Source organism: Zeus faber (genome assembly GCF_960531495.2).
Source record: "Zeus faber genome assembly, chromosome: 4".
Taxonomy (NCBI): Eukaryota; Metazoa; Chordata; class Actinopteri; order Zeiformes; family Zeidae; genus Zeus; species Zeus faber.
The window spans coordinates 24,659,859-24,804,037 of NC_137191.1; the positions used below are offsets into that span (position 1 = coordinate 24,659,859).

At 42.9% G+C, this 144,179-nt stretch overlaps 6 protein-coding genes across 11 annotated transcripts in view; 3 read left to right on the top strand and 3 right to left on the bottom strand.

The window, feature by feature from the left end:
* Positions 1–6,727, top strand: part of ptprdb (protein tyrosine phosphatase receptor type Db) — a 67,808-nt gene extending 61,081 nt beyond the window's left edge. Inside the window, exons 33-39 of the mRNA XM_079998562.1 lie at positions 350–635; positions 3,360–3,538; positions 3,734–3,860; positions 5,201–5,326; positions 5,408–5,562; positions 6,293–6,428; positions 6,540–6,727. Coding sequence (XP_079854688.1) covers positions 350–635; positions 3,360–3,538; positions 3,734–3,860; positions 5,201–5,326; positions 5,408–5,562; positions 6,293–6,428; positions 6,540–6,608 — 1,078 coding nt within the window. The 3' untranslated portion in view covers positions 6,609–6,727. The remainder of the gene's footprint in view (positions 1–349; positions 636–3,359; positions 3,539–3,733; positions 3,861–5,200; positions 5,327–5,407; positions 5,563–6,292; positions 6,429–6,539) is intronic.
* A 5,271-nt stretch (positions 6,728–11,998) lies between these two features.
* Positions 11,999–50,364, bottom strand: kdm4c (lysine (K)-specific demethylase 4C). 5 transcript variants are annotated; one of them, XM_079999844.1, is made up of 22 exons: positions 50,296–50,364; positions 48,441–48,606; positions 47,647–47,822; positions 47,428–47,542; positions 46,614–46,807; positions 41,095–41,144; positions 40,342–40,445; positions 39,933–40,070; positions 39,478–39,671; positions 38,378–38,655; positions 35,741–37,575; positions 34,266–34,377; positions 30,751–30,932; positions 29,961–30,240; positions 24,563–24,639; positions 24,302–24,357; positions 23,976–24,084; positions 18,088–18,282; positions 17,562–17,732; positions 15,225–15,344; positions 14,399–14,491; positions 11,999–12,268 (listed from the first exon to the last, which is right to left on the bottom strand). In XM_079999844.1, exons 2-22 carry the CDS (start codon positions 48,582–48,584, stop codon positions 12,101–12,103), a joined length of 4,791 nt encoding a protein of 1,596 aa, XP_079855970.1. In that variant the 5' UTR covers positions 48,585–48,606; positions 50,296–50,364; the 3' UTR covers positions 11,999–12,100. The 5 variants fall into 5 exon arrangements, with proteins under 5 accessions (XP_079855970.1, XP_079855969.1, XP_079855971.1 ...); XM_079999843.1 differs by having other exon boundaries at positions 17,562–17,726; positions 35,732–37,575; XM_079999845.1 differs by having other exon boundaries at positions 14,414–14,491; positions 35,732–37,575.
* A 4,722-nt stretch (positions 50,365–55,086) lies between these two features.
* On the top strand, positions 55,087–84,953 carry ecpas (Ecm29 proteasome adaptor and scaffold). Its single transcript, XM_079998715.1, has 49 exons — positions 55,087–55,119; positions 56,539–56,669; positions 56,767–56,883; positions 57,313–57,431; positions 58,202–58,351; positions 58,476–58,647; positions 59,153–59,292; positions 60,526–60,604; positions 60,687–60,806; positions 60,910–60,995; positions 61,095–61,170; positions 61,249–61,298; positions 61,425–61,491; positions 62,037–62,159; positions 62,306–62,409; positions 62,762–62,885; positions 63,273–63,353; positions 63,459–63,675; positions 63,881–63,972; positions 64,173–64,307; positions 64,421–64,583; positions 65,267–65,439; positions 65,540–65,641; positions 65,848–65,971; positions 68,136–68,281; positions 68,625–68,679; positions 68,833–68,947; positions 69,057–69,125; positions 69,258–69,375; positions 69,663–69,830; positions 69,923–70,002; positions 70,146–70,251; positions 71,786–71,833; positions 72,037–72,155; positions 75,540–75,690; positions 75,858–75,923; positions 76,017–76,106; positions 76,459–76,525; positions 76,922–77,013; positions 77,109–77,175; positions 77,471–77,668; positions 79,150–79,361; positions 80,168–80,211; positions 80,324–80,516; positions 82,324–82,474; positions 82,586–82,691; positions 83,442–83,530; positions 83,613–83,684; positions 84,029–84,953. The coding sequence occupies exons 1-49, from the start codon at positions 55,098–55,100 to the stop codon at positions 84,166–84,168; spliced, it is 5,529 nt and encodes a 1,842-aa protein (XP_079854841.1). The 5' UTR covers positions 55,087–55,097; the 3' UTR covers positions 84,169–84,953.
* Positions 84,954–89,285: 4,332 nt separating this feature from the next.
* On the bottom strand, positions 89,286–106,573 carry smc2 (structural maintenance of chromosomes 2). Its single transcript, XM_079999167.1, has 25 exons — positions 106,301–106,573; positions 105,852–106,001; positions 104,164–104,286; positions 103,860–103,898; positions 103,625–103,735; positions 102,904–102,948; positions 102,554–102,787; positions 101,749–101,898; positions 100,986–101,219; positions 100,307–100,466; positions 100,073–100,190; positions 98,212–98,350; positions 97,225–97,344; positions 96,419–96,623; positions 95,656–95,791; positions 95,249–95,373; positions 94,730–94,923; positions 94,051–94,194; positions 93,481–93,555; positions 93,079–93,198; positions 91,944–92,144; positions 91,211–91,327; positions 90,725–90,885; positions 89,665–89,812; positions 89,286–89,583 (listed from the first exon to the last, which is right to left on the bottom strand). The coding sequence occupies exons 1-25, from the start codon at positions 106,466–106,468 to the stop codon at positions 89,398–89,400; spliced, it is 3,603 nt and encodes a 1,200-aa protein (XP_079855293.1). The 5' UTR covers positions 106,469–106,573; the 3' UTR covers positions 89,286–89,397.
* A 1,727-nt stretch (positions 106,574–108,300) lies between these two features.
* Positions 108,301–109,710, bottom strand: exoc1l (exocyst complex component 1 like; the record flags this gene model as incomplete). The annotated part of the gene is made up of 3 exons (XM_079999258.1): positions 108,301–108,567; positions 109,018–109,196; positions 109,590–109,710. 3 exons carry the CDS (start codon positions 109,708–109,710, stop codon positions 108,301–108,303), a joined length of 567 nt encoding a protein of 188 aa, XP_079855384.1.
* Positions 109,711–116,982: 7,272 nt separating this feature from the next.
* The window catches only part of clockb (clock circadian regulator b), a 33,583-nt gene continuing 6,386 nt past the window's right edge, over positions 116,983–144,179 (top strand). Inside the window, exons 1-14 of one of the 2 annotated variants that reach the window (XM_079998398.1) lie at positions 116,983–117,112; positions 120,486–120,644; positions 121,624–121,712; positions 123,900–123,959; positions 125,633–125,781; positions 126,390–126,481; positions 126,597–126,686; positions 126,792–126,912; positions 131,639–131,752; positions 131,844–131,962; positions 137,559–137,641; positions 138,209–138,315; positions 138,413–138,560; positions 139,129–139,204. In XM_079998398.1, coding sequence (XP_079854524.1) covers positions 121,696–121,712; positions 123,900–123,959; positions 125,633–125,781; positions 126,390–126,481; positions 126,597–126,686; positions 126,792–126,912; positions 131,639–131,752; positions 131,844–131,962; positions 137,559–137,641; positions 138,209–138,315; positions 138,413–138,560; positions 139,129–139,204 — 1,176 coding nt within the window. In that variant the 5' untranslated portion in view covers positions 116,983–117,112; positions 120,486–120,644; positions 121,624–121,695. Of the gene's footprint in view, positions 117,113–120,485; positions 120,645–121,623; positions 121,713–123,899; positions 123,960–125,632; positions 125,782–126,389; positions 126,482–126,596; positions 126,687–126,791; positions 126,913–131,638; positions 131,753–131,843; positions 131,963–137,558; positions 137,642–138,208; positions 138,316–138,412; positions 138,561–139,128; positions 139,205–144,179 lie in introns of those variants that run through there. The other variant, XM_079998397.1, reaches the window with a different exon arrangement.

Consider the following 144,179-nt stretch of genomic DNA (forward strand, 5'->3'; position numbering starts at 1 on the left):
CTGCTTGGTCAGTGCATTTCACTGTTCAGGTAACAGCGCAGCAGAAATGTGAAGTGTTTGGGTGGGCAGTTAAACGTATTATATTTCTGGATTATGTGTCGATAAGAGAGGACATCATCCTACGGCTATTGAGGACTGCTGACTTGACGCTGGCGTCAATAATTATGTCATTTATTCAAAATATTGCTGGCTGGAATCTTTCTGATACTTAGCAGGTTTACCAAAGGCGGGTGCAGGCCATTTGATAGTATCAGGTCCCGGTGTAGTTTTGCAGTTTGCAACATTTGCAGTAACACCCCCCCCCCGCCCTCCCTTTCATTCCCGTCTCTTCCTCCCATCGCCCACTCAGCGCCGGGGTGGGCCGCACGGGCTGCTTCATCGTGATCGATGCCATGACGGAGCGGATCAAGCATGAGAAGGCCGTGGACATCTACGGCCACGCGACCCTGATGCGCTCGCAGAGGAACTACATGGTCCAGACGGAGGACCAGTACGTCTTCATCCACGACGCCCTGCTGGAGGCCGTGACCTGCGGCAACACCGAGGTCCCCGCCAGGAACCTCTACTCCTACATCCAGAGGCTGACCCAGATCGAGCCGGGGGAGAACGTCACCGGCATGGAGCTGGAGTTCAAGGTGAGGGGAGGGAGGGGCGGGGCGGTTGGATGGAGTTCTGGATCCCACTGTTAAGACCTGATTTTGGGATATGGGTATGTTTGCCATCGGACGAGTACATTGCGGAATTGGCAAACACACAGAGAGGTAGAGGCTTTGTCTTTTATGAGATAGAAAGTTGTGTGGACATAATTTACAATCAAGTCAACATATGACAGATGGGGGCAGCAGCGGTCCTGTATATAGGGTAAGGGAGTCTGGTTTATTAACAGGAGACTTGGTGTAAGAGTCTTTCGAAACTAGAGCACAAGTCCAAAATAAGAAAGGATCCTTTGAAAGTTCTCTGAGATTCTCCAAGTCCAGCAGTCCTCGGAGCAACTCCTGAGGAGAAAAAAAAAAAAAGACATATTTGGGATTGAAAGCGCGGACTTCAACGGGATTCAATGCTTAGAACTTCCTGATGAGAGGGTTGGAGTTGGGGTTTCGAAAAGCGAAGGAGCCCTGAATGTGGGGGCTGTGAGGGCCCTGGGTAGTAATATCAGACTCCGAGTATCACTTAACCAAAGCTTAGTGCGGGAAAAGCTGCTGAAAAGTCAGAGGCAGGACATTTATGTGATGACTAAACGCGCAGGCTAGCACCGACTCAATGACCGAAGAATGGGTTTAACTATCAAATTTTTCACTTGTTTACATATTGGGCGCTTTGAAGCTGTCAATGTAAGCGACACTTTATTGACATGCCCAGAGGAATAACATTTTGAGTAATTGCAAGCAGGTGCATCGCAGTTTCCCACCGTGGTTCACGTCCAGTCAAAGCTCTGAAGTGTCAGGAAAGAATGTGGCCATTCCGGCACCGAATTCCTATGCTGCTAATTTGCTCGGCTCACAGGAGCACGGTCTCGCTAGAGTGACACGAGCCCCGAGTGCTGACTGAACCGTTTGCTCAGCACGACTGTGATGTAAACCATATGCCACGGTTGTCTCAGTCACCAGATCCCGTTTCGGTGGAATGCTTATGGGTACGTTCTGGATTGGCATGTGAGGCAGGGTTTTCCACCAGCATCAACAAAACAACAAGGGATGGAATTTCTCATAGGAGGAGTGGCACAGTGGCCCACCGGCGGAGCTCCAGACGGTTGAAGAGTTAATGACAAGGCGAAAGGATATAACTTCTCCCTGGCAGCTTTGTTTTTGTGACTCGACCAAAGTCAGGGAGTTGGTATATCTCTGAGGACAAAAGGTGGCTTTAAGTTGACAGGAAAGGAAGTTTACCCTTCGGATCAGTTAATTTTGGCCAAGCTTAAGAGAAAAGGAGTAAAATTAATCTTTGATCTGGGGCTGCGCTGCCAGTCGGCCGCCACAGTTGGGTTGGACAGGTTGCTGTCTAGTTAGACAGGCAAATAAAACTGCGGGCCCGTGACGTGAGGATTTACCGCTGTTGATACTGGAAAACTGGGTATCGGGGCGCTCAAATGAACCGGTGAACTTGCGGCCGGGTGTGTGGGATTTTCCAGGCCCTGCCTCTCCAAAGGAAAATAGGAGATTCCTGTTTCTCCCACAGTGCTCTGATAGCAACAGATCGTCTGAGCTCGGTTCGTGAGACCCCATTGTTCGCACAGAGTCTGCGGTTACCCTCCGCCTGTTCTCTGTTGTTCTGTCTTCCTTTTTCACCCACGTCAAACCATGGTCAGAGAGCGTGTGTGTGTGTGTGTGTGTGTGTGTGTGTGTGTGTGTTTGTGTGTGCGTGTGCGCGTGTACGCGCATGGTCTGGGGGTTCGGCTAATGCAGGATCGGCTCTGGTTCACATATGGGTGCCGAGACAGCGTGGGGCCATGTGGTTTCCTGCACCCCCTCACCCCGACACATCCCCCCCTCTCTAGTTTCTTCGTCCCCCTCCTCTCATTGAGTGTATAACCCCCCCCCCACACACACACACACCCCATTCCCTCCCTTACAACCCCTCACCCTTCCATAACCCTTCATTCAGTTAGAGAAACTGCTTCGCTCATTTGACTCAATATCCCGGTGCTGGCCCAGTCAGACAGAACCTCTGGTGTTCTATTGTCCAATGTGGCCGAGGAAAACAGGATCCAGGCTTACAACATCAGTCAGTGCAGTCTTAAACACGCACACACCCGTGTATACGCTCGCACACACACACACACACACACACACACACACACACACACACACTTACTCTCTCTGACATCCATGTTTTGAGTCCAAATTGCGACCCTTGCAGCTGGCTATTCTTGCCCTTTCACTATCTTTACTTATGCTTCATTTGTTTCTTTCAAGCTCACTTCCTTCCTTATCTGTATTTTCTACTCTGCCTCCCAATCCATTTATCAATACCAAGTACTAGACATGAGCTTTTGGAAAATACATGTCCAGTACATTCTCTGTAAAAACTGACTCAAGTTGGGATTCAATGCCTCGTGTTGGGATGCCGGGCTATCTGGGCCAATCCGTTGTCAAGTTCAGCAAGAGCACATTGGGGCAGTTCTGGGCTTCATGCAAACTTCAGTTTGGATAGTATTGTGGCCCATGAATCAGGGTTGCAGGAACAAATTCAAATATAATTAGAATATTTTAAAAAGAAGCACTGTTCGAATGCTGAAATTGCCATTTGATTGTGTGTTGTTTTAATATCAATGACTCAGACATCAGGAAGTTCACAGGAACAGCAGTATTATAGTATTACAGTATTATAAAAGTTCATCGTTTTTGTCCCCTCGAACCCAGCGTTTGGCCAGTGCCAAGGCCCACACCTCGAGGTTCGTGAGCGCCAACCTGCCGTGTAACAAATTCAAGAACCGGCTGGTCAACATCATGCCCTACGAGACCACGCGTGTCTGCCTGCAGCCAATCAGAGGAGTGGAGGGCTCCGACTACATCAACGCCAGCTTCATTGATGGATACAGGTCAGGGGGAAAAGATGATGCCGCAGGGCTGGGTGCTGTTGTGTATTACTATCACATTGGTCCCAATATGCAGCCTGCAAATAATTGATGGAGTTTTATTCGAATTTTTGAAGATTTCAATTTAGAAAATGATGTCATAACAATGGGTGAAATGCACAAAATGGTAAGTTTTGTTTTCACTTGTTTTGTGTTTAGGCAGCAGAAGGCCTACATCGCCACCCAAGGGCCTCTGGCTGAGACCACTGAGGACTACTGGAGGATGTTATGGGAACACAATTCTACCATTGTAGTCATGCTCACCAAACTAAGAGAAATGGGACGGGTACGTGCACACACACACACACACACACACACACACACACACACACACACACACACACACACGTACATACATTTTGTACTGTCGCTACCCTTCATTGAGCTGTAATTGACCACCGGACCAGAGCAAACATGCTGTAAAGACACCACGTTTGTCAACCATTAGGGAGATTGTTGCCACATTGACCCATGTGACCAAAATAACCATGAACAGACTGAATGATGAGACTCATGATGTTTACTATCTTCAAAAGTATGACTCATAATGTATGCATGCTTGTCCCGATGCTAGGGTCGCACCGCCGGCAACAGGGCTGCAGGCTGGCTGTTGTGGGCGCGCCAAACATTTCAAACCTCTCTCCCTTTCCATATATAATATACATTATATGGATAGATGGGGCCGCGTGCACTTTTTTTTTATTATTAAAATGATGAAACTGTTTACTTTGCAAAATAGATGACCTCTTGAAAAAATTACGTAAATAATCTTGTCACCTGTCCCTTAAAAAAAGAATTGTCCTTGTTGGAGAAACATAAAATGGCGTGTTGCTTATCTTATCTATAGTTTAAGGGTCTTTTGCTATTAAGATAATGGGAACAATAGGCAGTGGTCCGGATGTATCTTCCCTCCTATCACCCGGCGCTGCTCATTTCCATAAAGTTGAAAACCTGCTCAACTTTCCTTGTCGCAGTGAAGCGCGAAGTCGTGGCTTGAAATACACTGCAGCCTACCGCTTTGCAGCGCATGTACATGTAATAAAAAGAAAAATAATAATAATAATAATAATAAAAAAATGCAATTAACAAATCAAAGCCAAGTACATTTGACACATGTAGATTAGTGCATTACAGGATGACTAAATCATATAAAACAGTAATAGAATAGTAGATAACAGAAATAGAATGGACATTATAGAAAATCTATGAACAGACGGGTGAGAAAGTAGACATGGTGGTCGAGCGACTGAGAAATGATGTTATTCTGTAAAAGCAGCAGGAGGTTCAGCATCTTCAACGTGCATTTTTCCAACTCGAGCCCCAATTCTGGGCGTTACTGGAAAAAATAATTTGTTCTCAATTAACTTGTTTGGTACAATATTGGTTGATGATGCTGATGATGATGATGATTCTGGGATTCCTATCCCTAACCCCCTCACAAAAGTTGACCCTAATCTGTGTTGTCTTTTAGTTCGGGCCCGCCTCACCACATCAATTTTTCCAACGTGGCACTCCACTGATGTTCAGTCAGACGTCCCCGTAGGAGGGATTCAATATGAATGTCAAACCCCTTATCCTGTTTATTCTCAGCAGGGTCTGAACGCTGTCTTAACTTCGTCCCCACAGGAGAAATGCCACCAATACTGGCCTGCGGAGCGCTCCGCCCGGTACCAGTACTTCGTGGTGGACCCCATGGCCGAATACAACATGCCACAGTACATCCTCCGAGAGTTTAAGGTCACCGATGCCAGGGTACGTCGAGTGCGACTGAGAACCATTTCCGCAGTTTGAAAAAAGACCGGGTGCTAACATTGCGCCGCGCTGTTCTCGCAGGACGGCCAGTCACGGACGGTTCGTCAGTTCCAGTTCACCGATTGGCCAGAGCAGGGAGTGCCAAAGTCAGGAGAGGGATTCATCGACTTCATTGGTCAAGTGCACAAAACTAAAGAGCAGTTTGGCCAGGACGGACCAATTACCGTACACTGCAGGTAAATGCAACATCCTCCCCAATACGAATTTTTTAGGAACAAATCTCTGTAAATATTCAAGTAATGTAGAGCCAGTGGCGTAACGATCGTCGGTGCCACCACTGCAGCTGCACCGGGGCTCGGTGGCCGCTAGGGGCCCGTCCCATCGGCGCGGCAGCGATGAGCTCCCCTTTCCCCCGTTCCTCCGAGTAAAAAACTGTTTTTTTTATTTTGAATTGAGGCGATCCAAAATAATTTAGGCTTACTCCGTTCATTATCGAACAGAGCAAAAGGAGCACCGTGCGTAACGGACACTCTCCAAACCCCCCCCTCAATGTTACAGCCCTGTATAGAGTCTCACGGTGAGGAAAAAAAGCTGCTTGATTTTCCGAATTTATAATAACAAGAAAAAAAAATTCCCCAGCAGCAAAATGGCTCAAGCACTGGATGGGCTAAGCTCCCGATGCCTTTGCATCCGAGCAACGCCCGTGGTTTTAACAATGTATATACCCTACGTACACATATAACTCGCCACGAAAGGTGTTTCAAACACAGCATTGTGGCGCACAGTTAAAAAAAAAAAAAAAAAAAGAGACACAAATGAAATAGTGACACGTCCCATCCGCAATAAAGACAACTACATCGCCCGCTCGGAGAGACGGGGGGAAACAACAAGAAAAAAAAACGCAATTTCAGTATCTTCTGCCGGTGATGTGGAGTCCCGACTCCTGACGCGTGTTTGGTCCTCCAGTGCCGGCGTGGGGCGGACCGGGGTGTTCATCACCCTCAGCATCGTCCTGGAGAGGATGAGGTACGAGGGCGTGGTGGACATCTTCCAGACCGTCAAGATGCTGCGCACCCAGAGACCCGCCACCGTCCAGACGGAGGTGAGAGGTGGAGGATCCCGGCGCTCCGCTTTCCCCGCCGTCGCCGGCCCGTCTGTTTCTCACGAGCCGGTTCTCCTTCTGTCCCCCCCCCCCCCCACCCCCCCCCTGCAGGACCAGTACCAGTTCTGCTACCGCGCCAGCCTGGAGTACCTGGGAAGCTTCGACCACTATGCAACATAAAAGCCACCGGTGGCCTCCGGCGTCACGCTCGACCAGGGGGTGCTTCCTTCCACCCTCCGCCCAAAACTCATTGGCCAGTCCGACCGACTACGTGACGAACGGCAACCACGTCTGCGTTCGGGGAAAAAAAATAAAATAAAAAATACTTGATTTAGAAAACGTCGAAAGGAAAGGAAAAAAAAAAAATCTCTTTTTGTTCGTCTCCGGTGCTCCCTGACCCGCTTTACATCGCCTCGGGATGCGGAACTTCACCTCGTCCACCACCAAGTTTGTAGCATCACCGACCCTGGAGTCCAGGAGCCAGCTCCCAGTATTTAACGCTCACAGAAAAATGTCGATTTCTTCTGTTTTCTTGTTTTTTTGTTTTGTTTTTTTTTCCGAAACGTCGAGGCCGCATCTCGAAAATATCCACGAATCACGGACGAATCCTCACGGACTCGAGAGACTTTTTTTCGAGGATCCGAAAGTCGCCGATAGGGACGCTGGGATCGGAGACACAAGGAAAGTCCAAAAGAGACACTTTGGGATGTTTTGGGTTTTGCGTTCTCGGAAACAGAGTCTCGTCGTCGTCGTCGTCGTCGTCCCCCCCACCCCCCGCGAAAACAAACATAAATGGAGGATATTTCTACCGTTCAGCAATGAGAAATAGAAAAAAATAAAATAAAACACCTTTTAAACCTTATTCTTAACATTTTGAGATGAAGAGAACTACGGGAGAAGGTTGCAAAGTATTCCACAAAGTAAACAAAAAAAAACAAAACAAAAAAAAAAAAGCAACACAAAAAAACATCGATTTAGTTTTTTAGAAATATATAGAGCTCTGTGTCTCTTTGTTTCTCTGTTTTGTTCATGTCTTTTTAATTTGTCGTTTGTTCCTTTTGTTATTTTAATTATTATTATTTTTATTTTTTTTAATCGACTTGTGACCTCGTCGTGCTCCCGTGAGCCGGACGAGGTCACGAAACGGGGGTTTTTTTTGTGTGTTTTTTTTTTTTTGTTTTGTTTTTTGGTATTATTCTGCCAGATAGAACCGTTTTCAAAGTGTACAATCAAAACATTTTCACCGTTTAACCCGACACCGCCATCGCGGTCGCCACCTCTCCCTTTCTCCTCGCCCCTTTCTAATATTCTCTCTTTTCTAACAACAACAACGACGCGCTCACAGTTTTCCGTTTTTCGCGCCCGGGACGAGGGGCGGCCATTTTGTTTGTTTATCGTTTTGTCCCCCCCCCCGCCGTCGAGACTCCATATTTGTGAAACACAGCGACGAAAAAAGTATGCACAAAAAACGTACAGTGGTTCTGTGTCAAAAAGTGTTCAGTGTGTCCAAATAAGCTTCACAAAGATCTTTTTTGGCGGAAAGAAAGACACGGAGAGAGGGAGGGATTTGGGGAGAAAAGAAGAAAAGAAAAGCATCTTTCTCACTGGAATGCTCACCTGTAGGACGCTCCTCTCTGTCTTGAGTCGGTGTGCAATAAGTCGATGTTTTAATCTCTGGTTTTTTGCGTCGGGTCACTTAAAATCCTGGGCGCCACGATGGGGTCCTTTTTCTCCCCCCCCCGAGAGGCGGGGGGTTTTCTACGATCCACATGTTTACCCACAGCCGGTCGATGATGTCATCCATGCCACAACCCGAAAGCCGACGAATGATCGAACTGAACTCTCATCCTTTTCAGCAGCATCGAAATAACTATTTCAATTTTAGATTTCTAGTGCCTTATATTACACGCCTATTTTGATAACGTTACTTTCAAGAGGTTTTTCCCTTTTTTTTTTGTCTTTTTTTTTTTTTTTTTTTGTGGTGCGTATGTGCGCATGCCTGAATCACGTCGTCGTTATGATTTCGTCGGCGTCGGATGCGCGTCTCGGCGTGCCGTTGAGACGGCCGCACTGGAGCCACGTCTGCAAACCCAAGCGTCAAGATTCCTCTTTTCATTTCTTTTGACCCAACAGCGCCGTGGGGATTCCTGTGTATTTGTCCGAGCAGCGTTTTCTTTCGGAGAGGCTCGTTTCGCTCCGCTGATGCTAATTTCCCGTCTTTTCTCTTCTCCTCCCGCGACTAGTACACAACTCTGTGTGTGTGTGTGTGTGTGTGTGTGTGTGTGTGTGTGTGTGTGTGTGCGCGCGCGTAGATTATTTTTTTGTTTAGTTCATTTTTTTTTTTTAAAGAATAACCGAGACTTTCAGTTTTGGCTTCCGTTGTTACCTTCCGCCACACTATAACCCATTCTGGCACAGACTGTGAACCGGCTCCGAAGACGGCCGCGCTAACTCAGCATTAGCATTGACAGCATTGACTTTTCAGGATATGTGAAAAATCCCCCCCCCCCCCCCCACAAAAAAAAAAAAAGATGCTAAAGTCGATTTTTATTTTTATTTAAAAAGAAAAAAGAAAAAAAGATTTGAGCGTAGAAGCTGAATGGTGGCGGGTTTGAAATGCGGTGGAAATGATGAGCCAGCGTTTCGGAGGGTGTTTCAAAAACAAAATGAAAAAAGTAAAAGCTGCACCTTTCTCCTCCGCGTCTTCACGTATTTTCCTTCAACCGACGAAGGCCGAGAGGAAGTCAGGGTGTATTGTTACGCCTACAGTGTCTTTTTATGCTTTTGTTTTTTGTTTGGTTTTGATATCTTGCCCCCGTGCATCCGTCGCCGTTTTCCAGCTTGTTTGCAGTTGTCGGCCATCTTGCCCCCCCCCTCCTCCCCGACCGGTCGTCGTCCGTTTCTTTTTTTAATCTGCATGACACCACTTTTGAGACGCCCCCCCTTACGGTCGCACCTGTTACGGGAAGACGTTGCACTTTTCTCTCTTTGTACTATGCACTAAAGGTAATATCAGATAATATTGATCATCCTCGAGAGCCCGCCCCCACCCTAACCCCACCCTAACCCCCCACCCCATGGAAAAAAAGCGAAAAACCCTGTAACGCTCACACAGTTTGTGTATATGTAAATAACACCGAAAAACACGGAGAACAATCTTAAAAAAAAAAAAAAACGAAAAAAAAAAAAAGGGGAAAAAAACAAAAAAACAAAGAGAGAAATACGTTCAATAAATGGATGATTATGATAAATAAATTTAAAAATCTATCAGATATTATAGAGTGTTTTAATGGGAGTATCGCACCTGAAATCACAGATTATGGCACATCTTGATGTGAAATACGTGACATTGAGGAATTTGTTGTACCACAAAGTGTTATAATCCCCCTTCCTCCTCCTCCCCCTCCTCCAATTATATCATGTAGATGGATTTAAAAAAGTGGAGTTTATAAATTGTACAAAAAAAAACAAAACAAAAACAAAAACGAACCATTTAACGTGTTACATGAATCAGTTACCTCCGATTGGTCTGTAAATGTAAACCTTTTCATTTGAATTTTTTTTTTTGTTTGTTTCGTTTGTTTGTATCCCACCCCCACCCCCCTCCGAGTAAAACAAGTGCTTTTTATTTTCATACTTTGGTTCTCGGAGTCTGTGCAATGAGAAAAAAAAAAAAAAAAAAAAAGAGTTCTGTATGGAGTTCTGTTCTTTGTCAACACAAGTTTCATTTGTTACAAATAAACTCAAGTTAAAAAAAAAAAAAAAAAAAAAAAGCCAACGCATTCTGCAGTTCTTTTGTTTTTTGCAAACAGATGTATATAGTCATATATGCCATAACACGAAAATAAATGTTGCATGGAGAGACTTTTTTTCGATGACGATAACAAGCAACGACTAGAAACGCAAAATAATAGCGGGAGCACTAAATGATGCGTAGCGAGTTCTGTCAGACAACTTGACGGCGCCACACGCTCCACGCCCATGATGGAGCGGCCTATTTAAGCAGCCAATCCCTCCCGGCCTGCCTGCTTTGCTGCCTGCTTTGCTGCCTGCTCGCTGGCTTGCTGCGCTTCCTCCACCTCCCCTGTTGGGCTCTGCTCCTCTATCCAGTGGAGGGATTGGAGCTCATCACTCCTCTATTTCCAGACCACTAAGTACGTCTATGTTTGCTGTGAACCTCACCGGGAGTGATGAGCAGTAGGAGCCCAGACGCCGACCCCAAACGACGCTAAATAAATGAAGATCATTTCAAAGCAAATCTAAGCTCAGGTATTGTTTTATATTTCATTAAAAATCCCAGTCCAAAATGGAGCCACAGTAATAATCCCGCGGCGATATTGGGAATAAAGCCTTTATGAATGTTTACGTGGCATATTTAAAAAAATAAAATGTAATTATTGATTGGTGTATTTGTCGATTTAATTATTTAATCTTGAGTAATTTCTGTCCATAACTATAATTAGATAATTAACCATTGTTTAGAAAAATAATCTAAAAAAAAGAGTAATATTGTGATATAATCATATAATAATAATAATTATTGTAATGGTCAGTTTGGAGGATTCTGGCCTTTCTATTGTCCATACCCATGGACATTTTGAGTAAAATACACTTTCAAAAAGACGCTTAAAGAATCCTCTATAAACTATTTACATTGATTCTCCGTAAACAAAGCTTGAAACAATATACAAGAGACACGAGTTCTTGAAAAAGCAAAATGTTTTTTTATTGTTTTCCTTACAGCAGTTAGCAATAGTTTATCTATATAGCAAGCCAAAAAAATAAATACAGATATTAACTTAAATAGTTTTAACACAGAGCGACAGTAGTGTCTCATTTTCACATGTAAGTCGGGAACAGACTCTGACTATTGTCAAAAAGTCTGATTCACGTGGCGTCCCGTCTGAAGCTCGTTGTTCTGGAAAGTTGAATCAAATGAGCACATCTGCAGATTTTTAGATTTAATGGACTTTGTTTTCCTGAATCATGAAGAAGGAAACGCGAAAGGAGCGGAGGCCACGGTCAGAAGGAGGGAAGAGGTCTAACATGCAGACGGCGTGGGACGTAAATAACTATACGGGCAAAGTGCAGAAATATTCCGGAGAAAAAAATTCAAAACCGGGGAAACGCAGGAACCCCGCCCGAAAAGCTACAGTCTATTCAAAAAAAAAAAAAAATGAAAAATAGAAATAAAAATCACAAATCTTTTTAATTTCAATTTGTCATATACAAAGAAACAAAACAAAAAAAAACCTTTTGTGGTTTCATTTTACAAATGGTGACGTGACAAATATAAGAGGTTTTAAAAGTTTTTTTTATATTATATTTCATTTTCAACTCCCTGACGAATATGAAAGCATCCTGTTTGAGGGTCCGTCCAGTGGAAAAAAATAAAATACGTCGGCCATTTTCCCTACGAGTCCAGAAATATTAAATATCCTCTCATCTGTACGATGGTGATGTGGAGGTACACGCCCACACACGCCCACGCACCCACCCACCCACGCACACACACACACACGCACGCACGCACGCACACACACGCACGCACGCACACACACACACACCCTCTCTACATCCACTGTCAGTTCAGTGCATTCATTTTGTCATCGCTCGTCCACATCCCTCCCTCCTCCACCCCTCCGTCGGGTCGTTCCGCTCCGCCTCTTTCTTCACTTCCCTTTGGGACTCCGCGGCTCGTTGGCGCTTCTCGTTGCCGTGCGTCCGGCCGTCAGCGCGACAAAGTCTTTCTGGAAGCGCGAGTTGGGCGTCCGTTGGCGCTTCCTCTCGCCCTGCGTGGTGAAGAAGGCGTCCTGGAAGCGCATGCTGGAGGCCGTGGACTGGAGGGAGGGAGGGAGGGAGGGAGGGAGGCGTGAGAAAAAGGCCCGTGTGGACACATTACCGAGTAAACAATGTTTCAAACAGGGTGTCTGCAGGCACCACAAAGAGTTCAATATAATACATTTTAGGACTGATTTTTTGGACTAATCGCCTCTTATTGAATTGAGTATTGCAGGTAAGTATAAAGGGAAGTACGATACATACTGTATGTGACCCACCATTTTTGTTTTTTTATTTGACGATTTTTTTGTATACAGGTTCTCCTCACTTAACAACCAAGTTCCATTCCTACAACCAGGTCGTTAAGTGAATTGGTTGATAAGCGAGGACCCGTGTTATTTCAGGGTAAGGGGGCGTGGCCATTGTGAACGCTGGTGTAGTGAATACTGACAGACTGTGTGAATGACACTGAGAACGGTGATGAGATGTTTACAGTGTATATAGTATATATAAAGCATATAGTATATTTAGTATATATAGTGTTGATAGTATAATTAGTCTATATAGTATATATAGTGTATATACTAGTCTATATCGTATTTATAGTGTATATAGTGTACAGTATATAGTACATATCGTGTATACAGTCTATATAGTATATATAATACATTTTCAAGTATATAGTATATAAAGTGTATATAGTGTATATAGTATATATAGTGAATATTGTATATATAGTGTATATAGTATATATAGTGTATATAGTTTATATAATATATATAGTGAATATAGAATATATAGTATATATAGTACATTTTGTGTATATAGTGTATATAGTATATATAGTATATATAGTACATATCGTGTATACAGTCTATATAGTATATATAATACATTATCAAGTATATAGTATATAAAGTGTATATAGTGTATATACTATATATAGTGAATATTGTATATATAGTGTATATTGTGTATATATAGTGTATATAGTATATATAGCACATATCGTTTATATAGTGTATATAGTATATCTGGTGTATATAGTTTATATAATATATATAGTGAATATAGAATATATAGTATATATAGTACATTTTGTGTATATAGTGTATATAGTTTATATAGTTAATATAGCACATATAGTATATATAGTACATATTGTGTATATTGTCTATATAGTGTATATAGAATATATAGAATTTATCGTGTATATAGTATATATAGAATATATAGCACATATCGTGTATATAGTTTATATAGTATATATAGCACATATCGTGTATATATAGTATATATAGTACATATCGTGTATATTGTGTATAAAGTGTTTATAGTGTATATAGTATATATAGTGTATATGGTATTCATAGTACATATGGTGTATATTCTGTATATAGTATATATAGTGGATATAGTATATATAGTATATACAGTATATAGAATACATATCGTGTATATTGTGTATACAGTGTATATAGTATATATAGTGTATATAGTGTATATAGTATATATAGTATATATAGTATATATAGTGAAAGTTCAAGTTCAAGAGATTATTTGTACATACACACACATACGATCATACATATATGCAGTGAAATGTCATGACACCCGGTGATTACGCACAATAAGCTCTATAAACTCCAAAAATACGAAAAATTCTCAAATGTGCGTAAGCGACACGCGGTGCTCGCGCAGTATATAGTATATATAGTGTATATAGTATATAAAGCGTATATAGTATATAAAGCGTGATGCGTGATGAGATGCTTGATGCACAGCGCACGCCGCAGGAATCTACACAGTGTACAATACAGACTGGTCAGAGAGCTGGTTGTAAGTCTGAACAGTGGTTATACAGGAAGGTGTAACTGTATTTACCTATTTAGTTTTTTTGTCAATTCTTTTGTATATTAGTCTATTTTTGTTCTGTGTCTTCAGACTGTCCAGGCCCTTTTATGTTTTTTTTATGCTAATTGTCTGCGTACAACAACGCACCAATGCTTTTCCAAAACATTTTGAAAAATTGGACAAAATGTTTATGCTGAAATTGAGACCATCAATTCAGTTGAAAGACTAGTTAATGACTTTTTAAGGCTTCATATTTGAATAAAACGCTTTTGAAGGCCTTTTAAGGACATGTTTTTGGACATTTTGCCGTGCAGCTCTTGGGCTCTGACACTTACAAGTCTCCCCTTCACCTTTTTGGGCAGGTCTTCATCCAGGGTGTAGACGTCCTCCCGCTTGGCCAGAACCTGCGAGCCGTCCTCAAACTCCACCTGAGGAGAAGAAACACAAAATATAAATGAACAAGCAGACCACGTCAAACTTCAGGTCTGGAAAGTAAAACACACGGCGTGAACTCATTTAGTACCTATGCCACACTTCCCAAATCTCTCTCTCTCCCTCTCTCTCTCTCCCTCTCCCCCTCCCGAGGAAGCAAACTAAATAAAGCGGAAGCGGCCCCGTGAATATTTCAGTGTGTTTGAATAATGCAGACTGTCACCTCCTCCTCCCCCTCCTCCTCCTCCTCTTCTCACTCCGTCTCTCAATCTCTCTCTTTTTCATCTATTCCACCCATCTGCTCTTCCTCCTCCGCGAACCGGCGTCGCTTCTACAGACGCCCGTCCCCGTTCTCATTTCTCCTCCTCCCCCCTCTCCTCCCTCTCTCGGCTTTTCTCACCATCACCCCCCTCCTCCCCCTCCTCCTCCTCTCCTCCTCAGAAGTTCTCTCTCCCTCCTTATCTCGCTCGCTCGCTGAGCTCAGACCCGCCGGGACCCCCATCATATCAGCGCAGTCGGCGGTGCTTCCAAAAAGTTGCTGCAGAACAAGTTGAAGAAAGTTCTGCGTCTGGGCCGCTTCTTGACCGGCTGCGGGGCTCGTAACTCGCCTTTCTTCCTCCTCTGCCCTCGCTCAAAAACCTTTCTGTTTTACCCCGCGGGTCGATCGCCGAAGGACTGGACGCGTTGGCGCGATCGAACTTTTTGGGTCTTTTTGGCGGCGTTTGCTACCTGATACATGTGGGAGACGTTGGAGCCCAGGTACTTGGCGCCGTAGAAGAGTCCATCGGGCCACTTCACCTGGACGGCCTCGCCCACATCGGGGGGGCCGGCGTTCACGCAGTCCCTGCTCTGGAGCGACGGGGAAAACAAAAAGCACAGCGTCTGAGGATATGTAGGGCCTGTTCCAATGGCGGCCCGTAGGCCAGATGTGGCCCTCGTAGACCGGCCCTAGCGCAAAGGACTGTAGATACGTTCCCTTCAGGAATGCCTCTAGTGTTCAAAGTACGGTCCTGTCCACCTCAGAAGGGTCTGTCCCCTGTCTCTACACGTGCTGCCAGCTCCTCGAGGAGGTTGAGCTGCTGTGACTGTGATATACACTTGGTTCATTACTACCACCAAATTGTACTTATTGCAAGTCACTGCAGTGGACAATACTCAACACAATACAATGATACATACTCACTTTATTCACATGCACTTTAGTGCACTTATCTATATATACAAATGGCCTATCCCATATACATAACTCTATTCCCTTCTATTTTGTACCCCCACTTTGTCTTTTTGAGTCTCGTTTTATTTTTATTTTATTTAATTTTTACATTATTCTATTCACTGACTGCATTACGTTTTAGGAATCAGTTAGTTTCAGTTAGTTAGCTCGGCAGGAATTAGCTTAGCTATTATGTTTGGTTTAGTAGCTATTGTGCATAATCTCCGGCTGCGTTGCAAAGACACTTCACTGTATATTTGTATGAACGTATGTATATGTACAGAATGTGACAAATAAACCTCTTGAATCTTGATCTTTGGACAACGTCTACCTGACGTGACTCGACGTGAGCAGCATGTATTTGAGAATATGAAAGCTGACAGAATATCATCGAAAAATAGATTAGTTCATTTTTCAAGGCACGAAGTTGGTTTTTGCTTTTTCTTGCTCTTGTGTGTGTGTGCTGCCACACTATAAACTACTAAAATAGCATTTTTTTTTTTTTTTGACTCATTTAATTTGTCAGACCCTTAAAGCTGCAGGCTGGGCCCCGAAACAGAATGCACCTAGATAACCCTGATGTAGGGGAGTGTGTCACTGTTGATCCACGTGTGCATGTGTGAATCAAAACATCCTCGCAATGTTGTTAAAGTGCATGAATTTATCCCACACCTTTGACACTTAAAACTAATAGTAATAATAATAAGAAAACAACCTCAGTCATTCAGAAAACCCATCAGTATTGCTACAAAACCCTCCAAAGGTTGTAACATTGGATGGTAATCGCTGGTAATTTACAGTGGCATGGAATAAACACAGACCCTTTCTCCGCGCCTAAAAACGCCGCCTGTGGGTTAATGCTCTGTGAAATAACAGGATAATCGATCAAGTCAACAAGTGCGGCTGTTAACGGCGACCATGTTTTTTTTCTCTCTCGTGGCTTTTAAATTAAACCCAGCGGACCCCCGCTTAAGAATGAAAGAGCCCACACTTATTATTACTTTGCCTGTTAAGTCATCACTTTCCTGAACAGAGAAGATTATTCCACCTTGTAGGGCTTTCATCAGTGACACCGGTACGTGTGGGAGGTGACCGGGTGTGTGCGTGTGTGTGTGTGTGTGTGTGTGTGTTTGTATTGTACGAGTGTGACTTTTTAACTTTCTGAGTAAGGACATTTCAGGAAGTGAGGACGTTTTGGCAGGGACTCTCTCAAGTACTTCTTTCCATGCCGTGTGTGTGTGTGTGTGTGTGTGTGTGTGTGTGTGTGTGTGTGTGTGTGTGTGTTAGTATTGCTATACTTGTGAGGACCAATGTGAGTTTTTAACATTAGATCAAGGACATTTTGGCCGGGACTTATTTTCTTTTCCGTGTGTGTGTGTGTGTGTGTGTGTGTGTGTGTGTGTGTGTGTGTGTGTGTGTGTGTGTGTGTGTGTGTGTGTGTGTGTGTGTTAGTATTGCTATACTTGTGAGGACCAATGTGAGTTTTTAACATTAGATCAAGGACATTTTGGCCGGGACTTATTTTCTTTTCCGTGTGTGTGTGTGTGTGTGTGTGTGTGTGTGTGTGTGTGTGTGTGTGTGTGTGTGTGTGTGTGTGTGTGTGTGTGTGTGTGTGTGTTTGTATTGCTATACTTGTGTGGACCAGTGTGACTTTTTTAACCTCCTGAGTAAGGGCATTTTGGCCGGGACTCATTTTCTTTTCATTCTGTGTGAATGTGTGTGTGTGTGTGTGTGTGTGTGTGTGGCTATACTTGTGAGGACCGGTGTGAGTTTTTAACCTTCCGAGTGAGGACATTTTGGGAATTGAGGACATTATGGCCAGTGTGTCTCTAATTAGGCAGCGCCCCCCTCACCACTATGTCCTCGGGGTAGGTGTCGTTGGAGAAGGAGCCGTCGTCGAACATGACCTCGTAGAAGGTCTGGGAGGTGACCTGTGTGACCCTGGAACTGTAGTAGCGCAGGTTCTTGTGTTTGGAGATGACGGTCTGTCCCAGAACGATGGCAGCCTGGCATGCCCGCTGCTTCTAGAAAAACACACACACACACACACACACACACACACACACACACACACACACACACACACACACACACACACACACACACACACACACACACACACACACACACACACACACACTTTTAGGTTTATTGTATATTTCTTAAAAAAAAATGTGTTCATTAAAAAAATAACGCACAATGATATACGTTAAAACACGTATGTCAAAAACGTCACTGTCACCCTTTCATTAATATTTAAATGCTTAAATGGTAAATGGCAAATAGACTGCATCTTATAGAGCGCTTTTACAATCTTGTGCCCAATCAAAGCGCTTTACAATACAAAAGATTTATCAAGCTAGCACAGGAGTAACTCACAGCCATGGAGTTCCTAGACTGGTGGCGATGGCAGGTGATGGACACCACGTAGGGCCAGTCATCAGGCTCCATGGTGACGCCCGCCGCGTGGGCGCACGTGACGTGGAAGGAGGTGGGGCAGCGGCCGCACGAGCACTGGATGCACGCGCCAGACGGACGCTTGCCAGAGCAGCGCTTTCGACAGTAGATGCACTTCTGGAAACAAAATACCAGCGCAGCGATTAGAGGAAGTTAGAAATCGGTGCAGATGGCAAACAAATGCATTTATCAGCTCTAGTCAAACCAACAGAGCTGGAAGAGGACTCTTTTTATAATCACAACAGATTGGGGAGGGGTTGAGCTGCAATGAACAGAGTACCAATTCTGATCACTCCAAAGCATGAAAGTACCACCTCCAAGCCTCCGTCCCACAAATAAAGAAAAAAATATCATGTGTGAACAGATGCCACTCAAATATACCATCTCTTATGGCAACTGAATATATATTGCTGTAAAACACAATATCCATCTCTGACAACAAAATAAAAAAGGCAAAGGCCCTCACTCAGACATATAATCACCCAGGATATAATTTTTGACCACTAGTAAATTAGAACTACAAAATTAAAACTACAAAGTATTTCTGAACCGAGATCAGAACGCTGCTGTTGAACAGGCGTAATTCTCACGGTCAGTGGCGCCGTAAATGGGCGACCTGAAGGGCTTTTTGTTTTACAAGTGTAAAACCTAAAAATAATTGTGTTTTTCTTCCTTCTTTTGATAATACCGCTAGCGGCAGTTAACAAGCTATCAAATAAAAAAATAATAAAAAAGGTTTTCATGAGAACCACTAGTCTAGAGGAAACAAAGTCACAACAGTGAAAGGTATCCATCAAAGGATATGGATCTGTGATGTGGTGTGGTTTAAACCCGTCTTGGGTCAAGGTAATTGGGCCCGGGATCAGGGTCATTGCACGGCTGTTGCTTGTCAGCAAAATCAACGAGCAACAGGGTAAACATCCATCCCCACACACACGGGGAGCGCCTCCGTCATGATGTGTCCATCTACTCCTGGCTTGTTACATCTTGCCACTCTATAATAAACTGGTGTGTTTGCAGAATCTCTGCCTGTCTCTGTGTCGGAGGGCCCTGAAAACGCCACTCAGGTGGCATATGGCAGGCTGAAATGCCACAGGGTCATAAGGAGGTGGAAAGTTCCTCTCATTCAACTATCTGGTTCTCTGCTGAAGTAAAACAGGACGACCTAATGTGTCATTTAGACATTACATTGAATCTGGCTCAAGACCGCTTATGTCCATTTATCTTCAGCGTCACTCTTCAAATCTCTCCTTCCATTAAAGGCAAAGATTCCTTGGAACGGGCGCCAGGAACGCGTGATCGCGGCCTTGTCCAGACCTTGGAACAAAGTTGGCTCATTTGACTGATTTATCTGGTGTCTGTTGAAACCGGGGCCTCAGCAAAACCACCACAATTCGGGATAAGAAGACCGTGGACGTGAATCAACACTCACCCATGCAATAAACCCCCAGAGATCATTTAAACAACATGGCGTCTCCAAATAATCACGTCGGGTAAACCTCCATAAGCCTCCCGTCATTGGATACAGCAACACGTAAACAGCCTGGAACCCCAGGGAAGGAGTAAAGGTGAGGAACGGAGAGAAAGTCAAGGAGCGGAACTAGGGCTGACCGAGAACATGTTATTTTGCTTCCGCAGTTCAAGGGAACCCTGAAATGCGAAGCACTCAGATGAGATCATCTGAGGTTTCCATAACAAACCCGCGGTGCTGAGCCTCTGTTGTGGCATTCGCTTTCTCTCAGAAAGGAGCAGTCAACTGAAGTACGACACAAACATTGTTACGCACACACTCGCGAGCAGAGTCATAAACTCAGAACCACACACAGATACGCACACACACACGCACATTTTTTGAGAGCCAGCGCTGGGATTCTGTGCACCAAACAGCCCATCAAGTCCATTTCCTCCCCTCTCCCGCTCCCACAAATCCTCTTTCCCTCCGCCACTGAGGGGGAAAAAATGACGGCATCTTCCCATTATAACACGACTCTCGTTTTCTGCTCGCTCCTCCTGCACATCTCGCCCATCTCTCTCCATTTATCCCTTCACTCTCCCCCAATAAAACCCACCCCACCCCCCCCCGTTTCTTGCACTGCCATTTCCAATCTCTTTGGAGTTAATGTATTCGTTAATCTAATTCCACCAAATCCATATTTATGTATCCATACATACCAATGGATAACAGTTCCCATAAATAAAAGAGATCCTCCTACCAGAGACAGTAAGTGGGCTCAAGGGGACATCACATCCAGGAGTTGTTTTCAGTATACCCTTAATCAGCTACAATATGAAAGGGATCATGTGCAACCATCAGGTCATTATCGCAAAATAACCCCTTACAGGGTGGTCAGAATCTTGCATTACTCTCAAGGGGGTTATTTTGCAATAATGACCTGCTGGCTCCACATTCTCCTGCTTGTTACATGGCTACTTATTAAATTGCAGAATATGTTGCGATGGAATACTGATTTGAAATGGTTTTTATAACTAGTATGCCTATATTATGACTATTAAGAATAGTCCACGACAGTGTAGGAAACTATTCGTTCCACAAAAAAATAAAAATTTAAAAAAAGTCTCCCTACATATGTGTGTGGTAGTGGTCAGTGGTTTTTGGCGCCACCTGCAGGTGAAGACAGCCAGCACTGGCAACCAGCAGAGGATGCCGCTGCAGAAGATTGAGGTGAATAGCAGTGTACTGGAAAACTGCTGCGGTTTCACCTCTCTCCCTCTCCTGACAGCGAGGCTGGGTCCCCACTCCAGTACTAGGTGACGTACTGCAGGTCCCGAAGGTCTTGCGGTTCCAGCAGTCTGAAAAGGCTGTTGTTGGTTTGATTTCTTGTAAAACGCTTGGTTTGCCCACCTGCCCCCTGGTCTGCCACTTGCCCCCGATCTTAACAATAGACATGTTACAATATGATATAACAACTTTTTACTGTTATTAATGTGAAATTTGACGTATCCAAATATATCTCTTCAAGTCTTCCATAGCAGTTTCTATGTAGCATTACAAGATGTTGTTACTAGCTAGTGTTAGCATCGGCATGGATCAAGGGATGTGAAACCAGGCGGAGAAATGGTTGTCATTATTAACAGACAGTGGTGATTATTGAGAAAAAACTCACTGGTTATTGCTGCTATTGACAAATCAGAACCGAGTATTCCACAGACCTGAGTAATAACAGCATAAAATATCATATTGTGCTTTCAGCGCAAAGGTAGAGCGGCCAAGTGGACGACTTAATGGTAAACTCTAGCTTTTAATCATTCTTAACTAAGCCTGTTGAATAAACAGCCTTTGGTCTTCACTTTGAGAGATCAGTACCTAATCTGATCGGTTCATCGAGCCCGTGTTTTTTTTTCTTTAAACCCAACAGTAGCTTTGTAGTTTTACAAAGTATAGTGTAGTCCATTGTAATAAAGAACGTCAACTTTTGAAGTTTTTTTGTTTTTTGTACTTCCTGTCTCCTACTTTCTCTTGATGACTAAGTTGCGATACAATTCAAGACCCCCGCTCCCATACTTCCTCTATTATGGACAGCAGTACACTGACAAATCAGACTTGCTTTCTGGTCTCTCCATGCCAAGATTCTGACGGGCAGGGAACCGACGCGCTGCAAATGCAGGTGTGTACGTAAAGAGGAGACGACAATGTGAGATTTGAGAAGTATAAAGTGAGAATATGTTATTTCAGTTATACGTGGCTCTGTGTGGGCTTGTGTGTGTGGATAACCCACTTTCCCCCCATGCCTGTGCAATCTCCAGGGTGTATTTGTGTCCCTGTGTTGAGCCATGCGTTAAGATTCCCACAGTAAATTATGAATGTGTGTGGGAGTGAGTGCGTGTGAGAGGGTGTGTGTCTACGTGTGATAGTAAATTATGAATGCACTGGCCCGCTGCAGGGGCAACGGGTCCAACAAGAGCTCCGAAGCACGTGGCGCATCACTAAATGCAGCAAATGAATGGATTCGGCCAAGGGTAGGACACGAGAAGAAGAAAGAAACAAGGTTCTTGATCTATTTAAACAGTCACTTAGGCAGCAGGGTGGGCAGAAGACTTGAAGTGGAAGTATCATGAAGTAAGAGACTAAACCCTGACCTGTCAGTACTGGCTGGCAGAGCCTTGGCTCCCAACTAGTGGGTAACACTTTTATTCTTTTGGAGTTTCAAAATGAAATGTTTACAGGACAGAACAATAAAAATGGTTACAGTGGTAATCTGTAATTATTTTGTCACTAAATATTAAATGTTTTATATCCATTTAGATGGCCTTCAATAAACACCGAAATCACCACTATTGGTGACAAACAGAAATGTCAACAAAAAAAGCTCAAGCAAATGTTATCTCCTTCTACACACACTTGCATGGATTGCCAATGCATGGATTGGACAGATACTGTATCTCCACACTTGAAATCACTGTCAAAGATTTTTTTATGATTTGAATTTTTTTTTACTGACAACCTCCAATAAACTTTTTTCATGACAAAACACCATCTGTTTAAAATTGTGTCTTCGGTTGTCTATTCCTTTAAAGAACTACAGAAACTGATAATGTTGGTTTTAATGACACTGGGAATCTGATTTTACTGCAATATCAATTGCAAACATGGACATTTAACAAAGGATTTTGTCTAAAAATATATAATTTTTCTTTCACACTTCCCCCTGGCTGAAAGACAGGGTGGGAGGTCACGGACGGGTGGAAATTTACAATGGAGCTTATATGACTGAGCGTTAGCGTCTTCAATTTTTGTCCAACTGTTACTGCGAGTGCCAATGGATGTGCTTTGAAAATCGATGTATAGCATTTCCAACGACCGTTACTTCAAAAGATGAACTTACAAAGCAAGGAACCAGATGGCTGAGAATTAAATATCAAATAAATATTCTCTCATGGGGCTCAATAACGTATAATGAAAATGCAAGATGATTAAATCATTGGGAAGTGAAAATATAAAACCTTCAAGCATGTTTGAGGTCAATACAAACACTTAAAAAAGAGAATGCATATTAGCTTTATCAGTATTTTCATTTTGTTCACATTTCCAATTTATGGTCCATGCAGCACTTTCAAAAGGCAAACAATCTTTGACAAATCCTAACTGCTCCACTGACAGTGCAACACAAACTGATTCTGTGGGTTCCGCCTTGAGATCCCAGGGAGCAGCCAGCTGGGGAAGATATGGACCGAATCCCAGTAAAAAACCTTTTTAAAAAATAACATTTCGCAGGTGTTTTCCATTGTTTCCGCAGAGTCGCCATCTAGTTCACAATGCGATTTGTCGTTTGCGCCTTGGGTGGGTGGGTGAGGGGGGGGTTTACGATGATAATTAAAAAAAAAAAACCCTGCCTTGTAATAATAAAAATAATTTAAAAAAGAACTGGCGGGGCCATAAAACAGACGACGGCCGCGAAAACAATTTTTTTTCTATCTGGTCCCTCCACCTTGTGCTTAGATTTGCTTCTCTGAATCTCCTCTTTCTGCTGAGCTATCAGGGCGCCTGCAGCACAGAGCTAACTATAGTGGCAATGTGTCAGGTCTGCTGAGACGCTGCCTGGCTCTCTCATTAAACAAACACACACAAAAATCACACACACACACACACACACACACACACACACACACACACATCCACCAGTGGTTAATTATCTAGCTTTGATTGCGGGCATGTTCGTCTCACATTGTTAATTAGGGCTGTGAACACTTCATTAATTACATTGAGCCAGTCCTCAAGGATCTGCAGAATTCCACCACTGCATCCACGTGTGTGTGTGTGTGTGTGTGTGTGTGTGTGTGTGTGTCCTCACCAGTTTGAACCTCTGCATGGGGATCCTACTGGTGTCAATGGGACCCCTTTTTGCCTCATCGCTGAACCTGGCCTCGGGCAGAGCTAGCGCACACATCACGTGGGCCCACCTGTGCGCGTACACACACACACACACACACACACACACACACACACACACACACACACACACACACACACACACACACACACACACACACACACACACACACACACACACACACACACACACACACACACACACACACGGGTTTTAACAATTTGTAGATGCTTAAAAGGATCCTGGACGATTAGAAAGCAGCTTATCAAAGCTGTAGCGCTCCTTACTTGTCGTGTGTGGTTTTTTTGAGCGCCCCGCCTCTCAGGTTGCACAGACAGCACTCCTGCAAAAGACAGATAGAAGGAAATTTTTGTTTTGATGAAATGCAAAAAAAGAACGATTCTTATATCTTTTTGACAATCGGCGGTGCGGAAAAACCTTTGGAGGGCATAAGCGCGGTATGTGAGGAGATATAAATCCCATTCAGATGTGTATCTGTTGGTGTGTTTGCGGTGATAAAAGGCTCCGAGATGCTTTGTTGAATGTACCGTGGCCAGGCATCCCTCCGAGCAGCGGTCACATGACCACCCGTCCCTGATGTCGTCAGCAGCCACACCGTAGCAGCCTGAAGGGAGGCAGGGGTTGGTGTTAATAAATAGAAAATGAAAACGAAAGAAGGTCTCCACTCCATTAGAACTCTAACGGGCCATTACATATCGCTTGGTGATCACAAACCGAAGTTAAGATGAAGAAAGATGAAAAATGGAGAAAAATAACCAATCGCAATGCTTGGAACCTAGACTTGTCTTATATGTAAACTGCGGTCTATGAACTTGAAGCACTCCTCCATTACAAAAAAGGAAGGATTAAAAAGAAGAGAGAAGTGAGGAAACACAAACACACCCAAAGACGCGCAATGCCCGCAACCGCATTTTCCACATTTCTATTGTCGTTTTCCACTGGTTGTTGACAAAGTGTTGGGTTTCTACCGTGCAAAGCGGCACGGTAGTGCCTACTCATGTGGTAAGGCAGACCCCTGTGGTGGGTTCCTACAAGTCACAGAAGAATAAGAATTTTAATGGTGGTGCAGCGAGAAGCTCAAATACGTTAAGGGAGGCCGAGTGTGAATCTGTTTATTGGTTTAATCTAATGTGCGCGTGTAAGACAATCAATTGTCAAATTGCAAAGTTGATTGTCCTTTTTGTGCGTTTTCATGCCACCATCCTAATATAAACTTAGAAGAAAGGGCATGCAGCTAGCTAGTCATTATCGCAAAATAACCCCCAACAGGGTGATCAGAATCTCCACTCTGAAGGGGGTTCTTTTGCGATAATGACTGACTGCCTGCACATTGGGGCGATTTAGGAACATAATCAAATTGTGATTTACTTAGACCAATATTTCAGTATGCAATATTTATTTTCTTTTATTTTTTTTTTTAGTTCCTTATCTTCTGTATTATTCACGTACCCATCAATCAACAAAACAATAAATCATTCTGTATTATGACAAACACAATATTGGATAGAGTCAACATATAAACTGCTCTTTCTTGTAGGGCAGGCCAGTGTGATGAAATGAGATGAATGATGCATGAATTGAGATGAATAACATATCTTTATTTAACTGTTGAATTGTAAAAAGAAAAATCTTCAATCACAGCACAATATTGACTGATTGATTTAACTTCAAGCCTTATAATTGTTTGAATCTGAAAATGAATATTCAAAGAATATGCAGTGTTTGAGCAGAAATGTATTATTTTTTATAAAAATGTTGCACGCATACGTCCACGTACATCCTCTTTGTGCGCGCATGTGAGCTTTGTCCGAGCGCAGCTCTGTGTGCTCAGGGACAGCTTGGTGCTCATTAAATAAAAATAAAAAGAGGTTAAAAAAAAAAAAAAGAAAAGACAAAAAACAAACACACAGACACAGTGTTCTGGAAGAGGCTCCGTCCGGACTCTACAGGCGTTCCGGGCTCTGCCAGCAGAACACACCCCGCACAGTGCACCGCAGCCCCGGACAAAGCACTGGGTTGCACCGGGGAGCAGCGCAGAGGTTCGGTCAAAACAATCGCTCAATTAGGCGGCGGGGGGGGGATAAGAGAGTCACCGAGAAAGTGTCCCCATTGTGCACAGTTTTGTTCGATACGCACTTGTTCCGTTCCATGAGGAGACGCAAAATAAAATAAAACACACTGTTCTGGCGTGCCAACCGTGAGCAACCTGGCACACCCATCGCCGGTACTGTCAGAGAGGGAGACAGGTGCGGAAGTTGCGCCCCGATTGATCCCTCTCCATGCCCCTCTTTGGGATGGCGCCCTAGGCAGCTGCCTATCATACCATCTCACCGCGTTCCAAATTATTATGCAAATTGGATTTAAGTGTCATAAACATTACATTTTTTGTTTTTCAATTAAACTCAGGGATGGTATTGTGTCTCAGGGCTCTTTGGATCACTGAAATCAATCTCATACACCTGTGATCATTAGTTTTCCAGGTGAGCCCAATTAAAGGAAAACTACTTAAGCTGCTGGTGCCTCTGGAGTCCCGTGAACCTCAAGGTGTAGGATCCTCCAGAGGCTTGCAGTTGTGCATAAACCTACTATTGGGCCACCCCTAACCAATGCTCACAAGCAGAAACGGTTGCAGTGGGCCCAGAAATACATGAAGACTCATTTTCAAACAGTCTTGTTTACTAATGAGTGTCATGCAACCCTGGATGGTCCAGATGGATGTAGTAGTGGATGGTTGGTGGATGGCCACCATGTCCCAACAAGGCTGCGACATCAGCAAGGAGGTGGCGGAGTCATGTTTTGGGCCGGAATCATGGGAGAGAGCTGGTAGGCCCCTTTAAGGTCCCTGAAGGTGTGAAAATGACCTCAGCAAAGTATAAAGAGTTTCTGACTGATCACTTTCCTCCATGGTACAAAAAGAAGAAGCGTGCCTTCCGTAGCAAAATCATCTTCATGCATGACAATGCACCATCTCATGCTGCAAAGAATACCTCTGTGTCATTGGCTGCTATGGGCATAAAAGGAGAGAAACTCATGGTGTGGCCCCCATCCTCCCCTGAGCTCAACCCTATTGAGAACCTTTGGAGCATCCTCAAGCAAAAGCTCTATGAGGGTGTGAGGCAGTTTGCATCAAAACAGCAGCTCTGGGAGGCTGTTCTGACATCCTGCAAAGAAATTTAAGCAGAAACTCTCCAAAAACTCACAAATTCAATGGATGTGTGTATACCAACGCGGTGTATACGAAGAGCCGGCCCTGGACAGCCCCATTGGTTAGATTGTGCAACATTAAAAAAAAAATAAATATATATATATATATATATATATATATATATATATATATATATATATATATATATATATATATATATATATATAAATATTTATATATATATATATAAATATTTATATATATATATATATATATATATTTTTTTTTTTTTTTTTTTTTTTTTTTATTTCAATAACTAAATAAATAAATAGGAAGAAGAAGAAGAAGAAGAAGAAGAATCACAGCCTTTGCAATTTGAAAATTGCATTCTATTACATTGCAAAGTCTGTTTGAATTTGATTAATCGTTCAGCCCTACTGCACATTATCACGCTTATTGCACGCGCTTAAACAAAATAAAAGAATACATCAAGACAGAATACAATGGATATACAGAAGACACCGGCAGAGAAGTGGTTGCCCGTGGCAACGGTCATTATTAACAGACAGCAGTTATTATTCAGAAATGACTGCTGATTGACCAGTGAGACTGAGTATTTCACAGAGCCGTGTATTAACAGTGTAATAATACATGTCTACATATTGCAGAAAAGCCTTTTAGTGACACTGGAACATAAAAATTTGGGGAGCCATTTCCCTCAACCAAATTGATGGAAACGGACATAATTCACATTCTATTCATTGCAAGGTTGTTAACATTGGTTTAAAATTTCCCCTTTGGGGACTTACGTGGCTGAGCCCTTCTAAACCTTGGTAATATGGAAGACAGACGACCCCGGTATTGCTTGTTTTAAAAACAGCTTTCCGTACGCCCGACGTAGCGTAGGGGAAAATCTAACAAATGTGTTGATAAAAAGCAAAAGGTCCGTGGGCCTGTAGGACATAACAACCAGAGTTCAAAAAGTAAGATGAGTATGATTCCTTTTCGGAGTTTGGCAGCCACTTAGAATCCACAGACTGGAGCCCTCAGACACGTAAGCTGGGGAATTTTTATTTTTTTTACAAAAAATAGTCAAAACTCTGTGTGTGTGTGTGTGTGTGTGTGTGTGTATGTGTGTGTGCATTTACTTCTCTTTCCCAGCCTCTTTCACCAAACCAAGTATCAGGGGAAAAAGAAGAGAAAAAAAATAAAACGCTAACCTCTCGTTACTTTCGAGAGCTCAAATAACAGCACAATATCAACCCCTATTTATTGTTCGGTCTTGAAACCCAAATTCTTGGATTTTACATCAATGTCAGCCGACGTACACTTCATCTCACCCATGCACACACATGCGCTCAAAAGCCAGGAGAAGAATAGATTTCTGAATGAGGGAAGGCAGAAGAAAAACACTTTACAATAAACCGATACATACACGGAACCTTTTCAGTTTGAAAAGCACAAAATGAGGCTGAAGTGGAGAATGTGAAGGAGTGGAAAACAAGGAGTTTGTAAAGTAAATAACATGTGGATAGAGGATCTTGGGAGCTGGCGATGACTGAAGGAGTCGCGAGGGCTGTCAAAAGTGGTAGAGATAGCTTGTGGAAAAAAGAGATTGCGGGACAATAAAGATATGGTATTCGCGAATATGCTTGTGTGTGTGTGTGGTGTGTGTGTGTGTGTGTGTGTGTGTGTGTGTGTGTGTGTAAGTAGTGGAGTCTCAAGATATTGGGAAATTGCATTGGGTGAAAAAAGAATCTTGAGTTCTGGGAATAAGCGGGTGAGAAAATGTGTTTGGGTATTTGTGTTTCTGAATGCATACACTGGTTTTATTTTGTTTTTGTTTTTGTGTGTGTGTGTGTGTGTGTGTGTGTGTGTGTGTGTGTGTGTGTGTGTGTGTGTGTGTGTGTGTGTGTGTGTGTGTGTGTGTGTGTGTATGTGTGTGTGTGTGGGCTTGTGGCATTGGCCGGGTCCCTTGGACAGGAAGTGTGTGCGGTGGAGACGGAGGATTCACCCTCGTTCAGCTGACGAGGGAAATAAAATACTGTAGACCACAGAGAGCAAGAGAGAGGAGGAGAGAGAGAGAGGGGTGAGAGGGGGGAAGAACAGGGGTGGAAAATTGCAGAGGGGAAGGGAGTCAGAGCTTAAACCCGCTGAACTTGTTTGAGAGAGAATGCTGCCGAATTCAAGAGAAGAGTAAGAGGTGAGGGTGTCTCACACACACAAGTGCCTGAATGGACACTGGAGTAGTGATTTGAAAGTTTGACCCTTTACGAGTCACTCAGTAAAATTATCTGCTCGATTTTCTGACTCTTTGTTCCTCTGGTTCAGTCGGTGTGACGCGCAGTTCACAAGTTGAAGATTCACTCAGTCGTGGTCCTCTCGCTCGCCCACTCACTGAATCGAAACTTAAGCAGCTTGCTAGGGCTTGAGGTGCATGCGTGACTCACAGCCCTTCTCTTTCGTCAATCGAGAGTCGAGGGTCGGTGACTCAAGAGTTTGTGAATCGAGTCAATAAATCAGGAGTCAGTGAATCAAGCGTCAGAGAATCAAGAATCAAGAGTCAAGTCAGTGAATCGAGAGTTGAGTCAGTGAATCGAGTCAGTGAATCGCTGAATCAAGAGTCAAGTCAGTGAATCGAGAGTTGAGCATCATACCTGTCCACACACGTACGCGCACGCACACGCACGCACACTCACACACACACCCCCACACACACACACACACACACACACACACACACACACACACACACACACACTCCTTATTCGTTCACGTACTTGCGTGGACCTGCAGGCAGCAGCCCTGGCAGTACAGCAGCGGGGAGGAGCCGTCCTCCTGCAGCCGAGGGTTGGTGGGCGTCGGGGGGCCGTTCTGCTCCCGGAAGGAGAAGCAGATCTCCGGGATCAGGGGCTTGGTCTTCCTCGGACCGCCGGCAGGGCGGGTGGGGCTTTGGACTGGTGGGGGGGGGGAGGAGGAAGAGGAGGTGTGGGATGGGGTGGCGATGGGGGCAGGGGCGAAGGCCGGGAGTGGGCTATTGTCTTCCACCTTGTCTTCAGCCTGCGAGAGAGGACAAACGGACATGGAGAAAGAAAATCCTGGAATGACGGGCAACTTAGATTCAACTCAATGGAACAGTGTCATTTACAATGGTGTAGAGTTAAGACATTTAAATACAGTTGAAAACAAAATAAATAAGAAAAAATGAATAAATAAATACAAATAATGCTGATAAAATAAATAAATCAATAAAATCAATGAAAAAAAAATCTATAAAATAAATTAAAAAAACTATGATGCATAAGATCTACTATAATAACATAACAATACAATTACAAATCAATTGTGAGATTTTAATACATAATTCTTCATCTTGAGCCAAGTGGAATAGAGATACGGTACAGTGAGTCATGTTTATGTATTACAGTGCCTAACCAGGGCTAATCGTGCAAAAAGTTATGTAAAAAAAAAAAAAAACATTCACAGCAATAACAATAAAATGAATCACTGATGGTGCTGCCAGGCGCTATGGATGAAACAATGCACAAAGCGTGTGTATGTATGAGCTACCTGGCAGTAGGGCATGAAGAGTGTGCACACGGCGCAGTGTGGCTGCATTGTGGCAGCGGTGGCGTTGTACTCCCTCTCCGCCGCAAAGTGGCTCTTCCTGCTTTGCCACAGGAAGAGGAGGGGCTTAGCCCAGGCCTCCTCTTCCTGCCACTCCCCCTCCACCAGGCTCGCCTCAGGGGGCTCTGAATTAAGAAGATGGGTAGTTGAGGGTACTTTTAGAACAGGGGTCTCAAAAATCTGGGGGCCACTGGGGCCTGCGTTGAACATCCAAGGGAAGACAAATTTTTTTTACACCACATTAGTGAATTGCCTAATAATGCCTTCTAAAATTAGACGTATTCTTTAAAATAAATCTTCTAAAAATCTGTTATATTGTATTATATTCTGTTTTATATTGTAAAAAAACATAAAATTGCCTGTATGAACTACACAATGTAGTTTTCTACGTAGATATGTCTTCTGTGTTGAGCTATGTATATGCCGAGACATGGTTCAGCAGTAACTACGGTATTCCCTCTGCAGTGTCTACAGTGGTGGTGAACTGTTCATAGTCCCGGAGCCGCTCTTCCTATAGGCAAGATAGGTGGCTGCCTAGGGCGCCATCCTGAGGGGGGGCGCAGAGAGGGAGTGATTGGGGCGCACCTGTCTCCCTCTCTGACGGTACAGACGACGCACACGCAAGCGATGCGCACGCCAGCGTTCTGGTGTGCCCACGATCAGCGCTCCACAACAGTGTGTTTTTATTTTATGTAGGCTATTTTATTTTACGTCTCCTTATGGAACGAAACAAGTGCGTGTGGAACAAAACTGTTGGTAAGGGGGACACTTTCTCTGTGACTCTCTCCCCGATCGCCCCCTCTCCATGCGTTATGCACAGAAAATATAAAAAAATATATTTATGATTCCCCTGATTTATTTATTATTTGTATTTAGTTATTGTATTGTTATTAATTCCCCGTTTAAATGTTATCCCTGGGTAAGCTTATATCTGTTTTATCCTGTTATTGTAATGCATACTTACTGACTGAAAAAAAAAGGACTGCTTGACTTAAAGAATTTTGGTTGACTGACTGGTTTCCAACTGATGATTCGACTCGTCGACCTTCAGGGGGCAGCCCTAATGTCATCTACTGTATGTAAATATAATTTTTTGAGTATAATGTGAATGTTAACACTTGAATGTCTGAGATACACACATTAAGGTGCTTTAGCTACTACAACACACATAGACTTTAGTTGGGCCCAGGTATATTAATTGTCGCCAAAGTATATTGGACCCATTTTAGCTATTTTTATTTATTTATTTATTTATTTTTAATCCGTCAGAGAACGACGCCATCCCAGTCGATTTTAGAAGATGCGGACACGGCTCTCCGCAGGGTTCCGAGCAGGAAGTGATGCTATGTCATTGGAACTCTGATAACTGGAGGTGATGCTGCGTTCAGGGGAAAAAATCTGTATCGGCATCTGTATAACAGTGTATCGGCTACACTGTTATTTTAAACCTCTGTATCAGTTTCAGCCCAGAATTTCACAATTGGTGCACTCCTATTGCACATCTTATTGTTTTACCCAAATTTCGCCACTCTCCTCATCCCAGTTTTCGAGGCACACACGCGCAAAATATATAAAAAAAAAAATACAAAAACAAATTTAAAATGGACCAGCTCGACCCCGACGGAGATGTTATAATTCACGTTCTGTAATGTCCAAACTTATGTTCCGTGCTATTTCCCAGCATGAGTTCTCAATCTTTGTATTTTTAATAGTCATTATCGTGTTATTTATATTTAATAATATATTATAAACATATAGTGGGGTCGCATTAAATTTTCTTGTGAGCTGGATGTGGGCCCTCGGACCTGTGGTTTGACACTCACAGTATTTGAATCCTTCAGTTGAATTAAGATTAAATTAATCTTTACAAAAGATGGGATTGTGCTGGCGGAAAATAATAGGATGCAGCGTTGAAAATAAAATGATAGAATAATTAAAAATAAACTATTATAGTATTAACAGCAGAGCACATTGGGTAAAATAAAATGAAAGAACAAAAATAAATTAAACACTCATGTTATCATGCACATGGTGATTCGTGCTTAATCAAAAGCAAATACCCCCGTCTGGTTGTTTGTTAATTAAGTCTACCCTGAGTCGGAGTCAAAGGTGTGACCTGCATATCAACAGCCATCGCTCCCTCCCCAACGCTGTGTTAATAGACTTGGTGCTAAATCAAATTTAAACCCGTGCAATTTGGCAATGACCTTTTCTTTTTTCCGAGTTGAGAGAATTGAGAAAATATGACATTTCGGATGAATCGGCGCTCGTCTCCATTTCTAAGAAATTGCTCCGAATTATTTAGAGCTCTCATCATCGTCGTCCCAAAAAACGCTGACTCCGAGGCATAAATGGTCATTTCATGGTCATTTTCTAACTGAGGGATAAACAAAACAAAAACGACTGCTGAATTATGCATCCTTCTCCATCACCAAGGAGATGATGAGAGTGAAGGCCCTTGTGTTTGTGTGTGTGTGTGTGTGTGTGTGTGTGTTTGTGTTTATGTGTGTGTGTGTGTGGTCTTACGTGCACATGTACGTGCACTGGAAGTTGTTAATTGAGGACCCCCCTACTGAAAGCAGGAAGAAATAAAGCCCAGATATGAGTATCTAACAGACTGTGGTAGACCCTGGAAGTAAATCTCATTATGGTCTGTTTATGTGTGCAGCACTGTCGTCAGAGCAACCGTTTAGGGATGAAATAAAAGGAAAAAATTAAAGGAAATATGAAATGCGGATAGCAACTCATTCAACTCTCAAAAAAATAAATAAAAAAGAAAAAAAAAGTCACCCAAGAAGCCACTTGCGATATTTAATTTAAAGTGAACATAGTTTCTGATCCAGCAAAGTAGCATCTATTACGATTCATGAGAGTTTCACCTGTCGAATAATTATCAATAGGTAGGATCTGTCGCATTGCTAATTACTGGTATTGTTACCGAAAAGAAAATTTTTATTAATCCGCTGCGACGATACTCGCCTGTAATAAGCAAAACCCGAACTGAATCCAGAGGTCAGAGGGTCGTGGTCTCTGGCCTGTCGCCACTCAGCGCTCGGAGTCTAACCGCACCGATCATTACCCCGGCGGTTCCAAATGATGTGCGCTCAGCTCAAGGCCTAACTGCACATGTTCGTGCTTGTGTGAAGGGTGGAAGCCATTGGGGCCGTTTCAAGTTTTATTGTAGTGCAGTCTTTTTTTTTAATTGTCTCTCTGCTACTTTTATGCATGTCCTGGAGCTGTCAGGACTGAAGATGACTGGAAATTAAGACTCCAAGTCTCAATGATTCCATTGAGAAAGAAAAAAAATGGTCTATGTGAGATTCCTCTGTGTTTAAATTGTCAGAGTCATTACAGTAGAGGTTAGAACTCTGTTTTAACGTGTGTGTGTGTGTGTGTGTGTTTGTTTGTGTATGTGTGTGCGTGCGCATGTGCGCGTGCGTGTGTGTGTGTGTGCCCACCATCGTCGCTGGTGGTCTGTTGTTTAACGGCAGTGGGCACGGCCCTGGCGGTTGGTTTCCTCAGTGGGTGTCTCCAGCTCTTACTGGTCCTCTTCACGGACAGGGCAGGGTACTGGTGTAAAGTAAAAAAATAAAAATAAAAACAATGAACAAAAAACAAATAATCAGACTACAGTACATGTATTAAGAGTTTATGTATATGTTGATTATATTCATTGGTTACATATAATGTAATTACACTTTGATTTTCAGAATTCCCTTATATTATGTATCTGTCTGTGTCTCTGTATCCCTGATGATTACAGTGATAGAAATAAGCCCCTTTCTGACTTGCACTAAAAGCCGTGAATATATTGGCAATGTTCTGTATTGGCGTCATGTGGGAACAGGAGCCGGTATTGATGTTCCGCAAAAGTCGTCCAATAAATTTCCCCGCTCTTGACCTAGTATAATTTCGGAAAATTGCCGGTACAGCTGTAAATGGAAGTGTGTAAAAATGGAAACATTAAAATAACCGTAAAGTGGGCGTGGAGATTAATCAAAATAAAGAATAAATAGTGGGTTATTTAATTTTAGTTATTTCGTACAAATATTTAAAAAATATATTTGTTTTTGGGAAGAAAAAAAAAACATTCTGAAAAATTCCGATCCGAAATGCGGCGCTCGGCTGCAAAGACGAGAAACTGAAACGCGTCCAGTTTCTACAGAGACAGGTCTTTATATTCTTATATTTTATTCTTGTTCTAAAAATTGCCACCCAGACACTAGACATGTCTTTTACAGTTAGGGATGCTGTGCGGCTGTGCACTGACATCAGGCAAAAGTTCTTCGCTTTGCCCGCTGGCTGAGCCATCGCGCAAGCCGGAGGAAGCGAGTAAGCAGACAGGAAGAGAGAGAGTGTAGGACAGGTCGAAAATGATCACACTGATTTAATAACACTGGGTTAGGATTATTGGGTCCGGGGACAGGGGCTCCGTCCACTCTCAGTCAGCGGAGGGAACAGAGTCCGTCCAGGAGGGATGGGGAGACGGGGAGCGAAGCACTGCTCTAAAAACAGACCAGTAGCCTAGTCTTGCGTGATATTAGACACCTCTATCGCGAAATTACGTAATGTATCCGTAACAGTCTATATGGGAACAGAATCCATATGGAACTTTTCCGTAGAGGAGGTCAATGTGGGAATGACAACCTACTACCGATAACTGATATTTTTAAGCAGCCATGTTACGCATTCTATGTGGAAAAGTGCTGCTGAGCGGGGAGCCACAGCTGTCTGCCTGGACTGCTCACATGTGCAACCTGCTGGTGGTTGGTGCGCACTACAGATAGTGGGGGTTTTTCGGGGAAAAAAAAATTACAAATTAACGTGCGGCACTGCTGGAGCCGCGCAAATCGCATTGGCTGAATCCAATGACATCTGTATCTGTGTTTAGAAGATTTAGGATTCTTTGTTCAAAACTACTCACAGCACAAACCTCTCCAGGTTCCAGCTCAGTTTCGTCGCACTCATAGTCGCTGGAGCTGTTTTCCTCCTCTTCCTCCTCCTCCTCTTCCACTGAAGACTCGCTGCTGCTCAGCTGCTCTTCCACCTCATGATCTCTTGTCAGGCCCTCCTCGTCTTCCATGAAGCAGATCCCCTCCTGTGCTCCGGGGGCACAGACTTCCGCCTCTACCTCCGCCTCCCGCTCCCTCTCCCTCTCCAGCTCCCTGCACAGCTTCAGGGCCTCGGCCGCCTCCCCCGCCCGCTGGGGCTCGTAGTCTCCCGGGGGGAGCTCCAGGGGCTCCAGCTGGGCCCAAGTGAGAGGCGGTCCGCCTTCCTCCTTCCTACCCGGGTCGTCATGGAGGTCCGTGACCTCCTTGCACCGTGGCTCGGTCCACATGGTGTAGGGGAGCGGGTCGTGGGTGAAGTCAGACGAGGGCAGCTCTGGGTGGAGGCTCTGGATGAGCACGGCGGGGCTCGGCGAAGTGAGGTTCTTCCAGATGCTGCTGGAAAAGGGTTTGGGCTCCGTGTAGGAGCCATGGGAGTCAAAATGGGCGGGAGAGAATACGCCAGGCTCCAGAAGGGAGTTGGCCATCGGCTGGAGGTGCAGGGACGAGTGAGAGTCGCTTTGGGGGCAGAGGAGAGGCATGGAAGGAGGGGTGGGAGAGCTAGAAGGCAGGAAAGATGGGTCTCTAAGGGTTAAGTCCTCAGAGTTTCCCGTAGATGCTAACTCTGCTAGCTCCGCTCTGTGAACTGGAGGGTTAGCGCCAGCATCCCACTCTGAGGGGACACCATTTTGTGGCTTTGTACGACTGTCCTTCACACAATCAACGACCTTTTTTTGCATATCCTTACCAGCTAAATCAACAGCGTTAGCTTCAGGGAGCAGTGTAGCGGGCCACTGGTGTTTGCATTGGGCGGGGCAATTGTCTTGTTCTAAGGACCGGGACTGGTTTGAGATGGCCGTATTGCTCTCAGTCTCTTCATCTCCTTCCGAGGATGGAGAGCCCGCCGGCGGTGTCTCACGCTGGAGCACGGGCGCCACGTGGTGCGAGAGCGATCCGGACGTTAGGACCTCGTCGGCGAGGGTGAGTGAGGGCATCTCTTGCGTCAGCACGGGAGGCGGAAGGGGGGAGGTTTCAGCCCCGTCGAGCCCCCCCAGCTCAGGGGTGAGGCGCGGCATGTCCGCCCCGTTCCTTTGCAACAGGGGAGGGTGGAGGTTTTCTGAGCTAGGCTGGCCTCCCGTCAGGGACAGCGACGTGTAGCCATCCGGCTCAACTGCCTCCGTGTCACAAAGTTTATCAGTGGAGTTTGGATCGATGGTTGCTGGCGTGGTGGTCTCCATGGTCTCTGCTTCGGGAGCTGGGGTGTCGTCCATCTCCATTCCAGGGTCTATGTTGGCATCTGTGCTTGTTGGTGTTAGCCTAGAGGCCTCCTCACTATGTTGCGGACTGGTTGCGGGGGCTTCCGGGCGACCCGCGGTTGAGGAAGACAAGGCCTCATCGTTGGCCTCCAGAGGTGTGAACCCCATGGAGACGTCCTGAGGGGGTGAGAGGTCTTGTGGTTTTGGAGAGTGAGGCCATGGCGCTTCGAGTGCCGCCTTGGACCTGCAGTCGGGTCCTTCGGCACCAGGGTCCTTGATCTGTGAACCTGAGGGGGGGATGTGGGCCAGCGTCTCTGTCACCGGGCGTTCAGCAACAACAACAATGGGGGAGGCAGGGGGCAGAGGGGCGGTGGAGTGAGAGTAGCGGGACGGCTCGACTTTAGAAAACCCAAAGCCATCACTCTCTACCCGGTTCACCTTGACAACGCACATCTGCCTGCACGAGTCTGTCAGAGGAAAGAGAGGAGGGCGAATGTGTGAAATCTGATTTGACATCAAGTATGTAACACAAACCACTAACATCATGCATTGCTTTGTGCATTTTGCTATCGGCCCAAAAGAGAATTCCTACAAAATAGGAACATTTTATATAAAACAGGGGTCTCAAACTGACCTGAGATTAACCTGGGCCAGGTTGTTTTCTCGGGTGGCCATGTTGAACATCAAGGGAACTGTCCTATTTTTTGTTTACACCACTCATTACCATTTAATCTGTTGTATATTCAAAGAACATTAAATAATGTTACATATGTATGCAAACCTGCATTTTTGTCAGAATGTGCATTGTTGAGAGGTTTATTGTAATTGTTTTATGTATTGTTTATGGCGTTTTTTTCTATTTTTTGTTCATGTTTAGGTTTATTGTATATTGTCATTATTTTATATTGCAATATTGCCAATTTGAGCCTCTCTGTAACAACACAATTTCCCTCCAGGGTTGATAAAGTATCCATCTCTCCACCCAACCATTTAACCATGTATCAAAGCACTGTGAAATGAATTTGAAGGGACAGATTTAACAATACATTAATAAATTGTGCAGCGGGCCAGATGTGGCCCCTGGGCCGGTGGTTAAAGACCCAACTCAGACATACGAGAAAGACATCGCTATAATGACCGACACAATGACCGACACATACATGCATGCCCACACACATGCACAGGGACCCCCACATGAGCACACGTGCACAGCAGACAGGAACCGAGGTCTTAAACAATACCTTGGTGTGCCACCAGTCAGTCTCTTACCAGGGAGCTGGAGAGAGTTCTGATTCTGGCTGTGCTTCTCTTTCTCTGTGTCCCCTTCTTCTTCTTCTTCTTCTTCTTCTTCTTCTTCCTCTTCCTCTTCCTCCTCCTCCTCCTCCTCCTCCTCCTCCTTTGTCCCGCAGGTCGTCGTCGCTTCCAGGGCCCGCCGCACCTTGGGCCCCAGCGGACCCCCCAGACCTCGGCTCTTGCCACTGCCCTCCAGGACCGGGGGCTCCTCCGTCGTCCTGAGGCGCTTGGAGCGCATGCGGGAGTGTGTGCAGCTGCAGGAGGGGGGAGAGAGCGAGGGATCAAAGGAGGGAGATTCACACCAAAAGCCCGATTAACATAGAAAAGCCTTTCAGGCCAGCCTGGAATTTGGCGATTTTTGGGGGGACGAGGCCACTTGACTTTTAAGAGACCGCCACAGATTTCAGAACCGGGTCCCCGATGTTTATGCAGGGAACAACAAAATCCCAAAATAATTAATAAGCATGGAAACAGTAACAAATCGCGAATGTACCAGCTATAATTAAAAGCTGTAAATTACTTGTTCCACTACAAAGAATGCTGTAATATTCAGAGAAGGGCTCTTTTGTTTATTTCCTGAATTAATTTAGAAGTTAGGTACGTGAGAGGTATGGAGAACTCTTTCCCTGCTTAAAGAAACAGGTATTTTTTTCCATTTTTAAATAAACTATAAAAATAATTTAAATTCCAAGCAGCAGACTATTTTTAACTAAATACTGTTAGTGTTAAATGTGATTAAACAAGGTAAGCACGTAAAATAATCCTCATTATTAGTGGTATTAGCATTATAACCACTACTACTATTATTATATTGTTAGTAGTATTTCTGATAGTATTATTATCATGAAATACTGTTGATATATAATACTGTATTTGCACTTTATTTTAGCGTAACTGTCACCTGCCTATATTTGGGCACATAGCTTAAATATAAGCCTAAATATGTAAAAATTTTAGATTTTTTACATACTTTTTGCACAATATTTTTTTATTTGCACTCTTCTGTCAACATGTGCATTTCCTACCCGGGGTTTGATAAAGTGTTATCTCAACCTAGCTTATCTCATAAGAAGTACCCTTTATTGGCTGGCTTGCTCTTGCGGCGTCTCTGCAGCCAGCTCTGGAGCTCGGGCGTCGTCCTGGGCGTGGCCAGCGTGTGGTCCAGTGGTGTTGGGTCCTTCCCCAGCATCCAGCTGGCGTAGCGGTCGGGCTGGAAGCGCTTGACAAAGGGCTCCATGGAGATCTTCACCATGTCCTTACTGCACGTGCACTGCAGCGTGCACAGAGGGAAAGGAGGAGAGAACTGAGCTCACCTTACTAGGTGGACTATTGGGGTGCATACATTCAAGGCTGTTAAGACCAAGACCTACATCTAAGGTTAGAATTCAGGTGAACTCTATTTATTGTAAGACACATTTTCAAGATGTGGCAACCTCAGTCAATCAAGGCTCATCAAACTGAAATGGTCTCATTGTGACCCATTCTTTCCTGTCCTTTCAACACTTCAAATCATAGCACGTCTGAGGGTTACCTGCATGGCCGACTTTCCGTAGTCTATCCAGCGGATGCTGGCAAAGTTGGTGGACTCGGCGCAGTTGAAGCCATGGTTGAAGCCGGCGTGGTACCCGTAAGGGAAGGTGATCATGAACTCTCCCGCTTCCTGAGTGATCTGAATGAATATAGTGGACAGAAGATGTGAGGTGGGCAAATGAAGGAGAACAACTGTTCTAGAAGAAGGCTTGGCAACATTAGCACCGCAGAAACAGGGGTCGAAAAACCACCGAGTGTATACATTTGTGGTCAATGAAAATAAAGGAACAAACAAACAGTTAATTGATATGTAACCCCTTGAGCCTGGTGGGGTTAAAGCGTCATGGAGAATGTCAGCAGATGAGGAATGACTGGTGGGAGGAATCAGGGGTATTTTTCAAAGGGCCCACCTTATCAAAGGGGATTCCATACTTCTTCAGTATAGAGGGGGAGATTAAAGTCATCTTGTGACGAAGAAATGCCTCGCATCCTTTGAAGCTATTGGGAAAGAAACCTGACAAGCGCACACACACACACACACACACACACACACACACACACACACACACACACACACACACACACACACACACACACACAGTTAACGGAGACACTGAGCCAGATTAAAAAGCTTTACTTAAAAAAGCTTCAGCAACAAAGCTTGTTTTTCCCACTACAAGCAAGCAAACACAAAACGGCTGTGACATTTCTTTTACTTTGATGGTTTACAGTGCTGCTTTTTCTTTGGATGCTCAAGTGTCCTGACTTCACCATTGGACACATTTTGCATTACCGCTTTGTGGTTTGCTGAAAAACTCCCTTTCGCTTATTCATGGGCTTATTTCAGCTGGATGGGTATCACTAGCAATTAAATGACAAACGCACTGGCTCTTGGTTTGGATACTGTGATATTTCTGGGGAAATTGCTCTTGCAACTTTTCACTTGTCTAGTCACGTCATGTGCAAAATAAGGAAAGGTCTCATTACTGAAATTACAAGAGGTTCCCAGAACCAAATCTGAAAGGCACATACTACATTATGCTCCTATGTCTGCCTTTTATAAATCATCTTATCTCACGACAAAGAAATTGCATTACAAAATTGTAAAAGTTGTATTATATTTATCTTTATGCTCAATAATAGTAAATTAAATGTGTCCTTACCTGTCGCGAGACGCTCCAGTCGCTTGCCATGCTCTGGTGGGATAGCGTACCTTTAAAAGACAAAAAGAGATCGGCTTATCTGTTTGTTTGTTTGTTTTTGTAATATGGCAAAGTTCCTTACCCAACACTGCATTGAGTTCACGGTCTGGGGAAACCAGTTTATAAGTTCTAGACTGCCACCATGTGGGGAAGAAATGCATAAATAGGAGGGGAAACTGGCCAAGTTCATACACAGCATACTGTGCATAAATGTTAGTGACGCCACTAAAATAGTTCCACAGATTTTCTCATATGTAAAGCACTATCGATATGCTATCAATAATGTTAATCAGGGGTTAAATAAACTGGGATTTGGGAGGTGAACACCTAATTTTGTAAACGTCTGGAAAAATCAATGTATTTTGATGCATATTTGGCTCGGAGGATTTCATGGGAGTCTTCGAGATATACGAGTTCAATCCCGTCCGGAATGCCAATATATTAAAAAAATGACGATGTTGGCAAGGGAGACCCTTCAATATCTTCTTATTAATCTATGTACCAAAGGGTCATGTCCACCCCCAATTTAACCTCTGAATGTAATGTAAAAGGTAATCCAGTTGGTGACTAGTTGCGTTTCTCCAACAGAGAAACCAGAGTTGAGTATTGCTCTTTAAATTCAATTTCTCTCAAAATTATTATTTTTTTATTTTTTTTGGCTTCGTATTACATCCACCTTTGCCACCACAGTGTTGACGCACCCTGAATATAAACTAAAACCCAAGGTTTCAGGCGAAATAAAAAAGGGAAGGAAAAAAAAGAAAAACCCTAGAAAGCTTGACAGAATTCCCTCAAGGGTCCCAATTCCATTTGACTCACACCCTTCCCCCGCAGATCTGTGGCATTTCTCTCATGGTATCAGCTGTCAGCTTTACAGGGCCAGGGGTGTGGGTGGGGGTGGAGAGACCTCAGGTTAGTAAGAATGAGGCGGCATGGGCTGGAGAGGAGCATTTTTAGGCTTCTCTCCTCCAGGGACAAGATGTCAAAATAGCAACCAGATGAAAGTCAATCTGTGTGTGTGCGTGTATACACATTAAATGAAAAGGGCTTGTGTGGATATTTGGGAAAACTACGTCACTGTGTATGTGTGTGTGGCGGTGATACTGATCCCTGTGAAGTTTTGGGGTCTCGCCGCACTAATGAGCACAACTCTCTCCAGGGCAAAGAGAGCGGAAGAGAGAAGTGGAGCGACACAGCCTGACAATGAAGGCCTAAAAAGGAGCAATTCTGTTTTTTTCTGGCCTTCGTACCTTGCCCCTTGTTCCTCGTGTCACTTTCGCTCTACAGATTCACGCAGGCGAAAACATTGTGCTGCACCTTACGCGCAATTTACCCGGCGATTTGTGTGAGGTCGGATCCACCAAAGGTGTCGGCTAATCATGCAGGAGGCAAACAGGATATGGGTACGTTTGAAGATGAAGATGTTTGTACATATGAAGATGGAGCATTGATTCGGCTGATATTAGCGCCGCCACTGTTAGAAGTCACATCTTCCACAACCGTTCTTTGACAAACCTGCGGTATTTAGAAAGTAAATCACATGTATATCTCATCACATTATTCCAGCGATCGCCTGTTAAATGCATATATGTGTGAAGAAAGAGAAGCACACTTTGCGATGACATCCAAGGATGACATCCGCATCCGCGCTTTGCACTTGCAGTTACTGGCTGATAAATGGCGCTTATCTTTATAGAAAGTGAACAAAAGTAAAAAAGTAAATAAATAAAATGTTTAACCAGCACCAATTAGACATTGTCCACTTTAAAATCTGTACACTGTACAACTACTACGCTTTAGCGTCTTTGTCCAGAACAACATAACTATCTCTATGTACTGTATATCTCAACGTGATCAAGTCAAGATCAACCTCAGTCATCTCAACCTGGTTAATAAAAAGGGAAAATTGATCTCTTCAATATGGACCATATGATATTGGTATTCATATATGCATCTAGTCATAAAAATGCTGAATGGTGTAAATGTTTTGATGTGTGGATCATATATAGATTACAATAACCAAGCATGACTTATTACAGCACAGAAACTTGCATAAGAAATTGGAATTATGGATAAAAATTCCCTAATGGAATGTTCATTGGGAAATCATCCTTTAATGTAGCTTCCATTTTTATTGTCTAGAAATACCCAGAGGTGCTCTATTGCAGGACATGAAATAACACCTCAACAGTTATGAAAATGTACAACACCGCGTTCCAAATTATTATGCAAATTGGATTTAAGTGTCATAAACATTACATTTTTTGTTTTTCAATTAATTATTGTGTCTCTTGGCTCTTTGGATCACTGAAATCAATCTCAGACACCTGTGATAATTAGTTTGCCAGGTTGAAAGGAAAACTACTTAAGAAGGACGTTTCAAATTATTAAGCAGGCCACAGGTTTCAAGCAATACGGGAAAGAAAAAGGATCTCTCTGCTGCCGAAAAGCATCAAATAGTGCAATGCCTTGGACAAGGTATGAAAACATTAGATATTTCACAAAACTTAAGCGTGATCATCGTACTGTGAAGAGATTTGTGGCTGATTCAGAGCACAGACGGGTTGGTGCTGATAAAGGCATAATGAGGAAGGTTTCTGCCAGACATTCATGGGATTAAGAGAGCAGCTGCTAAAATGCCTTTACAAAGCAGCAAACAGGTATTTGAAGCTGCTGGTGCCTCTGGAGTCCCGCGAACCTCAAGGTGTAGGATCCTCCAGAGGCTTGCAGTTGTGCATAAACCTACTATTGGGCCACCCCTAACCAATGCTCACAAGCAGAAACGGTTGCAGTGGGCCCAGAAATACATGAAGACTCATTTTCAAACAGTCTTATTTACTGATGAGTGCCATGCAACCCTGGATGGTCCAGATGGATGTAGTAGTGGATGGTTGGTGGATGGCCACCATGTCCCATCAAGGCTGCGACATGAACAAGGAGGTGGCGGAGTCATGTTTTGGGCAGGAATCATAGGGAGAGAGCTGGTAGGCCCCTTTAAGGTCCCTGAAGGTGTGAAAATGGCCTCGGCAAAGTATAAAGAGTTTCTGACTGACCACTTTCTTCCATGGTACAAAAAGAAGAACCGTGCCTTCCGTAGCAAAATCCTCTTCATGCATGACAATGCACCATCTCATGCTGCAAAGAATACCTCTGTGTCATTGGCTGCTATGGGCATAAAAGGAGAGAAACTCATGGTGTGGCCCCCATCCTCCCCTGACCTTAATCCTATTGAGAACCTTTGGAGCATCCTCAAGCAAAAGCTCTATGAGGGTGGGAGGCAGTTTGCATCAAAACAGCAGCTCTGGGAGGCTGTTCTGACATCCTGCAAAGAAATTCAAGCAGAAACTCTCCAAAAACTCACAAATTCAATGGATGCAAGAATTGTGCAGGTGATATCAAAGAAGGGTCCTATGTTAACATGTAACTTGGCCTGTTGAGATGTTTTTGATTGAAATAGCTTTTGATTTCAGTAAATATGACCTCCTAATGCTGCAATTTCAACAAATGACCATTTTCAGTTCTTTACAACCTGTAAAATGTTTTGAAACTCTGTTGTGCATAATAATTTGGAACAGTGCATTTTGAGTTTATTTTTGAAAAAAATACAGTTATCATTGGGAGGTTTGTTCAATAACATTCAATTATACCCTAACGGCTGATGACAAGAAATTATGCTGACCGTCATTTGCATCGACTATTTAGGAAAATCAGAGAAAAAATAACATTTGTATAAGCATTTGGAACGCGGTGAAATTATGTTGTTGAAAAAACGATGACAAAACATGTTTGTCAACTATCAATTCATTACAATTACAATGAGGCCACAAATGAAATTCAAATCTGCTTCTGTTCGCAGAAAACTTTGACGAGAACTAAACTGATTTGTGTCAACGAATAAAAGAACCCAAACACTCCAAAAACGAAATGCTCAGGCTTGGTTGTGGAGAAATACCCCAAAACCTGCTGTTCATAAGTTGACGTCACCCCATCGGGATTGGGAATGCTAACATCTGGAAACCGTAGTCGCATTGCAATTTAAAACATAACGCAATGAACCATAATTGGACGATGGAACATGAACCCCCACAAACAGGAATAAGTGGGCAATGAAAATGAATGATCCGTGAACACCCGAGCACCCGAAATTCCCATGCGGTAAATGAGCTCAGGATGCAGAATGTTACAAGGTTAGGACTCGACTGTTTCTGTGCACGGGGGATCGTTACAGTGTTTGTTTGGACAGTCAACAGAGTATGTAACTTTAGCAACCAAGCAGCTAAAGCTTTTTTTACATCACCCTTCCCGAATTAAGGGACAAAGTGCTTTGCAATCACATAAAACCATCAAAAGCTAAAACCTCAGAAGATTTCAGTGTATTAATTGTACAAATGTAGTCTTAAGTCTATGAATGTTTCAACCGTAAGTCTCATACCCCTTTCTGTCTGCGCCAAAAACCTGGTAACACTCGCTAACATCCGGCATTTGTCATCGGTGGGAATGGAAAAACCCGGGTCTCAGTCCCAGGTCAAATGACCCGGCAATAGACACAGGTTTTTTATCGGCTCCACCTCCGATGAGCTCTGATGTAAACAGGACACCTGGGTTGACCCGCTAATTTTGGCCCCTTTACCTGCGAGATGCGGCGCGCATTGAAGTTCCGGACGTTTGTGCGTTAATAGAGAGGAATATCCATGTGTCATTCCATCATTTCATATCCCATTTAGAATCCAAAATGAAAATCCAAGTAATTGACTTTTTTCCCCCCGCATAGGGGACAATGAAATGTTTTGAGTGTGGGGACCGCTCCATGGGGAGCACAGTGGAGAACCCCCACGCTCTCCGCTGGGCTGCGATTCACTCCAGCATCACCCCATCAAAAATATTTAAATTATGTGATTCAAATTCATTTTTTTAATGCAATTATTCCTATTATTCTTATTCAAATATTAATTATTCAAATTCGGTTTCTTGTGACACATTCTGCCCATACATACAATATATTACATATACAGTATCTCGTAATATGGATGTGAATAAATTGACCGAAACCAAAAAACGAATAATAATAAAAGACTAAAAATGAGTGAAACACTAAAACCAAATCTCAATCAGCTGCTAAAGTTGTCATCCTTTCCTTTCGTAAACTTTTACCAAAAGTACAGGAAATGATGGCTCCAGAAAATATCAAAACCATTTTATTCAACAGAAATCACCATTTTCTACAAATAACCTTCACCCTTCTGCCACAGGAATTCCACCTTCAGGTTGACTGACTCCAGGCAGAAAGGCAGAATAAGCGCTCTTTGGATGATGTTGAATCGAAATGGGGACCTACCACCTGCAAAGTGGATGGGGATATTCCATATTCCTCCAAGCCTCTCCCCAGATGATAAATCTAATACGTATTTAATTATTCTCCAATGACGCCGTCGATCCCCTCACCGAGCTGGAAGAACGGTATGTCGGGATCCTCCACTTACCAGGACTTGGGTTCCCCAAAGTGCAGGTAGTTGATGCTGTAGAGGTCCATGTCCTCCGTGTGCCAGGAAAAGGAGGTCTTCCACATGCCGAAGTACAGGTAGGGCGTGTTGACGCCCTGGATGGACACTCCACAGTCCTCCTCGATCACATCCAGGATGGAGTTCAGGTGGCTAATGTTCCACTCCTCCACGTCCTGCGAGGAGCGATAGGGGACGCACATGTACTGTGTGTGACTTCGATGCTCTTAGCACAAAACAGAATTTACGTCCAATTCTAGTGATATATATCACTACTCCCCAAAAGCCCAATGTCTTCACAGGTAAAAGTAAACTTCCTAATTAGACAGATAGATATGTAGACAGGTAGGTAGGTAGGTAGATAGGTAGATAGATCTAAACAATAGGCAATAATAATAAAGTAATACAAATAAAAAATTCTAATGAGACCTCAACCATGTTTGCGTGTACTGCTGTTGTCCTGTTTCTGATACCTTTAGCCAGAGAGAGGGACAAAAAAAAAACCCAGCGGAAAAAGAACAGTATAATCATGAAAAGCACCTCATGGATGTAAATTTTTGTTTAAAGTGAAATAAGATGGAATATGAAAGGATCACCTTCATAGAAAAGAAACCCTGAAATGAGAACTCAATGTAAATATGTCCAGTTGGTATTGGGTTTTTAAGAATAGGAGCAGTTTTACGAGTACGACGACATGACCACAGCATCAGACCTGATACCAGATACTGGTTACCGGTACTGATGTCGGTGTCGGTGCATCCCAAAAACAAAACATTTAAATTAAAATACTTGATACCTCATCATATAGGCTCCCACTGACATCAGCTCCATAAATAGGCGAGACGAAGGTGAGGTTTTTCCAGTATTTCCTCTCGAGGTCTTCGTAGTTCAGGTAGCGAGGGGTGCAATACCTTGGGAAGTTCAAAGATTTGTCGTCACATTTCATTTCAGAGCCTGGAATCTCAACCTCTAAATGAAATCAACTCTTTCACAATTCAAACTATAAATGACTGACTGGTCGCTGTTGGCGAGTCTCCGGAACTCCTGCACGCTGAGAGGCTTCTTCTGGATGTTGTACTGGGTGAAGAGCCCCGACTGGCCGGCCACCATCTGCTGGATGGGAGCGTGGATCACCAGGTCGTCGATGTTGTCGTAGGTGCGACGTGGCTTCCAGCCCTTGGGAGGAATCACCTGGAATATACAGAAGGAAAAAAAATGATAAGAAGGGAAGGAGAAGATTGGGGGGGGGTGGGGTCAGTAGGCCCTGCAATCTGCCCACCCGATGTTAGTTTGATTCCTAATCTGCCCACCAGAGTTAATTTAAGTTTATTGTTTCCATATGTTTCCATGATGACTGGATTTCCCTGCCAAATTCTATTTTTCCCCCCGTAGGAAATCTCTGGGGCAATACTTTTGCAAAAAAAGTGGAATACATCCTAAACCATTTGCCAAAACCGTCTAAGTTAAAGTGCACTCGCCGGGATCAAGATGGTCGTTTTGATGTATTTTGCCCGTATGTGGCTTGAAAAACACTGCCAGGGACACTTAACAATCGAAAAAGAAAGCCATAAATTGACCTTTTTATGAGTCAACAGCGTGCTCTGTGTGACCCACATATGGTGCAAAGAGAGAGACAACGTGCCAATGTGTTACAATGACATTTAATGTTGTGGCTTAAAAGCTGGATCACTACTCACAAATACACTTATTTTTTCATCAAACACATAAAGTGATGGATCGATAAATAACTCATTTTATGCATTGGAAATCCTAACCCACGCACACGCACACACACACAGTCAGTCTTACCTTGGCCAGGCCGGCCCGGTGCGCGCCCTGAGACTCCATGTAGACCAGGTACTGGTTGAAGTCCCGGAAGTCATCCATGGTGGGCCTGAAGGTCATGATCTTGCAGGTGGGGTTGGCAGGGGCGTACGCCTCTGCTCCCGCCATCCTGCCGCCTCAGCAGATAAAGCTGGGGGAATATTTAGAAAAACAGTATGTATTAAAATCAGCCTTGTTTATTTAAAGTGGAAATCCACAAGATTGTCTGTGTCGGGTGTATGAGACGAAGAATTCAGTCCCAGAATTCCATTCCATTCCAAACAGCAACTTTTTTCTGAATATCCCATTTTACACTCGTCTACGTCACTTTGTTTCATCTCTGATTACATTATTTTCCTCTTGGTCATTTAAGGTTTTGGGGATATAATTTCTGTCATTCACGTCTTGCAGGTGCCCAATCAGTGGATTCTTTACCGGAAAGGTGGACCCTGACAGCAACGAGGGAAAAAGCATATAGAGGCGCACGTGCATGACGCAAACACGGGATAAATAGAAAATATGGGATTTCTTTAACAAAAAAATCTTATGGATGACCACTTTAATACATTTTCAGTAAATATATATATAATTCATGCTAAGAAATAATTATATTTAATAATAATTGTATAGAAAAGATGAACACAATTTATGATGGACATAAATAATATTTGGTATACAATATAACAAAAAATACAGTCGTATATACTACTAAATTTTTTATTATGATTAATGTCATCATTAACGGAGGCCTGAATATTTAATAGAAGTGGATAGATCAGATGAATTAGACAGCGTGTTGTTCGTGAATCCCACTAGAGGGCGGGAGAGTCCCTCTAAATATGCCCAAATAATCCGAAAGGTTGACGCTGAGGCACCAGCAGGTCGAGTCCCTGATCCCTCTCCCAACTCCAGATCCACTTTGTTTTGGGACAAAGGATCCCGACCCACTGACATTTAAACTGTGACTGTCACCAAGCTTCTTTAGCTTTAACTGGAAGGAAACACACATGCTCTAAGGCCGTGCGATCACGTTATATAACATAGCGTAACAACGATTTTATTAATATTATTATTATTTGTATTATTATCTGTATTATTATAATTATTTGTATTATTATAATTATCAATAATGATGTTATTATTAATTATTATTATCATGATGATGATAATAATCATGATAATAATAAATAACATGAATTGGCTCGTGTCGGAGGTCTTGTTATGGGTTCACGTTACTCTGAGACATAAACAATAAAAACAATCACGTGGAAATCACCCAGTGCGTGCAAGATAGGGCCTGCTATTGGTTTACGAGGATTAATTAAAAAAAATGAATATTCAAAACACCGCGTTTCCTAAATTGAGTCATACATTCGCGTTTGACACCGCAAAATAAACCCAGAAACACATTTCGCTTTGTTGATCTTTGTTGTGCGTCTGAGCAGCTAGCTAGCCTGTTAGCATGCTAGCCTGGGTTTAAATACCCCTTGCAAGGTGGCTACAGATGCTAGGCCCGCAGCTAGCTCTGTAGTTTGGGTTTCAACACCGGATAAACCCGACGTGTATACCGCATGTACAAATACCCTCCGCTTGTAAACGCGCCGAGCGGATATTTCAGTGTGGTGTCGACAGCTGAGCGACAGATGGACCGACGTTGGCGAAGCGTCCGAAGCCCCTAGTGCCAATTTAGTAGCCTACCCCGAGCTGCCTTTTAGCCGCGTCCCAGCGCGGCTAATTCAGCACCAGCGGCAGCAATGGAGTCGCGATTATGTTTACCCTCCTGTTTGGGTGACGGAGGAGCAGCGCCCGGCTAGGGCAGCGGGGTGTGGTGGCCTCGTACCTCGGTTTGAAGCACGGTGTCCTGTTGCTGTTGTTGCTCGTCCCTCCAGCTGTTTCACATGACAGCTACCGCCGCCGCCGCCGCCGCCGCCGCCGCCGCCGCTGCTGCTGCTGCTGCTACTGCTGCCTGAGCCCGAGTGGAGGCGTTCCAGTTCACCCGCACTACAGCCCGTGGACACAATTAAATCGTTATTATCATTATCTTAAATATGACTATAACGCGTGGACGTAAGTGATTAAATTCTATAAATGTGAATCACATCATATTACATTTTTTTTTTTTTTTGTGATGTAATATTGCGATATTTGATCATCACCGGTGTATCGGTCGGTTGAGCCGCTCCCGATCTGTGCAGCATGGGATGGGGTTGCGACGCGAGTGAAGGGAAGGCGCACAGGCCATCCCCTCACTGTGAGATCTGGTCACGGCGAACAGGACGATCCGCAACGCAGCCACGATTCTACTACGAAACCCGCACCTGAAATGAAATAAGAACAGACGAGACGAGACGAGACGAGTGTGAGGGGGAAAAAAATGCAGATGATCATTTCTTTGAATGACATCTCACATGTTTTAAATGGGACAATTGCCCTTTTGTATGTTACGTAGCTTTAAAAACCCATTGCCTTGGGGTTTTAATGAGCTCAAGTCAAGAGACTATTCTCTCGGATTATGCCACACTGTATTGTAAAGACCAGATCATATTCCATCTCCACTCCAGCTTGTGTGGAGATAAGGATAGCCTTAGGGGTCTTGGCAGACTATTGCGGTTTGTTTTATAGGACAGTAAGATTGTATCTGTGACCGGAGTTTGACTGTTGAATCATTGTACAGTGGTACCTCGACATACGACTGTAATTTGTTCTGTAAGAACGGTCGTATGTTAAAACAATCGTATGTCGAGGCAATTTTTCCCATATCAATTATGAAACTCATGAAGGGTGAAAATAAACAAAATACACAGCACAAACACAGTAATTATGAAAAAAATATTGATAAGCCACGAACTACGTGCACACACGATGTAGGTCGCCCGCTGACTGACTGCTGACTGGCCGCCGACGCACCAACTGCAAATTTCCACGGTCGTATCTTGGAGCAGTCGGTCGCAAGTCGATACAAAATTTCGCGACTATCGCTACTCGCATTTTGGAGTAGTCGTAAGTAGATGCAGTCGTAAGTTGAGGTACAACTGTACCAGAGAAACACCAGGTGAAATGATTGGGGGGCATAGTCTTGTAAATGACAAGCTGACCAATGGCACACAACCTCTCATCGGTATATAGGCCTCTTCAGCAGAAGCAGGGGCAGTTGATCAGATCACTGTTTCGAAGTACATCTGTATTTTTCTCTTTATTCTGCAGAATAAATATCTTTATATTTAGTTTTATCAATTAGTTTTATCAATTTAGCTTAACAAAAGCTTTTGTTAAGCTTCAAAATCTATAATCTAAAATACCCGGTGGGACTGCTGGAAAGGATACTGCAAGGCTTTAAATTAATTTAAAAAAAAGTATAGCAAGGCGAGAGAGAGCTGTAAAGTTAGTTGATGGACTGAAAGGATTATGGAACTTGATTTGTAAGACAATGAAATTGGAAAAGTAAGCACATGATGCATTTGGGAGTCTACGTTTAGGATGGAACTTGGAGCAAAGACAGTTGTAAATGTAATTTTAGTAAGATATTGGTTCAGCAGAGGAAGCTGCAGGACCGAGTGATTCAACTAATAGTCAAATGGTGCTCTGTGTGATTATGGTTAACTAGTGGTGTTAAGCAGACTTAATGAAAATCGAATTTAATTTAAGTATCAGTTAACAACAGTAGTCTATGCTAAGGTAGTATGAAAAGATAGTGAACAGTTTGAACTGTTGGATTGTGTTCAGAGAGATGATTGTGATAGTGATCATAGTGGTGTGGTGAGTTGAAGCAGATATCAAGTTGCTGGAAAAAGTGTCTGTTGGTTTATTAATGCTACTTTGGTAAAGATGAGGAGTATGATGAGTCTTTGTTTTCAGAACTGTAGTTTGTGCTTTGTTAATAGCTTTTATCGCAAAGCGTTTTTTAGTTTTTTTTATAGCATTCCAAATTGATAAAACTAAATTGATCAATATAAATTGGGAAGAAAATGCTTCCAAAATATATTTTTGTGACATCACAGAGAGCAGATATGATGCATAATAGCAGCAGAAATGCATTTGTTTTTGGTTTATAAAGTTTGAGTTATTTATTTTCTCTTTTTGAGTTCTTTGTTTTGTGTTCTTGTGTCAAAGTGATCTGCTGGTTGAGATAAGATAATCCTTTTTACCATCCCACTGTGGGGTAGTTTGCAGTGTTACAGCAGCAACAGGATGGCACAATAGCATGAAGCAAAGTATTAGTAAGCAAAGCATTAGTAAATTGATTATTCTAAATTCAAGGATATGATAAATAAGTAAACAGTATAGATTAGACAGTATACATTAAATAGTTATATTGCATGAGTAAAATGTTAGTTATGGTGTGATATACAGTAGTGTTTGTGTGTTCAAATCCTTACCGGTTACTTTTTTCAGTAAGGCTGGTAATTGTTTAAGTATAATCAAACAACATTACTTTTTTATTTCTTTTTTTTACTCTAGAAGTGATCTCGACTTGACATTGAATAAGGTACCCGTTGATATACAGTATAAAACTTAGCAAGTAGGTTAACAGAGACGGATAATTGTTTTGTTTTGTGCACTAGAGATGTAATGGAATGTGTACATTCGCTAAGTAAAATTTGAAGCACTAAAATAAATATGAAATACGTTGGCCGTTTCAATGGCTTTCAATTTGGGCATTCCAAATTGAAAGTTCTAATTTGGAAATATCTTGTGAATCGATTAATGTTGTAATTGTGTATTGATGGATATTAACCAACCCGTCTATTCAGTGTTTTATTTCCGCAGCTTTTAAGGATTTGAATAGGAATCCACTGGGCTGCAGTTTGACTTTTGGCCAGTGTAGATGTAACTGCGTCTGATTGGGAAGACCTGAAGGATTGACAACAGAATTGATCAAAGAGAATGGCTCTGCAATTGAGTAAGGCCATAACGTGTCCAGCATTCAAAGGTCCTTGTAAATTATTGACATTATTGCTATTTGTATTTAACAAATTTACAAATATGATTATTTAATCGGCTCAATTTGAATTGTTGGATTAAATACATGCAAGCATATAAATGGAAAGACCTTGATTTAATTTAGCTCTATACCTCGTATTGAGCTCCATCGTGAAATTATTGTCAGATATTATACAGTGCCCTATATAACCATAATCATTTTGATTAGTTCTCATTAAATTGTGACTAAATTGTGATTAAATTCTCCTAAATTTACATAGTTATTATTATTGATTAATGATTACTGTGTTATCACTTAGAGACATTACTGTCAGAGAACCCTGGAGTGTTTATCTTTATGACACTGCCTGTTACTGTGGTAGACCTCTTCTTTCATCTTTTGACAATGTCTGCAACAAACACATTAAACTCCCCAGGGCTTCACCGAGGCCGGAAGGACATTTCTATTTGTCTGATATTTTGCTGGGGGACACTCTACTCCTGGGGAGTAGAGTGCCTACTCTACTCCTCTACTCCTACTCCTACTCTACAACTACTCCTAGGGCTGAGAAGGTCTGTGAAGACCTTGTGTACAGAGATCCAGTTTGGTCAACATCAGGCTGAATAACTTGGGACATTTTTTGAACAACGAACAAAGGTCTGTCAAATGAAATGAAATGCAAGTGTTGACAACTGCTGCTCCTCCTCTCCACCAACAAACATGAAGTGTTTTGTCCTCCAAGTACTGCAAACACACAATTGGAAAAAGGTGTTGTGCGCAATTGAGGACCCTAACCAACTATTCTCCTCTGGACCCTCATACGGAGATGTCACTGCATCAGACAAAACATTGAACTGAATGAATGCAATCTGAATGTTTTTTTTCTTCTCCAACTGGGAGTTGGGGGATGATTGATCGCCTTAAGTCCTGCTGGAAATGACATCTGTGTGCTCCCTGGGGGGCTATTTTTGTGTGTTTGCAGCTCTTGTTTTATCAATCTGTCTATCCTGATAGTACACAGATTATTAAATGTTCTCTGAGAAAAACTATATTGTAGTGCATTGCACTGCTGCCTCACAGCAAGAAGGTCCTGGGTTCAATTCCCCCCCACCAAGAACATGCAGAACATCATCATCTGACCAGCAATGGACACTTGTAGATTGTACCCAGGCACATCGCTGTCTGCTGCTCACTGGCCCTGGCTTCCCCCCAGAGGTAAGACAAGCCAAGATGGGTCAAAATCAGAGAACAAGTTGACCATTGAAGCGTCTGTGTTGGTCACCGTCACCGCATGTCTTGTGTTGTGTTGTGGTGTGTGATGAATAAAGAATCTTGATCATCTTCGCACAGTGAGAATAGATAAGACAAACAGGACAGCTCAGTGGAGAACACAAAGTGTTTCAGAGTAAGAGAATAAACACTAATAATAAAGTATCTAATAAAGCATCAAACAGCTGAATAAATATACAATGTAGTTATTTACTATGAAAAATAGAATAGAAATAATGTTATAAAACAAATTTTCAATTAAAAATAAAATTAATAAACACCGGCACAAAATAACATGATCTCTGAATGCATTTCCTTCGTTAAATATCGCCGCGCTGTCCGTCACCTTGGCAACGCATTATTTGGGGATTTGCATATTGATGTTCCGCGGCTCGGTGGGAGGCGGCTCCAGCGGCTCCAACTGGGAGGGTCGCACGGGACTTTCTGCAAACATGGCTGCACAGGATGAGCTCAGTAAGTTTCCTTATCGCCTTGTTGAAATGTCTATGCTGATCAGCCATGATCGCCGCGGGTACGACTCTCATCTCTGTGTTTTACTCAGCTGTCCTGGCGCCAGCTACGTGCTCAAACGGTTCTTAAACAACGAGATCCATAGATTTGCAGGCTGCCGCAGAGCCGCTAGCATGGAGAGCAAGCGGCGTTTCGCTAGTTAGCACGCTAACAGCGAAGCTGCTAGCAGCGGAAGGCCGTTTGCCATGCAGTTAATGGCCCTTCGCTGTTAGCATGCTAACAGCTAACACGCTAACAGCGGAAGGCCGTCTGCCCAGTCATGGTCAAAGTGAAAGTACCGCTATGGAGTGAATTGTCACTGGCCCCCAGTCGGCTCTGTGAGACCGGAGGGTTATTTATCACACAGGGTTCATTTCAAAGCGTGTCATGTGTGGTCGAAGGGGAATGAATGAACAGCAAGCTGTAGCCAGCACATGTCCCTAAATAGTGTCAGTTATCTGCCCCGTTCGGGAGACGAAGCCCCGTGTCTGTGGCGTGATGGGGAAACAACCTGTCCCGGAAAGATCCGCACTGTGGCACAATTATTCACTCTCTGTATTTATATGCATGTAATGGAGAAAAATGACACTGGAACAAATGTTCTGTTTGTAAGTTTGCGTTATATTTTCATTCGCGATATGAACCGATGTTGCCTGTGTTCATAACGCGAATTGAATTGAATTGAATTGAATGACTAGAGCGACCTGCAGGGTCATTTTCCGTTTTGTTTTTCATTTATCGGCATACAGCTTTTTCCGTTGATGAAATATTGTTAAACAGTGGACTATTACGATCATTATTATTATTATGAATATGCTTATTATTTTTGCACCATCTGCGTGGAGTGGAAATGGTTCTTTCCAATGGGGCTCAGACGCTTGAATAGCAGGGGAGGGGGGAAAAGTCAGACTCCACTCCGGGATTTGAAGTCAACCATCCGGATTTCTCCTTGAACTGCATTCCACTGAAGTCCGAACTCTGTCAAATCCGAGCTCCTACTGGAGAGGAAAGTGCAAAAGGATTGGCCATTTATGACAAGATAACACTTCAAATTCAGGCGTGGAAGAGCACTATGCTAATTAGTTTCACACGCCGAACCAAACACATTTACAATAGGTGTCCGTTTTTTCCCGAACAGAGGCAATATAACACATTTGACCTGAAAGTGTAGACTGATGCCGACTTTCCAGTTTTACTGGAACGCAGCATCATCCTTTAGGTCGAAGCTATTGCTGAAACCCGGAAATCACGCAATTTCTGATGCCATTTTATACCACAAAAAAAAATACCACTTGGCCTCAGACCACGGAAGAGAGCGACAGAGAAACGACTGAAGCGGCCAGGATGACATTTTTTCTTGAATTAAATGTTTGTGTTGGACAGACCAACTGGAACGCGTGTTCCTACGCCTGGGCCATGCGGAAACAGACGAGCAGCTGCAGGACATCATCTCAAAGTTCCTGCCGCCCGTGCTCCTCAAACTGTCCAGCGTCCAGGAGGGCGTCCGGAAGAAAGTGAGAGGCGCACAAAGAATATGGAGGGGGGGAAAAAACCTCCCGATTTTGAGTAATTTTGTTCCGATCTCATTGACGTCACCGACTTCTCCGCCAGGTGATGGAGCTGCTGGTCCACCTCAACAAGAGGATCAAGAGCAGACCCAAAATCCAACTCCCGGTCGAAACTCTCCTGGTGCAGTATCAGGACCCAGCAGCCGCCTCCTTCGTGACGGTATCGAATCTACTTTATTTTCTTCCAGATATGAAAACATGTACTTGGTATCCTAAATGTATAATCATTTAACTCCACTCTTAATACTGGGTGTAATTTGGTTGGTGCACATTGGCAAAACTAAAGCTTAATTTAACTTAAAATTTTGTTAAACTGCCCTTAAATGTGTTGTTACGCTATTAGTTTTGTATATTATAAATTAACCCTCTGGTTATGACTCCTGTGTCTCCGATCTTAAAATAGGAGATGTAATCTGAGATAATGTGGCTCTTATTTTTAATAATGGCATTCATACGGTCCTATATGTGTCCTGCCTTAATGACCTGGGATCAGTTTTTGCTGTTTATAGAAACTGCGAGTGGAACTGGAGCCCCGGGAGGAGGTGAAGATTGGGCTGTGGTCACTTTGTTTGCTGTTTTGTGCTCGTAGAACTTCACCATCATCTACATCAAGATGGGATACCCTCGTCTGGAGGTGGACAAGCAGTGCGAGCTGGCCCCCACGCTGCTCACCGCCATGGAGGGCAAGCCTCAGCCCCAGCAGGACAGGTGAACACACACACACACCTCAACCAGAAAATTCACCTTTTGTCTTAATGTAACTGAAAATATCAGATTTAAAGGTGCGGTGTGTAGAATTTAGTGGCATCTAGCGGAAAAGAGTTGGAACAAATGGAATATAATATTCATAAGTATGTTTTAACTAGTGTATAATCCCTTGAAAATAAGAATACAAGTACTCCTCACTTAACAACCTACCTGTTTAACGACCGTTCACATTAAGGACCAGCTCTCTGACCAGTCTGTATTGTACACTATGTACCTGTGCACCTATTTCTACAGTAGCCCAGAATGGACTAACCAAACACTGGCTCTAGAGAGGGCCTTTCGCAGTTTTCGCAGCCACCGTAGGCTCTCCTAGATGCTCGGAAGGGGGGTCGGGGGGTATTCAGTTGGTTGCAATTTGCAACCCCACCGCAAGATGCCACTAGATTGTATACACTGAACCTTGAAGATGTTGAGTCAATTCATTTACATCAAGATAAAATTCACGATTTCTGATTTACCTTTTATGTAAAATCCTTTTCTTTCCCACTTTTTCATGTGGGTGATCACGGTGCTTGATAACTTTTGTTTTCATTAAATAAATTTGATAATTTAAAAAAGGTTAAGGTGTGATTTGTCCGATAAAATGAGCTGAAACCATTCAGCATGACAAATATGCAATAATAGCGGTGACCAGAAAGGGGGCAAATACTTTTTCACAGCACTGTATATTAATTATTAACACTGTATATGAATTGTGCTTTCTGTTTCAGTTTGATGCACCTGCTGATCCCCACTCTCTACCACATGAAGTATCCCGCGGACACTTCCAAGAACGCCTCCCCCTTCATCCTGATCGAGAGACCAAAGACCGCACAGCTGCTGCTGGAGTTCATGTTGGACGTCCTGCTGATGCCCTACGGGTGAGTCCTAGAACCATGGTTTGGTTACCGTCGGATCAGGAAGTGGGGTCCGAACGCTCCACTTTAACCTAGGTCAGCGATGCCCTGTCGTAGTTTACCCTCCGACCGCTCTTCCCCCATCCAGGTTTGTCTTGAACGAATCTCCCACTCGCCCCAGTCCCTCCTCCTCCCAGGGTGGCTCCGGGGCCGGGGCCACCCCTGGTCAGGGTCTCCCACAGCCTCCTCCTGGGATGAGCGTCTACGCTGCCAAGAGGGTGATCGGGGAGACCCAGTGGAGCGCCGAGCAGCTAGAACAGGTACATGTCCACTCGGTTATTTTCATAAATGAATTACTCTTCTCTAAAATGTTTGTGTAATATGATAATTGTAATGGAATGAATCGCCTCTTTCTGAAAATAATAACTTAGCCCAGGTGGCATCGACCATCCACCATATGGGTTCCTGCCTATGACAAAAAATATTTATATAATAATAATTGTATTATCATTAGTTTTTTATCCTTTTCCATTCTTCAATTGTATCTATAAATTTAAAAAAATATATATATTTAATTAACAATTACTTAAGCTCTTTTGCTTAGACACTACACATTCTGCTTTTGGAAACTTTTACTAAAAGTAGAATTTGTCTTATCTTTTCATAAATAAAACGGTAGCCAAGCCCAGACCGAACCCACCACAATTTCACAACTGCCGATCCTTAGAACCACATTATGAGAAGCGTTAACTTGTCAGGCGTGTTTTTGAGCCCCGTGTCTTACGGGATTGTCAAGTCCTCACACTCTCTGCGTATCCTCGGCAGTGTAAACTGGGCATCGTGAAGTTCATTGAGGCGGAGCAGGTCCCAGAGGTGGAGACGGTGGTGCATCTGGTGGTGGCGTCCAGCGACACCCGGCACAGCGTGGCGACCGCGGCAGACCTGGAGCTGAAGAGCAAGCAGAGGTAGGAGCGCTGTGGGAGATGTGGATGAGTACATCATTAATGGCATCATGATTTACATTGGGCGGTCCTGATTCAGTCTTTCCATCCCTTACACATTACAGTGTACGAAGGCTGTACATATACAGGAGAACATGATTTGGTGGGGGGGGGAATATATATATATATATATGTATATATACACACACACATTTTTTTTATTTTGTTTGGTGGATGACATTTTTTAAATTTCTAGTCGTCATTAATGAAATAAAGTGCTAATTCTGTAAATTCAATAGCTTCATCATACCTCATAACATAGAAAAAAAAAGGTTCTCTAATTGAGTCTACTTGGCAACTCTTGGCACAGTTCAAGAATACTGACTAAATGGATAAACCATACGTCATTACATGTATTATAGTGTCCAAAACTACCATAACTTTTTGCAGCAATATTGGATTCATTTTTTTATTGTGAGGGGGGAAAAAAAAACCAAATGGCACTTGAATAAAAAGTTCAACTTTTCAGTCTTCAGCTTTGTGTGCGAGGGGGAGGGAGGGACAGTCCATTAAACATTCCGGGGATTTATTTTGTGTCTCAGATTACTATTCATTATTTCTCGGGCTGTACCCGACTCAGAATTTTGTCAGTCGAGTCGGATTCGGCTATTCAATGCGAACGAAGGCACGGATGGTTTAATTACGAACGGAGGGGACTGGATGGCCAGTCTGCCTTACCCCAAATATTTCGAGGAAAGGGGCACAGCTCGGGGTGCACGGAGAGCCATGTTTGTGTATAAAAAAATATATTTTACAATGCGGGCACACAGAGGAATGGGGCACGGGTTCCTCCATGCCTGTCCCGGTTCCTCCAAATAAAACAACTATAAACCACACTGTTTTTAGTTGATTTATTTGGAGGAACGGGACACAGCTCTGTGCGATCGGGGCTCACGGAGAGCTTTGTTTGCGTATAAAATGTATTATGATTCCCCTTATTTATAATTATAATTTGTAAAGTCCAAAAAAAAAAGGCCTTAATTACTAGTTTTTTCGGGTGACAGTGCCTTAATAATTTCATCTGATAACGGTTAATGATCGGTTAACCAGGGTCAGCTATCAGTCAGAAAAAAAATTCTAAATTAGCATCCCAAAGCATAATATAATATAGCAAGATCAAAAATATATAGCTGTTTGAATGCATGAACTTCTACTTCTGCTATCATCTTTTCTTCTTTTTTTTCTCCGCATATCCAGCATTATTGATTGGAATAATCCCCTCATCATCAACAAGATGTACAAGGTCTACCTTGGTGACATTCCTCTGAAAACAAAGGTTTGGTTACTTTTCCAATTTGTTCAAAATCGGCTTTTGCTTGAACTTGTGCGATCGGGTAATTCACATGTCACTCACGCAGGGAGCCGGCTTGAAGCAGGAGCTGAAGCATGAGCCGGTGAGCACCAGAGTCAAACTGAAAATCCTGCCTCACCTGCTGCGCTCGCGCCTCGCCGCAGAGTGCTTCCCCGCCAACATCCAGGTAGAGCTGTGAGATCGGTCCCACGCGGGATTTCCTTCCGGCGAGAAAGTCACCCACCGGCACGCTCTCAAACCACTCTCCTGGACTTTCTTTTCCTCCTCAGGTTGTGTACGACGGCCTCTTTGGAGCCCACACCAACAACAAGCTGCTGTCTCTCACTTTGCAGTTTGTCCATCACATCTGCATGGTGTAAGCACATCTCGCCTTGTTTATTGTATTGAAGGGTGTTTTTGTATTTTCTCTTTTGCTTATTTTTCCAACAAATATTTCATTTTGTTTGTTTTCTAGATGTCCAGACAGCAACAAACCTCTGGGGCTGATGCTCCTGAACGGCCTCACAAAGCTCATCAACGAATACAAGGAGGTGAATAATACAAACTCCGTCAAATAAGATTACACATACACTTTCATAGTTTAAATGGTAACTTTTGTCTCTTTGCAGGATCCCAAGTTGCTTTGCCTTGCGTACTCTGCTGTTGGAAAGCTAGCCAGGTATTATTATTGAAAAACCTTAATCCTTTTGGAAGTCTAATTCGAAAGCTGCTGGTTGAGTCTTTAAATAAAATGTCTTGCATTATTATTATTTTTACTTTTACGTTGTTTTTACCTCTCTCCTAGCCGCATGCCCCAACTCTTCACCAAGGACATAGCGCTGGTACAACAGTTCTTTGAGTCTATGTGCAAGGTGCGTTGAACAGGGTTCTTACCAGGTCGTTGCGGTGCTTGAATTTGGTCCTGTGAAATTTTAAATAATAGAATACCTGAAAATAGCTCATTTTGTGCTGAAGTCCTCGGAAAAAAACGCAATCAAATCAAAATCGCTTTTAGGACATAGATTGTGCCAGGGAAATGTACTATTAATCCAGCCTGGTTGGAAATAGACAAAAATGTGTGTGTGTGTGTGTGTGTGTGTGTGTGTGTGTGTGTGTGTGTGTGTGTGTGTGTGTGTGTGTGTGTGTGTGTGTGTGTGTGTGTGTGTGTGTGTGTGTGTGTGTGTGTGTGTGTGTGTGTGTGTCACTAATAAAAATAATAGACGAGACTACGATTATATTTTAATGGATAAAGTACTTATGTCCTTTCATTTGTTTTTGTAATGCCAGAACCCTAGTTGAAGATATCTATCTATGCTCTGTATTTCTCAGTTCTTTGATATAAGAATGGTTCTTGAAGAACGAACAAGGCTCATAAAGTTATCCCTCAAATAATTTTGTTGTGACTCATGTTTTCCAGGAGGAGTCCGACGTTCGTCTGGCCATCCAGGAGGCTCTGTCCATGATGGTGGGCGCCTACGCCAACCTGCAGGGGGCGCTGCTCAACCTCATGGAGGCCCTAGTAGCCGCGTACATGGGGAAGGTAGGCTCTCTGCTGAAATGACTTCGGAGCAACCTGAAGTGAATTGCCGTCATGGTCGGAAGGGTTATTCTACGCCGGAAGGCAATTAAGAGCGAACTAACATTTAACCTTTCTTCTCATTTGAACCCATTCCTCTTCTTTTCCAGCCCGAGGTGCAGGTACGACAGGTGGCCATGAAGTTTGCCAGCACCGTGTTCGCTGCAGACCACGTGCCGTCCAGATACCTGCTGCTGTTGGCCGCTGGAGATCCGTAAATGCCAATACTAAATACTATGCTAAATTAGATTGTTTACGACTTCAATGATTAAAGGTTTTTTTCCCCCAAATTATTATAACATGAGTTAGTCTGGGGCTGGGCAATATATTGATATACTATAGATATTGTAGGATTTTGGTTATTGTAATATTTTGATTGTTAAACGTTGTCTTTTCCTAGTGCAATGAAATGTTTACATCAGCGCCTCTACCTGCTTAGTTGTAATATCCACATTAATACTGTAAGGATCATCCCCAAAATGTCCTTATGGATCTATTGGTCAGAAAATATTGTCACTTTTGATTCGAGGGGGAAGCGTGCATGCTCTTCTGTTTTTGGCTCCCAGGAGAGAAGAGGTGAGCGGGGAGGCCCAGAGAGTGCTGAGGGCTTTCCCCACCAAGAGCTCCGAGAAAGAGGGGTCCAAGCCGATCCCTTCTTTCCCTGACATGGTGGCCTACGTCCAGGAGAAGGTGAGGAACGGGCCATACTGTCCATATCGCCTTATCTGCTGACCTGTCAGTTCATGCAGAACATTCATTCATGGTACAATAAGGTGGGGGGAAAAAATAGCATCTTCCAGCATATTGGCTGCTTGCCGAGGTGTGATCAGGAAAATGGCCTCGGCATCGCCAGATCATTGGTTCTGAATCCCAGGGGTCCTTCCAAGAGGTTCCCTGTGGGTCCCCAGCAGAATGATGAATAGTAAAACGTAAATTGTTATTTCATTTAAAAGAATGTATAATTAAGACTTCTTTTGGTTGTAATTTCACTGTTATCTCCCTAAATATAGTATAGACATAGTAGACCTTTTTGTGTGCATTCGGCTTAAGACATTTGTTTGGACTTTCCACCGCCAGGCTGCTCAGAGGATGAAGACTCCAGCCAAGTACATTGTGGGAACCGCAACGCTTCCCTTTAACCCGTCTGCATTTGGAGAGGTATTGAAAAATAAAATATGTATGTAAACTCACTCACTCACAAGTTGCTTTGCTTATAACTTAAATTTTGATCTCGCCGGATTTCCATTGTGTTTCCTCTTCCAGATTGTGCTGTACCTGAGGATGTGTCTGGCGTATAGCGCCGGGGCCACGCCCGTGTCCAAGAGCCTGGCGGACATGCAGGACGACGCCCCGGCCATCGGCCGCTACATCCACTCTCTGCTGACCTCTGAGCTGCAGCCCGCGGGGTCAAAGGGCAACGAGTCCAACCCCGTGCACGTCTACATCGACCTGCTGCAGCAGCTGCTGTCTGCCATAGGAGGTGCGGCTTACTTCTGGAATAAACGTCTTACTCGGAATGCAGTTTTTATTTGTACATTTCTACAAGATTGATCCAGTGGGATTCCCTTTTTTGATGGATCACTATTCATTAGTTTTGCATACGTGTGTACATTTCAGTTAATTTCTATTTTACGAGGGGGGTTCGAAATATTTGAAGTATATATTTCTTGGCGATCTGTTGACAGGTATCCCAGTGATGTACTGCCTCCTGGAGGTAGTTTCTGTCTGCCCCGAGAAAATGGCACCCAGATTTGTTGAAAGAATCGACTGGATTAAAGTAAGTCTCTATCTTGTTGTAAAAAAAAATATATATATATATATAAATGACGCATGCGCTTCAGACACTGTTTCTCTGCCCAAATAGAAATTTCTCGGTGACTTAAACATCGACTAACTGTGGTGATCCAAAATGACCCATCACAAACAGTCGTAATATCAATACTTAGCACTGTGTCTGTGATGGTGTGTCTCTTTCAGAGTCTGATGAACACCAACAAAGAGGACATGAGGGAGCTGGCGGCCCAACTCTACGCTGTCGTGGTCTCAACAATGTCCGGCAATGAGCTGAAGACCGCCGTGCACAACCTGGTCAAAATTACTAAAGACAACCATGTATGCCACTTACGAAATTGACATACTATCTGAGGCCATTAAAGTATTCATGCAGATGCTCTGATGTCCCAACATGACTTTGCTAAATGTTTATTGGTTTTGCCAAAACGCAGAGCCCAGAGACCCAGCATGGCGCCATCTTGGCTCTGGGCTACATGGTGGGAAGGTACATGAGCAAGAGGAAGGCGCTCACCTCCAGCGACTCTGCCAAAAGGCAAGAGCGGCAAAGGTCCCAGGAGGATGACGAACTTGTTGCCCTGGCAACCAAGACCATAGGTATATATGTGTGTGTGTGTGTGTGTGTGTGTGTGTGTGTGTGTGTGTGTGTGTGTGTGTGTGTGTGTGTGTGTGTGTGTGTGTGTGTGTGTGTGTGTGTGTGTGTGTGTGTGTGTGTGTGTGTGTTTTTATTTTTTTATAATTCTAGTCGTTTCAGCCAATCCATCCTTTTGACTGAAGTTTCTTGATGTAGTTTTTCAGTGGTATTGTCATGAAATTAAGACCTTGTCCTATAAGGACAACACCTTCTCATTCTCATGAAATAATGGCAAGATGATCTGAACTTTCTCACAATAGGATAGGAGGTATGAAATAGTTGAGCTGGATTTATTTCTTTTGTTTAGTTTTTTTCTTGTTTGTTTTTTTTATTACTACTAGAGGTTTTTGTTTTTTTTCACACTTTATATGAACTTACAGTTCTATGCAATTTACCACAGTTGGATTGTTATGATATGAAATTGCTCATATCGCCCACTTCTATGATATAGCGTGAGAGTACACAGTATTACAATAAATTCCTGTTCAGGGGCTGATCAGACTTCAGGCGACAACCTTCCTTACTACAGTAATCATCCCTAAATGAAGCGTCTAGGCTGTTATTTTGAGAAACCTAACTCAATCGGGTGTATTGATCTTTTATTTCCCCCCCTAATATGGAGCTAATGTCTGGTCTGTTGGTCTAGGTTCCTTCCTGGACAGCGGCAGTGCGCTGTTGGCGGTAGCGGCCACCACCGCCGTGGGGGAGGTCGGGCGTAACGGGATGCTGCTGATCCCGGCAGAGGGCGAAGGCTTCACTAAGCTGTCCACCGTGGGCAACCTCCTGGCCCGCATCCCCTCCGGCAAGGAGACCACCAAGGTAAGAAACTACTGCTGCTCCCGCAGTTATTGAGTGAGAGCAGTGCATATTGTCCATTGTATACATTTGTATACAATGTGTGTTTGTGTCCGTCTCCCAGATGAAGGAGAGGTCTATCCAGACTTTGGGCTACCTCCCAGTCGGCGATGGAGACTTTCCACACCAGAAGAAGCTCCTGCAGGGACTGATGGACTCAGTGGAGGTATTAAACACACTTGATAGCAGCAATAATAAAGCAGTAATACAAAAACAGTCACTTAAATTGGATACAATGATAAATTAAACTTCTAATATTTTGGAACTTACACCTTCAATTGCTTAGAAAATGGCATTTTCCACTCGGCTAAACCCATTTTCTCTTTTTACCTCCGTTTTCTCGAACTTCACCATCCTCTCCTCCCCTCTTAGGCCAAGCAGGTAGAGCTGCAGTTCACAGTGGGGGAGGCCATCACCAGTGCGGCTGTTGGGTCCAGTTCTGGTGCTGCCCGAGACCCCTGGACCTGCACCGAGGACCAGTACAGCCCACCAGACAGTAAGTTAACAATTTATTAACAAGTTGTTAATAATAAAACTTTAATTAACAACCAAATATTAAATGTTGTTTGAGTTGGGAATTTATTATTGAATGCAAAAATGCATACATTTTCAACATTTGTACCAGATGCTACGACCCGTGGTCGGGTTTCATCGGCCGGTCAGTGTCAAATATATTTTCAGATTCTGTGCGGGTCAAATTTACACTGCAGTGCTGTTCTCATGGACTGTACTCGTAAAAAATGTTCCGTTACCAACATAATGTAAGGTAGTTCCGTAGTTGACATTCAAAAAAGATAAAGAAAGAAAATGTTGGCTGTTTGGAGGTACTTCAAGGTAAACAAAGAAGATAAAGTAAATTATTTATTCATTGCCTGACAGCAGCTGGTAAACATGTTGTAACTTTACAAGATAATGCATTTCAAGGGGTATATCCTAATAAGATTAATTAGTATATATAGTTGGCCGTAGTAGCTCGCATAGGATGTGATTAGCCTCATTATGAGACGGCTACAATGTGAATAACTGATGGAGTCATTTAGCTGCATTAACTCAAACACCACGGAGACTCCCCGTTACACTGTTGTGGTACTCAAAATATTCTCCCAAATTTGGCAAGTTTGCCATGTATTTACAATTTGGAAAAAAAAAAAAAAAAAAACACATGCAGTTACTATTAAGTGTTAAGTATTTCCTGAAAATATATCTAGCATTACTTTGTTCACTCCATATTGAGACATGTTTTGATAAACATTCTAGTGGGCTGTAGGGCTCCAGACAGACCTGCTGAAAATCTTAGGAGCACCAGCACAAAATTTAGGAGTACCACCGAAATCAGCATGCAACGCAACCCATTCATGTTTTCACCATGTCTACATGCCTAAATGCAATGAGTTGCTGCCATGTGATTGGCTGATTAGCTATTTGTATTAACAAGCAATTGAACAGGTGTACCTAAGTGTGTGTGTGTGTGTGTGTGTGTGTGTGTGTGTGTGTGTGTGTGTGTGTGTGTGTGTGTGTGTGTGTGTGTGTGTGTGTGTGTGTGTGTGTGTGTGTGTGTGTGTGTGTGTGTGTGTACAGCAGGGGTGCCCAATACGTCGATCGCGATCGACCGGTAGATCGCGAAGGTAGTGCGGGTAGATCGCACCCCATTCCAAAAAAAAATAAAAAATCTGCAAGGAAAAGACAAAACCGTGGTCAACATGATCAGTTCAGTTCAGTAGTGCAACTTCTGTCCTCAAAGCTGCAGCGCCATGATTTGGGGAACTTTCAAAACCTTACATGAAAGCTGGAGACCCAAGGGAAGGCAGGGAGGGGAGGGGTGCGAGGAGCGCCCCGACAGTGTGTGCTACACAGAGCGGATTGAAAACTGTCTGTCAGACTTTGACAAACGGTTTCAAGGTGCTTTACTCAAGCCAATCGCTACATTTATGTGCTTCCCATTTAGGGAAGATATTGAGGTTGATTCACTCGCATCAAAAATTGCAACACTGTTTCACCTGAACTTGTCTGCAGTGGAGGATGAGATGTTGACACTACAGGTTGACATTCAGCTCAAGTCCAGGGCTCATGGACCGTTTTGGAACTTGCTCACAGAGGAAAAGTACACAAACATGAGGAAATGTGCCACCTCCTTGACTGCATTATTCGGCTCTACTTATTTATGTGAGTCAGCCTTTTCCCACGTGAAGATTATTGAGTCGAAATAGCGTTCCACCGTGACGGATGGTTATTTGGAAGCCTGCTTGAGGCTGGCTACCAGCAGCTACTGTCCGGATTATCCAACCCTGGCCAGCTCCATTCAGTGCAAGTCATCAGAGTAAGGTAGTGACCATAAATGTATTTAATGCTATTGTGCCGTAAGGGTTCATGCAGGGATGCAAGGTACGCCATCATATTTTGTATATATGAAGTATACTCAGTATATACATATAAATATATATATTTAGCATTTTATAATGAAGGTAGATCATTTTGACCTGGTCATTTTAAAAGTAGCTCGCAAGCCGAAAAAGAGTGGGCACCCCTGCTATCCAGTGTATATATATATATATTTTTATTTATTTACATTTTTTTATGTGGAACACCCTGCAAAATCCCTCATAGCCTAGTTAGGACAAGTGAACGACTTCAGTTACAAGCGTGTTCTCCTTCCATGTCAGACGTGAAGAACAACGACGTGGTGCCCTGGGTGCTGAATTCCATCCTGGCCAAGTACATTCCCAGCCAGAACCCTCACATCCGTCAGGCCGCCTGCATCTGGCTGCTGTCCTTGGTCAAGAAACTGGCTCAGCACAAGGAGATCAAGGTACCCAGCACAGGCTCTTCATATAAGTATGAACCAATTTCATAATGATTGTTCATGAATTTAGGGAAGAAAAGTAGGTTTAATATTGTACAATATGATGGTGTCTTCATTTCATGATGATTCCACTGAAAAAATAATATTGAAACTAACTCAACTAATAGGTTCTATGGTTGAGTTGTGGACTATACTACCTGTCCTGGAATTTATATGCAACTGAATTGTGCCAATTATCGAGCTACAATGATGCATTAGTCTTACCGCCTTATTTATGAATAGGATTTTGTTCATTCTGTTATTGTTTTATGGATTTTTATTCAAATTTGTGCTCTCTCCTGTCCTCCAGTCCCACCTGAAGGAGATCCAGACGGCGTTCATCTCTATTCTCTCAGATCCTGATGGTGAGATCCCTATGATTTATGGTTCATACTTTCCCTTTCCACTGTTACCCTCTTCATCAACCCAATACCAACCAGTGCTTTCTGGAACGTCCAACGTGGATCCGTGCAGTTCAGTAGAATGATCCCCCCCCCCCCCTTCTTCTCTGATTTAAGAGTTGAGTCAGGACGTGGCGTCCAAAGGCCTTGGCCTGGTCTATGAGATGGGAGGAGAGCAGGACCAGCAGGAGCTGGTGTCCACCCTGGTGGAAACCCTCATGACTGGCAAACGGTGAAAAGTCATGCTTTAATATAATCAAGTACAATTTAATGAGACCATTTATCATGTCAAGTGATAAAAATTATGGATAGAGAAAAAATGTATTGATGTACGCCCACAGGGTGAGACACACCGTCTCGGATGACACAGAGGTGTTCCAAGGGGAGGCTTTGGGAAAAGCACCTGATGGGTGAGAGAATCTAAATTTTAACCGAGACCCATGTGTTGAGAGAGGACCTAAGAAGTTTTAGATACAGTTGAGTTGTTTTTATTGTTTCTGATTGGCCCCCTTTCTGTGTTTCATCACTGCCTATCCTTCCAGCCATGGGCTGTCCACCTACAAGGAGCTCTGCTCATTGGCCAGCGACCTGAACCAACCAGACCTGGTCTACAAGTTCATGAACCTGGCCAATCACCACGCCATGTGGAATTCCCGCAAGGTACCACGAGGACACAACAGCCCAGTTTATGCATCGTCACTGACCTTTTTAGGGCTGGTGTTCACTGTATTCATGTTTGCATTTTTTTTTTTTATGTCCAAAGGTTTTTAGGATCATAATATAAAGAGAAGCTACATAGCTAAACCCTTATGGAGCTTACTGTATTCATACACTATACTATTGTACTATACTACGATAATCAGTTCAGTTCAGTTCAAAGACTAGAATAAATTCCTCCCTGCTTTTGTTCGGACCCTTTCCAACGCCCGTCTCATCCTGCTCTGTAGGGGGCAGCGTTTGGCTTCAACATCATCGCGGCCAAGGCCGGGGAGCAGCTTGCCCCCTACCTTTCGCAGCTGGTACCGCGGCTCTACCGCTACCAGTTCGACCCCAACCTGGGCATCCGCCAGGCCATGACCTGCATCTGGGACGCCCTGGTCACAGACAAGACCCTGGTGATGTCTTCCTCTTGTACGCTCATGCTTGTACGCTTCTCGGGTTAAATCGGTGTCTATTAAATGTGTGTTTGTGTTTTCTTGTGCTTCAGGTCGACAAGTATCTGAAGGACATCCTGCAGGACGTCATTTCCAACCTGACCAGTAACACCTGGAGAGTGCGCGAGTCCAGGTACAAACTACGTAAACATTTCAGTGGGATTGATTTGTATTAAATGCCGCGACTTGATATTAAACTGTGCCTGACTATTTGTATTTTTGCTCGATTTTTTAGATTTTTACTGTGCTTTATTTTATTTTATTTTTTCCCCTCAGCTGCCTGGCTCTGAACGACCTCATCCGTGGCCGTCAGGCCGATGACCTCATCGATTACCTGGCGGAGATGTGGGAGACGCTGTTCAGGGTTCTGGACGACATAAAGGTGGCCAGGAAGTCTCCTCTTTCCTGTTAAACAACTCTATTATTATATAACATTTATAAGTTCTCCCCTAGGGCTGGTCTTATAGAGAAATATACTCCTATGCTGTCATTTAATGTAGGATTCTGGTAGTGGTGTAACGGATCGTAGTTGTGATGCGTGATCCGTGATGCGTACAGATCCCCCCCCCACAGATCAATTGCAAAATTTAACCATCATAGTGAAATACAGTTTTACTTACAGTGTTACTTTTTGAAGTAATAATTCCATAATTCTGACTCAAAATTGAAATGAGTGTTCGATTTCGAACTTCAAAATCACATTCAGTTTTGCGATTCTCACCCATAATTTTGTGGGTAATATTGCCCGACATGAATGTGATCTCTAATGTCACGTTATCTGAAAATCAACTGTGTACTGTTTCGCTGAAGCGCCGCTTTGGGGAGGTGGGTGGGGAGCGAACTGAAGCCCGAGCCGCAGGAGCCAGAGCTCAGCTGGGCTGAGGACTGAGAGCACAGCTGGAGCACGGCTTGTGCGTTCTTATAATTTAAAGAAGTTCGTTCCGATTCAATAAAATATGATATATTTTACAATATGTCCTGTTAATTTGTCGACTTGAGAGGGCAGGACAGAGACCGGCAGCTTGTGAGAAGAGCCGGTACACGCTACATACAGTAAGAGTAGTTAGTGTTATGATTTAATGTGACTGGAGTCAAAATTACTTATTGAGAAACAAGTGTTCTCTTTACAAATCAAGACTCGATAGGGTTAGTGCTGAAAAAAATCCATATGTTTAAGTCAAAAATTGAATCGTGTATTGAGAGACGCAGACTTCTCTACAACAACGACTGTACCTCCTCGCTCAATTCTGAGCCCATTTTCATGATATTTAGTTTGTTATTAACGTGAGACATTGAACACGATAGTGGTTACTGTTACTGGAATTAAATTCAGTTATTGGGTGCGGATCTAATCATATTTTTACATTAACTACCATGTTTAAAGGAAGAAGGCATCATGCGTGCCTCATATTGCTCTTTAATTTAACAATTGAGTATTTAATATTTATTATATTTTAAGATTTTATTTTAACATTGGACATCTTGAATGTATTTCATTTAAGCCCATGGGCAAAAGTTCCTTGCTTTAAGTGTCTTACAGAATCAATGGAAAGCAAAGTTATATTTGTCTGCCTTTTTTTTTTTTTTTTTTTTTTTTTTTTTTTTAAATTTTTTAATTTTTTTGCTGCTCCGAAAATTGATCTGATCAGTGACTCAAAACCGTGATACGATCCAAACTGTGAGTTTTGTGATCCGTTGCACCACTAGATTCTGGGCTAAAACTCCTCAAACCTCTCATATTTCAGACATGATATCATGAGAAACAGATAAAATATTCTCATTGCTTTAGGCTGCAAATTTCTCTGCCATCATATTTTGCGTTGATGCAATACCACTGAAAGACTTTTAAAGATTATATTGATTTACTGTAGGATTTTTGATCCAGGTATGGATATTCTGACCTAGTTGTCTTTCAGGAATCTGTGCGGAAGGCTGCTGACATGGCACTTAAAACACTCAGCAAGGTATGGGTGTTGTCTATACTCATATAAATGATCTATTTTTCTTTCCAAAATAGGTTGCCTTTTATCGTGTGTGTGTGTGTGTGTGTGTGTGTGTGTGTGTGTGTGTGTGTGTGTGTGTGTGTGTGTGTGTGTGTGTGTGTGTGTGTGTGTGTGTGTGTGTGTGTGTGTGTGTGTGTGTGTGTGTGTGTGTTCCCTCTGATCAGGTGTGTGCCCGGATGTGCGAGTCCACTGGGACAGCAGCTCAGAGAACCGTGGCCGTGCTGCTGCCGACCCTGCTGGACAAAGGCATCGTCAGCAATGTTGCGGAGGTTCGCGCCTTAAGGTATTTCAGAGAGTCTTTATTCACCAAGTGCAAGATTCACAATTTATGGCACAGGTGCCAACATGGATAATAAATACAAGTACTCAGTATCTTAAGAATATAGCGTTATCACCATGTTGGAAATTAAAATTGCACTCGTCCAAAGGGTATCAATTTATGTAGCGTTATATGGTTTATTAAACTATTAAATGGCTTTTATTTACGGGGCACCACTCCCATTCTGGGAGAACAGCAAATAAACCAAATGAACTCATCATTAATCATTAACTGATTAATTGATCAGTCACATAAGTATTGGAGGAGCTCTTGTCCGATACATTTACTATGTTCTCCACCTCTTAAGGAACACAAACGGATGAATTTCTTTCCAATAAATGGGATTTATTTTATCATGCTCACTAATTGAGTAAATTAAATTGAAGAAAATAAATGATAAAGAAAATAATAGTAAACTATATGAAAAATGAAAATAGTAAAGTCAATGATAAAGCAAATAAGAAAGTGAGTACAGTACTTAAAAATGGTGACAGACCTTAACTCAAAGACAACGGTGAGGCAAGACGTTATGTGACTCTTTCATCAAAATAATAAAAGGAAGCACACGCTAAGGGTCGTTAACTTCTTTAACAGGGAAATGTATTTCATTGGGCACCAACCCGTATCAAGAAGCAGATTTGGAAGCCTTACGGATCATCGAGTCATGGTGGAGAGCTTCAGCGGGCTCTCCAGAGCAGGACCGAGCGGGGTCTGTGGCGTTGTGGGCAACCGCAGCAGTTTGTCTTGTCTGCAGGGGATTTTCAGCCACATCATGTGGGAGTCAGCGGGTGCATGGCGCCAGGGAAAGAGTCCAAAGTTCCCAGGCGGACTAGAGCTGTTCGCCTGCTTGGGAAGGCTTCAGTGCAGCGTGCTCCGGGGGCCATGATTTCACTCACAGAGTCAGTTTGGGTGAACTAATAACTTCCGGGTTGAATGGCGATGGCTTCCGTGCGCTTCTCTCATTGTGGTTGAGTGTCGATGAAATGGGCAAACTTTAGCGAGAACAAAGACCGAAAGAAAATCCGTTGAGAAACTTAAAATTAAACCGGTTTTAGCGTGAAAGATGCGACCACATTGATACGCATATGGCTGGATCGATCTAAATGTACCATGAACCGGTCGATGGCCCGATTCTAAAGTTACCGATCGGTTGACTTAAGCTTTGCTGCTAATTCTACTTATGTATAAAGTAAGCTGCTGCAGAAGACTCACTGATCTAACGTTACAAGTCACGTTACTTTCCAAATAGAGATTATTTGTTTTGTTTTGAGACACGGGGAACAAGAAGCACAGTGGACTGGAGATCGCTCCCTCTCCATTACGCAATCCGCCCCTGATCCAAGGCAGAACGGGAGAGTCCCTTAGTTGGGTTTAAAATATTTGTTTCATTCAAGTAGAAACTAACAAAACTAAATAGATCCAAAATAACAGCACAGGAAAACCGGCTCGGGAACTGGCGCAGTGCTGTGAGTTAGGCTTACGTTTTTTGCATTTTCCATACAAGTAAAAAAACTAAGGAAACAAAATAAATCCAAATCTTTCTCTAAATCCCTGTTCAGAACCCTGCGCTGCGTCTCAACGTGCAGTCCAGAGTGTCAACTGATTATGATAGTGTAACGTTCTAGGCGGCGGAAGAGGCCACACGGTTGTTAGTACACACTGAGGTTTATTTTTTACCTTCCAGGCTACTATTTCGGCCATAACCTACACCGTTGAACCGACAACCAAACACTTCTCCTTCCGCTCTCTCAGACTTTGTCCCTTCACACACACACACACACACACACACCCCCGCACCAGATTGCCCGTGCACATTCCCTCTCGTGAGACTTGTGAACCGCACGCAGTAAAACACATTTTAACGGACAATTAACTACTACTCACCCCGGTTACTTAAATACTCCAACGCACCCAGGGTCATTACAATATGTGACCCACTGCAGATTTTGGGTACTTTTGTTGCTGTTTGACTTCTTTATTTTTCAGGCCATTAGAAAGTGGAGAATCAGAGCTTCAAAACAAGGTGTCACTTGTAGGAATCAAGTCAATATTTTTAAAGCTATGGCTTGTTAACGACGAGGGTGCGGCAAACTGTGTTTCTGAGATAATCACCTTCAAATTTTTCCGACGGCTCCGCATCTTGTTTACGGAGGTGACGTCAGCTTTTCTTATTCGCGTTCAGAATCAAGGTGTCTTATAAAACACGTACGATTTATAGGTTAAACTATCAAAACGGTTTCACATTGTGACTTCACATCCCATGGAATATGGAGGAATGATCTTCACCTAGACGTTCGCTTTAAAGGAAACCATCGGCGTTATTCAGCGCTGTTCCGCGTCCTGGTAAGTGAACTGCGTTTCCCCATGTAATCTAACGGGAATATTTAACTCCACGGTTAAACATTTATCTACTATTTTTAAAACAAATTTGGCTTTGAAAATACGTTCAGAGGAAGAAAAAAAAACGCACAAAGGAACGCAAATCTGGAAAAATCTCATTTTCCTTCTAGAAAGGTTTTTTCAACTTATTTGGCAGCTCGTGGTGATTTTAGAAATGCACGACAATGCGGGTTTTGCTGCGGCGAGTCACATATTATATCATATATTAATATATCCGAATCAATATATTTGATATCATTATATCTAAATACCATGAAGTAACAAAAATACTGTGGTTATGGAATATTTATATTTGAAGGTAAGCAGCCACTTTTATAGAATTGGCTTATTTTAATTTGTAATGGAAAATGAATGTCGAGATTAAACAAATGTTAAGAACTGTATCAGATTGCATCATGACAAATTGCACTGAATCGTTCCGTATTAAAATGTGTTGTCCTTGAATGGTATCGTAGCCCATGTATCAGAACATCCTATAAGGGAGCTATGCACCCCTTTGAACTGTTGACAATTTTTGGGCCGGGCCCTAAAAGACCCGGCCCAGATCCAACAGCGTCAGCGGGGGTAACCGTTCACCCGTCTCCCTTGACCCTGGTCCCAAGATGCCTAATCCTGACCTGAAAAAGTTGGACTTCGCCTAAATGATGTGCTAGTGCACCTTAACAGAAAAACTTATGCGCACCAGTTTCACCAATCTAAAAAGGAACACAAGGAATAATTACCAAGACTTTAATATAAACACATAAATCCGTATACAGATACACTGTCAGATTCCCCAAATTATGTTACAAGAGGAGACTCAATACTCAATATTGAGATCAGGGGTTTTTGTTTCAAAAACAACACATGACATCAAGTTTCTGGCAACACATAAGCAAAGTGAACCACTACCCAACGCTACATGATTATCTTGATTATTACAGCACTACATTGTGCCTCTGCTCTCAGCATCCAGACCCTGGTGAAGGTCAGTAAGACGGCCGGTGCTCGGCTGAAGCCCCACGCCCCTCGCCTCATCCCCGCGCTGCTGGAGTCTCTGAGTACCCTAGAGCCCCAGGTCCTCAACTACCTGAGCCTCAGGGCCACGGAGCAGGAGAAGGTGAGCTCTCAGCGGTGTGAGCCCAAACACCCTCCAGCCATGATGATTCAGAAGGCCGCTCATTAGGTCTTAAAAAGTATTACCTGTAACCCCCTGATACCTGCAGACACCCCGATAGACCCACTCATAAAACAACCCAAAACCTGTCTTGTGTGCCGGTTCTCTAGAGCACTATGGACGCCGCCAGGCTGAGCGCAGCCAAGTCCTCCCCCATGATGGAGACCATCAACATGGTAAGGAAAGACAGAAACTACACCATCTTTACACAGGATTAACTTTGCTCTACGCTCTTGTTTTCAGAGTTTCCTCTGTGTCTTTTTGTCTAGTGTCTGCAGCACCTGGACGTCTCTGTGTTGGGAGAGCTGGTGCCGAGGCTCTGTGAGCTGCTGAAAAGCGGAGTGGGACTGGGCACCAAGGTGCGCGCACACACACACACACACACACACACACACACACACACACACACACACACACACACACACACACACACACGTTTCCTTGAAAATATTGAAAGGCTTCTTTGTTTAAGAATGTCTTAATTCCTATTCCTGAAACAAGTTAAGGTATGTAAGAACAGATGCTTTATTAACATTTTTTTATTGCTTTGTTATTTCTCCGAATGGATTGTTGGCGTTTCGATCCTACAGCTGGGCGCCGCCATGTTGGATCAGTTCTCGCAAGATCACAGCTCGCTCTCCCGCTACGCTAAAGTCTGAACCTTTGGGGGAAGAAAAATAAACACTGTTCTCTCCATTATGATCTTCACAGGGCAGCTGTGCGAGCGTGATCGTGTCCCTCACGGTGCAGTGTCCCCAGGACCTGGCTCCATACTCGGGTACAACACAAAGTCATATACTCATAACTGTCAGTATGCTCTAATATACCCAAGGTTTGAATTGGGGGTGGACACCTTTTGGTAAATAGATAAATAATAATGATAACCCTTACCACGTAGCCATATATATATATTTAAAGATTTTTTTCCATATTTTTCTTCGACAACTCTCATTAAATTCCACCAGCCGCCCTTCACTGTTTGTTCAGAACTATTAGTGTAATTACGGTACTAACAATATCACTCGCTATAGATGGATGGATGGATAGATGGCCCAACACGCACAACTCATTGAAATATTTCCAAATGTTTGACCTGTAATTAAAAAAAGAATAACTTCAAGGCACTCCTCCCAAATCCCAATTTATTACTGTTTATTTTTTGGGGTATTTCCAGGTAAACTGATGAGCGCTCTGCTGAGCGGCATCCACGACCGGAGCAGCGTGATGCAGAAAGCCTTCGCCTTCGCTCTGGGCCACCTGGTCAGGGTAGGAAGCCCTGTGTCCTCTGCATGGTGGGATGGGGGGCTGGAGGGATGAGTGGGTGAGGTTCACAGCGCAGGTTTTTTGCTTTCTGCCGTCAGACGGCGAAAGACAGCAGCGTGGAGAAGCTCCTCCTGAAGCTCCACACCTGGTACCTGGAGAAAGAGGGTGAGACGCTTCCTCCTTTGCCGAATACCCCGTGGGGGAACGGGCTCTTACACTCATATTTTCTTTATTTCTCCCCTCTACGCTTTCCTTCTTCCTTTCCTCCTAAGTTCATGCTTTTCCCTCCTCTATCCCCTCCTTTTTCATCCTTCCCTCCTTTTTTCCTCCCTTTTCTTTCCCTCCTGCCCGCTTTGCCGGCCTTTTTTTTAAATGTTATTTTATCTTCCTCCTTTCTACACTCTTCATTCATGGTCTTCATCGTTTTCCCCTCGTTCATCTCTCCTCCTTCCCCATCCAGAGCCGGTGTACAAGTCTTCGTGTGCCCTGACGGTGCACTCCATCAGCCACTACAGCCCTGACGTGCTGAAGGGCCATGCGGGCGTGGCCCTGCCGCTGGCCTTCCTGGGCATGCACCAGCTGCCCGGCCCCGACGACGAGCAGGCCCAGAGCCCCGACGCCGTGCTGTGGGCTGAGGTGTGGCAGGAGAACGTCCCAGGTACTATACACTATATTTCCTTTTTCCCACTGCACCAAAAACCCGGTTACACACGTTAACATCTGGCATTTGTCATCAGTAGGAAAGGTAATGCCCGGGTTTCAATCCCGGGTCAAATGACTCTGCAATAGACGCAGGTTTTTATCGGCTCCAGCTCCCATCGGTTCTGATGTGAACATGGCACCCGGGTAGACGCCCTAATTTTGGCCCCTTTACCGGCCCGATGCGACACGCGTTCGAGTTCCTGACGTTGGCGAATAAATAGACAGGAGTATCTGTGTCTCATTTCATATCTGATTTAGAATCCAAAGTTAATGGCTTTATTGGGGGACCATGACATTGTTTTTTGTGGGGACCGCGGCGGAGAACTCCACACTCCCCACCGGGCTCCGAGCCACTCCAGCACCGCCCCAAGTTGGTCTCCGAACCTTTTGTAGGAACGATGAGAACGGAGTCCAGCTGGATGATGAGACGGGGTTTTTTAGTTTTTTGGGTTTTTTTGTGTTGTTTTTTCAAATTTTACAGTTTTATGTCGTTGTTTCCTGCTGTTTCCTGTACTGGTTTTTTTTCCCCCAATCACACTGGAACCATGAAACGCCCCTTTTCCGGCGTGTTCGTGAGGTCGAAGGTGACACCAGAAGGAAAAAAAAAAAAGAATGGCATTTCTCCTGGTAATAGGAAAGGCATCAATCGCCTATTTTTGGCGCGTTTAAAATAAAAACCCACGTATACCTGCTTATTTTGGTGTAAAAAAGGTATGTGTTTGGTATACTATATGTGATTCTACAGCAATATATTATGGGATGCATTCCAAAAATATGATCAGTATGTGGGATACAATACACTATATTGCACTATATTTCTGTGTCTGTCACTCTCCATACCTAGACACACATTCATATATGTTCATCTATTTTTTCCTTCCAATTTTTTTTCTTCCTGATTTAATTACGTCATTAATTTTTTTATTACTCTATCTACATTTTGCACAGTCTTTGGAGTGTGCCCTTTTATCGTTTAACTGCTCCGTACTTCAATACGGATGGAAATTAAAAACTACAGGTTTTTCCAACACCATAAACCGTAAATAAAATATTAATTATAAATTATTATTATAATCATCAATGGATAGAGTATTGTAAAAAAATATTTTTTTATATTCTAATGTTTTATCTATTTTGTTTTAGTTGTGAGAACTCACGGTGCCTTCTTGTTGCATAAAAGATAAAAACCTTTTCATGAACTGGATCTTCTCTATAATTTATCATTTCTATATAATTCTATATCATATCATTAACAGAATTGTTCCTGAAGTTCCCCCTGGGGATTAATACAATCCTTTTACAGTTGTTGAATAATTAATGAAATTCCTATGTGTATGCAGATCATATCCAAAGATTTGAACACCACTAAGCAGTGTCATTAAGCACTTGGGGAAACTCAAACCTTAAAATCTGCATCTTTAATGGTTTAATCACCAGGCAGCTTCGGGGGCATCAGGCTCTACATGACGGAGCTGATTGCCATTACCCAGAAGGCCTTGCAGTCGCAGTCCTGGAAGATGAAGGCGCAGGGTGCGGCTGCCATGGCGACGGTGGCCAAGGAGCAGACGGGCTCGTTAGTGGCCCCGCACCTGGGCATGGTGCTGACGGCCTTGATGAACGGGCTCGCGGGGCGCACCTGGGCCGGCAAGGTAGGAACACCTGGAACGCGGGAAAATACCTTGGCTAAGGCAAACAAGTTCTCAATGAAGAGACTCCCTGGGTTGTGTTTAATGATTCACACATTTTTTTTTTTCTTGAAAGTGGGGTCAATTTGAAACGGTCAAAACGATAGTCGATTAAATGATAAAAATCAGTGAATCCTTTTTCTTTCTCTCGTCTTTTCCCTCTATTTTGTTCCATTTCTTTCCCCCTTTTTTTCGTCCTTTTTCTACTTTCTCAGCTATGTTCTTCCTTCCCGCCTTGTTCGTCCTTTTTCTCCCGTTCCTTCTCTTTTCCTTCCTCATTTCAACTTTTTTCTTAATTTATTCAGTTTTTTCTCTCCTTTCTGTCAACCTTTTTTATCGTTTTCTTTGTATTCTCCCCCCCCCCCTCTTGTCTTCCTTCCTTTCCACTTGTGCTGGAAAGATGAGAACTGGAATCCAATATTTCTTTTGAATGTCAGGGGACGAGTTCCCAATAAAAAGACTTGATAAATTAATTTGAATAATCCAAACAATTATTATTATTATTATTATTATTATTATTTATTTATTTATTTTTGATGTTAAGTCTTTTGCAAAAGACACAATTATATTAAGCACAAAATCATTGGCGATTGTCACTGAAAATATCATTATGAAATATAATTTGTCAACCTCTTTCCTGGTTGCATCCACTTTGACCACACAACACGAGGAGCAAAATAAATAAACAATATTCCCATTTGATCAAAAAATATTGCAATATCACTTTTAGTCCACCCACCTTTTCACACCAGTCTTTTGGTTTCTTCCAGGAGGAGCTGCTGAAAGCTATCGGATCAGTCGTTTCCAAATGCAGGTGCAAATGTCCAAACATTGAAAAACAAACCGAATCGTGCATTCTCGCCCCCGTTTCTTCTTATCCTTCATTGGGTCGTTTCTCAACCTCTGGTTATTTCGCCGTCCTCCAGCACGGAGCTGCAGAAGCCCTGCTCCGGGCAGCCCAGCGTCCCCGAGGTGCTGGACGTGGTGGTGAAGGAGTGCCGCAAGGAGAGCCTGGTGTACAAGATGGCCGCCCTGCGCTGCGCCGGGGACGTCCTGCACAGCAGCCAGGAGGACCGCTTCAGCGACATGGCCGAGATCCTCATTCCCCTCATCAAGAAGGTAAAGAGGATGTGGTGGATTTGGAAATATGACAGTACGTATGTGTACTGGAAGTACACTACTACGGTAGCGATAATTTACTTGAGAGAAAGTGGAGGCAGTGAAGAGGAAAGTGACTCAGGTAACGGTATATAATTGGTTTACTTAAAACAAATGTATTAACTAACTACTTATAAAGGAAGTTATTAAGTCATAGTATGTAGTATTGAATTACTGATTGAATTACTTGAGTTACCACCACGAATCCCCCTCTTTGGAGAACTATCTTACCATGTTTTGGTCTTTAAACAACTAATCCAGGAAGAGGTAGAATCACCACGGGTGAGACAAATAAACATAGAACCAAACAACAACATGTACATGGAAAAACATAAACATAGAACAAACGACATGTACATGGAAAAACATAAACATAGAAACAAACAGCAACATACATGGAAAAACAAACATCGAAACAAACATGTACATGGAAAAACAAACATAGAAACAAACGACAACTTGCATATGGAAAAACATAAACATAGAACCAAACAACAAAATGTACATGGAAAAACAAACATAGAAACAAATATGTACATGGAAAAACATAAACATAGAACCAAACTGCAACACGCACATGGAAAAACAAACATAGAAACATCAGATAACAACATGTATGGACAAAACAGAGTTAATTAGGTCCAGGAAAACTGCAACAGCAATTGGGCACATGGTCTCTTCCTGTCATAGTTATGGCAGTAAATGAGGAAGAAAAAGGAGAGGGATGTAACCAGGAGAGTCGTGTGGGTGGGTTGGGTGGTTGATTGCAGGGGACTTGTCCCAATTGGTTCTGGTGTATGAGGTCGGTATTATACCGCCTGAACCGTCCGCCCGGCAGGGCCCCCGCCTACACCAATGACCTGCGCAAGCCAGATGTCCCATCCAGCCGCAAGCCCCGAGTGCCCATTGATTGAGTTACTATTTAAATTCTGTGTGTTTGAGGGAACACAAATCTTCAATAGTTGACAGGATATAGCCTATTTGTGAATAACAAGACAAACCACTTATTTGAGCAAAATACATTTCCAAACTTGATTTTCCCCTTTGTTTAAACAATGTAAATGGGGAAGTGCAATACTTTGCTAGAAATGACCTCAAGTAAAACTATAAGTGCTAAATATTAGTTGTACTCAATAAAGACCTTTTGCGTAAGTACTGTAACAACAGTCGTTGCAACTCGTTACTTCCCACATTTAATTACAGCTTTCCAGTTGTTCTCACAGACTAGACCACACAACACAAGGGCCTTTTTAATGGTGTTAAATTTCCTCATAGGTGATCCCAGGGTCAAGGTCATGATGAATTTGTTCCAGTTCCAGGGGCTTTTTTTAGGGTGTGGTGTACGCTGCGCTCTCAACTCCATTATTGTGTATTGGTTGCGCCGAGCAAAGCGCGGGAGAGTGGAAATCCCCGTTGGGCCAATAGAAACAAGAAGTGAAGCAGACCGGAAGTGTCTGTGCAATATGGAGGAGGAACTGATTTTATCGGTTTCTGAGTTCTACGACCTTTCCTTATGGATTTATTGCGACCTTGGGAGGAAAGCGCTGTTGTGAAAACAGGTTTCTTACCGAGTGGACAGAGCAGGGGTGTTTATGCAGTGGAGATTAGCGATATATGATCAATGGCCAAAAAATATTTAACATACAATTCGCGACATGATCATGACTATTCCCTGTGTCTCTATGTGTGTGAAGACATTTCATGCGTTGATCAGTTTTGCTGTCGCAATATTAGAATAGAATATCTAAATTGGCTTATTCCCTGACAGAACTGCCCAGAGAGCGGCGGCGCCTCGCCGCGGTCCCGGTACGAGGACGAGGACGACGGAGACAGGAAGGAGAAGGAGCTGAAGACGGAGGCTCTGCTCTGCACCCTCGAGACGCTGGGGAAGGCCTGGCCCAGGAACCCGCAGACGCAGGGTGGGCGACCTCGACATTTGAACTCCTGTGGTTCACGGGACGGTAGCGCTACTTCTAAATTGTCCTTCAAATAGTCACTTACGTATGAAAGGTTTTCTGGTGTCTTCGCAGCTCGCTTCCAGGTGGAGGTGTGCTGTCTGATGTGTGACAATCTCAAGCTGAGCACCTGGAGGGTCCAGCTTGGGGTGCTGCAGTCCATGAAGGCCTACTTCCAGGGGTAAACACTAGTATTGAAACTAAAATGAAAGCATGTGTTTTTCTATTTTTCCAACCCTGGCACTATTCAAATGTTGGGTTCAGTCATTTCTAACTGTACATGGCACCACCTCACTTTAATACTTTACGCTTGAAAAACTTACCACTCTGCTGCAGCTTCTCTCTGTACTTAAATGCCAAGAGGGCAAAACAAAAAAAATAAGAGTTAAATCTCCCTTTTGGAAATGGGAACCTCACATTATAGTCCCACATTTCTCAGTGTTTTTCCAACATGTTTTAGGGAACAGTCGTTTTATTTCAATTTCAAAAATTACTTTTTGCAATTTCCGCAGTACACCCAGAGCGTAACAGTGGCTACAGTAGGTTGCCAGAAGGAAGTGGTGTAATTTCCTGTTTCTAGTCTCTTTTGTTTGTTTTTGTAGTCAAAACCCTGAGAAATCCAATAAAATGCTGGGTTTGTGACCTTTTGATTACAGTGTGGTATATAGTTTTCAAAAAGGAGATATCATGTTTGTTTGTTTTTTTATGGCTTCAGAATTTTCACCAGCGAGAAGTTGCAGCAGAGTTAAGTTTCTCAATAGTAAAAGCATTCAGTGTGGTTGTGCATTTTAATAAAACCTGTGTTGAAAAACGACAAACCTACCGTTGTGACACTTTTAAGTTAATTATGTCTGTTTCAGTTTTTGTTACTTTTTTATAATTTTATATATATATATAATATTTTTTTTTTATGAACATTTGTCCTGTGTAGGTTATTGCTTCTGGAGAAGGGCCATGAAGACGCTAATGCACTGTCCCAAATCCTGACAGAGACCTGCACTGCTCTCACACACCCTCTAGGTGAGACACTCGCCCTCACACTGCGCTCTTTTGCTCTTTCTTCATCGGCTTTACCTTCATGCCGTCAATCCTTTTCCTCCAGAAAACAAGAGTTACTCGTCCGTGCGAACCGAGGCCTTGTCGGTTGTGGAGCTATTGGTGAAGAGAACCGGTGGTGAGTAGAAATATAGTAAGAATTAGCAGTGTTTATTAAACGTGAGGAACGTAACACTGGTGTATATTTTAGACTAGATCAAGGATCACAATCTCACATCGCTGTGAGACGCCCGTTCTGTCAAAATGAAGGTCCATGCTGTTTCTCCCTTGGATCCGCAAAGCCATTCATTCACCATCCAAACCTAGACTTGAACATAGACTTATAAGCAAATTCACCTCACAAATAAATGTGTGCGTGTGTGTGCGCGTGCGCGTGTGTGCGTGTGCGTGTGTGTGCGTGTGTGTGCATGTGTGTGTGTGTGTGTGTGTGTGTGCGTGCGCGTGTGTGTGTGTCCCCTGCAGAGAGCGAACAGTGGGACTGTGTGTCGGTGAAGAGCAGGGAGCAGCTCCAGCGCTCTCTGTCCATGCTGCAGACGGACACCAGGCCTGACCTGAGGGACAAGGCCCAGGAGCTGCGCAGGCACATCCAGAGCCAACCCTGAACACAGGACACCAGACTTCCGACCATACACTGGCACCCTCCAGTCCAATCTCTTTGAACAGATATGTATGTGGGCGTTGAAGCTGGATAGTGCAGAAGGCACTGCTCCACCCCTAAATAATGCTGGCTGATTTAGGCTGACGGCTGGGAGCAAACTACTTTTGTCTTAAAGAGACTACTTCAAAACGACTCTCTCAGAGTCTAAATGTGGACAATACAAAAGACGATAAATCTGTCAACAGGTTTATGTATTTGGTTCATTTTAAATAACTGATCAGGTAATATTTTGAATAAATTGTATGAACCAATGTGTTTTTTTTTGTTTTTTTTGGTGAAAGCTGTATACGTATTCCTCCCGTGGGGAGTTTTGAACTACTGCTGTGGTGTAATCATGAGATAAGCGCAACAACAACAACGGGTCCCTCTGTTTTGCAGGGAGGTCGTCACTCAGAGCCAGAGATTAGATCATATCTAGATGTGGCACTGCTGTTTGCCAAGAACTATAAAATAAAAAATAAACAATAAAAAAAAAAAAGCGTCAACTGTGCAGATGGATGAAATTTAAGGTGGGTGGAAATAACTCTGCAAGACAAAGGGCATTGTGCATCAGTCCATTTTAAGAAACTTGTGTGTTTGTGTGCTTTTTTTTTTTTTTTTTTTTTGCTTTTTTTTTTTTTTTTTTTCCTCCCCCAAACCATTCGAATGACGAATGCGGGTGTTTAACAGTTAATTTTTTTAGAAGCCTTGAAAATTGAAAAGCCAGTTGTAATGTTAATGTGAGAGGCAGGTGTTGTGTTCATTTGTCCCCTAATAAAGAAAAACAGTGAAAACTTGAAGATACCACACTCTTTTTTTGATGTCTAAAATTGTATTCCCCTTGCAATCAGTTTCAATAATCATGCAATAAGAAAATAACACTTAGTCACAGTGCATGCGCTCAGCCTGTCACCACAACTTTTCACTCCAGCCGTTTGACCAAAAGTGGCATCTGGTGTAAAGTAAATAATACAGCACCCACGGTACCATTATGTTGCATAACTTGGAGTGAGATGCGTGTAGACATAACGCATAACTCGTGTCGAGCCGCATACACGCATACTATCCTGACGTCCATTTGTTCAACCAGTGACTGCAACACATCAGCATCATTAAATTCAAGAGACAAACTGCTGAACCAAGCTCTTAAAGTGTCTCTGCTAACAAGAGCAGTGTTCCAGTGGTCTAGGAGCAGCCCCCTCCAGAAACACCGGACGGCCTCCAATGCAACCGAAAGCTGTGTTTCCACCGCAGGAACTTTCCCCAGCAACTACTAACCTTTGGAGGAACTCGGTGCGCTTCCGCCACAGGAACCAAGGTCTAAGTTAAGTTCCCGGGGTAAAAGTCTCCAGGAACCAAAAAGTCCCCGCTCCGGGGGGAGGGTTGTACTTTTCAAAAGTCCAGGAACTTTGGGGGTGGGACTTGCAGCACTGAACATTTCTGATTCGTCGAGTACTAGCAGCATTTTTTTTCAGACACCATTTCTTTAAATCTGAAGTCGCAAACGGCTGTATGGACATATGGGGGAGGGATCGGCTCCCCGTCCTCGGGCCTTGATTCCAGGCAACGCTCCCCAGCCTCTGCATCTCCCTCAGCATCCTCGCCAGGTGGATCAGAAGGAGTTGGAGTTGGCCACGCACCCTAACCCTAACCCTGGTAGAGGAGGAGGTGGAAGGAGAAGAGCCAGCTGAGGAGGCACAAGGTGCTGCTCACAAACCCTCCAAGGGGCCTTTCCACCAGGACCTGCTGCATCTCCCGGAGCGAGCTCTGGCAAAGCTGGGGATCCCGTGGGCAGACCCCGAGCCCGCCCCTCCCTCTGCTCTCCGGGGCGTATTTTACGGAGGCTGGGGATCGGCTTCCCTCCCGGTGCTGGAGGATTTCACTAAGGAGGTGAGGTTGTCTCGTGGTGGTCCTCAGAAGACGCGCTCCCCCATCCAGGCGTTCAACCGGTGGTCTACCCTGGACGCGAAGCCAGAGTTGGGATACCTGGCGATGCCGCCCCTAGGGGGAATCAGTAGCTGCCCACCTGTGCCACTCCCTCCCCGCAGAAAAGCCTCAGCTACCGTCCAAGGCGTGTAGACTGGCGGCTAATTTGTCAGAGAAATCCTACAAGGCCGTGGGGCAGGCTGCGGCCCTGCTTAATAATGTCTGCCTGCTGCAGGCCCACCAGGCCAGGCTCCTACGGGAGCTGGAGGGGCAGGCCACCCACGAGACCTACCTGGAACTGTGCAAGGCTCGCTCGCTCAAGAGGTGAATAATATGACAGGTGGTGACCCAGGATATAAACTGGGGGGCGGGCAGTATGATGGGTGTTCTAGAGGCCCAATCACAGCCTTTCAGGGCCAAGTTGAGACGGCTGGTCTAAAGAAAAATTTGTCTTTGGGCTTTATTCAGTGGAGCTGTCTGGAGACAGCTGAAGGCATAATAAGAACTCTCGTTCTTCATTCATACAACCAGGGTTGTTGCACGACCCAAACGATTTTTTGTTCTAAAAACAGAAAACGAAAAGACGAACGAGTATGTGTATGAACACACAAACTGACATGTGGGGTGTGTAGTGAGTACGATGTTGCCCTCCTACACAGCAGACCCCGGTTTGATTCCCTGTGTGTCATCTCATGTTTTTCAATATGTTTCAAACTTGATGATGAAATCTTGCTTGTGAGGGCGAATATCTTTTTTGATAGTTAATACGAGGACAAAAGAATAAAATGGGTAAAGACAATCAAAGTGATATTCCACAATATCAAGAAGAAAGGTTCTTCTTGTTGGTGTATGGTCTTCTGCATTAACATCACCTACTATACTGGAGTGGAGCAGTTTGTTGCGAATTTGACGTGAGCAGTTGATTTTTCATACGACAGCGGACTAATTTGCATCGTCACGGTTCTTGAGACTGCGGCGGAAACGCAGACAACTGGCTGAAGGAACCTTGTAGTGCTGGGTACTTTGGGTGGGAACACGGCTTATGATGTCGACACATCAGTTCTACATAAGATCTGATAGGCTGCAGGACCGAGGAAGGTCAACTGGAGCTACTGAAACTGCAGCCACCCACCAGGTTATCAACGCAGGTTGGATTCCGGTGGTACCTCAGTGAAAATTGAGCGGTAAAATGTCCATTTGTGGTGTAAAGGCCGATTTACAAAAAAAACCCACCTACGGTCCAAGTGTAGGATGTGGTGAGCGCCGGTGGTTACGTGCACCTCTCGTAAAAAAAAGTTGAATTAGGCGTAGGGCTATGCAGGAATGCAAGCGCTGTGGATTTCCTTTGCATTTGACTCTATAGCAATTAAAATTAAACTTTAATACAAAGATTGAGAATTTATATGGCACTGCGCTCACCACCGCCAACACCACTACCGGTGTAGTTAATGCTGAGGTCAGATAAAAGAACACGTCATTTAAATCCCACGGCTATTTAGTTGTGATTTTGAAATGTCAATATTTGTACATAGTTATTTCAAACTTTAGTACGAAATTAAATACCTCATTGTAAATGGCCTCCTGCAGCCCACCTGCAGTACCTTCACCGCCCACCAGGGGCTGCAGCCTACACTTTGAGCAGAAAAAGAAAACAGAAACAGTCTTTAATTGTCACACGACACTCCACAACACATGCTTGCACACACACACATGCTTGATGGTGGCCGGTGAAATGGCTCCTCTGCTTTTGACCCATCCTGGCTTGTCCTTCCTCCGGGGGCACAGCCAGGAGCAGTGGGCAGCGTACGTGGACGCGCCCGGGGACAAGTGTCCATCGCTGGTCAGACGATGATGGGTGCATGTTTTTGGTGGGGGTCCTTACTGACGTGAGGTGGAGGAAACCCCATGTGAGCACGGGGAGAACATGCAAACTCCACACAGAAAGGCTCCTATTTGGGAGATAACCCACCGGAGCACGGCGCCGACAGCGCCCCAGGCGGGAATCGAACCCAGGACCTTCTTGCTGTGAGGCAGCAGTGCAATGCACTGCGCCACCGTGCCACAACTCTGGTCTAGAGAATTTTTACCGAAACACACCTATGCTGATCACTTCTGTATTCAGCAGACTAACCAAATTGAGTCCATGGCTTCCCAACTCAAACTGTGTTTTAAATAGACAATGACAGACCCGAATGAAGGAAGCATTAGCATTACAGCATTAGTCATGTATGTATATGTATGTGACGAATAAACCCCTTGAATGTATTTAATCCATCAAATGAAGGCATTCCTTTGACCGACCCAGACAGAACTGGGGGAAGCAAGTAAAGACGAAATACAGATGAGTCGAGTTAAATCTATTGGCGATCGATGCACCGCAGCGATCGCGATTGGAATTTTTCACCATCGCCCAAGCCAACCTCATAATAGACATAACAGCCTTGAAATAGATGTATGCCTATGCTTGCCCTACCCTTATTTTCCAAATTCTATTTCAAAAGGTGGACGCAGCCAAAACTCTTTTAATCCCCGGATGGAAATTTAATTCACCCCCAACGGGAAGAGGGCCGTCCTTTCATTTCATTTCAAATTGAAGTTACCATCCTATATTATCTATTAGGTAAATGTACACATTTTACTTGGGTCTCATTGTCCTTGGACGTTCATTCCAAAAACCCTGACATAAGTTGACCATCACAAAAGAAAAAAAAAACAAAAAACCCAACATGAAGTAAGCAACTATTTTTTCCCATCATGTTGAATCTCAAATCGCATCCCGATCCGGTTTCCTCCACCTACCATCAGTAAGGACACCCACCAAAAACATGCAGACATCATCGTCTGACCAGCGATGGACACTCGTCACCAGGTCCCCGGGTGCGTCCACGTATGCTGCCCACTGCTCCTGGCTGTGCCCCCGGAGGAAGGACAAGCCAGGATGGGTTAAATGCAGAGGAACCATTTCACCGGCCACCATCCAAAAGCATGTGCGTGCGTGTGCATGTGTTGCGTGACAATTAAAGATCTCTCTAAACTATTAGGGTTCATTTAAGTCTCAGAAAAACACTCTTACTCAATAATTATTATTTTGTTGTCTTGTTTTCGGAATTAAAAAAAAAAAAAAAAAAAAAAAAGGAAACCAGGCATAAATACACTTGTAAATATTTAATAAACAGTATGGAAAAATAAAGCCTTGAGCGTTACATTGCTTCTGGGCAGTGGCAGTAAAAAGAGATAAAAACACGGTAAGATCGTCTCCTCCACGGTTCTAGCCCAGGATCTGCCTGCTCTTCTTGTCCTTGCCGCGCGTCTTCTCCTGGTGCTTGTGCGGCGCGCCGCCGTCACTCTGATTCAGGGCCGTGCGCGTCACGGCGGACATGCCGTCCACGAACTTGGTCTTGAACAGCACGTTGGCGTTGGTGAACATGCCGTCCTTCAGCGACACCACCACGAACTGCAGCAGAGTGCGAGCGTTAGTCGTCCACCGGCTTCAGAAATCTAGGATACCGTAAGTGCACATTTCGGACATACAGACCTGGGAGTGTCTGAAATGCGTGCGGAGCATCTGGCCGATGTTCTGCGTGTGGGAGAGGTCCAGGGCGGCGTCCACCTCGTCCAGGATGTAGATGGGAGCGGGTTTGAACAGCAGCATGGCCAGGATCAGAGACAGGGCCACCAGGGACCTGAGAACACCAGGTTCAAAGTAAATAAATACAGTGTCGTCGTTAAGAGAGCCGATGACTCAAAACAAACAAAATTAACTTTGTTAACATTAAGAATCTCCATTAGCCGACACCACGCCATGAGACACAATGAACTTAAGGACTGACAAAGGCATTCGAGGAAATAAGAAAAACCAAACAATAACTATAACGGAGACAGTGAAACATTTAAGGCGAGGATCCCTCACGAGCAGAGATCGCTGCCCTGTAAAAGAATATTATTGTCTTATCGCATTGAAAACAAGACGCCATTACATTGCACTGCAATGTTGGTCTAAATACATTTTGATGATATAAGACATAACATTTGAAATTCAATGTGAAAACGAAAGTTATTTTATTTATTTATTTTACTTTCCAGTCACACATGGAAACCAGCCGTAGTTCATTAGGATGAACCTCAGCTTGATGATTTAACGGATAATGTGACATTTAAAGTTATTCCCAAATGAATAAAGCGGATTAATAAGTACTATCTTATATGATATTGTGAGAAATTCACCATTATTATTATTATTATTATGAGGCTAATAACATGCAATGTTAATATTACTATTGTGAGGATTAAAAACATCCATATTGTCCAATCCCATGTCCCATCCCTTCGGTCCAATCAAGGGGCAAAAAAAAGTCGAAAATATAATAACAATAAATAATAATCAATAAATAACTAATGAAATAAATGAAATGTTTTTGTAAACATAACAAAATATTCCTGTCACATATATATATATATATATATATATATATATATATATATATATATATATATATATATATATATATATATATATATATATATATATATATATATAAAAAACAAATGAAGAAAAAAAAAGAAAACACAACAAAGATGATCGTCCGTCTCCTGACCTTTGACCCCCGCTGAGCTCAGTCAGGTTCTCCTTCCAGGTGTTGCCCAGGGCCACCTTGAACTCCAGGCCTGCCAGGACGCCGCAGCCCTGCACGGGGGCCAGCCGGGCGTTGGCCCCGGGAAGGAGAGTGGAGAAGATGGAGCCGAAGTCCTTGTTCACCTGGAGGAGCAGGCATAGAAAAATACAGAAATTAAAAACAGAAAAACTAGAAATCAAAAGATAAAAATAAGACGCTCACATTTCACCACTAAAAGTCTGACCACTTGGACCACTTGAACATATATCACTTCAATAACCTGATATGACACCAGTAAATTATGCTCGAGAGCCGTTTGTAGTGAAGAAAGGGAGGTTTGAGATGAAGAGTGGACTGAGGGACAAGAAAAAAAAGATGAGTTGAGAGAAAGAAGAGAAAGCCAAAGATAACAATGACAAAATAAAGCAGGAAGGAAGAAGGAGAGGAGGATGTTTCTGGGGGGCGGACCTTCTGCCAGGCCACGCTGAGAGCCTCGTTCTTCTTCTCGTCCAGCTCCTCAATGGTCTGCAGGATCTTCGACTTGTCGTTCTCCACGATCCTCTTCTTCTTCATCAGGTCGTTGTACTGGAGGGAACAAATTCGATTTTTTATTTTTATTTTTTTCCCCACAGATGGTAGGGAGGGAGGGAGGGAGGGAACAACCATTCGGGCTGAAACTTAGCATTACTAGGGTAATATCACTGTTTTTATTCTAGTTTATAAATGTCTATTTGTAAGTGAGGGTTAAAATGAGAGTTCTGTATTGTGTGTTCTACACATGCATTTTAAACCACATATAAAAACATTATCAACATAAAACACTGTTATGGAATGGACCTAAAAAAAATAAAAATAATCCGATATCATCAGATATATCGTTTAGGAATATATTATTATTACACACATTTACAAAGTGAAATATCGTCATGAAATATGAAATGAAAAATAAATAAATATTTAGAAGAGTGAAATATGGGTATGGAATATAAAATGGGAAAAATAAAAAAACGTATAGGGTCTCAATAAGAAATAAGGGAAAACATTACAAATGATAACCATTATAGAAAAAATAAAAAATAAATAAAATTAAATTAAAATAAATAAATAAGCGATGCAATAAAATAAAACAAATTGACAAGTATATCTGTAACTCTATCTGTATATAAATGACTATATCTTCACAGTGTGTCCAGGTCCTCACCCGCTCCTCGGCCTCGTTCAGCATGTTCATGGCCCTCTTGTTGACGCTCCTCTCCAGGCGGCTGGTCGTCTCCTCCAGCTTCTTCAGCCGCTGCCCCGCCTCGCGCGGGTTGTTGGCCTTGAAGTCGTACGCCGTGTTGGGCTGCCCGAACAGCTTGCGCTCCAGCTGGATCCAGTCGTGCTCCTCCAGCATCCGAGACACCTGAGAGAGAGAGACAGAGAGAGAGACAGACAGAGAATGGGTGTGGGTGGAGAATATTATTATAAAGTAAAAGGGGAAACATTTACAAGCCAAAAAGACAAACTAAACTCTATGCTCTCTCTATGCTGCTCTAACTCCAGGAAAACAATAACACAGACTCAGTAGATGAAGCATGAGGCGACTTAGACTTGGCATCCCCATGTTTTCAACTTAAAATTATTTGGTCAAAAAATATATATATATTATAAAGATCTGAACTATTTAATGTCTCATGAGACTCTTCTTGTAATGTTTGTGAAGCTCTCAGGTTTCGGGTCAGTATAACAGGTTTTGCACGTCGTCAGTTGATTTGAGACTCCCGATATTTCCTTTGTCACAAACTTTTCTTTTTTTCTGTAAATGTCATGAGATCCGTGACAATCTCTGGGTGGAGAAAATAATCTTAACCATAAAGTCAGGAATCTATATCTGTCCGTCTGTCCTTCGATTATCTCGACAACCGTTCATCCGATCTACTTCACACTTGCCGGGTGTGTCGCTGGGGACCCGGGGATGTGCAATGTCCAATTTGGTGCAATTTGGGAATGTGATGGGTGCGGGGCTTCAGGGCTCTGCGACTGAGTCACAAAACTCTCTTTCCCTGGTTTATGACTTTGAATGACAGCTTCTTCTTCGACCGTGGAACACAGGACTAAATCATTGACATTTTGTCAAACTGTGCCATTCAAGTGTTCGATTTTTGACGGCGCATGCCCTACTGATAATAATTTGCAACGGCTAAATAAATCATATTAAATGCATTTTAGGGACTACATATCCAGGGACTACATTTGTAAATCACCGGTTATTATTATTAATTTACCATTTTAACAAAAGCTCAGGCAAATAAATGTATCCGTGCAGTGGATGGAAGGGAGGAGCCGCTGAGGTGTACCTTGGCGGCAGCGTCCTGGCTGTCCTTGCGGTGTTTGTTGATGTTGTGCTCCAGCTCCTTGATCTTCAGCTGGGCCTCGTTGGTCTGCTCCCTTATCTTGTTGGCCTCCGTGCTCTTCCCCTGGGGCCCGAATAAGAATACAATTTGATCCTTGTCTTTCTTTAATAATTGCATTTTTTTTGTTCATTGTATGCCACTATCATCACGGGATTTCCCCTGGAAAGCAGTGCATAGAAATTGGGAAACTATATTTAGTTAGATTCAGAACCACATCCACAAACAAACAAATAGTACTGAATATATATTAAAGTCAAATTTTTTTCCTTGATTCATTTGCAGTCTTTGAATTTTGGAAGTCAAACCTGGGTAAACACCCAGGTTTTCTATACCAGCGTCCTTTACCTTGATCTCCTTGTCATGAGCCATGATCACCTCCTTCTGTTTGGCCAGCTCCTCCTGGGCTTCACGCACCGACTCCTACGGAGCAGCACGGGAAACACAAAAAACACAAAATTCTGAGAGACTTACACAGCTGTTTGATTTCGTTCCGTTTAAAGCTGCACCATGTAGAATCAGTTGTCTACCAATAGCAAACATGTCCTTTGAGTTCCAATTAAACCCATTATCCCACTCCGCCAGGGTGTTTTAGAAAAGAGGGAATACCAAATAGTCAGCCCGTTGTTTAGTGTATATACTAATATGCTGTGTAGCTTAACATTTCACTTAAATGGAAAATCCTCAGCAAAAACTCGCCATATTATGTATGTATGTATGTATGTATGTATGTATGTATATTGACATTTTGTAAAAGTGTGCCCTTCAAATGTCTGAGAAAGTCTTAAGCTTTGAACGGGCATGTACTAGTTCAACTAAAAACAAGCTTTTCCTTTTTTAAACCCCGGAAGGAACGTTCTTTTGAACCGCAACTTTTCCCAAATCCCAGTAGGAAGATCTCAGCTCTCAGACACACACCTTGTTGTGGGACACGGTGGAGGTCATGCTGTCGATCTGCTCCTGGACGGCCTTCATGGCCTCGTCCACAGCCTGGATCTGCTGCTCGTAGCCAGCCTGCTCCCGGCGCAGCTCCTCCAGCTCCAGGGCCACTGCCTCCGACTCCTGCACACGGAACGCACACACGGGTCAGCAAAAGAGTGACTTCAAACTCATCGATTTGACCAATCTGACTTTATCGATCGCATGGATGAAACTTTCAATAGAGTTGACGATTAACTGTCATAACAGTGATTGCCGTCTTATGCCACTTTCATAATGGCACAAAGTTAATTTAGTAAAGGATGGAAATTCCTACCAATTCCACCTAATTCACATCATATTCATTGTGACACTTATAGCATTGGTTTAATATATCCTTTAAATTTGGTTGTGGAATCTAACCGAATCCATTTTTTTTTTTTTGCGATCAGTTTACTATGTAAGAATTGTGACGTGTGAGTGAAGGGCGCAGTTGTTTTTTTTTTTCTTCTAATGTTTGATGAGTAGAAGAGATTCATGGTGAAGGATTGAAAAATCACCTGTCACAAGCCACTTTCACCATGGATTTAGGTCTTTGTGCGCTTATATTATCACACATAGGGATGTACAATATCTTTGTTTTAAACCGTCACTATATGTCGAGACAAGGCCGGTGTACCTGCTGCTTCTCCTTGAGCTTCTTGTTGAAGGAGTCTGCCTTGGCCTTGGCCGCGTTGAGCTTCTGCTGAGCCGCTTTCAGCTCCTTCTCCCGCTCCGCCTCGGCGTTCTTCATCTTGTTCTCCAGCACCTTGTATTTCTCCTCCGCCCGCTTCTGCACCTCCTTGGTGCTGCGCAGGGTATCCTCACTCTCCTCTGCACAAGCACACATTTAATGGCCCAATAGCCATGCAAGACGACTCAAGTAGGTTTGAATGCTCGTGAGAAACATACTTTGATTAACTTGAACTAAATTAACTTTTAGATAAAATGCATCGGCAAAATGCATTATAATATGACGAATATGAAACATACATCATGCTGGGGCAACATCACCCATTGCCCTAACCACGAGGCCTTGGTGTAAAGTTAAACCTGGGTTTAGTATGATTCTCACTCTGGACCTCGACCTGCACGTGTACTGTGTGTGTGTGTGTGTGTGTGTGTGTGTGTGTGTGTGTGTGTGTGTGTGGAGTGTTACCAATGGCCTTGCGCAGCCTCTCCAGCTCCTCCTGCTGCTGGTGGAAGGAGCTCTGCTGCAGCTTGACCTGCAGGATCTGCTCCTCCTCCAGCTTCAGCTCGAACTGCTGCTTCAGCTGCCGGTACCTGAGAGGTAGGGTGGTGAAGAGGGAGAAGAAAGAACAGGGATACCACAGAATTAAATGAAAAGGAAGGAAACCACCGCGAAAATACAGCAGAGGAACCCTCGAATGAGGGTTTTTGGCTAATGAACATGCAAAATATTGACTGTGGTTCTAGGCTTGTGTGTGTGTGTGTGTGTGTGTGTGTGTGTGTGTGTGTGTCTGTTGCTCGTTGATTGCTCTAACAAGCAACAGCGTACAGCCACCCTGTGTGTGTGTGTGTGTGTGTGTGTGTGTGTGTGCGTACTTCTCAGCGGTTCCCTTGAGGCCCGCTAGCTGACGCTCGGTGTCCTGCAGCTGGAGCTCCTTGCCCTGCAGCTCGTCCTGAACCCCTCTCAGCTCCTGCAGGCTGGACAGGACAGATGCCGACTGGGAGCGAGCTCCTGCGTGTAGGAGAGAAGAGGGGGAAGGGGAGTCAACACAAGGAGAAAAGGATGATAAAAAAAAATAATACACACACACACACACACACACACACACACACACACACACACACACACACACACACACACACACACACACACACACACACACACACACACACACACACACACACACACACACAGTTTTGTGTTTCCAAAAACCTGGAAAACATTCTGGGTCAAGGATGCATTTCACATGCACTGCCTAGTGACCGCACTTTGCAGCAACTCCAGTTATAAGGTATCGCTTTATTCTCTACATATGACAATAACCTCTATTTTATTTATTTATTTATTTTTAATTACTTTTTTTTTTTTTTTTTTTAATCATTCACGGGTTATGGTACGTTGGCGGCAAAACACTGAATCATGCTACAAATACAGTTTTAATTGTTCAACCGAGAAAGTTTTGATTGAAAGTTGTAATTTTATTACGTGAACTTACTGTATATAATTGACCCCCATAGATCTATATAGCAATGACTTATCCTGTGCATAGAATTCGAGGTGCTCCGATCCCATTGTTTCCTTCCCGATACCTAAACTTGAAATAAGACATGGTTGGTGCAGCTCGTTCTGGACCCTGACCTCCGCTCAGCGTCCCCTGCGGGTCGAAGATGTCCCCGCCCAGCGTGACCGTCTTGGTCATCACCCTCCTGTCGAAGGCCACCCTCTTGGCGTTGTCCAGCGTGTCGCACACCAGTGTGGAGCCGAACACGTACTCCATGGCCTTGCGCAGGTCGGCCTCGTAGCCCACCAGGGACAGAGCCACGTGAGCGTTGTCATCGCCCACCTGAGGGACGAGAGGATTCCCAGAAAACGTATTTTCACACATCAGCCTAATTTTTATCATCTGTGTGTGATGGGGTGGAACATTTCATCCTAAAATGGCCAGCACACAAAAATTATACTCAGGGTTCAATTCATTAGCTGATAATAAGCAGTAAACATGTTTTTTTCCCATAATTATCACAAAGAATTTATTAAAAACCGTTTACTCTATTATCAGTGACGCGGCCGATCAGCTTAAATGATGTCACTTCCTCTTTATTATGTCACTTAAAGCAACGGTTCATTAGTGTTGAAGGGAAAATTGTGTGACCAAGTGTTTGGGGATGGGGAAACAGGAAATAAAATAATGAAATAGTGATGGTAAAATCTTTTATTCTGTGATATTTTTCGATGTAACTTCCACAACTCTATACCGACATGTTAATAAACAAGTCTTTTGAAAAAGTAATTTAAAACCCCCATTATTATTCACTTTAAATAACATTTTCTCATATAGTATGTTAATAACAAACTTTGAATCAATAGCCTTTAGCTTGGCAAACATGTTGGCGGATTATTGTGTAGACTTGTGAACCCACTCCTTTTCACGGAATGACTCTCACCAGATTTTTGGCGGCCCGGACCACGTTGTCGTTGAGGGGCTTGGCTGAGATCTTGTTGAGGGGAATGATGGTGTTGCGTCGTTTCAGCTCGCCCTTCTCCAGCAGCTTCTTACCCGTCACCTGGCGGACGGAGACGTGGAAACACACTTCACAGTCAGGGACGATATCCGGTTCCTCAGAGTGGTTTTTGTGCACTTTGCGACCTAAAGTGAGTGATTGCAGCGCTTCTCTGAAGTGAAACTTCATACAGTAGTTTCCTGGGTCTATAGCGCCAACAGGTTGGTAAACGCCAGCAAATAGTCGGCACTGCAAACCCCCTTTATAGAGAGAAATCCCAATGATTAGGTTATTTCTCCAAACGAGTTCTCCCTGTTGTACACATTAAAACAGCCAACATGGGGCCAGTCACCTTACTCCCGCTCACCACTGTCCTTTTAAAAAGGTTGAGCTTGAGCTGAACACAAACAAACATCCTTGTGGATACTTGGAAAGGGGGGGGCAGGCGAAACAAACAAACAAACAAATATATATAATTATTATTATACTTTTTTTTTTTAAATTACATTACGATTTGAATTTTTAAAAAAAACCAAACAGGTGGAATGTCACAGGTTTTCAATGATAATATTTTTTTTTCCCCAAGGACTTTTCAAGCACTTCAGCACAAAATGTGCTATTTCCAAGGTACTCCAGTGCTTAAAATTTCTGAGGACGAAATTCAAGCATTTCAAGCACCTCGTAAGAACCCTGTAGTAAGTTAAACAGTTTAAGCGGTCGGTGATTTGGCCATTTAATGTGGAAAAGTCACAGCAATTATGAAAAATTGCAAGTTTGGCAAATATTGCAGAGACTGAGGTTGCATTTGCATTAACTACTGCAAAAATAACGTTCTCCTGGAGGGATTGGATAACAAAAGTGAAAAGAGTTAGATAATTAACCAAATTATGTCCAATGCACTGAGAAACAACACCCGCGCACAACACTCACCTCTGTGTCGACCACGATGTTGTATAATCTTCCTCCAGCGACCACCTCCAGCCCAGTGGCGTAGGAGACGTCATTGACCGAGATTAGGTTGGCGAGCAGCCCCTTCACCCTGCTGCGGTCCCACTCGCGCTCTGGGTCCCTGCGCCACGCAAAAACAAAGAAGAAAATATTAATCAAATAACGTGGTAAAAAGGTTTTTTCTTGTTTTTTTTTTTTTTTTTAACTCATTTAATTTTTTTTTAATAATAATAGATAGATAGATAGATAGATAGATAGATAGATAGATAGATAATAAAACAAAACAGGAGAATTTTCATAATAGGCTATGACTATCTGCCTGCTACCAACTCAAAATAGGATAATTTGACAAAATATGAATAATTTGATGATATTTTCTACGACTTCTCTATGGTGCTTTCTAGGGGTGTCACAATTCTCCAAATCAATGATTTGACTTTCGATTTTAAGGTCACGATTCAATTTAAACATATGTATTTTTTTCCAGCACATCAATGCCATTGTTAGACTATCGAGTCTTGATTCTCAGCTAGTAACTTTTATTTGAATAATTGCAATTATAAATAAAAACAAAAAAAAATGTACACAATGAACAAGACACCTAAACAGTTAAGAGCTTTAGCAAAACTAGACTTTAGAATAATAAGCAATAAGTTAGTTATTACACTACTTTTAAGTTACTCACCAAATTTCCTATTCCTTTATAACTATTTCAGGAGCAGATCGCTCCTGAAAAAAAATCCCGCTCGTGTTTTCATGGCCCAGTGGCAAATATCGGGAGGCCAGGCACGGTCCGCGAGCCAGTGGTTGGGAACCTCGGCACTAGAGGACATTCTGTAGGCAATTGTCGGGTTTATTACCCGCTTTCATCCCACTTCCACATCTGTGGAATTACTGGACATTCTGGTCAAAGACGCACTCTCCCTTGTACACAGTGAAACACCGGAGGAGAGGGAGACGCGCTGGTGCGTCTCTGCCGACGCAGACTTCACAGACCGTTACCACAAATATTTCTCTCTGATGTGCGTTCACTGTGCAACAAACTGGATGAACTTATATTGAACTTTATTGTTTTGTAATATTCAAATTCGATTCAAATTTCTTTCCTGCAGCCCAGGTGCCAGGAGGGCGGTGCAGTGTGCGTTGAGGGAGCTCGCCCGACTTCAAACCAAACTTCATGAAAGTTCACGAATGTCGACACCCCCGAAGCGCACACTGCATTTGTACATGTCGGACAATATTACCCACAAAAATACTGGGAGAGTCACACATGCTTGTGATTTCGAAGTTCGAAATCAAAACGCTCATTACGATCGATTTAGAATCGTGACACCCCTAGCACTTTCATAAGATATTTACACACAAGAAACACCATTGTGTTGTGGTTTAAGCAGCCACACCTGTCTTGGGTCTAGGTAATTGAGCCCGGGATCGGGGACACACACACACACACACACACACACACACACACACACACACACACACACACACACACACACACACACACACACACACACACACACACACACACACACACACACACACACACACACGGTTTGTTCCATCTTGCTCACGCTATACATTAAACTGGTACTTTTCAACGCCATAGCCTGTGTCTCTGTGTCAGAGGGCCCTGTGTAGGCCCTGGCAGGCCAGACTGCCCCAAGCATTAATGGGGATATTATGACCGAGCAGGTAGAGACTAGAAAATTGCACTACTTGACTGTCACGCAGCCTTAAAGACAACATTTACCCCAGGTCACCATAACCAAAATCCCAGACGATATACAGAATCATATCGCGATGGATATTATTTGGATATATAGACGCAGCGTGCTCGTACCTGTAGTCGAAGCGCAGGTTGGGGAAACGGGACATGAGGCTCTCGTACTTCTCTTTGAGCTGCGACACCTCTCTGGACAGTTGTCTCCTATTGTCAAGCAGACTCTCCTCTTTGCCGTCTGCAGGATACACATTAAAATACACGACAAGCGGAGTGAGTCGGTCAGTAACACAAACTGTACTTTCCTTCAATTATCACTTTGAGTTATGGCCAAGTTGTCCTTTTGAGCCAAACCTTCGTAGTTGAGTTTGTCCAGCTCGGCCTGCAGCTTCTCCCGGCTACTCCTGACCGCTTGCAGGGAGTCCTGGTCCTTCTTGTAGCCGCTGTCCATCTTCTTCACCTCCGCCTGCTTGGTCTTCAGCTCTGCCTGGGCGTGCTTCAGGGTCATCTGGGCCTGGGACGGGAGGAGGGAAGTCACAAAGGAGGACACACAGAATAAACGATGCGGAGATCCTTGTTCAACAAATCAGTTAAAGGGACACTCCAGCTTTCTTGGGAATTTTTGGACTCAGATTCAGACAAGAAGGTCAGTACGAATTTCATAAATGCAGCTGCATTTAAAAACAAGTTATTGTTTACATTTTTTATTTGCCATCAAAATAAAATATCTGAGCTTTTCAGGTTCCCTAATTTCACACAAGCTAGGCTAGTCGATCCCATCTGCAGCCATGCGTTGAGCTAACACAGTTAGCATGCTGCCCGTCGTTATCTCGGTAATGGATGCACAGGGATGAAATTGGTATCGACCTTATCCTCTGAATCTGGGCAAAGTTAACAAAAAGCTACCCCCCCCCAAAAAATACACAGAAATCTCTGCAAATATACTTACATACTTGCATTTACAGGCAAGTATGTTCTGGGAGTTAGACCCATCTTAAAAGTCTAAACATCCCATCACCTCATCCCTCCTCACCTGCTTGGCCTCGGTGTCGGCCTTGCTCATGTCGTTCTTGCAGGCCATCATCTGGCCGGCCAGCGTGGCCTCCTCCCCATCCTCGTTGGTAGAGAGGCCGGCCGACACGGCCCTGAAGTGCTGCTCGGTGGCCTCCAGGGCGGTGCTCTCCTTCTGGCCCTCGCCTTGGAGAGCCTGGAGCTTCTCTGTCAGCTTGGAGACCTCACTCTCCTTCACAACCAGCATTTTCTTGTCCTGCAGAGTTAAACGAGAATATAAATATATTTTTGTTATTATTTAAGTCACATACTCACATCTTATCTTTAGTTTAATTTTTTTTACATTTTGTTTTCCTTGTCCAAATGTCAACTGTTGATACAGAGAAATATTGTCACTTATTTAGGTTTATTTTTTGTTGTCAATCAATAGTTTGTTCAATTTTTGCTTTTGTAGTATATTGAATATTTTTTCTTGTTTATTATTATTCTTGTTTATTTGTAATCCTTTTTATTAGGTTTATTGTCATTATTTTTTTAGGTAAGTACATTTTTAGGTTTATTGAATATTGCGTAACTTTTTTTTCTATGATCTATTACTGAATTGTCATTATTGCCTTTTGTTTTTGATGTGAACTGCTGTTACACCGCAATTTTAAGTACGACTATACCTATTCATATTTTTCAAAATATAAGACTGTCATCACACTGATAAAACCGGTCAAAAGACAACAACAACAACAAATCACAAGCACAAGGCAGTTTATAGCGAAAAAACAAAACCTCACCTCGTCCATGCTTTTGACCAACTCCTTCCTCTTCTTGGTCTCATCTTTCAGGTTCTGTTTCTTCAGGTCCAGGGCGCTCTGGGCCTTGGCATCGACGCGCTGCACCTCAGACAGCGCCTCCTCCAGTGCCTTCAGCACGCCTCCCACCTCCTGCACGGGAAGACGGAGGGTTAGCCCAAGGAAAATAAAAGCCCATGTCCAAAAGTAAAATATACGGCCCCATACGATAACTTAGGAAATAAACAGTGAACCAGAAATCAATACTAATCATTACGATGAGAAGCCCCTTAAAAAAGATAAACAGCAAAGTGACACATTTCTGGCACTGGAATTACAAAATTCACACACACACACACACACACACACACACACACACACACACACACACACACACACACACACACACACACACACACACACACACACACACACACACACACACACACACACACACACACACACTCTTAATTAATGTAATTAGTCATTAATTTATATATATAAAAATATTTTTGTCATCTACTATTATAATCCTATAATTATATTATACATGTTGTAAAAGCGATTCTAGAAAAAAAAATATATATTTGAATTAAAAAAAAACCAGGAGGAATATCACGTTTCCAACAGCTGTGTTTCTTTTTTTTTCAAGAACTTTAGAACAAAAGGAACTATTTTCAAGGTATTCAAGAACTTGCATTTCTGAGGACTAAATTCAAATACCTCAAGGACCTGGTAAGAACCCTGATCCAATAACCACCCCAAAAAAAAAGACAAAGGAAACAAAGGTTCTTCCGCTCTAAAGTACCTGGTCCTTCTTCTTCTGCAGCTCCTGAATCTGGGCGGAGAGCTGGTGCACGGTGCGCTCGTTCTGGGCCATGCTGCTCTGCGTGTGCGCGATGGTGTCCTGCATCACCTGCAGGTCCTCGGCCGAACGCACCTTGGTCTCCTCGGCGCAGACAAACAGCCAGGCCACGTAGAGCCGCGAGAGGTGCTGGATCTCACGTATCAGCTTCTGGTACTCCAGGTAGGACGAGCGCTCCTGTGGGAGGAGAGAGGGAAGAGAAATTAGAGGTAAGTTAAATAAAAATATGAATTCTGTCTGTCTATCCATCCATATCTATACACAATTATTGCTATTATTTTTTTTAAACGTACCTCTTTGAGCTTCTGCATGGTCGGAGTAATTTCCTCATCCAAAATCTAAAGGGCCATAATAGATGTCAATTAGACAGATTGAAAAAAATAAAATAAAAAAAAAAAAACCCCCATAAGACAATTATGACTGAATTTGTGTTCAAGGGGGGCAAAATAAAATAAATGGGGGGAGGGGTTCTTTCATATACTGGATATTATAAGTACTAATTTAACATGACTAATTACATTTCATGAAATATGTTTATTTACTTAAGATAAGAATAGTACTTTATTTATCTCCCAACGGAGAAATTCTGAATAACAGCAGGAGAATGTACATTAAATTCACAATTTATACATTCAATAAGCAGGCCAACAGTAAAAAGTAGAATAAGTAATAATGCTAATAATAAACGCCTCAAGTGTACATAGCATAATTATTTAAATGAAATGCAGGAGAATGAATATAAATATATATTTATTTTTTATGAGGGTAAAGTAGCAGCATAGAAATATGAAATAGTAATCACAGCAGCATTGTTATGGTTAAATAAAGGTTAATTAAAGTTTATAAACCTAATAGGATAACAGTTTATAAATTTCACATGAGCTCATCTTCATTATTATTTTTTCTGCCCCTGTTTGCCTGTGTGAGGAGGCAATAAAAGCCACAAATAATGTGACTGCTTGACCTGGTGCTATAAACTGCGTTAGTAGTGGGGGGGTATGATTGATTCCATACTGTCTGAATCTCCTTCAGCTTGGCCTCTTTCTTCTCAATGGTTTTCTGAGCGCTGAGCTTTTTGCACTCGTACATTCTGGTTCCGGCGGCCTCCTCGATCATGGAAAGAATCTGACAAGAGAAAAGCAGGATAGATAGAAATAGACAAAAGGCTGCCCTTTAATATATATATGTGTAAAAAAGGGCTTCAAAGAAAATGTTCTGTAGTGTATTTCTGTTTGTGTGCTTGTTTAACCTCTGGCGGCTTCATATTCAACACTTTGGTGATCCTCCCCTAGATTGAAAAAGAAAAGAAAATATTCAATAAAAACACATAATATTTAATATCCTGAAAAAGAAACGACAACAATTTTATATCATACAGAAATAAAATCCTTTAGCTGCTGAAACAAGGCAATGCTCCCCCAATACATGCAATCTAATGTGATATAATTACATTTATCCTGCGGTATGTGCAGGGGAAAAAAGGAAGAAAGCCCAATATGAATAATCCCAATATGTAGAAACCCAGACAAATCTCCAACTAAATTAAGTCTTACCTGCATGATGAGAAAATGTGGGTTGTTAACGTTGAGGCCGACGGAACAGAACAGATCCTGTACCCTGGTGTTATTGGCATTCACCCCATTTATAAGGTACTTGTTCCTACCTCCTATCACCACCTGAGGAAGGAAATAGTAAATTACACAACAATATGCCTGTTATAAAAAGGATACACCAAAAGACTCGGAAAAAACGGCCATCGCACATTTAAAGACGTTTTCCCCCGGTCCTAGTAGTACACTGCAGGTGGTGGTAGTAATACTACACACTATAGATAAAGTATTGGAAAAAAACACATTTACAAAAACAAAAATACCAAGAGCAATATCAAACATTAAAGACCAAATTAATTGTCTGATTTTGGCACATAGAAGCATGTTAGATGACTCAAAACAAAGAAAAATTGGCAAACAAAAGTTAATGATGCTTTCACATTTTGTTCAGTGACATAATCTTCACAAATGAACACCACTCTTGATATTTTTCCAGCGTAAAAGCCATCGGCAGAAGTAAAAAGCTGACGTTAGGCTCTAAAGGAACTACGTCACTGTCGCATGACTTCAACGTCACCACCACGAAGCTTCTAACTTGTCAATTGATTTGGTGTGCTGACCTCTTCTACAAAAGCTTGAGTTAGAATAGTCTGCAAGAGCGTGAGTATAAACAACTAAAGGCTGTAAAGGTGGACTAGTGACTAGATGACTTTCTGTGTTTGGCACAATGACGTTTAATGTCCCTGACAAGCCCTGTAATCTCATTTAGCCTCCTGTTGGCAATCGCCTTTTATAAGACACGTAAATACGTCAAAATCTACGAGTGGGGTACTTACTGATGTATTTTAAGTCGTAGAACAAAACGTGAAAATTAGCTTGTGTTCTAGACAGACCTTATTTCAGGCACTGAACCAAAAACCCGTTCAAAAAACCCATTGACTTTTGGACGAGGGAACCGGAAGTGCAGAAATGCGAACAGATTTTTGGCTTTTAGGACTCATTCCTGCACCGCTCCATTAGAAGGGGCAAGACTGGCCTGTAAACAAATACAAGTAAATGGGAGAGCTGCGATTTCTCTGGATAAAAAGCACTATAATGTTTACATTTCCCATCTGGAACCAATGAGTGTTTTTTATATTCGAGGGTTATGATCTATGTGGAGTAGATTGCCGTACCCTCCGCCATTTCCACTAATGGTCGTGTAGCATCGCCGTAAATCCATCATTTTTCCGGGAGTTCGTACCCGGTGGCAATTCGAATGTATAGCGAAATTAAGGCCTATAGGGAACCAATCTAAATGCTGATGGTGTCATTATTCTATAGCCATTACACTGAGGAATCAACATTAACTTCATAATAATAAGTAAAACCAAAAAGTTGTATATTGCTACTTTAAGGCACATTTTAATGAAATTTTAGATTGATTCTTGGACAAATGTCTCTCTTATTCAAGAAACTATTACTGGGAAATACTATTTATTTGGTAAGAAATGACTGATGTAGAAGAACATAATTTAATTAATTTTAAAGGTCTAATATGTGTAAAACCTGTAGACACCCTGTGAGTATGGGGCAATACTAGTTTAGGGACTCTGAAGTGGGGCTGGGACATGCCTCACCCCATCATTGTAAATGTAATATGATAATTAATAATACGGTTTCTGTTGCAGGCAGCGTGTGGGTCCTCCAACCTGTCTGGTGACGGTGATCTCGTCGTGGGTTTCGAACCCCAGAGGGCTCTGGCTCTTGTTGGAGTTGTCAAAGGTGATGGACACCGTGGCCTTGGTGATGCCCGCCTGGCCGTTCTTGTAGACCAAGTCCTGGAGGTTCGAGGCCCGCACCTACAGAGATGACGATAGATAGAAAAAAAATACCACGAATAAAGCAAAACATAGATAATTGTTAGTATACAATAGATCTCAAAATGAACTGAAGAACAGGAAAAATGGCAAAACATGCAATAAACAAATATTACAGTTCACCCCCGTATCAACAATTCAGACCGTCAAACATATGAAATGTTACAAGTTTGCATACATATAGATATCAGATAAAATATGTACGTATACTATGTGTTCCAGGTTGGAAAACGAAATGAATATACCAAAATATATGGTGCTATATGGTACTAAATCTTTACCTGGGAGAGGTTGGAGATCCCCAAAAGGAAGCAGATCGAGTCCAGAATGTTGGACTTGCCGCTGCCGTTAAGTCCCGTGATCGCGTTGAAGAGCGGGTCGAATCCGTTGATCTCAGTCCTGTGTGCGTAGGATTTAAATCCGTCGACTATAACAGATTTAATATGCATCCTTGAAACCGATGTTTTGTCCCCGGGTTACAGGTTAAAACATCGAACCCAACTCAACCGACACACTCGCTCGGGCTCGGGCAGCGTCCAGCGAGGCGACCATAACAAAACTGGTCCGTTCCAAGTTGAATTTTGGCGGCAGGCGCGCCGCCGCTCCCACTTCCCGTTTGCGCCTGATTTAAATGAAAACAATTAAGATTATGTCTTCATTTTACATGTGTATACGTACAGTACTGACTCAAATATAGTGACAGCCACCATCGTTTAAGCCATAAAGATATTTCGGTTTGAAACATGTAACTTGTTGTGTTTCTCCAGGCATCGTTCAAGACAACTAAAACCGCTCTCGCACATTGGTGTGCGTTGGCGCCACCTGCAGTAAAGAGCAAAGCTCTTGATTTACAATTTGTAAGTATTTTGAAAAAGTATTTTTTTGTATCATTTTTTTCTATTTATTAATCTATCAAGTCGCCGTATTAAACTTCCAGTTGAATTGCACTAGAGTAAAGTTTGTTTCATATTGAAGGTTCGCTCTTCAGATGTTCAGACACCCGCGCTTCAATTCATTTTTTTTTTTCTAGAATCGCTTTTACAACATGTATAATATAATTATAGGATTATAATAGTAGATGACAAAAATATTTTTTATATATATAAATTAATGACTAATTACATTAATTAATAATTACAATAAGTGTGTGTGTGTGTGTGTGTGTGTGTGTGTGTGTGTGTGTGTGTGTTTTTACCCATAAGTTTTTAATAAGACTTTTTATGACGTGTACTCTCATCTATATCATCTATTTTCTGTTTGAGATTCCGAAAACATTACGTTAAATCGTGTGCATGAATTAAGCATTGTGATTTTAAAAGTCATTTCGGCCAGATTTAAGAATATATTGTCATGGCAATGGCAGAGGGAGGAAAAGTGTTGTCACAGCCTGGGTGGAGTCCAGGACGAGGTAGAAGGCTTTTTTCTTTAACATTTTGTTTAGGTAGTAACACATTACATTGTGCATATTCTCTGGGTGCGTTGTAAAGGCAATTCACTGCATACAGTATATGTATGAAAGTATGTATATGTATGTGACAAATAAACCTCTTCAAATAATAACCACTGCGTATCCTCCTCCACACACATGCACTCTAACAGCCATGTAGATGTAGAAAAAAAGTTAATAAGGTTTATTTATACTGAACTCTTGTTGACGTAGAGTTGATTCAGTTTGAAACTTAACTTCCCATGTTAACACTAAACTGCATCAACTGACAGCTGTGATGGTTGTATCCATATTCATCTGACATGCATGCTCTATTTGTTTAACAATTATGTCATTTTTATGTTGTTTGACTTGTCAATCCCCCCCCCGCAAAATGTTTGTCTAAGGCAAAAGTCAATAGTACGAGCAAAATATTCAATATTCGGTTAATTTTTCTGGCTTTAAATTGTTTATTTGGTACGGGCCTGGAGATCATTTAACAACAAAAAGCATATTTTACATCTAATGCACATTTTGTCATGCATTGGCAGTGATCACACTTGTTCAACGCCTTTATTAGCAATAAAATAAAATCTCAAGCAAAAACAGTTCTGCTTCAATGACACAAACTTCTAGTATTCATGAAGTCACGATTAAACCCAAGGAGGAACTCCAACCACCACCACGACCACCACTCTTGTTCTGTTTACACACACACGCAGCTATCTATTGGAAACAGAAGCAGCACCACCAAAACAGTTACAAAGAGGAGGAAACATAAGTGCTCACGCACACGCACACACACACACACACACACACACACACACACACACACAACCCCCATCCAGATGATGTTCAGTCCAGGGGAACCGGGCACATGGACAGACAGACCAGGTTGAAGGCATAGAAGCAGATCTGGCTGAGCACCACGCAGTCTCCCCGGTTGGAGTAGAAGGACGTGGGCCTGATGTAGGCCCAGTCGAAGTTCTGCACATCCAGCGTCCTCTGTTTGTGCTTATCGCTCAGAGCGACCAGCGTTCGCACAAAAGCGTACTTGGACGAGCAGCTGATGGCGGTCAGCGAGCGCACTTTGTCGAAGTGCATGAGGAAACACGGGTCGTCCTGCAGAGAGAGAGCGAATCATGTTTCCAATTCAATATCTGGAGTTTTATTTTAGTGTTGTATTGACATAATCATTTAATCAGAATAGGAATAGCTGTAATCATACCCATTTACTGTATGTATCATTATTTTTAATTACATGCTGCAGCAACGGCCTATTTCCAACAAGGGGATCAATAAGTTATCTACAAAAATATATGATCGCTATCACTCCTATTAGACGTCCAGTACCGCAGATAGTCTAGACATTGTAATAATTTAGTAATAACATCATAATAATTATGACCTACTCATCCATTGTTATCATGCAAAGGATAATGTACAGCCAGTCGGTCGTTATCGCAAAATAACACCATACAGGGTAGTCTGGGATCACTCCAAAGGGCATAAAATCCGGAAAATGTTGGAATAAACCGTGGAAATTGTGAGACTGTTATATCTATCACTCACGGCGTCGGGATCCCGTCCGTCAATGAGAGTGAGGTCCTGCAGGGACCAGATCTCCGTCCTCTTGTAGTGATCCTGGAACGTCGAACGCTCGGTGTGAGACTTCTTGGAGCAGGGCTTGGCTGGTTTCTGGGTCTTGTGGCATCTCACGATACAAATCTGAACCACTTTGCTCTTATGAACTGCGGCAGTGAGGAAGACGAAACACAGTCAACAATGCAGATAAAAAAATCGTTTTTTGGGTTGTTTTTTTTTAGGAAAGAAGTGCGGTGAGCCACCAGTGCATTTCATCAGCGGTAAAAAGCAATAAGCCATGGCAAGAGTAATTCCAAGATCAGCATTAACAGGACACAACACTACACAATACTCAAACTAAATTCCATTGAAATCCACATTAAGGTATTTTATGTGAAATAAATACTTAATGGGGCTGCTGGTATGCTGATGGAAATAAAATGACATCATTAAAACAGAAATAGCCACAATCATTAAGCTTTTTACCACTCCTTAGATATGACCTCAAAAGGATCAAATAAAGCAACATTTGTAAAAATCGAACCACAAAAGTTGTTTACCCGAGACACAGAGAAAGTGCCTTCCGCTCGATGGCTCTATAATCTCTATAAACTCTACCAGTCTCTGTCCCTCTGGCCGGAATAAAACTCTCTGCATCTCCTGTTTCAGGAGGGACGACATCGCCGGAGAGATGGAGAGAACACGCAGGGGGGTAGAAAAAGAAGTGACAGAAGTGACGAAAAAGGTGACGGGGAGCGTAGAAGAGATTAGGATGAGATGAGCGGCAATGACACACTGAGGACCGGCACTGTGAAGGGTGAGGAAGAGAGGGAGAGGGGGAGAGATAGAAGGAGGAGGGTAAGGAGACCTGTGTTGCTCTGGGCAAATGTGGAAACTTTCATCATCACAACGGTCGTCCATCATTTTCAAGTATATTAACACGTACAGTATTCCAATTTCTCTGAATCCGTTTTTATTTTGCCAAATCGATTTTCACACACAGGGAATGTGTCTTGGTATGATTTGGTGCATTGTAGTGCAGACAGTAAGCACAAGAGTTAGCATAGTGTAGAAAAACCAAACAGTCTTTGAAAAAGAAAAGAAAAAAAGCATATAAATAAATAAAAGATAACAAAAAATATAGAAATATACAGAATACACAAAGTAAAATGTGTTGTATGCACAAGATAAATAAAAAAGGTGTGGCAGTGGATAGGTTGCAGTGTGGTTCCTATTGGCTGTGGGTATAACTTTAAATAAAAAACTGGATATTCTGGACAGGATGAATAAATATGATATACAATGATTCAGACGTGGATGACAATGGATGAGTAGATCAAAATTATGTTGATATTATTGCTAGATTATGAGTGTTTTAAGTTGAAGTTATTACAATGTTATTACAACATATTGCACATCTGTTTTTTTATTTAAATCCACTGTTTACGAATATAACCATGGCTCATTCGACACATTGAACAGTAGGGTGAAATGAATTACAACTGGACCAAATTGCTAGTTCTTGCATAAACTCCCTCAAATATTGCTTATCATATCATATATATGTTTTTCCATTGGATGATAAAATTGTGTATCGTGACGTGAAAAGAGCTTGAAATGTGAAAGACGACCGTTATAACGATAATATGTACTATTATCACACACACACACATAAACATCACGACTAATGTTGACATATTTTATTACTGTTGTCTTGGTTCCAACGGGTCCCAGGGGGAGTTAGAGAGGCAGCATCATCCTCACCAATCGCCCCAATTACACCCCGTGTTGATTATTAGCGCCTCGCTAAAAACATGTAGATTGCTACACTCGATTCGATTTTCATTTTTCTTCTCTAGATTTATTTGCTGTGGAAGGGTCTCTCGTTCTACACCTCGATGTCAGATCTCACATTAGTTTCTCTCTCTCTCATAGATAGATAGATAGATAGATAGATAGATAGATAGATAGTGCCGTGCCATTCGTCCAAAACCCCAATAGTCCGAAAAATGTCCCATTAGACATGGATGACACCCTAACCCTCACTATCTCTAACCTTACACCAAAACACAATCACCTCTCACCCGAAAATGTTCAGACTATTGGGGTTTGGGAACAATGGGCCGTTGGAACAATGGGCAGTCCGCATATAGATATAGTAGGTTGCTATACATGCCCTGTGGCCGGGTGCCCAATACTTCTCTCTCATTAAACGTTTGTTGTGGGGGGAAAAGGATGTCCCACAGCACTCTCCCCGGCACCCATTATCCAACTGTAATTCAATCTCCAAAGCCCAGGTACCAGCGGGACGAGGCACTTATCTGGAGAAAGGATGTTACAATATATTACACTCCTCGGTCACAAAAGCGATGCAGTCATGCGCTGAGTGTCCATCATTACATTTTGAAGTGTGTTTGTCGGTTTAATTTTATACTAAACTGGGAGTGACCGAGGCCGAGGGGTTTGATGTATGATCTTCCCGGCAGGAATCGTTCCATCGGCTCACGTTCGTCACATTGGTGAAAACAAAAGACGAGTGGCTCCGCAGCTAAGTGCTCATGCCTCGGCCGTAATTGTCATCATTGTTGTTGTTGTTGTAATTGTCGATGATGGTCCTTCGTGGGGTGTTTTCTGGAAAGGCTTTCTATTTCTGAGATGGAAAAATGAGAGGACGGAGCAGGAAGGGCAGAGGGGGAAGAACATAAAAATGTGGAATCTCATCAATAACACATGGAGTCAGTTGGACTCGTACTAAGTCTGCCATGCACACTGAGAGAATTCCAGCTCGTATGGTGACCAGACATATTTGAGTGAGTTTGGAGAAAGAGGTTTTTAATATTCTCTGTTGCTCATGTCACCTGGCAACAGCATCGCATTCGCTCCCGTTCTATAAAGAATACCATGGTGACACTGAAAATCTGTACGTTTTCCACATCCGTGGTCCAACACACAGACCTCGTCCCCCTTTACATCGCAGTCGTACATGGATTCCCATGCGGGTTGACAGAACGAGCTCTGGTTCTCACTTCTCTTACAGGTTCATCACCGCCGTTCAGACTTAGGAGCAGCTCGCTGACCAGTCTGTATTGTACACTGTGTACAATACCACGGCGTCTCAGCGTCAAGGATCTCACCATGCATCACCCTTTATACACTATAAAGTGTATATATACTATATACACTATATACACTCTATATACTATATACACTATATATACAGTATATACTATATATACACTATATACACTATACAGTGTATATAGTATATATGTATATATACTATTGTGTATATATAGTGTATATATATGTACTGATGACCCTGCAGCTGACCCATGGGCACCGGAGGAGGTGTGACAGGCAGCAATGCCCAGCAGGTGATAACATCTTCCTGTAAATTTACTATAAACACACTATATATACTATATACATTATATATACCCACTATATATACTATATATTCTATATACACTAAATATACTATAAACACTATATATATACTATATAAACTATATATGCTATATACACTATATATACTTTATAGACTATATATATACACTATATATACTATATATACTATATACACTATACATACACTGTATACATCTCATCTCATCACCATTCTCAGTCTCGTTCACGCAGTCTGTCAGTATTCACTACACCACACCCCCTTACCGTGAAATAACACGGGTCCTCGCTTATCGACCAATTCACTTAACGACAGTGTAATATCACAACAGAAACAACCACAGCAACAGAAATAGCAGCAACATCAACACCAGCGGCAACAACAGCAAAACCAAGCAGGAGCAACAACAGCAACGTACACGCAAAGGCCTCACCGGAACCGGAAGTTGTAGCTCTCCCTGGAACCGGAAAAGTCACTCAGGTTAGAGATAATAGAGATGTTGAGTTGCGGTACAAAGTTAGAGATATTTAAATTAGGGTGTAAGGTTAAAGATTGTTAAGTTTAGGTATAAGTCTAGGGATTGTTATGTTTAGGTATAATGTTCGAGATGATTGGGTTAAGGAATTTTACATTTACATTTAGTCATTTTAGCAGACGCTTTTATCCAAAGCGACTTACAATTATTCAAACACCGATGGACGCAGCCATCAGGAGCAATGAGGGGTTAAGTGTCTTGCTCAAGGACACTACAGCATGATAGCAGGAGGAGCCTGGGATCGAACCAGCAACCATTAGATTACTAGACGACCAGCTCTACCTCCTGAGCTACCGTCCCCGCATATATGGAATAGGAATAAGGTCAGAGATTGTTAAGTTTAGGTATAAGGTTAGCAGCGGCAACCACAACACCAGTTAAGGTATAAGGTTAGCAGCACCAACAACACCACCAGCAGCAATGACAACATTAGTGGCTACTGTATTACCAGCAACAATAGCAGCAGCAACAGCAGCAGCGACAGCGCACAAGCGAAGACGTCACTGAAACCGGAAGTGGTAGCTCTCACCGGAACCAGAAATCTCATCTGTATTGAGTCAACGGTTCTCAGGGAAGCAACGCACAGCAAAGACGGCACTGGAACCGGAAGTGGCAGCCCTCACCAGACACTGAGATTTCAACTGTGTGCACCATCTCATCTAAATCCAGTCACGGTGGATGGTTAAGTTTAGGTATAAGGTTAGGAGCAGCAACGGCAATACCAGCAGAAACAATAGCAGCAACAGAAAACAGCAGCAGCAATTGTAGCAGCAACAGCGCACAAGTGAAGACGTCACCGGAACCGGAAGTGGTAGCCCTCACCGGAACCACAAACCTCCTCATCTATATTGAGTCAACGGTGTGTACCATCTCATCTCAACGAAGCAACGCAGAGCAAAGACGTTACCAGAACCGGAAGTGGTAGCCCTCACCGGAAACGAGAATTTCAACTCTGTGTCTCATCTTAATCCAGTCACGGTCCTTTAATTAGTGTCCCTAAATACCGGGTCAAGTTTTTGATTCTGACCTCGGGAGGGAGATCCTTTTGACTATCTCTCCGAAGACCCACCCTTCTTATCATCCTCCCACTGCAATATCACAACAGAAACTACAACAACAGCAACAGAAATAGCAGCAGTAGCAGCAGCAGCCACAAAACAACAGCAGCAGCAACACCAACTCCAGCAGCAGCAACAAAAAAAAACAGGAAAAAAGGGCAACAGCAACCCACACGCAAAGAAGTCACCGGAACCGGAGAAGGCACTCAGGTTAGAGACGGTTAAGTTGAGGTATAAGGTTAGAGGTGTTTAAGTTAGGGTAAATGGTTAGAGATGCTTAATTTTAGCCATAAGGTAAGTGAGGGTTAAGTTTATGTATAAGGTTAGCAGCAGCCACAGCACCAAACAGCTTAAAATGCATTTCTGACATCATTTCTGATGGGTGGAAGTATTATTCTATTTATGAAAACAGGAACAAGGTGGATTTTATTGTATTTTTTTTTTTCACACTGGCCGCATAAAACCAGGTATATTTCAAAAACTACTGTACTAAAAGCAGTTAAAGCTGGACTAGATCATATTAAGAAGCCCATATTGCATTTCTGACACAGTTTTTGATTAGTAAAAGTACTATTTTGTTTGTGAAAACAGGAAAAATGTGGATTTTACTGTATTTTTTCCACATTGGCCACATAAAACCAGGTATATTTCAAGAAATACTGTACTTATAGCTGTCAAACCTGGACTGCATTATACTAACAAGCCCATATAAATATGTGTATATATGTATATACACACACACACACACACACACACACACACATATATATATACTGTATTTTATACATTTTATTTTATTTATTGCACTTCAGCACAGACCATGAGCATTAAAAAAATAAAAAGCTTAACATTACGAAAATAATAAAATAGGATGAAAAGTAAAAAAAAAGATATAAAATTAAAATGTCAAATATATACAAATAGTCAAAAATTCAAAACAGAAATAGTCATATACATATATACATATATACATATATATATATATATTTCACATACTGTTTAGTTGGACAGGCTGTGTTGTTAAACCAGGGGGAACCTCAACGCACTACACCTATGACGTCAGGGGCCACGGAGCCTCTGATTGGACGCCGATAAAAGAGGGAAACCCTCCTCGTGCGGGGGCCACCCTGTCATGGCAGATCGAGATCCAATCCTGTGATTCATCAAACTATCAGCAACACCATTAATGAATAACATGCGTCGATTGATGTGGTGGTTCAACTGAGCCCTGTTAAATACAATAAAACCCAATCATATATATATATATATATATATATTATTGTTCAGTGTATTAAATTCTAAATTAATAAATGTATAATCAGGCAGACGAAAAGGCAACCACAGAATACTGAGAGGTAGACGAATTAATAGCCAATACTGTACTGGCTTTCTCGGAGTATTTATTTACTTGCGGTAAATTTCCTCCTGTCAACAACACGAATTTAACCCTAATATCAGAGCGAATGTCGACACTATATTTGACGTGTTTTTCACATTTCTCCTGAGACGATAATTCAGAGATTTTACGTTTACTGTACTCGCCAAATAGTGCGCCCTACTGTCTCCATTGCGCATGACTGTACGCCGTAGTGATGAAAGCTTCGACCCTTTCTTCAGACTCGATCCTTGGCGAGTCACTCGGTAAATAAGAGTCGTTCGATTTTCCGACTCGTCGTTCATGTAATTCAGTGAGTATTGAGTGAGAGATTACTTCCGATGATCGGGTCTGAGTTAGGGTTGAATTCTCATAAGAATCATTTAATAAGCTAGTAATGTAATAAGCTAGTTAACACATGGTAATAATTAACATTATAACTGAAATTGTTTTACCTATAGAGCTTAATAATCATTTGTCCTGTGCATAGTATTGCATTTGTATATTTGTAAATCCTAAATATCTGACCGTTTCTGTTTTGTATTTTTGACCATTTGTTTATATATTTTACATTAAAATTGTATTTTTTAATTCTTATCCCATTTTATTTTATTCTTTATATTCAAGATTCAAGATTTTTATTTGTCACATACATATACATACTTTCATACATATATGCAGTGAAATGTAATGCAACGCATGTCCTAGGAAAAAAAATAAAAGTAAAAAATTCCTTTCTAATAGACCGACTAACTGACTCCTAAAACGTTATATCATATATATTGTTGGACTGTTAAGCTTTTTATTTTATTTTTATTTTTCATGTTGATGGTCTGTACTGAAGTGCACCAGACTCGAATTCCCTCCAAATAATTTCGCTTGGTGGAATGTACAAGTGTAAATCAGTCACATTCAACGCGAACTGTTCCAATCGATCCTCGGGAAGAAATCCCTACAGAAGACATAATAATATTCTCTCGGCCTCTCTCTCTCTCTCTCTCTCTCTCTCGGTGGAAGAATTCAAAGCTGCGGAGACCAGAAAACCGCCTTGCCCCATCCTCTCAAAAGCAGTGATGTCGACGTAGAAAAGGAGACATTTTTGAATAACCTGTGTATAACCCGATACTTATAATGATGATACTGTTGCCCACTACGCTTCCGCTGCAGCACGGTCGTGCTGGGGGCCAGGTTGCAGGAATCCTACTCGGGGGCCAAGTTTCAAGGCGCTTCCTTCATCTCTGAAGCTTTCTTATCTGTTTGACCAAGTGGGTTTCTTTCTAGGAATTTTGTAATAGCCTGTTTGGGGGGGGGGGGGGGTTAAGACTATGGGATACCGTTGATTTCTATGTGAAATGTGATCTTGGGAAGCCCTTTGAGACTACTGCGATCAAACCAGTCGTAGTCAATGTTAACCCAGGACAAATGCCTTTGCCATTTATTTTTATTTTTTTGGGGGGGCCTCGGACTTCAATTTAGTCCCCCAGCCATTATTTCCATTTTGGGAGGCGAGTCGCCTCCGTCCCGAGTCGTTCGCTGAGATCCGTTCGCCGGGAGCGAGTCGCTGGCGAGCCCCGCGTCGCTAACATGAAGTAGGCCTCCTGTCCTGTTTTTCTCCCCAAGCCGGAGTGCTGCCCCCCCACCGCCACCCGATGCAACGCTCCAAATAAGACGAACGCGGTCCGCGGTCGACCGTGCGATCGCCTGGGAAGGTAAGCGCGTCGCGGAGCCCGCGCGACTCCAACGGCGCCCGTCGGCTGGCGGACCGGGCGGCCGGTAAATAGTGTTTTTTCCCCGGCGTGCGGAAGCGAGCGGACTGCGGAGGGAGAGCAAGGCCCAGTGACCCACATTCGGAGCCGCGAGTGTCTATGTGCGTGCGCGGGGCGGGGAGGGAGGGAGGGAAGAGGGGGGGGGGGGGGGGGCGTGCGTGTGAGCGTGTGAATATGTGCCACTGTGTGTGTGTGTGTGTGTGTGTGTGTGTGTGTGTGTGTGTGCACTTCTGCCTCGAAAAATGTTCCGATCGGCGCAGTTTTTTCCACATTCCGTCCCGCGGCCGTGTGTTTATTCGCGCGGCGCTCCGTCTCCGCGCCGCCGCTCGGGAACAGCGTCGCGTTTGGAGAGATTATTTTGCGGCAATGTCAGTTGTTGCGTGACAGCTCGAGCCTGAATGATGTTCTTCGCGGTGGTTGTCGGGTTTTTTGTTTTTTTTTTCTTCTTTTTTTTTGGGGGGGGGGGTGGGGGGGGGTGATTTTGCAGCAAAACGCTCATATTCATTCCACCTCAGTGCGTCATACGCGACTGTAATGCAATATATCGCCAATCATTTAAATAACACATGCGATAATTGTCTTGGTTTTGGGGCTGAGCTCGCTGCGTGGTCCGCTCAGTGGTTGTATAACCAACACCTGTGGATCAGACTGGCTCTCAGGGACAAACTAACCTGGAATGGTTTGGCTTTTATTTCCATATTCAAGGGGCTCGTCTTGTCGCATTGGTGTACGGACCATTGTCATGAAAATAATGCTTTAACACGCGAAAAAAAGGCTGAAAACATTCATGTACAGACTGTACACAATTCCGTTCCATGCACGGGAATGGATTAAAAGGCTGCGGCCGGGCTGAGTGGCAGTGTGGTTGCTCGTACTTGCGGTTGATATGAATATAAACACGGGTGGGATATTCACGGCTCTGTGGAATACTCGATTGTGATTGGTCCATAGCGGCACTCAGCAGTCAGCTATTATCGAATAATGACGCTCTGTTGATAATGGCCGTTGCCATGGGCAACCACTTCTCCGCCTGGATTCCCACCCCTCGTTTAATGCAGTGTTAACTGTTGGTTGCCCATGGCAACTGTCATTATCAACAGAGGATTATATTTCAGAGGAAGCTCTCAAACTAGGTATACTAGTATAAAATCCTTTCAAATCAGTATTCCGTCTCAATGTAACGTTTTATTTAGTAACTAGCTGTGTAATAAGCGGGATAATGTGCAGCCAGTAGGTCATTATCGCAAAATAACCCCCTTCATAGTACATACAACGCCTGATCACCCTGTCTGGGCTGCACATTATCCCTTATATTGATAAGAATGATGTGTCGGGCTAAATGATTACAAAGTTATTTCTTAGTTATAAGAAGAATTATTGAAGGGCTTTCACATTGGACGTGGTGAGTTTCTCCTCCATATTGCAAACCTCTTGTTTCTATTGGCCCAGCAGGGATTATGTCACGGGGTGCTGCGCTACTCCTTGCAAAAGTTCTTTGCTCAACCCAGATCCTACACGGTGCAACCAATACACACCAGTTGAGTTTAGAGCGCAGTGCGCACAGCGTCCTACATAAAGGAAGTGTTTCTATTGATTTTCTATTTTTTTTAACTAGTTAAAATGGGTAAAATCTTATGTCATGGTAGAGCCGTGCGCGGCACATTGATTTGATCCTCTCAGCCCCTCCTTTCCTCTCTCTCTCTCTCTCTCTCTCTCTCTCTCTCTCTCTCTCTCTCTCTCTCTCTCTCTCTCTCTCTCTCACAAACACATTGAAAACGGACCTGTCTGTGAATAGCCCCTCCTTTCCGTGCACACTCTGAATCAAACATGATCATGCGCGGGATGTTTGGGTTGGGTACCGAAACCTGGTACCACATTGGCACCTGTTCCTATATGATCGGTATCTACCAGATCGAATCGCAACGTAAAATATTCACCCTCTGGCGCTCCGAAACCACCACACGCCTACACTAAACATTATCGTTGAAATCCGCCTGTATTCCCCTGTATGACGTCAATGTCACATTGTGGTCGCTTAGCCAGTCAGATAAAAGAGGCGGGTTGTAAAAATGTTCACGACTGAAAACATCATACAAACAGTCAGTAATTTGTTGACGTGTGAAAAGTATATGGAAAACTTATTAAGGACAAAGAGGTTTAGTTCATAAGAAAACCTCTAAAATTGCCCTGATCTAAAACATTTTTTATAACAATAAGAATAATAAAAAAATATCCCCGGATCTATTCATCAGTCATTCCGATCATGAATTAAAGCCCTCGAAATTAATATGATCTAAAATGCAAGTACGTTTCGGGTCCTCTGTGTGTCCTCTGAGGGAGCAATCAGGGCGCAATTTAAGCTCCTGTCTCCCTCTCTATGCATAATGATGGTGGACGATCCCATGTTCCGTTCCTCTAAATAAAGCAAATAAAAACATAATGTTTTTATTTTAGATGTATTTTATTTTACTCAATTTTCTTATTGAACCAAACAGAAAAAGCACTGTGCGTAACAGGGACACTCTGTCAGTCACCGCCCCCCGGTAGGGCACTGGAAGGGCCCACTGGAAGGAAGAAACACTGGAAAGGCACTTAAGGCATTATAATGTAATAATTCTATTTTGAATAAGCTGTAGTTTATGTGTTTGTATAAGGCAAGCCATACAAAACCGCATACATCAGATCTCCCTTGAATGTGCATTTGAATGTGTATTATTTGAAAACCGTAGCCAGTGCCAAAGTAAACTATGAATGCACTCGCAGATAACTGTACTTTTTACAGCTGTGGCCTTCAAATTGTAAATGTACAACATGGTCAGTTCATTCAAGAGAAGCGGAGGCAACAGACCCACATTTGCACTGAGAGACACGTTTAAAATGATTAACCTCACGCGTCGAAGCATTTTTTTTTTTTTGTTTCGAAACTGGGTCATTGTGATGAATTGTGGCTTCAGTAGTAAGACTGGTAATTAACTTATTTTAGGTTGCTTTCACCCATTATCTTAATTACATTTTAGGGCTATTCCAGCAGTTCTAATGCATTCGATCAGTATCATTTTTCTAATAGGTATAATAAATACATTTATTTTGTATTAAATGCTTGTAATGTTGTGCTCTTAAGCATTTATTTTAATACAGCAAGCCTTTGAAGAACTCTTTAAGTTAATAGTGACCCAATTGGGCCCTTTCTGTTTTCCCCATTAACCCCATTGACCCTACTAACTGTTGATGGAGAGGAAAGTCACTAAACGGCCTGACGGGTCATGACCCACTGACCCCACGTAACCCCCCGGGTTTCTGCTGTTTTGTTTTGCAGGTTGGCATGACCATCATGTTCTACCCATGGTCCGGTGCCCGATCATGCCCCCAATGACATTCGAATCGAATTTGAGAAAAGAGTCAGTTTTGACCCCGAACCCTCTCCTGCAACCTTTCAGACGGGAATCCTCTGACTGCACACCCAGGCGGCAGGGGGGTGAGGAATCAACCGTATGCACACAGTTCCCCCAATGGGAGAGTTTGAGACATAAATACATTAAAGAAAAATTAACCTGATAAATCTATCTAAATGTAACCTACATTTCAGGAAAAGCTGTGCTTTATACCGCTTTATAATCAAACAAAAGGCAAAAAGCAGCCAAGAGCCAAGAAGCCTGCTTATCTGTATATTATATAGACACTTGTATTTCATATTTCACAATGTCTACTAATAAAGGAAAATGTCTACAAATTGTACACAGGGTTCTTATCAGGTCCTTGATATCCTTGAAGTGCTTGAATTTTGTCCTCAGAAATTTAGGTGCTCTCATACCTTGAAATTGGCCCCTTTTGTGCTGAAATGCTTGAAAAGTCTTTGAAAAAAAAATGCGGTCATTGAAAACCTGTGATACTGCCCAGGGTTTTGTTATTCAAATTGTAAAGTAGTATAACATTTTCCAGAATCGCTTCTGACGACTAGATTATGTCAAATTGAATCCAGCATGGTTGGAAATTGACACTTATAGTAGTATATTAAAATGAGATTAATAATAGAGATAAAGATATACTACATAGATATACTGATACAAATAATAGACAACAACACTAAGATTATATAATATTTTCGTGAGGAAAGATTGTATTAAAAATGTATTATTTGTTTTGCATGAAGTACCTGAAAATGGGAAAAAATAGTGCTTAAAAAAGTACTTGCAAGTCCTTGAATTTCATTTTGTAAGAAGAAGATTTTTATACTTTGCATATTCTGACATTTTGTGGTGTCTTGTCAAAGCCTGGTGAGAATTTTTCAGGTTAAGGAACCAAATTTGTACATTTTTCAAACGCGAAGCCAGTGTTTGTGGCTGTGTGCAAGAATTTGTTAATGAGTCTAATGTATGTGTTTTTATTACTATTATTATTATTATGATTATTATGATTATTATTATTATGATTTATTTTGTTTGTCTCTGTTTCAGGTGCTCTTCCAAATGCCTACCTCACGACTAAAGAGCCAATCACTGCAGCTACAGCCCTGATCGACAGCCACCATGACATCCAGCATTGGGTACCCTGCAACACTCATCAATATATAGATACACATCCATAGAGCCTCACTCCAGATGTGATCCAGATGTGGATATTTTACAAAATCAAACATCAACATATCATAATCAACATTTTTGACTGAATACCTCAACAATAGGGGTTTATATAGGCTATTGGTCAGGGTACTCGTGGGGTCTTAGAATTATTTTAAAAAGCATTGAATTTAATATTCTCAAAATAGACCTTAAAAGTATTGAATTTGTTCACAAAGTATTGAATTTTGTTTACAAAGGTCGTAAATGTTTTTCTTGTCCTTTTGTAGGATTAAATAAATACCGTAACATCATAAATAATTCATCTGGTTGGACACTCGCCCAAACAATAATGCAGGGCCGGGGGGGCGGATATTTCAATCGGCAGCTCTGATGCCAAATGAGGCACCGGTATCTGTGTTGCAATTCTGTCTGGTAGGTACCGGTCATAAAGGAACCGGTGCCATAGTGGTAGCGGGTTTCGGTACCCAACCCTAAATGCGACAAATAGGGAACTTTTTCATTTTATGTTATTAGAATACACACACACACACACACACACACACACCTCACAAAACTATTGTATATTTAGTATGAGGGAATTATAATAAAATGTTTTATTCAAGTACTTGGTAAATAATTATCTTCTTAAAATCCATATTGATTTTCCATTATATCCTCCATACTTTTTCCAGTATGGCCGTGAAGTTGGCATTAAATTTAATTCTAAGTGGTATTAAAAAGGTCTTAAGTGTTAAATTTAATTTGAGGCGCTTTCGGACCAAGCAGTACTGAGGACTCCCTAAGGGGAACTTGGAACACACTGCACCGGAACTCTGAAGTGACGTCAGCCAATGGTGTTTCAGCACAACAGTTCCGTGTTGTATTTACTCCGTATCTTTCACTGATTTCACCTTATCAGTCCACCAAAATCTGTTTCTGAACAAATCTGAGGCGAGACGTAAGCAATCCGGTTGCTGAATCTTCACTCATATTAGATCTACAAGGCGTCATTTAAAAGTTTGTTCCCACTTTAGTGAGGCATGGGCATGCATCGGGACAGCGCACTGGGATTTTTTGTTTAATTCAATTTACGTCGTAAAATTAAATAACTGAATACACCTACAATTAAATTATACATTTTTATTGATTTTTATTTTTCTTTCATTGCCGCCGAATGCACATGGGCTGGTCCCGACCACAGTGGTGCGACCCACCCGGGGCGGACTGTCCTCAGTGCACGCGGGGTGAGGAAGGTGGACTTGAAAGGAGGCACGCGGCGAGTGTTCAGAGGTCGGGTTCGAATGGGCGCTGTTTTTTTTTTATTTGTTTATTTATTTTTACGTAAGTGTTAAATGTTTTGGAAGTAAGTTGCCTGTAATTAAAGTCAGCTTAATACAGGTTTGTATGGCAATCACCATGCACTTACGTCGCTGAAGGTTTCGCTTGCGCTTGAATGTCCCTGCCCTGAAGTGGGAGCTAAAAAGGTCCCTCCGAAACGGTGTTCTAGGAACTGCAGTGCAGACATGAAAAAAAAGAGTGGGTTCCTCCAAAAGTTCTTAGAACTAGATGCTAGTTCTAAGAACAAGACTAGTCCTTAGAATTGGTGCTTTTATACAACATATAAACTCAACAATATTTCTATCCAATGTTACATTTTATTCAGAAATGTATGAAATTTAGTGTAAATGTGCTTTATCAACAGTGAGATTAGTGTTGATAAAGTATTATTATTAGATTATTATTATTATAATTATTATTATTATATATCAAATTATCATTCAGCTGTACTGTATATAGTCGGACACGCACTAGGAATACACCATGTGAACTAAAATACTTGGATCTCTGGCGAGCAAAACACATTCCTTCTATCACTTTTTGTTTTTGTTTTCAGTCTGACCCAAAAATATCCCCACCCCCAGCCTCCCCCCTCGGTGGCATGTGGGAATCCTCTCGTTAGCCAACCTCCGTCATTAGCTATTATTAACAATGCATATCTGCTTTCCTGTGTGTGTGTGTGTGTGTGTATGTATGTGTGTGTGTGTGTGTGTGTGTGTGTGTGTGTGTGTGTGTGTGTGTGTGTGTGTGTGTGTGTGTGTGTGTGTGTGTGTGTGTGTGTACGTGCGCGTGTGTGCGCGCACATGTAAATATTTTGTCTCTCTCTCATTTAGGGATGATTGTAGCATCTTTGATGGGTTGATGGAGGAAGATGAGAAGGACAAAGCAAAACGGTGAGATGAAGGGATGGCTTTTTATGGTCACAGCGGTGAAGGCGTGGCAGGGGCTATGTGCCAAACAACCCCAGAATGTAGTTAGAAAACATAAGTAAACCGTTTTGCCCGGAAATACCGGTCGTGCGGTCGAATTGCTGCTTATATGACACCGGTTGACTTACCGTCAACAATGTTTATGACCGGTTTATTGTTTGTTAATTTAGGTTTATTTGCAATGTTCATTGTTATGCTTACTAGGGATGCAACGGTACAGCGAGCGCATGGTTCGGTATGTATCACAAATTCAGGGCCACGGTAACGGTACCGGTTCAGTATTTTATTTAGGAAATATATATATTTTTTTATTAAAAAAGTTGAATGGTGTAAAAAAAGGTTTTTATCGTAATCTGCCACAAATAACTAGTGAAATGCTCTGTGTGTGAGACTGTTGGGGGGGTTCAAGGTCATTGGTGGGTTGTTATAATTTGCATGAGTTCATCTGATTGGAGGGGGAAATATACATTTCTGCTAATTATTTATATATATATATATATATATTTTAAAGGTTTCACAATAAAAAATAGATAAAACCAGTACTATAGTTAGTTCCTTTTGTGTAGAACAGGTATAAACAGTATTTTTCACACATAATAATAGTGAAATAAAACCTCCCAGTCAGACCTGGGCATGTGTGCCTTCGCTTTGTGAACCTGACATGACAGTGGGTGCGCTCCTTCTCAGCCAGGGCACCTCCCGGCGAGGGAGGAGCTTAGGCTACCATCTCTTACAAGGAGGGGGATACAATTTCCGGCGGCAGGAGACGGCAACTTAAAAAAACACAACATAAAACTGTAAAACTTGACAAAAAAAAAGAACGGCTCATCACCCAGCGAGACTGGGTTCCCTTCATTCCTACAAAAGAGCCGTTCAAAAGCATCTTTCAAGCTAAGTCGGTAATAAAGAGTCTAATAGTCTCATATTTCTAATATTAGTCTAATATTTTCTGACTGGACACCTTGTTTGATTGCTCTCTTTACAAAGACTTTTCTATGGGGTTTTATCTCGCGTTTCTATGGAAAGCGATGCGTAGCTGCGCGCAGTTGAAAAAAGAAATAGACCCCTCGCAAAAATAACATAAATAAAAGTTATTCTGCGCGGTTCCATGCGGACCCCACACGACTGACGTGGCCAGTGGAGCTGCACAGTGGATTCAATAGGAAGCAGCACGCTGCACCGCGCCTGTACGCTGCGCCAACGTGTCCGATGGACTTCTCCCGTGATACCGTGATACCGCAGTTCACCTGCGCGTACCGAACAGCTCGATAACATACCGTTGCACCCCTAATGCTTACTGTATATTGGAAAATTATTAGAGTTCTTTGTTTATTGTTAAGTTTATTTTTCTGCTTTATTTAAAATTGAGGTTCATATACTGTATATTGCTAATTCTCAATTTTTTTAAGCTAATTCTTAAGTTTATTGCATAATGACATTTTTTTCTGTTTATTCTTATTACTTTATAAATGCCTATTGTTTGGATGTGAGACGCTGTGACATCTGCCTGTCCTGTCTGTCTGTCTATCTATCTTGCTGTATGAGTGTCGAAACAAAGCAGCACAGCAAGAATGGAAAACACAATAAAAAGTATGTAAAACACTTAAAAATGAAACAATTCTGTTTTCAAACTGCAGCGTGTCCCGTAACAAGTCCGAGAAGAAACGGCGAGACCAGTTCAATGTCCTCATCAAGGAACTGGGCACCATGTTGCCCGGCAACACCAGGAAGATGGACAAGTCCACCATCCTTCAGAAAAGCATTGACTTCCTGTGCAAACACAAGGGTCAGTAGGGCGCAGCGTCTGTTTCTCAGAAGTGTTTTCCACAGTGGAAGCTTCCGTCCATGGCTTTATTGGTTTCCTACCATTGCCATTGCTTTTCACCTTTCATACACTGTTTTGACTGTTTGTTTGCTGCAGGCATGACAGCTCATGAAAGGGAACAGGCACGTTCCACTTTTATGGCCCTCGTAACAGCCCCGTGGATACCGTTAAGATCCAATTTCGTATATGGGTTTCCTTATAACCGTTATTATGCAATAAATTAATTCTTCCTTGTTTTCGCACAGCGACTCTGTTGGAATTCTACGAGCCAGTCACCCTTTGTTTGTCTTGTACTTGAATCCTCTGCAGTAAACCGTGGATCCCTGTTAATTAATACTCAAATGCTGTTGAACTCAAAGTACCCCCCCCCCGGGATTAATAAAGTGTTATCTAATTCTATCAGTCCCCTTTGCTACTACTAGTACGACATCAACACTCAAATTCATCCTTCTGATGATGATGATTGGTGCAAACTTACCATTGCTTTGAGGCGCGTTACTGGCTTTGCAGAAATTTTTACCAACAAGTTGAAGTTGAATTATCTCCTCTGATTTTCTGTCTCCCATCAGAGATCGCTGCCCAGTCGGAGTCCAGTGAGATCAGGCAGGACTGGAAACCCACATTTCTCAGCAATGAGGAATTCACCCAACTCATGCTGGAGGTCAGAAACGTCAAATGGCCACCTCTGAACCAACGTGTTGCTGTATCGTCACTTTAATGGATGTTAATGACATCAAATGATTACCATCAAATTGCTGTTGCCTTGTTTCTTTCAGGCTCTGGACGGCTTCTTCATAGCAATAATGACCGATGGCAACATCATCTATGTGTCCGAGAGCGTCACCTCACTGCTGGAACACCTGCCGGTGAGTCCCGTCACTCTTGACTCGCCCCGTGTCGGGGAACCGGTTCAGAGGAGATCTCTTTGTGTGGTGTAGATCAAACATGGCTGTGTGTGTGTTTTGCCCCAGGCCGACCTGATGGACCAGAACCTGCTGAACTTCCTGCCACTGAGGGAGCACTCGGACGTCTACAAGGCTCTGTCCACGCACCCCTCCGACCCCGACGCTCTTGGGTCCGATTACCTCAAGAGTGAGTCCCGCACAGGTGTACACAATACCGGCTTTCCATCCCATCATCATCTTCTTACTGACTCCCAGAGATGTGGACTCCAGTCATTGCGACTTGGACTTGAGTCACTGTTTTCATGACTTGCAACTTGACTTGACAGAAAATAAATGACTTGACTCGACTTGGCCTTGGAGGTTTAAGACTCATGACTTGACTTAGGACATGACGACTCGAAGACTTGTTTGTGTTCACATTCATTCACTGAAACCTTGAACTAAAATGTGATCGGCAAACAAAAAGGGACTTTGTTTCGGCTCGTTAGTCCCCCTCACGTCATGTGGTCGCGGCTCAGTAGCAGACGGACAAATGTTGTAGTTACCCATGAATGGTGACATCGTGGGAGATTTCCTTATCGAACACAAGTTGGTGTTTAGAAAATAGTGAGTTGTAAACAAGGGATGCTGTTTTTTTTCTCTTCCGTGTTGAGCTCCCTGCGCCGTGATTGGTGCCACTCGCGCCACACTCCTCCATATTAGTTTACATTGGCTCCCACGTGCAGATAACGTGAAGCACGGTGACTCCAAATGATGTCACATATTACCATAAAGCAGTACTGCCGCTGATTTGTACATAGTGATAGAAACTGTATAAAAAATCCTGATAGAACAGACAATTTTTCTATCATCTAACGCTATATATCATCATATCGCGCAGTCCCAAATTAAACATCAAATATGGAATATTAAAATGTTCAACGTGTCAGTGTAACTTTACCTGGTATGTGAGCGCACACTGGGCATTGTCCTGATTGGATGACTGCCCTGTCAGTCAAACTCTTGGCTACCTGACGAGAAGCACTCGTTACCCTCCCACTGGTTTAACAAACACACACACACACACACACACACACACACACAATGATCAGATCAGATCGTCATGGTGGCCGCGACCAAGAGTGCCAAGAGTCATCACTTTCGGATCAAAATATTTCATTCAATCAAATTTGTGCAAATCTGTGCAGAACTTTTTGAAATATTCTGCAAACAGGCAGACGGACGGACAGGGGCGGAGTGTAACAAAATTTGATGTATAGTCTGGCTGTCAGAATTTCACTGTTTAAAGGGATGGGGAGGGAATACTTTTTTGGTTGAGAAGAAATTAAGAAATATATAAGTGTGGCAGATTCGCCACCATACGCCACCCAATTGGTGTTTTCAGGGACCTCCGGCACAGAGACACAGACGACGGGGGGTTGATAACACCAGTTTTTTGGAGAGATGAGGCTAGGTGGAATTTACAAAGTTTATTTGTTTTTGTTTGATAACGTTTATTTCAGTTAATACCAGTAATCATGATACAAATTTAATTCATTGTCATACCTTTTGAACAGGTTAGATCAGGGGTCGGGAACCTATGGCTCGCAAGCCAATTATGGCTCTTTCGATGACGGTATATGGCTCGCAGACAATTGAGCTAAAATTTTTCATCACAATTAACAAGTAATAAATAATTATTCTGTGTCACGTAACTGTGTAAAATAAAACAGGTAAGAGAAATTACAATTTTGAAAATTAAATTCTAAATATAAATGTGGCGTAAAAGGGGCGTAGTCAAGCACCGGCTGCGGACGACAGAAAGACTCCGGGGCGCCTTTTACTCAGCGCCCTGCCCCTCCCGGGTCTCTGCTCAGGCGCCACTTGTGGGAGTCTCTGCCCACAGGTGAGGGTTTAGGGAGGGAGACGGAGTCTTTCTGGCCCTGGTGCGAGAGTTTTATTGTTCATTTCAATATGCGGCACGCAGGCAACAATTATATATTGAGGATTGAGGACACTGAGGATTATTATAATAATTGTGGATAATAATGATCCTCTAAGGCGCAGGAGGAACGGCGTTCCACTGCTGGGCCGCTCACGAGCCTGTGCGCCGCCCCCCTCTGTAAGACAGACAAACATTAAGAAAACTCCCTGCCTCCAGTCTGACCAATCAGCTTCAGAAAAAATTTCAATATGTATGTGACAAATGATCTCTTGAACTTGAACCTGAAGACCAGCTGATTCTTAAAACTTTGAACGAGCTTCCCGTCACAAACCACACAATGCAGCGTGTGAGTACTGCCGTATTGACCATGTTTGGCTCTACATACGCATGTGAGCAGTCTTTCTCGCATCTGAGAAACATTAAGAGCAAGCTACGCTCACGTTTAACTGATGGAAGCTTCAACACCTGCATGAAGCTTAACCTCACTACGTATGAACCAGACTACAAGGTCGCATTAATGGTCATTTATTATTGGTTAGCTACAGTATAACATTATTAAGAAGAATAAAGAAAAATTTAATATAGCGCTTTTTTAGGTACTCAGAGATGTCATACGTTAAAAATGTATGCATTAAGTTGCATTCAATTTTATTAAATATTATATGGCTCACAAGGAAATACATTTAGAAATATTTGGCTTTTATGGCTCTCCCAGTCAAAAAGGTTCCCGACCCCTGGGTTAGAAAGATTGGCCAATAATATCATTATTAGACAGGTACTAATACCTTGTCTTTTCTCTTTATAAAGAGCGGATCCTGCAGGTAAGATTGCAGTATCTTGGGGGGGGAAAAGAGACTAAGTAGTAACTAAGGACTCGACTTGACATAACCTGTGACTTGACTCGACTTGCCCAAGCAAACATGACTTGGGACTTGCTTGAGACTTGGATTAGAGGGACTTGGTCACATGTCTGCTGTTTCCTTCTGTGTGATTTCTATTTGTTTGAGGAGAGCAGCTGATCCTGTATAACTGCCATTCAAGCATGCTGTCACAGATGGTTTCAGATAATAATCCTTAGGCCCAAGAGTTGAATTACAAGAACATTATCCTGAAGCTGTAAACAATAACATGGCATTACTAAAATGCACAACCTGCACTTAGAATGTAGTTTAATTGATTATTTTGGCCATAAAACTAAATTTAAAGGTGCAGTGTGTGGAATTTACAGAACGGACTTGGCAGAAATGGAATACAATATTCAATATAATTTTGTTTTTAATTAGTATATAATCCCATGAAAATAAGAATTGTTGTGTTTTCGTTACCTTAGAATGAGCTGTTTCTATCTACATAGGAGCAGGTACGCCTCCACGGAGGCCGCCATGTTGCACCGCCATGTTTCTACAGTAGCCCAGAACGGACAAACCAAACAATGGCTCTAGAGAGGGCCTTTCGCCGTTTCCGTGGTTTTCACGGCCGCGGTCTCTTCCACGAAGATCGCCATGTTGCACCGCCATGGGGAGGGGTATTCAGATTCCCTAAATTTTAAGCATTGCACCTTTAACAGCTGGCCATATTTTCGAAATATCATCCGCACCCCAATGCACGCTCTCAATGCAAGTCTCAGTGACACAACATTTCTTTATTCCTGCTCTAGATGAAGAAGTCATGTTATAACTTTACTCAAAAATGCCAAAAGACACCAGCATCCATCGCTAAAGTATGTCCGATTGAATTGCACAACTCAGTCCTTTTTAAAACTCCAACCCAAACATGATGAGGACACTTCCTATTCCCCACAATGGCTAAACACATGAAGCCATAAAGACCACCTTTCCACCGCAGGAACCAAGCAACATGTTCCCGCTACTTCAGGAACTTAAGTATTAATAAATTGGTTCCACTTGGAGAGAACCCGGTCCCCAAAAAAAGGCCCTGCAAGCAAAGTGGTATTTTTTGGGAACCGTAACCATTGGGGCTGAGGTCAAATGCATTCGTCAGATATCGCCAGTTGACAGCCGCAAATACCGTCAAACAATAACCACCTGATTTAATCGTACTCTCTTCCCCTCGTTACTTAGTTTCATAAAAGAATGGAAAACTCTTTGCGAGATGATTGGAATTGTAAGGTTGTTTATCCCTGTGTGTGGGATCAGTGGAAAGCCTGGACAGAACTCAGAAATCGTCCCATTCAAAACAGGGCAAAATAGCAACCAAAGGCACGAGGGAAGCAGGCTGCACACAAGGGCAACCACACGGCGAGTTTAGCAACGGGTGTGTTCCTCTAAATGAAAAGAAAGGAGAGTAAATAGCAGTTTGCAATTGTTCATGCTTTGTATACCACTATTTAAGCTAGTAGCTAAGCTAAGTACCACAGTATTGACTATTCTAATGAGGAAGCTAATATTGAACACTAACGAATGCTAACAACAGAGGGTCAACAACCAGAAGGGCAATGAGGACATGTAACTCAGGTAACAAGGTCAAAAGGCCAAATCTGCTTGATAGCAGCGACATGCTAGCATTAGCATTAATATGATAAGCGAGCAGACAACGATAACATAACTGAGCGAACCCGGCATGGCAATTAATGCCAGCGAGCACGGCTCCAACTCAAGAACAATGTCGAGAGGAGGAAAGCGACGCAACTGTTTTTCAGAACGGCCAAGGTTTCCATCCAGGACGTGCCTTATTATTATCAATTGTCTTCTGTTCATACCCAATGTCTATACGAGGTTGTTGTTGTTGTGTTTTTAAAGGGGGGGAAATGATTTCTTGCTCTTGTCATTAGTTCTGACTTTATTAGGATGCATTAGGATCAGTTGGTTAACACGTTCATAATGCGTAGTAGTCTTGCCCTTTTCCAGGGTGCTGTCGCCCGTCAGTCACAGCAAATGAAGACAGTTTGAATAACAATTTCTATGTATAAAACATATTTTTTGTATTACCCTGTAGTTTAATACATTCCTATAAATTTTTTTGTCTCCAGCTAAGAACCAATTGGAGTTCTGCTGTCACATGCTGCGAGGGGCCATCGACCCCAAGGAGCCGCCCGTCTACGAATACGTCAAGTTCATTGGAAATTTCAAGTCCCTCAACAACGGTACGTCGGATGCGGCGGCGCTATGGTGTCTTTTCTCAGCTGCGTTCCACGGCGGCTTCTCTGACGCGGCCCGCGCTCCCGTGTTTTTCAGTTCCCAACGTGACGAGGAACGGTCTGGCAGGGGTCCTACAGCGGTCGCTACAGCCCGCGTTTGATGACCAAGTCTGCTTCGTGGCCACTGTCCGGCTGGCTAAGCCTCAGTTCATCAAGGTACACACACGCACACACACACAAATTCATGTGTGTCTTGACATAACGAACAACTATACACAATAACGCGTGAAATACTAGTGACAGGATGAGTTTTTACCATAAGCCTCATTAAAATATTACATCCCATCATTTATAACGGCTCAGCACAACCTTGAACGCTTGACTATTGAGAAACCTACCTCTCGGCGACAGCTTGACTGTGCTCAGGCGCAGTCCAATGCGGCAAAAGTTTGAACCTGGAAAAAAAAAAAAGTTACATCTCCTTTTTCACATTACAGTCCCAGGCGTCTTTTATAACTGTTATTAACCGGTTCTCGCAAATAGCTCTCGCAGTTTCAGAGTTTAAGCTTCTAGTATAAGCGGAGACCAGAGTTCCAGACGAATCCCAAGCTGTCAGCCCTGCCATGCTAGCTCGCTGGGAAACCGGCGTCACGTAGCTCCAAAGTCGGCGATCTTTTTTGACAAAAGTAAATGGGCGTGTCTATTTTGCAAACAGGCCCCTCGTCCCCTCTCCATCAAGAGGTCTGAGTGAAATTGGGCTCATTAGAACCGCACGAGTCTCACCTTGACAGCCATGCCATATGTCAGCTACATTGTGTATGCTTCAGTATCCTCAACACAGGATCATTTTCGGCCAATGTTTTGCAGATGGGAATATTATTCTTATCTTATTATTTATTGCATGAGGAAGTCAGGAGTGGCAGAGAAGTACGTAAGTGTGGTACAGGATATGTATGAGGGCAGTCAGACAGTAGTAAGGTGTGCAGTAGGCGTGACCAAGGCTTTCAAAGTGGAGGTGGGATCGCATCAAGGATCAGCTCTAAGCCCTTTGTTGTTTGCAATGGTGATGGACAGGTTAACAGATGAAATCAGGCAGGAGTCTCCGTGGACTATGATGTTCGCGGATGACATTGTGATCCGTAGCGAGAGTAGGGAGCAGGTGGAGGAGAGCCTGGAGAAGTGGAGGCGTGCATTAGAGAGAAGAGGAATGAAAGTCAGCAGGAGTAAGACAGAATACATGTGCCTGAATGGGAGAGAGCGGCGAAAAGCTGAGAATGCAGGGAGTGGAGGTGGAGAAGGCGGATGAGTTCAAGTGCTTGGGTTTCAACCATCCAAAGCAGCGGAGAGTGCGGGAGAGAGGTGAAGAAGAGAGTACAGGCAGGGTGGAGCGGGTGGAGAACAGAGTCCGGAGTGATCTGTGGCAGAAGGGTTCCAGCAAGAGCGAAGGGGAAGGTCTACAGGACGGTAGTGAGACCAGCCATGTTGTACGGTTTAGAGGCGGAGGCACTGACCAAAAGGCAGGTGGCTGAACTGGAGGTGGCAGAGTTGAGGATGTAGAGATTTTCATTGGGAGTGACAAGGATGGACAGGATGAAGAAGGAGTACATTAGAGGGACAGCTCAGGTTGGACAGTTTGGTGGAAAAGTGAGAGGCCAGACTGTGATGGTTTGGACACGTGTGTAGGAGAGATGAGAGTTACATTGGGAGAAGGATGCTGAGGACGGAGCTGCCAGGCAAGAGGAAAAGAGGATGGACAAAGAGAAGGTTTATATAGGGGGTGAGGGAGGACATGCAGGCGGTTGGTGTAGGGGAGGAAGATGCGCAGAACAGAAGGTATTGGAGGCAGATGATCCGCTGTGGCGACCGCTAACGGGTACGTCGTCTTCTTAAAGAAGAAGCTTTGCAGATGGGAATCTATAGTGGTGGAGGCAGGTGTCCCAAAAAAAACCCCAACATTTCTATCCTGCCACAGCTCGTACAGTTTTGCACGCACGTACTTAAATTATAGATGAAAAGGGAGGGATTTTTCTCGAGGCGCTCACCAAGAAATAATTATAACATGATATAATAATAGAATAATCCTGCTGTTTGCACTTGTAGTTTTTAAGTTATGAGCGTTTGTTTGAAGGCCCACTCACTTAACTGGGTGTGACGCTCTGTGTCATTAACTTTCAGGTGTGTGTGTGCGTGTGTGTGTGGGGGGTGGGAGGGGGGGGAGGGGAATCACCAGCAAAGGGAAGCATCCCCGTAGCTCATTAAGTGGAGCAGGTCGTCTAGTCGTCTTGTAATGGGAAGATTGCGGGTTAGAGTCCAAGCTATGACAGGAACTAACTTCTTCAATTCTCCACAATTTCAGCAGGAATTGTTGAGTTAATTGTCGCTTAACTGGGCATGGCTCTCTGTGTCAGTTTCTGATAGATATAGATATATATATATATATATATATATATATATATATATACACACACATATATATATACACACACACAAACACACACACACACACACTACTCACTTAACGACTGAGTTGGGTTCCTACAACCAGGTCGTTAAGTGAATTGGTTGATAAGCGAGGACCCGCGTTATCTCACCCTAAGTGGGCGTGGCCATTGTGAACGCTAGTGTAGTGAATACTGACAGACTGTGAGAACGTGATGAGATGTATATATATTGTATATAGTATATAAAGGGTGATGCACAATGAGATGCTTCATGCTGAGACGCCGCACACGCTGCGGTATTGTATGCAGTGTACAGTTTTCAGATTTTTTTAAATCTGACCTGCCGTTTCCAATTTTGCCCGATGTTCATAACAAAAGATTGAATGTTAAATAACTTTTACATTGTTGTCTGGTCATTTTGAGCTTATATCCATGATCAAAGAAATCAAATTTTCTTATCATTTGGTCTCATTGGGTATATCTGCTGTATGTCAAAGACAAACACATCAAGTGATCTGATCACGCTCACGTGATAGGACAGCTGCACATAAGGACTACCCCTGCAGTTACCACAACAGTGAGATTGCTGATTTTGACACTTTTTATTGTTCATTATGTAATTATTTACTATGAAATAATAATGAAACTTGTCACTGAGTTCCAATGAACGCTTTTAGTTTTAGTAGGACAGAACATTTGTGCAAATATACCTTTCTATTACACCGCGTCATATTTTTCTCTGATTTTCCTTAATAGTCGATGCAAATGACAGTCAGTATAATTTAAGTCATCAACCGTTAGGGTATAATTTGAATGTTATTGAACAAACCTCCCAATGATAACAGTATTTTCAAAAATAAAAACTTAAATGCACTTTTCCAAATTATTATGCACAACAGAGATTCAAAACATTTTACAGGTTGTAAAGAACTGAAAATGGTCATTTGTTGAAATTGCAGCATTAGGAGGTCATATTTACTGAAATCAAAAGCTATTTCAATCAAAAACATCTCAACAGGCCAAGTTACATGTTAACATAGGACCCTTCTTTGATATCACCTTCACAATTCTTGCATCCATTGAACTTGTGAGTTTTTGGAGAGTTTGAATGTCAGAATAACCTCCCAGAGCTGCTGTTTTGATGCAAACTGCCTCCCACCCTCATAGAGCTTGAGCTTGAGGATGCTCCAAAGGTTCTCAATAGGGTTGAGCTCAGGGGAGGATGGGGGCCACACCATGAGTTTCTCTCCTTTTATGCCCATAGCAGCCATTGACAGAGGTATTCTTTGCAGCATGCATGAGATGCAGCAAAATCCTCTTCATGCATTGTCATGCATGAAGATGATTTTGCTACGGAAGGCAAGGTTCTTCTTTTGTACCATGGAGGAAAGTGATCAGTCAGAAACTCTTTATACTTTGCTGAGGTCATTTTTACACCTTCGGGGACCTTAAAGGGGCCTACCAGCTCTCTCCCATGATTCGGCCCAAAACATGACTCCGCCACCTCCTTGCTGGCGTCGCAGCCTTGTTGGGACATGGTGGCCATCCACCAACCATCCACTACTACATCCATCTGGACCATCCAGGGTTGCATGACACTCCTTAGTAAACAAGACTGTTTGAAAATGAGTCTTCATGTATTTCTGGGCCCACTGCAACCGTTTCTGCTTGTGAGCATTGGTTAGGGGTGGCCAAATAGTAGGTTTATGCACAACTGCAACCTCTGGAGGATCCTACACCTTGAGGTTCGTGGGACTCCAGAGGCACCAGCAGCTTCAAATACCTGTTTGCTGCTTTGTTATGGCATTTTAGCAGCTGCTCTCTTAATCCCATGAATGTCTGGCAGAAACCTTCCTCATGATGCCTTTATCAGCACCAACCCGTCTGTGCTCTGAATCAGCCACAAATCTCTTCACAGTACGATGATCACGCTTAAGTTTTATGAAATATCTAATGTTTTCATACCTTGTCCAAGGCATTGCACTATTTGACGCTTTTCAGCAGCAGCGAGATCCTTTTTCTTTCCCGTATTGCTTGACACCTGTGGCCTGCTTAATAATGTGGAACGTCCTTCTTAAGTAGTTTTCCTTTCATTGAGCTCACCTAGCAAACTAAGGGTCACAGGTGTCTGAGATTGATTTCAGTGATCCAAAGAGCCCTGAGACACAATACCATCCATGAGTTTAATTGAAAACCAAAAATGTAATGTCGCTTAATCCAATTTGCATAATCATTTGGAACGCGGTGTATATGTATATGGTACTTGCCATTCCAAAATAAATTGCAATCATTGCAAAAAAAAGTAATAATAATAAATGATGACTCTTCTCACTCTCGTTCAGTGGAAGTCCTTCTTCGCATAAAACCACCGTGCATTAAACCAACTGAATCAAACTACCCAACTTGGACGATTGATTCATCATCTTCTCCTCTCAGTATTAGTGTAAATGTCCAAGAGGAGCCATATAATATAACATATAACATATAATTCTTGACCAATCTATCACAGTTGAGTTGCCCATAAAAGTGAACCTCTGCCGCGGTGGCTCTAATAACTTGACACAGGGCAGCAGGAGTTTGTTTGGTAGAGCAGGTTGTCCAGTGATGGCAAGATTGCAGGTTCGATCCCCGGCTGTGACAGGGAGTGGCTATAGCTTACTCAATTCTGACAAATTATACGTTAAAGTGGCTCGATCCCAGGCTCCTCCTGGTACCATCCTGAGGTGTCCTTGATCAAGCATGTACTGTAATGTCATCACATAATCAACAACTTATAAAATCATATGGAGGGTACCTTTGGGGTGGATGTTCTTGGTGACAGACAGGTGTGTGTGGAGGAGGGGCTAGGCGCGCCGACAGGAAGTGGCTCCAACTTCCTCAATTCTCATCACACTTTTTCACACCATTTTTTTCGGCCGCAAGGAGACCCACTTGGTAGTTTTGATTAAAATAACTTTAAGCAATTGTCACGGCACACCCAAAGCCAGGACGAAGCATTGCCACGTTTCTAGTCTCTCGCGGACATAGAGCGAGTTTGCACAGGTGAATATAGATTGAATATAATAGAAAACATAGAAAGACTCTTTGATAATATTGGGAGCTCATAATATCGTCAGAGGGTCTTTATATGTTTTTAAATGAGCGTGTTGTTAAGCACGGTGAGAAGCTGCAGCAGGGTGGTAAGTTTCTCAATAGTGAGTCATTCGTAAGTGTGGGAGCAGATTCTTTGGGGATAGCAAGTGGTGAAAATTCACTGGGGGAAAAAGTCAACTCCCACACAGAAATATCTTCAAGCCCGTGTAAACAACACATCGTCCATTTTTCCCTTTTTCTCGCATCCATCGTCTGAACTCTGCGTCTTCCTCTCACAGGAGATGTGCACGGTGGAGGAGCCCAACGAGGAGTTCACCTCTCGACACAGTCTAGAGTGGAAGTTCCTTTTCCTAGACCACAGGTAAACACTGAGAAGCAACTGAAATATAAAATCAACATCATTATTATGAATAATCGGAGTCGGCTGTTCAATGTGAATATTCAAGTTGGGGAGTTGTTTTATTTGGAGGAACGGGGCACGGCTCCCCACAATCAGGGTGCGCCGAAAGCCGAGTTCGCGTCAGTGTCTGGACGTGGACGATTCACACACATAAAAATATATTTATGATTCTCCCTATTTATAATTCCTCATTGAAATGTTATCCCTGTGCATTTTCGTAAGCTTCTATCTTGGCTTGGGCACGCGCATAGAATATAAATCGCCGGATGAAATCTTCTGAGATATTTTGCACGACCGCCAAAGCCTACATCTATCTGTTTTATCCTATTCTCCTGGTATTAGAAGATAGAAACATTTATGATGGAAAACGGTTGCATAACTTCCTAACAAAGTTATTGATATTACAAATTTCAAAATAACTCTGATAACAAAACAATAGAATTGCGTTGTATCATATCGTTTTTTTGTATTCTTTTTATTTATTTTTTGGTCATAACCCAGGGATAATGTCATTTTCCTCTATTACAGAGCTCCGCCAATCATCGGCTACCTACCTTTCGAGGTCTTGGGAACATCGGGGTATGACTATTATCACGTGGACGACCTGGAGACGCTAGCTAAATGCCACGAACACTGTGAGTCTCTCTGAAACACACTGAAACGTATATCGCTTGGTAACATTATAATGTCCTTTCTGCACTGGTCAGTACTAACCTCTGTGTCTGGCTGCAGTGATGCAGTACGGTAAAGGGAAGTCGTGCTACTACCGTTTCCTGACCAAAGGTCAGCAGTGGATCTGGCTTCAGACCCACTACTACATCACGTACCACCAGTGGAACTCCCGGCCCGAGTTCATCGTCTGCACACACACCGTCGTCAGGTGATGCACAGGGATCATTTTCTGGAAGGTTTCAACTTTATTGACTATTATTTAGACCAAGGGTGTCAAACTTGAGGTCTGCAGAGGGTTCCAATATGCAGGGCGATGATGATGATGATGATGATGATGATGATGATGAAATAAATCTTTTCAGTTAAATATTCCCTTGCAGTTATGAACTATATGCATGTCATTAGAAATAATAAAAACATGGATACTGCTGAATCAACTGAAGTTTAGTTGAGGTCTCTTAAGATATAAGTCACTGTCGGAAATCTAGGTCATGAAATGAAACAAAATTCCTAAGTTGTAGCAGAAACTTGGCAGAAGGCTGAAAACAACTTTGAATTTCATCTTCTTGTTTCCAACTCCATGGATCCGACAGATCATCCAAGTGGATGCACGCTGACACAGATTTAGTGTTTTGACCAATCCTGGCCTGTGACTTCAAATGAGTTGGACGCCACTGATAAGGAGGACTGTCGCCGGGGTTCTGCCGTGTCGTCTCTCTCTCTCTCTCGCTCTCTTTCTTTGTTTCTCACTCTTTCGTCTCGTCACATCTCTCCAGCTATGCAGAGGTGCGGGCGGAGCAGCGCCGGGAGCTGGGCATCGAGGAGTCTCCTCCTGAGGTCACGGTGGACAAGGTGAGAGGTCGCACCCAAAATGTTTTACATCGCGCCAAATACGTGTCTCAGGCCGGTAACGATTCCATTTTGATATCGATTTGGGAATGGGACAAACTACAATTATAAATAATAGTGACACGGCACACGGGAGCTCCGGCTTCCTTTACGAGGGCCAGTCCAGGCGCGGCTAATTTCTTCATCGGTTCCATTAACGTGTTTTCTGTCATTCTATCTCGGACTGTGGATAAATCTGACTGACTTCACTCGGGGAGGGGGAGTAAAGAACCCAAGCAGAAACAGATCAATACTACAATTTAGCGAATTAGAAAAAAAAGAAAAACAATAGTACACGCTGAAATAGAACAAACAATGGTAATAGAGAATAAAGACACTCTCAAGTAAAAACCCGAGCAAAACAGATCAATCCTGAAATGGCCCAAAAAAAAAACAAAACACTAGTACAGTACATGCTAAGATAATACAAATAATGGCAATAGATAATGAAAACACTGTCAGTGAAGGTAAGAAAAATAAAAGCAGAGCAAAGTGTTCAGAGTTTCTGCCTCCCATATTGTCTGGTAGGGCGTTCCAGAGCCTTAGGGCCTAGAAGCTAAAAGCCGTCTCACCGCTTCTCTTACAGTTTGCTTTGGAAAATGACTGAAAGAGACACAGCGGAGGCTCTGAGGGCTCTACTAAGCACATGTTCCGGAATAGAGTCACCTCAGTATTTTCGTGCTCAAACTTTTACGGATTTAAAAACCAGAAGAAGAACCTTAAAATCTGTTCGAAAACGCACAGGTAGCGGCACAGGTAACAGTTTTTTTTGCGAGTCTGAACATTCTGAACTAACTGTCGTTGTTAAATACTTTTTTTGGGGGAGAGCAGCGAGAAAGCTTCTGCAGTAGTCAAGGCGACTGGTGATGAAAGCATGAATGACCTTTTCTGCGCCCTCTTGTCGGAGGAAAGGTCTGACCTTTGCAATGTTTCTTAAATTAAAAAAAATACAATTAGGTCTTGGGCCAACCAAAATTACCTCTGGTTTGTCATCTTTCAGTTGGAGAAAAATCTGCGACATCCACATTTTTATATCTTTTAGACGAGTGGACTATTATCGCCAGGGAACACAGAAATGTACAATTGTGTGTCGCCTGCGTAACTGTAGGAATTGACACTATGCTTTCTAATGATGTTACCCAGTGGTGGAAGATACAAAGAGGCCCAAGAATAGATCCTTGAGGGACCCTGCACGTGATACTAATTGCATCAGACAAGCTTCTCCTAGTGCAACAACAAAGTCTCTCCCGGCAAGGGAAGATTTAAACCACTGTAATACTGGTCCCGAGAGACTCACCCAAATGTTCCAGACTGTGCATTAAAAATGTTGTGATCCACTGCATCAAACCTGGCATTAAAATCCAGTAAAACTAAAACAGAAACACGACCACTGTCAATGGTTACCCGAAGGTCATTTCCAACCTTTACCAGAGCAGTCTCTGTGCTATGGTTAGATCTGATTGTTTTATCTCAGGGGTGTTGTGTCCTACCAGGAATTGATTCAGTTGTCTAAAAACATTTTTTTCAAGGATTTTACTTAAAAAGGAGGATGTTGGATATGGGTCTGAAATGACTGAGAACAGAGCTGTCTAAATGTCTTTTTTTCAGTGTTGGGTCTCACAATGGCATATTTCAAGGTGGTGAGGAATTTGCCAGCTGATAAAGAACAGTTCACAATTGCCGAAACGTCATCAAGTAAACGATCATACACATTTTTAAAGAATTTTGTGGGGCTGGGATCAAATGAGCAGGTCAAGGATTTCAACCACTCAACGCTTGCGTGTCAATTTGCTCAAATGAATCCATGACAGCATCAATTTGTCCACATTGATCATCTAAATCTTTATTTAACTTGACCCGGGAGATTTGTGAATGAATACTGGATATCTTCTCTTGAAAGAAAGTAGCAAATTCATTACACCTAGATGTGGAACCGAACGCAATGTCAGGGTCAGCAGTCAGCATCGGGTTTATCAATGGATCAATTGTTGAAAAAAGATCATTTTCAGAAATGATTCTGGAGAAGTGTGTTTGTCCGTCCGTCTTCATTGCTCTGTTGTAAATATCAAGTTGCTCTCTAAGGATCTCATAGTGAATTTGTAGCTTGTCATTTTTCCATCTTACCTCTGCTATGTGGCAGTTCCTTTTAAGTGGTTTGTTTTCTTCCCTTTTCCACCGAATGTGGAAGTCACCCTACTCCCTTTTAGAGGGGGCTACATTGTCGAGAGTGGCTCTCAGACGATTGTTAAAGTTGATCAGCAAATTGTCAGCATCGGAATGCAGATCAGGCTGGTGAGGGATAGAAGCAACTAACTCTCTGAACTTGTCGATTCCAAGGGTATTTGGGAGTCTTTTCTTGACAATGTGTTTCTCACTTTTAAGTCCCACAGGGCGTATTGCATTGAAAAAGATGCAATGATGATCTGACACAGCTAGATCTAGAAAAGATGAGACAGAAATATTTAACCCTTAAGAGGCGACCAAATCTAAAGTATGGCCTTTGTTGTGAGTTGGCGCAGTGATGTGCTGAGTAAAATCAAGTGAGTGCCATAGATTTAAAAAGTGCAAAGCCTTAGAGTCTGAGATATCATCAACGTGTAAGTTTAAATCGCCAACTAGGAGAGCCTTGTCATAATAATGTCATCATTTCTGGGAGGAGAGCTGCACACTGCTTCGGTGGACGACATATTATCACAATAAGGAAGGGCATATCACATTTAAACCACAGGCCAAGTTATTAAACTGAAGAGAAATTACCGAGATCAATTTGTTTACAGTTAAGGCGAGCCACATGGATACCTGCCAACCCACCTCCTCTCCAGTTTTCCTTATGGCCTGGGAAGAGTTATCATTTGGAGAAGCCTCAATAAGAGCAATCTCCCCATCCGATCCAAGACATGTTTCCGTTAAAAATATGAATTTCATGATCAACAATTTGAATGATCAATCAGTCTTTGGTTGAAGTGATCTTCCATTAAAAAGTGCAAGATTTAATCGTCTAGGACGGAGTTAGTTCTGAAATGGGTCCTTTTTCAGATGGCATTGGGATTTGATTTTCTAAATTTGCTCCAATTGATCTGGCTGGACAAGTGAGTGAGTCTTTTCAAAATTGTTATTGCGATAGGTAATGATGGTTCTGGTAGACAGCGCAAAGAAAAGCGCCAAAAAATAAAAAAAAGTTGACATTTCACTGCATCTATGTATGAAAGTATGTATATGTATGTGACGAATAAACCTCTTGAATCTTGAAAGAGGGTTAATCTAACTATCTAACTCTAAAGGGACGAATCTCTGTCTGTATGTCCTTTGGTTATCTAGACAACCGTTCATCTAATTTACTTCACACTTGGCGGATGAATTGTTGGGGACCTGAGGACGTGCAGTGTTTAATTTGGTGCAATTTTGACACTCGACATGTAATATTAATAAACTTTCAATAAACCGCGGGGCTTCTGGGCTCTCAGCTGGGTCGCAAAGAGTGTCTTGATTGGCCATGCTAAGGACTGAATCGTTGACATTTTGTCAAACTGTCCCATTCAAAAGTCGTAGTAAGTCTTACATTTTGAACGGGTATTCACTAGTGTATCTGATGAGTCATATAAACAGTTCAAAGAACTGTTAGTGGAGGCAGCAGGTAACAGGCAGAGTTGGAGGCAGAGTAATGGGGAAGCCTATTTATGACTATGACAGGTGGCCAGTAGGGGGAGCTATTTCAAGAGACAGTATGGGAGAGTGGCAGAAGTACGGAACGAATTTTAGGGAACATGGACACACTCCTGTTCCCACATGACGCCAATACAGAACATTGCCAGTGGATTCACAGCTTTCAGCGCAAGTTGAAAAGGGGCTTGAAGCTCGGTTTATACTTGCCCCAAGCACAAAAGAGCGCGTGATGCAAATGACATCACCAGGGGGTGGTGTCATTGCCCGCGGCGACTGGCGTGAGGTCGCGCATCTCCAATTTTTTTTTTTTTACCTGGCAAACCTCCTCTCCCATCTCTGCATGGACCGGGCAGAGAGACCAGCTCCTTTTCTCCTTTTACACGCTTTTGTCCTTTCAACGTCCATGAACAGCTCGGCACTAGCTCCTGTGCTGTGCGTGCAGACATGTTTGCGGGCTGTCGCGCTCTCTTCTTCGTTTACTACCTCCTGCTTCACATGGTACTTTCTCTCTACTGCCACCCCTGGTTTCTGAGAATACTGCAACGGAGAATGGGCCGGCTATAAACGTCCTGCGCTCTCTGTGCGGGCGAAGGTGTAACCAGGGCTTGTGTGTACATGTGCATTACCGCCACCAACCGGAGCGGCTGCTGAGTCAAGTGGGACATCTAGTGGTACAATTCAGTATACAGGTCCGGTCCGGTGTCTGGCTTCATATCAAACCGGTTCGAAAAATTTTACACCGGCCCAACCCTAGTAGGTACTGTATGGGCCTTTAAACTGATGTACGTAGCTAAAAGATACCTCCGGTTGCTGCAGGAATCACGCTGCTAAAAAAAAATCCAGAATACACCACTGCGGTGTGGTCAGGGTTCCGGTGAGATACACGACTCTGGATGGAGTCCTCGTGCAGCTGCCCAAAGCTGTCTGGTTTGGGGACTCGCTCTCTGGTGCCCCCTCCTAGGTCTTCCTCCGCAGGACGGGTCGGGGCACCGCGGCCCATACACAGCCAGCGTTTCAACTGTGCTCTCTCTCAAATTCAAAGTCAAAGATTTTCAAGTGCTCCAGATGAATCCAGTTTGTCAAGCAATGAACTTCGCCAGGCCCAGTTCCAATCCACACACACAGAGAAGCTTTGTCAGCTGTTGTTATGTTCTGTACTATAATTATATTTTGACACTGTAATTTTGAAATTGGAACTAATGGCGCTAATTGCTAACCACTAAATGATGTTGTTGACCTAGTTTTGCATATTTTGGCACCACTTAGTTTCTGTATA

What these genes read in the sequence shown, in the direction of transcription:
- kdm4c (XM_079999842.1), bottom strand. Translation starts at nt 48,584, where the DNA reads ATGGCGGGAGCAGAGGCGTACGCCCCTGCCAACCCCACCTGCAAGATC. An exon ending in AGCAAGCCAGCCAATAAAGG is followed by an intron (nt 38,656 to 39,477) that starts GTACTTCTTATG and finishes CCCCTCCTGCAG; the next exon opens with CTGCACACACTCCCGCATGC. An exon ending in TCTTCATGCCCTACTGCCAG is followed by an intron (nt 30,241 to 30,750) that starts GTAGCTCATACA and finishes CCTCTCTCGCAG; the next exon opens with GCTGAAGACAAGGTGGAAGA.
- ecpas (XM_079998715.1), top strand. Translation starts at nt 55,098, where the DNA reads ATGGCTGCACAGGATGAGCTCA. An exon ending in ACATTCCTCTGAAAACAAAG is followed by an intron (nt 60,605 to 60,686) that starts GTTTGGTTACTT and finishes TCACTCACGCAG; the next exon opens with GGAGCCGGCTTGAAGCAGGA. An exon ending in CTGGTACCTGGAGAAAGAGG is followed by an intron (nt 77,176 to 77,470) that starts GTGAGACGCTTC and finishes TTCCCCATCCAG; the next exon opens with AGCCGGTGTACAAGTCTTCG.
- smc2 (XM_079999167.1), bottom strand. Translation starts at nt 106,468, where the DNA reads ATGCATATTAAATCTGTTATAGTCGACGGATTTAAATCCTACGCACAC. An exon ending in CCGACACCGAGGCCAAGCAG is followed by an intron (nt 100,467 to 100,985) that starts GTGAGGAGGGAT and finishes CTCCCGTCCCAG; the next exon opens with GCCCAGATGACCCTGAAGCA. An exon ending in AACCTGCGCTTCGACTACAG is followed by an intron (nt 98,351 to 100,072) that starts GTACGAGCACGC and finishes TGCGTGGCGCAG; the next exon opens with GGACCCAGAGCGCGAGTGGG.